The sequence below is a fragment of the Oreochromis aureus genome, linkage group 12 (assembly GCF_013358895.1).
Source record: "Oreochromis aureus strain Israel breed Guangdong linkage group 12, ZZ_aureus, whole genome shotgun sequence".
Taxonomy (NCBI): Eukaryota; Metazoa; Chordata; class Actinopteri; order Cichliformes; family Cichlidae; genus Oreochromis; species Oreochromis aureus.
In genome coordinates, this window is record NC_052953.1 from 9558663 (window position 1) to 9699174 (window position 140512).

General features: G+C 40.0%; 10 protein-coding genes across 16 annotated transcripts; 4 read left to right on the forward strand and 6 right to left on the reverse strand.

Moving 5' to 3' along the window:
* Positions 1-12059: 12059 nt before the first annotated feature.
* On the forward strand, positions 12060-28539 carry scarb2a (scavenger receptor class B, member 2a). 2 transcript variants are annotated; one of them, XM_039620595.1, is made up of 13 exons: positions 12060-12612; positions 16845-17002; positions 17177-17324; positions 17575-17769; positions 18297-18388; positions 19203-19322; positions 19669-19847; positions 21306-21424; positions 22291-22364; positions 22490-22541; positions 22632-22784; positions 23836-23883; positions 24205-28539. In XM_039620595.1, the coding sequence occupies exons 1-13, from the start codon at positions 12490-12492 to the stop codon at positions 24334-24336; spliced, it is 1593 nt and encodes a 530-aa protein (XP_039476529.1). In that variant the 5' UTR covers positions 12060-12489; the 3' UTR covers positions 24337-28539. The 2 variants fall into 2 exon arrangements, with proteins under 2 accessions (XP_039476529.1, XP_039476530.1); XM_039620596.1 differs by lacking the exon at positions 23836-23883 and having other exon boundaries at positions 12068-12612.
* A 7013-nt stretch (positions 28540-35552) lies between these two features.
* On the reverse strand, positions 35553-49727 carry LOC116325778 (serine/threonine-protein phosphatase with EF-hands 2). The gene is made up of 18 exons (XM_039621224.1): positions 49617-49727; positions 47725-47793; positions 47551-47559; positions 46459-46586; positions 46305-46359; positions 46043-46218; positions 45757-45871; positions 45418-45464; positions 44752-44918; positions 44614-44650; positions 43559-43708; positions 43132-43470; positions 41733-41918; positions 41428-41570; positions 40727-40833; positions 39879-40045; positions 38989-39076; positions 35553-38078 (listed from the first exon to the last, which is right to left on the reverse strand). The coding sequence occupies exons 2-18, from the start codon at positions 47783-47785 to the stop codon at positions 37825-37827; spliced, it is 2229 nt and encodes a 742-aa protein (XP_039477158.1). The 5' UTR covers positions 47786-47793; positions 49617-49727; the 3' UTR covers positions 35553-37824.
* Positions 49629-55371, forward strand: LOC116326313 (uncharacterized protein At2g34460, chloroplastic-like). Of its 2 annotated transcripts, none has more exons than XM_031747528.2 (5): positions 49629-49758; positions 52615-52782; positions 52870-53071; positions 53375-53539; positions 53772-55371. In XM_031747528.2, exons 2-5 carry the CDS (start codon positions 52648-52650, stop codon positions 53927-53929), a joined length of 660 nt encoding a protein of 219 aa, XP_031603388.1. In that variant the 5' UTR covers positions 49629-49758; positions 52615-52647; the 3' UTR covers positions 53930-55371. The 2 variants fall into 2 exon arrangements, with proteins under 2 accessions (XP_031603388.1, XP_031603394.1); XM_031747534.2 differs by lacking the exon at positions 49629-49758 and adding an exon at positions 50772-50955.
* A 2416-nt stretch (positions 55372-57787) lies between these two features.
* Positions 57788-69164, reverse strand: LOC116326325 (long-chain-fatty-acid--CoA ligase ACSBG2-like). 3 transcript variants are annotated; one of them, XM_039621223.1, is made up of 15 exons: positions 68964-69164; positions 67771-67839; positions 67277-67470; positions 66121-66404; positions 65137-65225; positions 64401-64521; positions 64151-64231; positions 63927-64076; positions 62882-63049; positions 62616-62797; positions 61740-61970; positions 60192-60409; positions 59019-59158; positions 58685-58928; positions 57788-58416 (listed from the first exon to the last, which is right to left on the reverse strand). In XM_039621223.1, the coding sequence occupies exons 2-15, from the start codon at positions 67812-67814 to the stop codon at positions 58325-58327; spliced, it is 2238 nt and encodes a 745-aa protein (XP_039477157.1). In that variant the 5' UTR covers positions 67815-67839; positions 68964-69164; the 3' UTR covers positions 57788-58324. The 3 variants fall into 3 exon arrangements, with proteins under 3 accessions (XP_039477157.1, XP_039477156.1, XP_031603404.1); XM_039621222.1 differs by having other exon boundaries at positions 67771-67842; XM_031747544.2 differs by lacking the exon at positions 68964-69164 and having other exon boundaries at positions 67771-67933.
* Positions 69165-70563: 1399 nt separating this feature from the next.
* hint2 (histidine triad nucleotide binding protein 2) lies at positions 70564-73044 on the reverse strand. Its single transcript, XM_031747555.2, has 5 exons — positions 72813-73044; positions 72457-72594; positions 72260-72364; positions 70934-71006; positions 70564-70846 (listed from the first exon to the last, which is right to left on the reverse strand). Exons 1-5 carry the CDS (start codon positions 72897-72899, stop codon positions 70755-70757), a joined length of 495 nt encoding a protein of 164 aa, XP_031603415.1. The 5' UTR covers positions 72900-73044; the 3' UTR covers positions 70564-70754.
* Positions 73045-73440: 396 nt separating this feature from the next.
* mrps30 (mitochondrial ribosomal protein S30) lies at positions 73441-78762 on the forward strand. The gene is made up of 5 exons (XM_031747565.2): positions 73441-74117; positions 74518-74663; positions 75262-75367; positions 75950-76126; positions 77794-78762. Exons 1-5 carry the CDS (start codon positions 73544-73546, stop codon positions 78051-78053), a joined length of 1263 nt encoding a protein of 420 aa, XP_031603425.1. The 5' UTR covers positions 73441-73543; the 3' UTR covers positions 78054-78762.
* A 146-nt stretch (positions 78763-78908) lies between these two features.
* emb (embigin) lies at positions 78909-83657 on the reverse strand. The gene is made up of 9 exons (XM_031747578.2): positions 83504-83657; positions 82452-82529; positions 82056-82239; positions 81630-81712; positions 81336-81472; positions 80282-80437; positions 79726-79846; positions 79586-79619; positions 78909-79500 (listed from the first exon to the last, which is right to left on the reverse strand). The coding sequence occupies exons 1-9, from the start codon at positions 83574-83576 to the stop codon at positions 79440-79442; spliced, it is 927 nt and encodes a 308-aa protein (XP_031603438.1). The 5' UTR covers positions 83577-83657; the 3' UTR covers positions 78909-79439.
* Positions 83658-88549: 4892 nt separating this feature from the next.
* Positions 88550-102332, reverse strand: malt1 (MALT paracaspase 1). Of its 2 annotated transcripts, XM_031747592.2 has the most exons (17): positions 102026-102332; positions 100920-101086; positions 100453-100574; positions 98769-98916; positions 96650-96828; positions 96456-96552; positions 96308-96355; positions 95267-95290; positions 95115-95159; positions 93977-94180; positions 93474-93651; positions 92659-92730; positions 92434-92561; positions 91884-92033; positions 91021-91178; positions 90770-90895; positions 88550-89405 (listed from the first exon to the last, which is right to left on the reverse strand). In XM_031747592.2, the coding sequence occupies exons 1-17, from the start codon at positions 102172-102174 to the stop codon at positions 88914-88916; spliced, it is 2487 nt and encodes an 828-aa protein (XP_031603452.1). In that variant the 5' UTR covers positions 102175-102332; the 3' UTR covers positions 88550-88913. The 2 variants fall into 2 exon arrangements, with proteins under 2 accessions (XP_031603452.1, XP_031603461.1); XM_031747601.2 differs by lacking the exon at positions 96308-96355.
* Positions 102333-114152: 11820 nt separating this feature from the next.
* prlrb (prolactin receptor b) lies at positions 114153-127652 on the forward strand. The gene is made up of 9 exons (XM_031747613.2): positions 114153-114322; positions 115951-116105; positions 118430-118562; positions 119540-119703; positions 121973-122136; positions 124979-125120; positions 125221-125317; positions 125405-125474; positions 125566-127652. The coding sequence occupies exons 2-9, from the start codon at positions 116027-116029 to the stop codon at positions 126304-126306; spliced, it is 1590 nt and encodes a 529-aa protein (XP_031603473.1). The 5' UTR covers positions 114153-114322; positions 115951-116026; the 3' UTR covers positions 126307-127652.
* A 666-nt stretch (positions 127653-128318) lies between these two features.
* LOC116326376 (selenocysteine insertion sequence-binding protein 2) lies at positions 128319-138405 on the reverse strand. Of its 2 annotated transcripts, none has more exons than XM_031747631.2 (18): positions 138196-138405; positions 137644-137762; positions 137416-137554; positions 137259-137328; positions 136189-136403; positions 135999-136083; positions 135812-135906; positions 132870-133013; positions 132702-132788; positions 132505-132606; positions 132279-132411; positions 131974-132140; positions 131731-131860; positions 131475-131634; positions 131155-131375; positions 130539-130693; positions 130277-130442; positions 128319-130159 (listed from the first exon to the last, which is right to left on the reverse strand). In XM_031747631.2, exons 1-18 carry the CDS (start codon positions 138202-138204, stop codon positions 130035-130037), a joined length of 2322 nt encoding a protein of 773 aa, XP_031603491.1. In that variant the 5' UTR covers positions 138205-138405; the 3' UTR covers positions 128319-130034. The 2 variants fall into 2 exon arrangements, with proteins under 2 accessions (XP_031603491.1, XP_031603484.1); XM_031747624.2 differs by having other exon boundaries at positions 137416-137557.
* Positions 138406-140512: the final 2107 nt, after the last annotated feature.

A 140512-nucleotide genomic window follows, 5' to 3' on the forward strand; every position in this document is an offset into this window, starting at 1 on the left:
CAAAATGTGTTTTTTACTTTTGTCTGTAAGTGCAGCCAAGCTAATTGTAGTTGGCATCAGAATATTTTCCATGTTCTTATCTCAGACCTGAAGCACTACCTATCTGTCTCAAGGGCAGGAAAATTCAGTCATCTCCGGGAGAATATAAGTCATTCATCCCTGTCAGGAAAATTTCAAGCACAGAAATCTATAAATAAGGCCGCCTTCTTTGCAAGTTATATATCTTATTTAGTTTCTATTGCTGCTTTTAGGGGCTGCAAAGTCACTGAATACTGATTTCTTTCTTTCTTTCTTTCTTTCTTTCTTTCTTTCTTTCTTTCTTTCTTTCTTTCTTTCTTTCTTTCTTTCTTAACTGGGAACATATTTTCCTATTTAATCTGCCCGCAGTGAGGAAATTCCTGAAACCATATGCACTCTAAGTTTTACATGCTGCACCTTTATTCTCCAGAAGAATTTCCTTCCCATGCACCCGAACTTATCAAGCTGTTTGACAATGACCAATTGCACTCGTGTGAGTGGACATTGTCTGCAAAGAGCTCTCTAAATGGTTGGACGGAGATGGCCTGACTTTAGAAAGTTCAGCCCCATTTGGAAAAAAAAAAAAACATCTTGGAGTAAACACTGGGATGTGGACTAGCGTGTCTACAGTATTTACACATTCAATCTTTAAGATACTGTGTGTGCTGTGATCTGTGAAGGAGTCATTTGTTATTACATTACTGAAACAAATCCTACTTTCATAAATTTATCTATAAACAAATCCAATACAATGGTGAAGTAATAATTCAGATGAATTGTTTAATTTTTTAATTTTTTTTTTTTTTGGGGTATCTTGGCCAGATATGTCAAAAGTAAAAAGAACTCATTTTATTATTTGTTCGATTGCATGCATTTGTAGTTATTTATTTATTTATTTATTTATTGCACAATAAAATCAATTTAAAAAACAGGACAACATTAACTTTCCTCCAGAGAGTTTCTATCTTTCATCAACGGGAATCGGAAAAGTACAATTGAGGGAAACTAATACAATAAATAGGAAATGTTTTTGTTTACAGCGAAATCAGAGAGATTGCCAGCATGCTGGCTTTCCAGTTATAAAAACTTTGCTGCCAATTTTAACAACGTTTTACAGCATTTAGGATGTTGAGCAACCGTACAAAACAATACACCAAAGAGGATGTGCAAACCTCCCAACACGCTATTTGTAAGGAGTACAATACATCTGTTGCACGATAGGTCATCGCTCATCTTCAGGGTCCTGTGGTCAAGGTCCTGTCAGCCTTTGAGGGAGTGAATTTCTCTGAACTTTACTCACACTTTGTCGTGTAACCACCTCCTCATCTAAAGTAATCTTTTCAAACAATGGTTACTGCTTTTTAATGGAAAAAAAACACTGACCATGCTATTTTTCTATATAAATATTTTTGTATTATGGTAAATTATTCATTTTTACATTTTTTTTAATGACACCTGTTTCCAGTTAGGCTGTATCTAAGAGAATACATAATTCAGGGTGCAACTGACAGTTAGTTTCAGCATGGATAAACACTGGAATTCACTGTCCATAAGTTGCTCATAAATTCATAAATTCAGTCCATAAATTGTAATAGGAAAACTATTCATCACAGTCCCAAATCGCAGAGAGGCATTAGCAAATTGCTGATCAAATGGCTGAAAAAATAAATATCCTTATATTAATCAAGTTGTTCATTTTGCCTGGTATTAAATAATTTCTTATCACTCCTACAAAACGACTATCATTTTCTGTTGCCTTTCAAAGCCATCCTGCAGTCCCGCAACTTTGACTGAGTGAAACAGATTGTGGGCTGGATTTGTCAGACTGTGCCTAAAGCACAATGCATACATTGTTGCATAACTTTCCTCTGAAGCCCAGAGACTAAGCCGGGTCAACTCAGTATAAGTTTAAACCAGGTGAAAACTTCAGATGTTTTCACAATATGTAATGGAGATCAGCAAGATTATTTTTCTGCCATTGTGAAGTAATGTCAGAGAAGCGCCATCTTGAATTCTTAAATTAACGCTCTGCCCTGGAACAAAGAGTCACTGGCTCCAGTTAACAAAACACATTAAGCTGAATGGTGGGAAATAAGCCACACCTAGGCAGACAAAGAAATACTGTGGTCAGTCCATCACTTAAACTCAGTTGAGTAAATAAACTATCGTAACATACCATGAGAACACACATTCATACAGTGAGAAAGGAAGATTGTCTCTTAGGGTGCACTACCTAGTAAAGTAAAAGTACTTTCATTACAGTTTTTTTCAATTACTTTTTAAAAATGTAAAACTGCATTAATTTGTACTGTGAGCAGGATTACTTGTTAAGGTGGAGCTAGTCCTGTGCTTTTCAACCTAGAAGTGTGGCGCTCTTCAGAGACTCAAAAACTACTCACTTAATCAATAAACTATTGATGTTTGATGTAGGAAGGTCTGTTTCACAAAGCTGGAATTGTGTTGCCTGACCTTTCCTGCTGTGAACTTGAAATCTCACTAGAAGTTTAAATGAAACTGAGTCTTTGGTGGAATTGCTAAAGCTGTAAACTCACCAGTACAAACATTTAGGAACTACTAGGTCCATGTCGAACAGTATTTCTGTCTGAAAAATAGTCGAGTCAGAGTATTAAGTTGCAGAAAGCACCTAAAATACTTCAAAATTGTGTGCTTTCCATCACTGCTGTACAGGACATTGTCTTTGATATCTGCTTTGCTTCTTCAGCAGTTATTGGATTTCTCCGATTACCTAACATTTATTTTGTCTGATACAGCGCCGTTTCAGTCACTGTGAGTCCATACAAAGAGAACAAGGAATGGATTAAATAAATTTAGTGTTCAGTCCTCTTCCCATAGTACTTTATGGCTCTGTTTGCATTAATCACCTCCAGTGAAATTTTCCCAGCACTCCTCACAAGACCCCATGCCCACAACTATGCCTGTATATCACGGCTCGAGCCTTACAAAGGCTGTCTCTGCCTCGCTAGTATCGTGACTTAATGTTTGGTACCAGGCTCCACTATGGTGCGGCCCTATGTCAGCTTATGTCAAGCAGTATTTACAGAAGGAGTTAATGGTGTTTCTGTTGTGCAGATTTAAGGAGGGAGGTGCAGAATGCAGAATGTGCCTGGTGGATGGTGTGGTTGGTTTTTACTTTTTTAATCTTGTTTCTGTCAAGTAAAACTATATTATTTGTATTATTACATATTTTTAGTTTTTTAATAATTAAGAAAGGCTGCCTTCATTTTGTTTTATTACCATGCAGCTTTAACATTGCCTGGGTTAACTAAGCGGTTAGAAAATTTTCCCTAACCATCTAAAAGCTCAAGTTATCCTTTTTTTTAAGATTATGTTTAAAGGGTGATATAGACCATGCTGCTGTAGTGTTTAACAAGTCCCTGATGGTTCTTACAGGGTAACAATGTTGCATTTTTAAAAAAAAAAAAAACTGCAACAGTTTTGTTTACAGTTATTATAACAGAGTTTATCATTTTAGATTTGACATTTTACTCCACTCCAAATGAGAGTCTGGGGGATATTACTCCATCTTCTGAGAGGAAAACTGAAGATGAATAAAAACCGGGAAAGCAAATAAGATTCCTTTAAAATTATTTCAAATTTCAGCATCAAACTTTCTCAATTGTTGCATATGAAGCATATTAATCCTAAAGGCTTTAGACCAGGGGTGTCGAACTCCAGGCCTCAAGGGCCGGTGTCCTGCAGGTTTTAGATATCGCCCTGTTTCAACACACCTGAATCAAATGATTAGTTCATTACCAGGCCTCTGGAGAACTTCAGGACATGTTGAGGAGGTAATTTAGCCATTTGAATCAGCTGTGTTGGAACAAGGACACGTCTAAAACCTGCAGGACACCGGCCCTCGAGGCCTGGAGTTCAACACCTGTGCTTTAGACCTTCAAGTAATCTAAAACATTTAGATTACTTCAACAGTTAAACTGTCCTTTTACTCATGCTAGCATGATTAATTTAGAGACTTTAGTGTATGCTAGACTGAAATATCCCAGCAATTTAATGAAGTTTACATTCGTGGCATCCACAGCATGAAGTGTAATAGCTTTGGTAATGTCCCCCAGTTTTCCCAGTTTTATTGAATACAATATACTGACAACTACTGGTCCTCTGATTTCACATCAAGCTCAGTCATCAAGTCACATTTCCATTTTCTTTTTCCAATGTGTAATATCTGCAACATAACCAATGGCATTTTCATCAGGTTCATTCATCCATCCACCCATTATCTTAGCTGCTTATCAAATCCAAGGTTGCAAGACGCAGTAATTAGCTAATAAAACCATACAAGGCTACCATACTGAACTAATAGGGAACACAGTAAACGTCAGCAAGTTAGCACAAGTTATGAGGATGTTAGCGTGCTGGTGTTGGCATTTAGGACAGTCTTAGTTTTCCATTTACAACTGTCTTAGTTCAGACACACCTCTTTGTCCCTGTTTACACGTGAAGATATAACCTGCAGCTACTTTTGTGAAGCTGTGAGGGTGTTGGCTGTATTATTCGTACAGTGCTGCTGATGAATACACTGAAAATAAATTTCAGTCTAAAGACATGAATCATTGTTTGCATACCGCCTGTGTTATCTGACACCTTCTTTATCAGGTAAGATATGTTTACAATTGGCCTGTGAACAAATATCATACTCTTCAGTGGTGCCCATACTTGCAATAGAACCACACTTAATAACAACTTTCTGTTCACAATGTGAGACTAAACAGGGGCCAATGAGTGACTGACTCTAAACTGACTGACTCATTATAATTGTTGGGCGTGCGAGGTTGGTGACCTGAAGTTGTTCCCAGGAAACAATGTGAGGTGAAGTCCCATTTCACCATGTAATCAAGCTGACCAAGCTGACTCTGCAGAGTGACTGATACATTCAGAGAAGACTTTCTTTTCCAAAGTCATGAATGGCCATTTGTTTAAAAATAATAGGGCTTGCTGTTCAGCCACATTTGAACTTTAGCCATGTCTTCAAAGCACAAACCAAAAGCTATTGGTGTAGCCCTGTTGGGGGTGGGGGCTCAAAAATGTGTCAGAATACAGTGAATGATCTATGTGGACAACAGACACTAGTTTGAAGAACTTCTCTGAAATTATTTACCCTATAGATAAGAGGCTTCTTGTTGGGGTGTGTATAAATAGTTGCCTTTATCTCACCATAAGCCCCATTATTTGTGTAAAACAGTTTTCTGTCAGCTTTCAAAGTTGGATGTCTTTTGCCTCCAACAAATCCAGCAAAAAAAGAAAGAAAAAGACATCAGTGTCGCTCTGCTGACCAAACATAAAAAGAGACCATTACAAAGGTTGAACTGTTTTACCCCGCTTCACCCTCCCACCCTTTCTTTTGGCAGAAACAATGTTGCTGCATTACTTGTTATCCTTCCCCCCTGATGATTTTCTTTAGCATTTTTTACTCCGCTTGTTTGAACAGATGCTGCCCCCTCCTGTAGCCCCCATCCTCTGGGATTGCCATAAGGCTCAGCACAATGAGGTAACACTCAATTTCATTAATGGTGAGAGTCCGGTCCAGTAAGTTCCTTCCAGTAACAAACATCAAACAATGTATATCACTTCCTAAGAAAAACCTGTGCTCTTTTGTCCTGTTTTATTTATGAATGGATTATGAAAGAGGCCGCTGCATGACCTTGCTCACCTTACAGGCTGTCCATTACTGCACAGGCAGCCTTTTATAGCAGGGTGAATCCTAACCTGTTGGCCACCGACCAAACATCAAATAACATCTAGTCAATAACAAACTGATTACTCAAGAGATTGGATCGCTTTCACAGGGGTAATTCAGATTTCACATTTATTGCAGAGAAGAGCTGCAACCACTGGGATAAATTTGTGAATGGGTGATTGAGCTGGGAAGCAGAGTCAGATTTAGCCAGGTTTTTCTTTTTAATGTGTAGACTGGTGTCTGCACTGGTATCTCCTTTACAGCTGGTGTTGCCTGTAAATAAGGGTGATGGTGGCTCACACTTGCTAGTCCTGTTTCAGCCTCATGCTGTTTTCATACTAAAGAAATGTCATCTCTGACCTTTTCTGACGTAAAACATCATCACCTTTCATACAGACTCTGCTACCACTTTCACAAGGTCCATTTTGAGAAGAACATTGTAAAACGCCAAAAGACAAACAGTAGAAAAAATGCAGAAAACTTCAGGAAAAAGTTGAGAAGAATCTTATTTTCACAAATTTCATCTGGTCATAACACATGGCTGAAACTTTAACATAGTTAACCCTAGAACACTATCGCTATAAATAGTAACACAATCACTAATGCCGGGTGATTTTTACCCGATATAATATAACCAATAAAAAGTAATCAAATATATCAAAATATGACAACACATGACAAATTAGAGTGGTCATCTTTTACTTTCAACTGTGCCATGTCTAACAAAATGAAAAAAACCCTCCTAAAACAAAATAATGACTCTGGAAAGCTGGTCTTTGGTCCACCCATTCCTGGGAAATTTGAGACTTCCCTGGTGAAGGCACAGGCTCCTCGACACGCAAACAGCTGCAGGAGAGAGAAATCATGTAAATGTATTTGCTCGGGTGTAAATCACCCGGCAATAGTGTTCTAGGGTTAAAGTGAGATTAGTCAACCTTTTCCTGGCATCGTTTTGCAACAAGTGCTACCTGTTTATCTCTGTCCCTACTTCCAGGACTACTTGATGCATACATACAGAATCAGCATTCACATGAACAGTTGTCATGTGAATACATGTACAGCAGTAGACAAGGGTTTTAAGGGTTCCTGACCAACCGCCCCCAACATGTCCGACTGGATAACCGCTGCTCATCAACAATCACAATGAACACCGGTGTACCACAGGGCTGTGTGATGAGCCCTTTCCTCTACTCCCTCTTCACCCACGACTGCAGACCTGCTGATGGTTCCAACACCATCATTAAGTTTGCAGATGACACCACGGTGATTGGCCTCATCAGCGACAACGATGAGACCGCCTACAGGGAGGAGGTGGATCGTCTGGCTGAGTGGTGCGACACAAACAACCTGCTGCTTAACACCGAGAAGACTAAGGAGCTCATCGTGGACTACAGGAGGAATGCTGACCCACATCCACCCATCCACATTAAGGGGACGGCTGTGGGCGTGTGAGCAGCTTCAAGTTCCTGGGAGTCCACATCTCCGAGGATCTCACCTGGACGACCAACTGCTCCAAGCTGGTCAAGAAGGCTCACCAGCGCCTCTTCTTCTTGAGGACTCTGAGGAAGAACCACCTGTCCTCAGACATCCTGGTGAACTTCTATCGCTGCACCATCGAGAGCATCCTGACCAACTGTATAACAGTCTGGTACGGGAACTGCTCTGCCTCGGACCGGAAGGCGTTGCAGAGGGTCGTGAAAACTGCCCAGCGCATCACCGGAGCACCACTTCCTGCCATAAAGGACATCTACAGGAAGCGGTGTCTGAAAAGGGCTGGGAAAATCATCAGAGACCCCAGTCACCCATCACATGGACTCTTTACCCTCCTGCCCTCTGGGAGGCGCTACAGGAGCCTCCGGACTAAGACCACCAGGTACCGGAACAGCTTCTTCCCCACAGCTGTCAGACTCCTGAACTCTGCCTCCTGACATCTGACCCACGTTAAACTCATGGACTGAACATACACACACCCACAACCACTAGCACTTTACCACTACTGTATAGTTCTGTGTAGATAATCATTCTGTACATACGATAATTTTTAATCCCACAACTGTTTATAACTTACATAGTTCACATTCTGTATAACTGTATATCTCAGATTTCTGTATAGTTTTATTTCATATTTATATCCTGTTCATAGCCTGTACATAGCTTGTACTCACTACAGCCTGTACATACTTATAGTTATAGAATATTCATAACATACTTCACACTGTGTACATTATAACATACCATAATAGACCCATTTCTGTAATATACTTACACATCTCTATTATTGCTAATTTATATTGTAATATATCTATATCACGACTAAAGCACTTTCTGGATGGATGCAAACTGCATTTCGTTGCCCTGTACCTGTGACATGTGCAATGACAATAAAGTTGAATTCTAATTCTAATTCTAATTCTAAAGCACTGACCCAAAGCTGCAACGTTCATGGCCCTGGAAAAAGATCAGTGTCCCCACAAATGTCATCATATTTTGAATGTTTAAAAATAGTAATTGGTGCAAAGCCCCACATACTTAAAACCAATGACATGACCTTGGGTAAGACCAGTGTTGGGTAAGTTACTTTAAATTAGTAACTTAGTTACATTACTAGTTACTTCTCTAAAAAAGTAACTCAGTTACTTCAAGTTACTCGTTACTTTCAAAGTAACTAGTTACTAGGGAAAGTAACTTTGGTTTTACTCAGAATTCTCTTGTTAATGTGTTGCTTCCGTAACTGGATACCCAGCCAGACTGCCAGTCTTCTAGCTTGCTTACTTGCCACAAGTGCACTGTGCCACCTACCAATAGAAAGGAAAAATAATGTGCACATTTCCACGAGAGAAATCACGCCTGGACCGTCGTTGACCGCCGCCATGATTCTAGCCTGCTTTTTACATCCAACACAAAAACTGCAGTCGCGGTGCTTTTGATTGTACTCAGAACTTGGAAATTCTGCCTTCTGAATAGGAAGATGTAGGTAACACCAGACTGCAGATGAGCTGCATACAGAGCTGGACTGGGACAAAAAAATCATCCCGGGCATTATAGGAAAAATCATAAAGCCTTTGAATGAAAATAAACACTATTGTGACAGTGATGTACACTGTTCTGATGGTATATATGTATCAATCTATCAATTGTTTGTTGTAAGACTCAGATAATTATTTTTTTAAAAGCGAAACATTTTAAATGAGAATAAGAAAGAAAAGTATTTCCTTGTCCCCCCCTTTCCCTGTTAATGCCCTACCTGGCCCCCTGGCAACACTTTGCTAGACCCGCCCCTGCACAGTTACCAGCTGTCACCTACGTAGAAAAGGATGCTGGTGTTATTTGTCTCTCAGAAACAGTTCATAACTTCCCTTCAACTCATTCATGTCACCTAAAAGGTAAACATGTTTCTACATCACCTGTTCAGTTCTGATGATTCAGTAAGGACATCTCCTGGTTTCATCTTCATGTTTCCCTCTCACCAGATATCCAAACCGATATCATGACCAGCAGCTTTACAGCTGTGGCTCCAGCAAACATCAGCTGATACTAGAAATTAATATTAAATAAATTCTAACAACAGCTGATCAAGCTTAAACGTGCTGCTGTTGTTTAACGCGACATCCGCTGGTTTCTTCTTTCTGGCGCAAAGTGGGCGATAAATAAACAAGAGAGAAAAGCCGATCAGCTGATCATTGATCAGTTTCGTGATTGAAGTAGAAACAGGAGAGGAGAGCATGAGAGAAGAAGAGGCAGCTGTGCAGCTTCAGCTTTGTGTCTTTTTCATTGTAGCTGAAGTCCGGGACAAACTGTGTTCCTTTTCACCTCAGTACGAAACGCGTAATATTTTCTCTGAATACCAGACGATTCTGTTTTTTACGGGACGGTTGGCAACTCTAATAATTAACCGTATGAACAAAATAAAGTTCAACATCAGTAACATAGCACCCACCCAGCTGTATAGAAACTCCATCATGCTAGCTAGCACGCAGTACGAAAATGTCAGCACAACGAAAATAAACTCCACCTAAACTTGGTTTATATCTGACTCAGATAGACTGCAGGTCATAACTTCTTACCTGAAGTTCAGTTCACCTGACACGCGGACCGGCAGCCGCTTCGGGTCTCTCCTCTTGCCTCCCTTTTCCTTCATCCACCTGCTGGCTTCCACCACTTGCTAATGTTACTGAATCTGTGGAAGCTCCGCGATATCCACCACACGAAGTAACGAGTAACGAGCCTATCTAAATCCCAGTAACGAGTAACGCGTTCCTGGTTTTGGCATAATAACTAGTTACCGTGCTCGTTACCACAATAATAACGTAGTTACTGTAACGCGTTACTTAATAACGCGTTAGTCCCAACACTGGGTAAGACAAACTAAAAATTTCTTCTGTAAAATACCAGTACATGTAGTGTGCCTTTACTGGAAGCAACTTACTGAGAAAATAGGTCTTCAGGGCCTTTTGATGAAAAGCTGCTCAATTACCCTGTTTGTAGAACTGCACACACGTAAGCATAAGTATAATGTCATGGTCACATTACATTCCCGTTCAGAGAAAAAGGGTGGAACAATAAACTTCACATGTATGAGGCTGATCACAGAGTGTAAACAGTACTACGTTAGGTAAATAGCAAGAGAGCATGCCACGACAGCTTCTCATGATGGGTGGCAATCAAGCTCTATCATCTTAACTGTTGGAACAAGCATGACGTGGGCCTGCACATTTATAAAACGGGCAATCTATTAGGCATCAAGGAGGTATAAAGAGATATCTCTTTAATTTTTTACTTCCACACAGCTATTTTTTCAAACATTTTATTACTTTTAATTAGTTAAACTACACAAATAAACTTAAAAACAAGGAACTTCAAGGAACACATTTTTAAATTATTTAAAAAAAGCTTTCATGGTCCTGGTGTGGTTATGTTTAGTGAAACATGACTACAAACAAAAAACCCAAACAAAACTGATGTGTTTCCTCAGGAAGTTAAAACTGACAATGGCTTGCATGCCAGTCTAAAGGCATTTTAATTGTTCGTTTTCAAGTCTATATATATAGATATATATCTTCCAAGGAGCACCTCAGACAAAAACAATATAAATCCAGGAAGCTCCTACTCAAATCATTTCCCAACTACACAAATACACTGTTCTATTTAGATGCCCCAGTGTGTGTGAAACCAAGGCTTCACAGCTCTTGCACATCTGCATGTAACTAAACCAAACAGAGCTCATTGTTTTGTTTTAAAAACAGCTGTAGTTTTCTGTACATGCACTATAAAGGTCATTCATACGTGCTTTTGTGTAGTTAAAGTAAAAACATAAATTCTGTCAACATGATCTGTTTTTGCTTGTATACAAGACCTAAAATATTACACTTTTGCCGGTATTTAATCGTCCTTTGCCTCACGATAACTGTGCAATACAAGCAATAAATCTTCCACATTCTTCTTGTTCTCCACAGCATCATGCGTGGGTTTAGCCGTGTCCTCACAAGCCGCTGAGCATCCACTTTCCTCCCGGCGGAGAGCGTCACATCGTCCGGTTCCCCCTTTATAGAAGCCCCGCCCAGAAATCAGTCGATGAATTCAACATCGTACTCACCAGCGTCTGACCAATCAGCGCCTGAAGGGGGTGGTCTCGAGACGGTGGTCCGGGAGGAAGATAGCCAATGAAAACGTCTGCTGGTCGGACAAAGAGCTCGCGTCAACAATCGTTGGTTGCTTGAATGGCACATTATTCATGTCCACGCGGTTCGTATTTAAGGAGGTAAGATGAGGCGAGATAGCGGTTTCCGTATAAAATGTAACGGGTCCTGACAGTCTCCACAGTTGATGTGATGTGCAGAGACGCGAGCTGAAGGTGTTTCCTTCCCACTTTCCCCAAAAACGGTTACCGTCATTATGTGCGGTGCAGCTCGGTCCCGGTAAGCGTGTTAAAAAGTCACCGGGTGTCACACTACCGGCGGCATGTGGATTTGCACGCTGCTGCCAAATCATTCATAACCCTGGTAGCACTGGGTGTATTAGTACTACTTCCAGCTCGTGTTTCACTGCGACTTAAAATATAATCACACTTGTTAAGCATTAACTCGAATAGAAGCTGTTTGGGGTCATCTGGCTAGAGCAAAAGCAAACAAAGTGTGCGCAAAGACGCACAAAAAATCGATATATAGAGAAATGTAAAAACATAAAAAAGAAAGACAAAATAGACTGTTTTTGGTGTGTAGATGCATTATATATGTGTTTTGTTGTGTTTTTATGTGACTTGGGTCTTGTAAGAAAAACATCATCACTGCCGTTTTCTTTCTCTTTGCACACGCCCACCGCCCCTGCAGCCTACCCAAACGACGCTGTTCGCCTGACCGGGTACATTAATACGTAGAGGAAGGGGAGGAGGAGGTCAGCTCCTTTTCTGCGTCCCGGTGTACCGAGAGCTGCCGTTTCATTTCATCATCGCCTCCGAGGAGCTCCGTCTTCTCTTTCCCTAGATACCAGATTTTAGTAGTATCTGGTATTTTAATGAAGAAGTGCCAACATTTTTGATACTCATTTCCTCCTCCACCTCGCCTCTGTCTGACTGTGGAGTTCACGCCGGAGCCGTTAAGAGAGAAGTTTAAACCCTAGCTGCTGCTCAGGAGACTGCGGTTACACCGTCCCACACCTCCCCTTCGCTGTCTCTAGTTGAAGATTTTTGGAGAATACCGTCCAAAAGTTTTTGGTTTCTTTTTTTCTGTGTGCCAAGAGGACAGCAGAAGACGCCCGGCAGCATGACTCGGAGATCCTGTGCCATTTACGCCACCGGCTTCGTCAGCGCTCATCTCCTGATAGTGGGGATCGCCCTGGTCGTGGCTCAAGTCTTCCAAACCATGATCCACAGCCGCTTAAAAAAGGTGAGTTGGATCTCTTTTAAAAAAAATCAAATTTCTTTACATTTTCCCTTCATTTGTCACTCATTACATATGTCACACACGAGGGGTTCAAATGTTCATAGCGTTTCGTCTGCAGTAGCCAATCATGCACCTTCACCTACAGCATCTCACCTGTGATGGCACATGCAGGGTCACACGACCGAGGAAATTGTATAGATTGAACTGTTCACGTTATTATGGGCTGTTTTTTGCTGCATTCTGACCCTCCAGCGATGCGGGATGAACCCAGAGCCTCCCCACCTTCACGAATCCGCAGGATCCGAGGCTTATACATTGTTTAAGTCGCCTTACAATGCTCTGTGATTTCGAGGGTTTTGTTTTGTTTTTTACAAGCTTCAATTAAGACAGGCCGTTTGACGTGTTTCGGTTTGTTTTAATGTTTTCCACAAAGACCGCTGCAGGTAGAAATCCCCTGTAACTCCCACAGTGAGGGGGGAATATGATGAGGTGAGCTTGTCATGACCTTATCCCATTTCATAGTGATTCCTCTTATTTGTACGCCAACTTAAACAGTTTTTTTGGATCTGTCCCCGCTGGATTCAGTTTGCTTATATTAGATGCGGCTGATTTTTAGGGTGAAATGCGAGCAATATATAATCTTCATTTCATAACCTTTCCAGTACCAGGCAATGAGTTGATGGCACATTTCTGTTTATACAGGCACCATGCACTGTCTTTTTCAGGTGTTAGGGTTCTGAGAGGGATCACCAGTAGTAGTAGTAGTAGTAGTACTAGTAGTAGTAGTAGTAGTAGAAATCTGGTTTGGGGGTGGTCTGCAGGTCTGGGGGGATATGGGGGGAAGGGAGTTGAGTGAGCGGGCAAGAGAGACTGAGAGTGGTGGGTTTATATCTGTCTCTGCATGGTGTAGAACTCGTTCTTTCTGAAAATCAAGCATCCAACTTGTATAAATCAGGCAAATCTGCATCTATTTGATTGATAAATCCTCACGTCTTGCCGAAGATAATTGGCTCTTTGGTGAAGTAGGTCCTAAAAATACAGCTGCACACAGTCCAATCCTGTACATTTCTTAAATTGCAGCGCTGCTTTGCTGTGAGCACAATTTTCCTGTGCAATTTTATCTGGGTAAAAATTACTCAATGTAAATGCTTAATTTTTAGTGGGTTTCAGTTTTGTGTAGTGATTTTACAAAATAACGTTCACTTGAGAAATAAGTCAGGCTAAACATTTGTTGGTTTTTTTTTTTACTGTATTTGGATTCAAATTTAGACAGAAACAGCTTTTGCTTCAAAAATCTGCTTTCACCATTGGACTTTTGCAGTTAAGTGTCTGCATGCTTGCGGACTGGTGGGGCATTAGGGGTGGGTCAGCCCGAACCATGAATGTCTTCTTTTTATTGTAGTTTAGGACATGGATGGGGTGATGGAGCGGGGGTGCTGCCAGTTGACACCCTCTCTCAGATAAACCTGCTGCTCTCTGCCCTTTAAAATGCCTCACATTCCTCTTACTGACACAAATTGTGTTGAATGCCCTCTGCAAATCATTATCAGTACTTTAAAACTTCTCTGCCTTTTCTTTCCTACTTCAAAAAAATTGCATCTTCCTGTTAAGGAGGAAAAGGCTAAAATCAGCTCAGCAGAAAGGTTTAACATTCTATTTGGTCCAAGTTGGAAGCCCAATAACAGCTGCCTCACTGACATGGTTTCCCCCTCCTGGGGTTAAATTTAGGTCGGGGTCGCATTTTTTTCTCTCATTCGCAGTCACGGCACCATCCCAGGGGACCCAAATTAAGAGAGTTAGTCAAAGTTCATCAACAGGGGACCTAATTCTGATGTGGCTGGTGATTACATGAAATGACAGCATAGCTAATCCTCTTTCACCACAGTCTTCCCGTTGAGTTAGGCTGGCTCGTACGTGTTGAACCAACTCCAAACAAATCTATCTAATCTGACTTTAAATGCGTCTCTTTGTAATAAGAAGCAGCCGAGGTGTTTGGGGCAAGTCTGGGTTACCTCCAGGCACAAACTCTTGAGTTTGTGGTAAGCCGGGTGTGGAGGTAGAGGCATAAAAGTCATGTGAAGAATTTGACAGACGTCTTGCCCTCAGGGGTATGATTTTTGTTAAGGAGCAATCGCTCCTAATTCTTTGCTGTTGTTCCAGGCTTGGCCTAGCCCAAGTCGTTCAGCTCAGATGACGAAACTGAAAAGAAGAGAACACCCACTCACGCCACTCCTCAGCTGTGTTTTCACTGTAGTATAAAAGCCTCCAAGACCCAAGGTCATGTTGGTAAAACTCAAAATGTGGCACAGTTTAAATGTAAAAGCTTCAACACTGTGGAAGCACAAAGAAATTTACAAAAGCTTTTATTTTTACAATGCTTACAATGTTTGTTTTTTTTCTTTTGCTGATCAAAGCAGGAGCTTGTGACGCCACACCTTAGTTGTACCTGAAGTTGCTTGGCAAAGGTCCAGTTTATTTCGATTTTTCCACCAGCGAATAAAAGCAGTGTGTCTGTGTGCACTGAAAAACCTCCCTGCTTTGTCCCTCAGCTATCATTTTTTTTTTTTTTTTTTTTTTTTTTTTTTTTTTGTTCAAGGTTTTTCTGAGAGATAAATAATGTTAATACAACTTTGATGAAGGACTTTCCAAAGACCTTTGTTCAAGGTTTGGCAAACATAGGGATCCATGCAGGCTAACGTCACAGACGGTCTCACAGAAAAAGCCCGACGTTGACTCAAACCTGTTTCGAAAGTGAGACGCTTTCTTTTAAAAGGGAACAAATTGGGTCATTTTTGCTTGCTGTTTAGCGCATGGACACATCTTATGATGGTGGCACTCTTTCTCACTTCATGCTGTTTTATTCGAGCTCTTAATTAAGAAACAGGATCTTCAAAACTCAAGAGAGTCTCACTTCTTAAGTACCTCAAGTTCTGTTCTTCCTCATACTGGGTAGTCATCTGCCTGGGATGTCAGACTGAAAGTAATTATTCACAATTCACAATTTTAGTCTCTGAATAATTTACATTGCACTATTTTTCACAGAATAAATACTAATTGGCAAAGAAACTAATTGCTGGTTGTAGTCAGGCTTGAACAGAAGACTAAAAGGGTAAAATCTTTAATCACATCAACACCAAATCAGCCAAATTAGTCTTTTTCACTCAGTTGTAGTTTGCTTTAATCTTCTGTTCCCCTCTTTAATCAGTTGTCCCACTTGATCAAAGTAGATATTTTAGCTGACCCCTGTGATAATCTGATATGTGGTTTTCTTAAGCAGGAAAAGAGGAACTGATGTTACAAAACTTGGAAAACAATAGTTTTAAGTAAAACAAGATGTTAACCCAAACAGGAAGTGCAGCCACACCTTAAGCTATAGTTTCACAACAGTAAGTGCCTATGAGAAGCCACAGAGGACAATGTATAGGATCTCTAAAGAGCACCGCTCAGCCGACAAATCATTTGAGGAATGAAAGACACAGACGGAAGTGGGTCATTTCTCCACACTAAGTTTAGAAAACTGGCAGGAATGGGAGAAAAAAAAGAGTTTGCTTGTTTTTTCTGGTCAACAAACGGTCAACATACTGGAAGGTCTTTAATTTTCTTTTTACAGCTGGCAGCTCAAGTTAATTGTTACCGTTCCTCATGTTCAGCCATGTGGTGTCCAGGTTAATGTTACAGACGCTTTATGTACTAGAGACCTTCATTTTTGTTTAGGTTTTTTTCCACAGGAGTTTAGCCAAAGAATCTGGGAAATGTCTGAAGCTGTTTTCAGCGTTTTTGTGGTCATTTTGTTTTTCTGTATTTTGGCTGCAAATCTTACCTGACATCCTGCATGCAGTATGATGGCTAATGCTACTAAGTGCCATGTTTTTCTCATTCCAATATGCAAGTACCGTGGGCGGACTGAAAACCCACTGTCAGATTCTTGCCTAGGCTTGCTGAAGTTGGAGACTGTGCTCAGTTTTTGCTAAGACTGGCTGGCTATGCTGATGGCTTTTCAGCTGTGAAGGACTTTTCTCTGCTTCCCTCTGGGTTTTGAGGTGTTGGCCCGGCACCAGCTCCTTGCTGAAAGGTGCCATGTGTTCTTTCAGATGGTCTTCTTTGAGACTAGAAAAGGGTTTTAAAAGCACTCCTAATATCAAATGCAGCGCAGCAACATCCTCATCACTTCATGCTTTGGGAGATATTATTCCTGTTTTTCCTGTTTTTGAATGTTTTTCTTCTTTTGTTAATAGGAAATTACTTTAACAGAGAAGAGCCAAGTGTTCGAGTCATGGAAGAATCCACCTCCACCTGTTTATATGGAGTATTACTTCTTCAACGTCACCAATCCAGAGGTGTTCATGGCAGGTGGGAAGGCATCTGTTAAACAGATCGGACCTTACACTTACAGGTTAGTTTGTGAAGAAATTTAAATATGTCTGTAATATGTAATGTTGGAAAAGTGAAATATTTTAGCCATGTTTGCAAAAGCCCTGTTTAAGGAAACCCATCTGAAGGTATTTTGATGTGTGAAATCAAAACAAAAGAAATTTGGAATAACTGACAAATGTCTTGTCCACACCAGGGAGTACAGGCCACGGGAAAATGTAACCTTCCTGGAAAATGGCACCAAAGTTTACGCCTTGAACCCAAAGACTTTTGTCTTTGTGCCTGAGAAGTCCGTCGGAGACCCAGAGGTTGACATCGTCAGGACTGTCAACATCCCGTTTGTGGTGAGCGAATGGATTTCTATGACTAAAAGCAGGAAGGTCAAGTAGATTTTGGACAACATTCAAACGCATGTTCCCAAAATTTTCATTGTAGCATTTTTATTTTTTGGAACATATAAACAGAAGGCACCAGGCCAAGGAAGACTCAACTAATAACTCAGTGATCTTTTCCATTGTGTGTGATGGGAGCACTCTCACCTTTTGCCTCCAGCCATCTGATGGTAGCATTGTTCTCTTTGTCCGTCTTCCTTAGGCGATAATGAACGAGCTGAACTCCTACTCCTTCATCTTGCGAACTTTAGTTTCCATGTACATCAACAGCCTCGGTGTCGAAATGTTCATGACCCGCACTGTGCACGAGGTTCTGTGGGGCTTTAAAGACCCTCTTCTCACAAAAGTCCACTCCTTGAAGCCTGAAGTAGATGAATATTTTGGGCTAATGTGGAAGGTAAGCTCAGCTGCCATTTAAGTTTTACTCACTTTGTTGTTCCTAGACATTTTTTTTCTCTTGTTGTTAGGGGTCAGTCACACAAGGAAAAACAAGAGGAAGTCTGTGGTAATGTCATGTAAGAAAATTCAGAATGCTCACATGCTGATTGATGACACTTTTATTTCCTGTTTATAGAGTATTGTTTGTAACTTAGCAACGCCACAACCGCGTGATCCTGAGTGTAGCATTTAGAGTGACTTAAAGACAATTACTAATTAGTCAGGTTTTTTTGGGGGGGGGAACAGAAAATTTAGGTATTTGGCTTTTTTGTTTTTCAACTGAGTTCTGATCAGTTTGTTGTTCAAAATAAGGAATTAAACTGAAGTTTAATCTTCACTTGGTTACTTGTGGTTGCACTAACAAATACAAAGCTGAATTAAAAGAATTTTTTTGCTAATGTTCTTATAGCAGCAGAACATCTGTTTACCATCCTGCACAGTTTTCTATCACAGCAGCTGACAGCAGTTTTATTGTCTGTCCAACAGAAAAACGGCACCCATGAAGGAGAGTTTGTGTTCCACACTGGTGAGCAGAACTACTTGGATTATGGGAAGATCGACACGTGGAACGGCCTGAGGTAAAAACTCATACAGGGCACTTTCAGTTTTCTTTATATAAACTGTTTTATTTTCATTGTTTCTTGAATGGTAGGAAACACTTTCTAGCCAGCAAATGGCTTCCTCTTCCTTCCACGCACCTTAGTACCATTTACTACGTTATGCAATGTTCATCCGAAAGTCCAGAGGGGAAAGTCTTTGGTCCCTGGCTTTAGGGGGAGAGGGGTTGCAAAATGGATGTTTGGATATCCACATCAACCTTGCACTTTGAATGTGTGTTTAGAGTACTGTGTGTGCTGAAAAAAGTACTCACTTTCATGCAGCAATACAGAAATACTCTGTTTCTGACACAAAAACGGCCAAACTGCACCAAAATTCCTTGTTCGTACAAAAATGGCTGCTGTTGTGGTGACTCTGTAGCATAGTGGTGGTATGGGTGTAAATGCAGTCAGCAGTTTGATTTTTCAGCTCGAGAGACCTTGATTATTCCCTGCTTTCTACTCACTTGCCTTATAAGACCGGAAATGTGAGTAAGGCCAAATGCTAAAAACATAATGTCCAAAGAATAGCAGCTGTGAGAGAGATGAAATATTTATGGGTTTTCCCCTGTTTATTTCAGCATTTAGGAAGATTGTATTGTTGTAGAAGGTGAAGGCTGAGAACGGGTTGCAAAATAATTCTGATGGAGAATTTGTGGGGGGGGGGGTTAAATGAGTATAATTTCTTTTAATATTTGCTTTTTTGTGGAACTGCAAGCTAGAGCAGTACTAATACTTGGTTGGTTGGTTGGTTTTTTTTAGTACAAATTAATATCTGGTTCTTCTTGATCAACAGGGAAATGTCGTGGTGGTCATCCAATCAGAGCAACATGATCAACGGCACCGACGGCGCAGTTTTCCACCCACTGATAAACAGGAACGAGTTGCTCTACATCTTCGCTGCTGATCTCTGCAGGTGCGCATGCTTATGTGGCTTTAAATGTGTTTACAGGCAAAGCACCCGGTGGGGTGAGGACAAGAACTTCAGCTGAGGTTAATGAAAGGAAATGCTGGCTGAGTCGCACACTGTGTGCTCACAAACACACTGATAAGGACAACTTCTGAGAAGGCATCCAATGGAAACACAGGTGGAAAGAGTTAGGCCCGGACATGCCCGGATAGCACAGGAAATGACCCTTGTCATTCTGTTTAGAAGCTTTATAAATATAAAGGGAACTATTTCCTTCTTGAATGGCACTTGCGGTCTTTATTAAACCCGTCCTGAAGTCCTTAAGTGATGAGCGCTTTCTTTCTCTCCTCAGGTCTATTCATTTAGCCTATGTGGAAGACGTGGAGGTGAAAGGGATTCAAGCATACCGCTTTGCACCCCCTAATGACGTCCTCATGAGTCCCAAAAACAACCCCACCAATGCAGGCTTCTGTGTGCCAGCTGGTGACTGTCTCGGCACCGGGGTGCTTAAAGTCAGCGTTTGTCGAGAAGGTAGGAGCACCGAGCCATCCCACCATCAGCCTCTCCCTTGCCCCAATTACCCACTTCCCCCACACACTGGCCCCATGACACATTTTTGTTTTTTCTCCCCATTCCCCCACCCCTCAAAAAAAGGTCCTTTCAGTCAGCAACCCTGTGCCCTGGCTGCTATCTGACATTCCCACTGTTTGAGCAGGCCAGATTTTACTCAGTGGTTCAATAATTAACTGTGCTGACTGAGGTTGGGGGGGTTATTGAACTATTTTATGGTGGTTATTAAGGAGAGTACGGTTGTTCTGATAATGTGATCTTAACTGGGCTTAAAGCAAAGATATGATACAGTAACCTCTAAACTTTTCTGTTTGTTCATTTAATTAATCACTTTTATGATTTTATTACATTTGAGTTAAAAAAAAAAAACACTGTAAGACTCTTAAATTGGAAATGTGTTTTATGGTTTTATATTAGGCTGCTACTGATTAAACTCAGCCATAATCAAACACGATTGGCTGTCAGCATCGCTTCCTGTGATTCAAATATAAAGGAAACTCTGGTGTGATGTGACGTTTCAGCCAATCAACATCAGGCCTGCCGTGATATACAAAGTGGTGTCGTCCTGAAACTGTCTGAGCGGTGTAACCACAGGAAAAAAACATTATTCATTGTAGCAGTGCTATGACAGTTTCAACCTGCACCCACCTTTTTTTAAAACTTCTGTGGGTTTTAGAAACAGCAGCTTTCAAAGGTTAAATTTAATAAAATAAAAGGGAATTTGTTTTGGCTACAATCAAATGAGATTAAATTCTCAAATCAGATCTTTAGCACAGACTGTCCACGCTGCAAGTGTTCAAGATTTGTGCATGCAGACATCACAAACCTATCTCCATAATTAGAGAATCGGCTTTTCAACGTGGCTTTTCTTCCGGCATTTCTTGTACCGACACTTTATCTGCCAGACCGTTCAGACTGAGACGAAAAGATGAGGATGTTGCATTTCAAACCACATCTAAATGTTTTTTTTAAGGAGAAATATTTGGTGCTCAACACTTTCTAAAATCTGAATGTTTTAAAGAAAAAAAAGTGAAAAAAAAATCCAATTTTTGTTTTGATTGTCTGAATGAAAACGTCTATTTATACTTGACTCCTATGACAGAGCACCCTTCATAGCGTTTCTGTTTCGCTAATGCATCATTTTTTTAATGTGTGGAGTCATTTTAAGGAGTAATGTCTCCTCTGCTAAAGGACTGATCACATTAGTTTTCTTTACCAACGCTCAATAAAATCTAAAACACACATTCATAAGCTGTCATTTCTATTATATCATTTAGAGTCACGGGCGCATGTTTATATCACACAAAACACTAGCCGTTATCTCAAGTTACTACTTTTATCGTTTTTCCTTGACACTCGTTTCTATCTTAAGATAGAAATATGACTCAACATGTTTATTTCTGATTTGCTTCCCTCAAGGCGCTCCCATCGTGGTGTCCTTCCCACACTTTTATCAGGCTGACCCTGCTTACATCAACGCCATCGATGGCCTTAACCCCAACAAGGAGGAGCACGAGACGTATCTTGATCTGCAGCCGGTATGTTGAACACAGTGCTGTTATCATGACTAATGAGTGTGTAATGGACTTCGATCTGTCCTTCCAAATTAGAGTGGTTGCTTTATGACTTTTTTTTTTTTTTTTTTTTTTTTTTTTTTTTTTTTTCGTTCGGGCTTCATTTTATTTTGTGTTCGGCTTACGTCATTACAAGTAATTTTACTGATAAGTGCTCAACATGCATGCAACATGATTTTTCGTTTTTCGCTCATATTAAAAAAAAAGCGTTCAGCTATATTATTTGAATTGTTTTTGCTATTGTACTGATCATCCCCATCACATAAACAGGGCATCACTTTAACAGTGAGTGAGTTAAATGAAGTCTTTTAGTTGAGTTTTATTTTTTTTATCTTTATATTTTCATGCACAAGTCACTTTTCAAATTGCAGTGATGTTAAAACAACAGATTTAGCTTTTTTGTGATCTACTTTTGCATCCACCACCTTCCTAGTCTCTGCTGACAAATGCTCAGAGCACATACTTGTGGTAGCATTGTGACTTGGTGGCTAAGAGTTTCACTTCCTGGTGAAATAAAGATTCAAATAATACGCATAGATGGAAAGACGACAGCAATCGCATTTTTCTGACGATGGGGGGAGAAGAATATCTGTGATATCATGCGTACAGTAATCCAAACAAGGAAAAGAAAGTTTTTAAACAATAGCTAAAGTATCTCGTAGTTTGGGAATTATAAACATATATTTGTCTGATACTGTTTAACTTAGAATCTAAATTATGTGGTTTAGTTTTTCAGGGTTTTTTCATGCTTGTTGCTGCAGTTTTTCTTAAAGGAAAAAGAGAAAATTAAACTTCTTTCCCAATTTTTGTCTTCGCTCTCCTCTTCATAGACGACAGGAGTTCCCATTCGTGCCTGTAAGAGAGCTCAGCTCAACATCATTCTGAAGAGAGTCCAAGGCTTTCCGTAAGTCAGGCTTTGTTGAACTCTGACCCACTTTACTGTTGCCACATACTCTGACACCATTTCAGCCACATGTTGAGCCAGATGTCTCCCCCTGACCTCGTCGTGCTTGTCTTTCTACCCCGCAGCAAAACGAAGAACATCACCGAGACCATTTTCCCCATCATGTTCGTCAATGAGGTGAGGATCTAATCTTTTAGCACAGCTTAACGTGTTTGACTAACCGCGAGTGAACTGCTTAGTCAGTACTGTCATCTTTCCCAACTCTAGACGGCGACTATTGACGACGAGTCAGCAGGCCAGATGAGGTCACTGCTCCTCATCGTGACTCTTGTGTCCAACTTCCCCGTCCTCATCGTGGGCTTGGGCATCATCCTGCTGCTCGTGTTTCTCGTCTTGTTCTGCCGAAACCGCCAGAAGAAGGTAGGGACTGCCACATTCTGCCGTGAACTAAACTGCAGTAATGATAGAGTTACTCTGTTTTGAGGTGTGTGCTGCCCACTGACATTATCTCACAGTATAACTAAGTCTGGTAGTTAGACGTTAGTCATAAGTTGCAGTAAACACTAGTCTTAAAGGTTTTGATCATTTGGTTCTTGCATGGACAACAACTTCCTCCACCATCGACCCTGAGCAGCTGCAGGTTTAACCCACAGCATGTTAACTAACACATTGCATGATATCTGCGCAGCAAAGTCAGCATGAGCAGTTTTCCACAATACGAATGGATCACGTGATGCGGTTTGGGTTTTTTTCCCCCTTGTTGAACGTTCCCTAACAGCTGATGCATGTTTGAATTCAGGAAGCAAAAGTTGTCCAACATTTCCTTTCAGCCAGACCAGACATGAATGTAGCATAGTAGCTGCAGTTCATTGAACGATAGTAGCCTAGAGATGATGTACAGCACATGTTCCCCCTGTTATCTCTAACAGTGCAGGACTGCTGGTTTGAAGCCCCAGCTCTCAGATTGTTACAGTTTGCTATTCTGTGTGCAGAAGGAGGCCTGCTACATGTTACAGGAATAGCTTGAAGAAATATTTGCTTCTGTTGCTAATCTCTTAAATGAGATTGATACCACTGTGTGCGTCTCTGCGTGGCCACATGTGAAACTTAATCGTGAGGACAGCTTGCCTAGCTTAGCAGAAAAAATGGAAACCCAAAATGTGGTCCTCTAGTTCAGAATTTACCCTCTGGCACCTACTTCTCTGGCTTTTGATTAAACAATATGAATAATCTGGGAGATTTGGAGATGGAGCCAGGCCAGCTGTGAACCCCTGTGCTAAGCCGAGCACCGTCTCCTTTACAAAGGCAAATATTTCCCAGAGCTGTTCCTGAACATACGCATGTGCATCCAAGTTTAGATGTAAGCACAAAGAGGATGTTGATGCTTAATTGCAATGTGAAGAAATGTTGTATTAACCATGTTCTAATTTTAATTTTCTGTAACCCCCCCTTTTTTCCTTTTCTGTTTTAGAATGAAGTAAAACGTATTGATTTTACTGAAGCTTTTCATTCTTTTGCTGTAAGTCTTCAGTTTTGCCTTGTTTTCTGTTCTCCTTTTTAATTTGTTATCCACCATCTCTCATTGTTATCATTTTAATTATCATTATGGGACATTTTCTCACCTCACAGTGGTTATCATTACTATTATTATCATTATTATTTTCCCTAATTTAAGTTAATGTTTTTTGTGGTGGCTTTGTTTTTGTACAGCTGGTGCACATTTGCATTGTAGTGTAAACATTTCAGAGCATTTATTCATATCTTTAATGTTAATAAGCGAACTTTTTGCCACTTCTGTTGTTTGTACTGACGACGTCTATCCTCGATTCTCCCTGCACAGACGGCGAAAGATGACACGGCCTACACTCCGGTCAGCGACAAAACGGACGAATCGTCAGAGACGCCGGCCAGCCAGCCAATGAAAAACGGTTCCTACATTGCCATGTCTCCAGTGGAGGCACAGAAGTGTTGATCGAGGATCCCCTCAGGAAGGGGGCTGAGGAAGCAGCACGGGGGTTTCACGTTATAACGGGCGGGTGGGGGGGTTGCATAAACAGTGGGCTCATTTTCACTTCACTTCGGGGGTTGGGGAAAGCGGTCGGACACAAACCCCAGTAATTGTTTAGTCAACAAAGACATTGCTCCTCTCACTGAGCCTTCTTAAGACTGTCTGTCCTCCTCCACTCTACCTGCTGAGCATGGCCCTCTATGCCCTGCTGCAGCACAACCAACAACCCCGCACTCTAATCCTCATTTCTGTCCTGGTTGGCCCTAAAAGATAAAGGGACTCTGGCCGGGTGGGCTCGGCCAGGACGCGGCTTTCTTTATTTCCTGTAATTCTTCTGAGGGAACATGGTAGCATACATAGGTGTCATTCTAGCACTCTGCATGACCTTCTGAGCAAAAATTTAACAGTTAACAAGACACGCAGAGCATTTTGCATACACGCGAACAACAGTGGGGGTGTTGTTACTGTCGCATTCCTTCTCTAGCCTGTCAGTCAGTGTTGTCCGAGGAGAAAACTTTAAGCCAACAGATTAGAAAACCCCTGCAGAGTAAACTGAGCTCCTGAGCTCAGAAGACTCGACGGTTTTCCTTACCTGGTATTTTCTTTTATACGTGGAACAGACTGAGCCAAACTATTTGCCTTTTTTCCTAAGATAATGAAATAGTACAGAGACACACAAACACACACACACAGGACTTCTAGTATGAGTCAGTGAACGTGTGTGTGGACCTTATCTTACACTTCAGTGTCCTGTTTTCCTGGAGGGCGCGCAAATATTTTTTTTCCCCTAACATAAGCGCGATAAAGTGCAACGCCGGAAATAGTTTTTTTTTTTTGTAATTGCTTCCTCCTTGACTCATTTTTATTTGCCTTTCCCAGAAGAAAAAACACTGGTTTAAAAATGAAATTATTCAGACGTCAGCTATATCCGAGTCCTCGGTTGAGACCTTCACTCGTTAGCTGTAAATCCGATAGGAAAAATGGCACTGAGCATCGTTAAACACTTCAAAACAAAAAGGAAGAAAAAAAAATGAACACCCACAGAACTTACGAGGGAGACTTGAGCCAGTTTTCTGCCTTACAATGGTTCAGCGTGTTCTTTATTTTCGTGCATCGTTCAAATAAGCTGGAAAAATCTTGTACATATATAAAGGGGAACTGATGAAATACCTCTGACCAAGTCCAGCGAGCAGTCCTTCTCGGTGTGCTGAAAGACACTAATCTTGCTCTGGTGTTCGCGCTCCTGCACGTCTACACTGTTACATATTAGAGAAAGCACAATTTGGATTGCTAGAACCAGTCCTCACACAAGCCTACCAGTTTTTGGGGGGGGTTTGTATTTTTTTCCCCTTTGGTCCTGTTATGTAAATGTATTTACAGCTGATTTGTCAAAGACACTGTCGTGTGCCGTGACCATTTGCTCTTCATTATGTTTGCAAAGGAGTTATAGACGTGGAAGGCAAACTCGGCACGCAGCGCGCGAATCACTGTCTGTCTTACATTTCACGTTTCACGTCAGGCACGCCTTCCAGCCCACCGGCGATGGAAGCCAGTGGGGAAGTGAATTTAAGGCCATAATACTGCCTGCGTGGAAAAATTCCCTGCACTTTGCCTGGAAATGGTGCCCTGTATATTTTCACTTCTTGTCTTTTTGTTTGCGTTTTTTGTCATGTTTTGTCCTGGTTGTTTCAATGCAAAGTGGTCCATATGTTAAGAACATTTCAACAGTTTGTCCTGGCTAGTATTGCTTTTGATGGATGTTGTTGTAAATGGACAGCGGACATCCATGCCTCTGTGTTACTTGTGTTCAGCACAAGGAGTGTCTTCTTTTTTTGATATACTTTTGTATTTGTTATTGCTGCTAAAAATGCCATAACCTATGAACGTGTATCTGTATGTGGGGTCCACATGTGCTCACATGAAATTTCGGGTTGAACCACATGGGCTTTTTTTTTTTCTTTTCCTTTTTTTTTTGTACCAACCCTCTGACACCTGAGCACAAGAAACAAAGCCCACAGTTTGCTGCCATTTATTGGAATTAGAGCAGTTACAGTTATGAGTACAGATATTTTGTAACCTCTCTTTCATCTGTTGGCAGGTGATATGACCATATCACATGTATCTTTGGGGATTTTATTAGCAAACAGTTCGCTGGAGGTTCCCAAAAGGGCCGAGCCACTTCAGTGTCATTGAGAAGTGGGGCCGGAGTCGGAGTTTGGGTTTAATAACACTGTGGTCGAGAGTCCTTTAATGCAAGTTTGAAAAAGACCCACATTTGCTTTCTGGTGAACATCTAGATGCCACTCTGTCCATTCAGACTATGGCCTGCTGCCAGTTAGCATAACTTAGCTTGAAGCTAGGAAGCAGAAAAAAGCTTGTCTTGCTTTTCCAGCAGTAACAAAACAAATTCAGCATTTTCAAGACGGTGATCTATTTTGGTTATTATTTAGATAGCACAGACTGAATATCTACTCTAAGAGCACTTAAGCCCTTAGTCGTTCCTTTCTGCGCTGTCCAATGAAGAAAAGCCACATTAGTTATAATCCATGCTTGTTGCTATTGAGCGGTGTAATCTTTCTTGGTCACGCTTTTCCATTATTCTGAGTAGCTGTAGCCTTCTAAGTCTCCAGAAAAGTTGTCCGAGGTGACCACTTACAATGCTGATGGGCTGATTTAGTATATAAAACACCTGTATCCAGCTTTTGTGGTGTCCAAGATTTCAATTTGCAAAAATAATTAAAAAAAAAAAATTAAATAATTTGGCGCACAAATATCAGGTTCCTTTGCATGCCAGCTTTTTCCCTTTGTTTCCAGTTTCGGCGCCGAGTCAGGCTAACCACCTTTCTCGCTATAGCCTCAATGGACAGATAGTGGTATCAGTTCACAAAAGCAAATATTTCCAACAGTGTTGAAGTCTCATTCTGAAGTGAAATCAATTCACTCAAGGCCTTTAAGAAAAAAAGAACTTGTCAGCACGCGTGCGACCTCCACCCTGTGCAAACTCGCGGTTCATTGTTGTTCACCTTTTTTAAAATGTATCGACTTGAACCTGAAAGACCTTAATCCAGAGGATCACGTGTGTGTGTGTGTGTGTGTTTGACCCATCACTCTCATTCCACTGTACTATACTGACCTTTGAGTCCGGTCCTTTAAGCCCATTGGCTCATTCCAACTTGACCAAAGATAACACCCATAGATCTTCCCCGGCACTGTTTGCTCCCCGCGATAATGTCACAAAACCTACTTTTTTATTTTTCTCCCCTCCTTCCTTAAACTCGTGCCACAATGAAAGTGTGAAAGTATTTGAGCATTGTTGCGGGAGCTTGAATGAGTGTATGTGCCTTTTACATCAAGGCGAGAGTTAAGAGAAAAAAAAAAAAAAGAGGAAATTTTTCATGTTTAATGGTATTAATTTTATTTTCACGCAGTGCGAAACAAACAAAAGTGATCAATGCTCTTTGTGGGCAGAGAAAAAAAAAATCTCAGTATTATAAGACAAAGCAATACAAAGCTGTGTAAAACAAACTGGATATTTGCAAGTGGCCACAGAATATTTCAATATTTATGTTGTTTTCCTTTTCTTTTTTGTTCGTATTGTAAAATAGTAATTCATTTTGTATTTAGCTTTTTTTTTTTTCCTTCCCTACACTGAAAAAAACTTAAGTATAAAAGATGGCCCAGTATGCCATACTGGGAACAAAGAGTCTGTAACGGTGTTGGGCGTGGTTTAAGTTTTGGGTGTTTGTGTTTGATGAGTATGACAACTTGTGCTTGTGGAATAATGAATTATTTCTGTCAAACTGGAGTGATTTTTACTGGAAGGCTGATTATCTTGACCTAGTAAAGCGGCGATATTGTGTAACATATCTAGATGAATGAAGCCCTCCTTCAGGGATGAGCACTAGTGCCATACCATCCTTTTTGTTGTTATTGTTTTTTTTCCCCCCATTTCAATATCCTGAAGTCACTAACAGACATTTCCTTTATAGATATACTAATTTGTTTTGCTGCTGAAAATGACAATCTCCCTTGTCATGTTAGGTGCAAAATGATTTCAAAGTAATATTCATTTTTAGTTTTTGATAATTTACACTGCACAGATGTTTCTACAGTGCTTTTGTAAACATTTCTAGTGTATTTGCAAAAAAAATAAAAGTGTAAAGTTTATACTGTCTTATGTCTTTTGTTTAAACTTCTGCCTTGAATAAGATGAAGCAGTATAGCTATGAGACTCATCTTTGTGTTTATGCGGTTTGGATTTGGCTCAAATATTCTGATTTTAAATGAAACTTAAATACTGAATTTCTCAAATTTATTGATCAGAATTTAAGATGGAGAACCAAAACCTGAATATTGGTTAATTTAATAATAGTGACAAAAACTCTTTGCTGCTCCTCAGAATAAAAGATTGTACTCATGTACATGCCACATGTGCTTATTACCAAAAACATAGTTGTGAACTACTACTGCAAGCCAGGACGGATCCGTGCTTTTGATTTTAGTGTCAAAGGTGAGGCCTCCTGTCTGACAGCTAAAGCCTGGCTGAAACTAGGTTAGGCAACAGGACAATGATCCCAAGCACAGCAGCAAATCTACAACAGGATGGCTTAAAAAGAAAGGTGTTGCAACGGTCCAGTCAAAGTCCGGACTTCAACCTGATTGAAATCCAGGATTTTTAGCAGAGCTGTGCATAAATGAATGCTCAAACTTCAATGAACTGACGCAACGCTGTAAAGAAGAGCAGGTCGAAACTCGACTGTAACGTCATGAGAGACAGTCATGCAAAAACATTTAAAGTTATTGCTGATTAAAATAATTTTAGAACATTGTAAAGACCAGGTTATTTTTTTTCTTATATCCTAATACAGAAAATATTGAACTGAACTTCATATTGAGGTTAAGAGTTAGCCCTCAATTATTGTTTTAAAAAGGAATTTCCACATTTCCCTACCTCTAGAACAAGTTTAGTGTTGCGTGTCTGAATAAACAAGGTTAAAGTCTTGACATGTCTCCTCATTAATATTTAAGCAGTGGCCTAAAGTTGGAGTTTCATGTTGTTTTACTGTGATACTATACAAAAGCAAAAAAACAAAAAAACTGTAATAACTTATGACTTAACTAGTCGGTTGTTCTTTTTTCACAAGCAAATGGTTTTATTTAAATAACCAATAATCCAATAAGCACTTTATGCTCTCAGTAACTACTTTTAAGATAAAACACGCACACAGACAAAAAACCTATTTTTGTGGGTTGTCCATTAATTGGAATTTAAAACTTTTCCTTTTCATAAAGCTTATAGTTGGGGCTGGATCAGGAGACCCTGAATCCTTTACCAGTACTGTCTTACCTGTAAACACACACACACACACACACACACACACACACACACACACACACACACACACACACACACACACACACACAGTAACTGCAAAAATAATAGCATATACCAATAATCTTTAATATCAACAGCAGCATTCCAGCTTTTGATCAGCACCATGGACAACGACTGCAGTCAAATGTCGGGGAAAAGAACACATTCATCATAATCTCACAACATCATCTTCAACTAGGCGACCACAAGCTTGAAACAAATTTAGCCTTGCTAAATAAAGACAACTGTAATATCTATAAGGATGGATCAAAAGCAAGAAGTCAATTAAACATCCTCACAGACTGACATTTACAACCATTTCCAGTGGACCAGCTTCCACACATATCACACACACGCCAGAATATGAGTAAATACTTTGAACATAAAGGTGGTAACAATGTTTTAATTCTTTACAAAAAGTTAAATACAATGAACAATTATTGACAACACCTTTTCCCCCTACAACTAGGTTCAGATTAGCTAATGTGATCCCAAACTTTTTCTTTTAAAATTTACCTGCAAATAATGCTTTTTAAATTATTGCTAATTTTTGGTTTGAATCGCCATTAAATTCCAAATAATTACATGGCCTGGAGAGTCCACAAAAACATACACAAATCATAAATGTGTTGACCTAAAAGGAAGAAAAGGGAAGATTAATTTCAGTTTAACTGGAGCTGTGTTTTTTTTCCAAACAAAACTTGATCATAAACTGCAGAAATAAACTAAATCCCAGCTGCAAAAACGATCACACAACCAGTTTCCTCTTAAAATTATGTTTTAAACTTTTAATCTACTAAAAATCTTTTGAAAATCTCTAACTTGGAGCTTTCTACTTTTTTGTTTAGTGTAACTTTGAATTAAATGTAGCAGCACTCATTAAAGAAATATTGTGATATAAATGGTAAACGCTTTAACTAGGGTTTAAACAAAACAAAATAATTGATGCATAGTTGAAATCACCAGGTCCCTGTGTATTTTCCACAAAAGATAGAAATCAAAATTTATTTTATTTTTAATTCAGTATGACCTCAAAGTAGCTTCTGAGCCCATAAAATCACCCAGAAACTGTTTACTGACATCACAGTGGGAGGAAGAGGACTTCTATACAAATCTAGGTCTTTTGCATCTTGATGAATCGCCCTTCTGGACACTGAAGCACTTACGTACTTACTTTTAAGGCACTTACACAGAGTAGAAGTACCTACCTGCAGTCCAGACTTGTCACTCAATTAAATAGTTGATGCATTACCCTTTTTGCATATTTACACAGTGTTGTTTAAGGAAGAGATGACGGTGTTAAACATTTGAACTGGGTCGTACTTGTACCCTGGTCCCAACATGAGAAGAAATGATTCCTGCCAAGAAATTTCTTCATAACTCTGACTAAGTGTTTACTGTACTGCTAGTCCAGATCGGTTTGATAAAGCATATATCTTTCATTCATGATGAAATAAGGAGCAATGACTCACTTTTTCCAGTATATCCAGTATATTTGGGGAGTTGGGGATGGGTGGGCCTCCAGAGTCACTGCTCTGACTGTAAAACAGGAACAACTTCTGACAGATTTTCCAAGGACAGAGGAGGTTACATGTTTATCCCTCATGTCAACCTGTATCACAGACAAATCTACAAATCCGCGAGGACATGGCATGTGTACACAGCAGCAGCCTTGTGTTTATTATTTTGCCTGACGGCCTCGGGGCAGCTCCCTCTCCCTGAGCTCTTCTGAGAATTTACATCATATATTTCTGCCTTCAAGGGGATCATTTCAGGGTCCGCAGGTGTCAGCGCATTTTCTCTTTCAGCGGGTAAATTAAAGGTTAATTATTTACATTTTTAAGACTTGACTGACCTTCAGTAGAGTTGAGATTATCCTCTGGACTCCTGATTAAGTGATGCCGTTGTTTAGCTCCATATACATAAAGCAAGTGGGTGTAAAACCTACACTTCTTGTCTCTTTACCAGCCCAAAATATAAGAAACCACAGTTTCTTTACTTGTACTGTGACTTTATTCTAAATTATGTAAGTTTCTGTGATTCCAAATTACTTTTAAAGTTTCCTAGTTTTGTTTTTGAACAATATAGAGTGTAAATACAGTTCTTACAATTAGCTATAACAAAAACATGCATGTTTTCATTGAACTTCAAAGAAAAGTGATAACAGTTTTAACTATTTCTTAAAAACATCAATTAAGATGAAGGTTAGCGAGCAGAGCAAAGGTGCATTTTAAAAAGAAAAAGTGAACCACAAGAGAACATCAATATAAAAGAAGAGGACATACTTATAAGTGACAGTTTGCACATCTAGAGTTTAAAAAGTTGCTAGTGTACATTTAATTTTATTCGTGTGTGTGTGTTTTTTTTTACTTCACTGAAGAATAAAAAGAATGAAATGTTTAAACACTCCAGAGATTAAACGGCAGTGAGACACCAAGGACAAACCATGAAATGTTCTGTGTAGAAACAGTCTCACACTGGCAAAATAGGATGAATACTCCGATTGTGGAATTGGTGAATTGAGTCTTGGTTTTGACTCTAAAACTTCTTTCTAAAGCAAAACAAAAGCTGTGTGCCGCTGAATTACAGTGACACTCGGTGTTTTTGATTAAAGTGTTTATTCAGTGACTCATTTCTCTAAGTTGGAAACCACAAAACTGGGTCTGTTATTTGTTAACCCATTTAGGCAAGTAGACATGGTCAAGACGGCCTTCTGAGTTCAAACTGAGCAGAAAGGGAAGGGAAAGTGATCAGGATTTTCCCACACGATCGTCTAGTTAAAGAGAAAATATCCAATGAGCGACAATTGTCTGAGTGAAAATGCCTTGTTGATGAAGAGAATGGTTTTACTGCTTTGAGTTTATAGGAAGGTAACAGTAACTCAAATTACCAATAGTGAAAACTAAAGTATGCAGAAGAGCACTTCTGAACACACAGAAGCAGAGGACCGCACCTGGTGCCACTACTGATGCTACAATTCACACAGTCTCGCCAAAACTGGACACTGCTTGTGAAAAATCTCAACTTCTGCCGCAACATTCAGATGGTAGGGTCAGAATTTTTGTGCTGCTGGTGGCGTAATGGTGTGGGGGTTTAGACAGATAGATTAGGACTACTTGAAACTACACCGAAGTGTCCGTTACCAACTATTACTTAAAACTATAGTCAACCACCTGCAAATCTGTCATGCCTGACCTCACCCGTTACTACATGCTCCATCAAACTGTGAGTCTTTCTTTCACATGCATTAGGCCAGAGCTCCAGCAGCTTTTCAACTGTAAGACCACCTGCAGACTGTGAACAATACTCTGGGAAAACTGGGTCTAACTGCTTTCTGCTTTGTCCCATTAGTTAGAGTCTCTGTGTTGGGGTTGGTGGTGGTACCATTCAGTCTCAGTCTCTGGGGGAGTGGATAATTTTTAAAAATGTTTAAAATTGCGATTATAAGATAACGTCATCACTCACATGTTTTTACAGTGAAAACCAAAGTTAATCAATACTGGGCGTGACCATCCTTTGACTTTAAAACAGGAGAAGCTTTTGTAGGTTCCTCTGTCCTGGAGAACTTCTACAGTTCTTCATGTGATTGGAGAAAGTGCTGACTGTACAGACCGCAAACAAGCTCCACACCCAGCTGCATGACTTTTAATCACATGTTCAGCATTTGCCAAATTCGCTCATGGTGATCAAGATCATTCCTTAAAACTACACGAGAAATATAAGTGTTAAGTGCTGAACATCTATTTCTCCCATTTTAAGATTTTTTCTATTCACAGTGTGAACCTAATCCAACCTTCATAGGACTTTTAAAGATGCTTACACATTAAAAAAAACAGAAATATATTATTCTAATGCTACTTTGTTTTCTAATTAACAAAATATATTCCTCACATTTTTATTATGAGTCATTTCTATGAAAAATCAATCTGTGACTCCCTCCTCAGCTGATTTCTTTCTTTTTTTTTTGGTACAATTTTTCCAGCCCAGAAGTCAAAGCATTTCTGATCCCTCAAAGCTGCAACCACAGTTTCCCGTTCTTTCATTTTTACTTTTACCCAGAGAACTGCTGCTCATTGGATATTTCCTCTTTTTCTTGATCATTTCCTGTAAACCGTATTGACGGTTGTGCAGGAAAATCCCAGCAGAAGTCACTTTAATCGCCTTTCTGCCTCACTTTCATGCTGATTTTGAACTTCTCGACCATGACTGCAGTCTTTACCCTAAATGCACCGAGTTGAACAGGTGTGTCTAATAAAGTGTGTTTAATCACCAGCAATATTGTGCAAAAAAGGCAAAAAAACACAACAAATTCTCCTCCTCCAGGTAAAACGTGTACTTTGTTTTGTGAAACTTCAGGCAGCTCTGGACTTGTTTGAAAATCCACCCACTTAAAAGAGCAGAAAGCTACAGCCCTGGCTGTAAGGGCTCAGGGAGATAATGCGAGTGAAACCACAAGAATTCACCGTTTGCTGCTGCAGCTCAACTTCAGGGTGTGTTGGCTTTTAATCCTAACAGTGTTTGCTTGCCCACCTAATGACTCCTGCTCTTCTGTTACTCACCTGTCTCTTAAACAGTGACCGCTTTTCTTCAGTCCTGAGAAGCCGATCTGTGCAGGAAAAGCTGTACTCTAGTCTGTTGTGCCCCCTGCTGGTGATTCTGTGAACTCAGTCAATAGTTTAAAAATGACAAGTAAAGTTTCTAGAGTGCAAGTAAAAAATTAAAGTGTATTAAATTATACAAGAACTTTATCTTAGTGGACTAGAGACATGAGACCCATCCTATTCATTGTGCCCTTTCTAGTGGTTCTGAGGAGGATAAGAAGATAAAAGATCTGGAGTTGATTCCACGCGTTTAAGTTTCATTTAGTAACTGTTCACTGGAATCCTCAACGTGAGGACCAAGTAATGGAGGCCACCATTAGGCTGGAAAAACAAAACAAACCTATCAGAGAAAATGTAAAAATTTGAGGAGTGGCCAAATTAAGAATTTGGTAAATTCTTAAAAAGAAGGAATAATAACTGAATTCTTTTCATGCTTAAAATCAGCTTCACAACTCAAGAAAAGTCTTGTGGAGTTAGGCATATTATCATAAAATCTACAGTCATCTAAGGAGCCAGTTTTCAAAAAGGTGCAAACCACAAGAACAAGAAGGTCAAATTGGACTTTGCCAGAAAACATCTAAAAGAAACCGCAGAGTTCTGGGGAAAAAAGTGTTTGGACAGAAGAAACCGAAGTTAACTTGTACCTTAATGATGGAAAGAAGGGGAAAAAGGATGGGAAAAAACAGCCCATGATCCGAAGAAAAGCACATTATCTGTCAAACATGGTAGATTTAATGTTATGGCATGGGCACGTATGGCTGCCAGTGGAACCGGACTACTGGTGTTTAGTGACGATGTGACTGCTGATAGGAGGGCTGTACTCTCTGCTTAATGGTATAAATGGACAATAACAAAGCATGCAGAAAATGGGATATTCTTCAATGGCGAAGTCAATCGCCTGATCTCAACCAAGTAAAGCTGTTTTTTCAGGTGTAAATACAAAACTGAAAGCAGAGAGACCCACAAGCAAACAGCAACTATAGGCCGAGCAGAGAGAAAACAAAGCATTTAGTGATGACCAAGCTTCTAGACTTCAGCCTATCATTGATTGCAAAGGAAATTTGGAGTTTTATGTTTGCTCTTAAATAATAAGGATGAAAAATAAATGAATAAAAAGCTGCTACCTCAATTAAACAAATTAGAAACTAATTACATACCTTCAACTGCAACAACTGAACAATTTTTCCATATATGTCTTAGGAAAGTAAGACATGACACACTTTTTTATTTACAGGAAAGGTTTTACATGGTCAACATACTAGAAGAAAAGACAGTAAAATTCACATTCATACTGACTCACTGACTCTTTTTGTTGCAATAGATAATACTCAGAAATGTGGAACAACAGATTTAACTAAAAAATACATCACGCCTTCATCCTGCAAAATGTTGAATTTACTGTTAAAATGATCAATCATTTAAATGATTTAGATGCTTAGCTCAGCTTACCATAAAGATTGAAAACAGCTGCTCTGTATGCTCTCTCAGGGCTCAACAGTTGTCTTGAAATGCCTCTGGGCACCTGTTTATGCAGTTATTGCAATGCAAAATTTAAATGAGCTTCAATTTTAATGGTAGTGGCAGGATTAAAAACTACATGTATACAATCAGCAGTCCAATCTGATTAAAACAGCTTAAAAAGCTTTCCTTAAAAAGCTTTTTCCTCCCCGGAAGTTAAGTTTCTGACGCCATATTTGCTGTTGTAGAATTTTCCTGTAATTCAGGATTCATTTCAGGATTCACCGAGTGCCGTATTTCTTACTTTTAATCTCATCGATGAAATAAATTACTCCCATCTGCAACAGGCCTAGAAATGTTTAAAGAAACAAATGCGTTACTGATCTTTAGAAGATATCACCCACACAGATATCATCTTACATCTGCTGAAATATCAAGTTACTTATTTCTAAGCCACACTGAGTCACCGCAGTGTTACAAAACAATGTTGTGTATATGTTACACTTACAATGTAAAAATGTTACATTTGATAAAGTAACATTACACTACTTTGAATTTAACATGTTAGTAGTCTTAGTAACTGGTTATTCTGCGATCATGTAGCGATGATGTCATAACGTACAAAATTATGACCAAATTCAGCTTTGGCATTACACAGTGTGTTTTTAGGGTGAATTTAGGTGACTTTGGTTTCCTTTTAGAGAGAGCAGGCGAGCTGTTTCTTTCCATTTCCTGTCTTTATGCTCAGCTGAGATAACATAATAAGCATATCTCCCAAATTCTCAGACTACACCTTTAAACTTCAGAAACTGGAGGTAGATATACATCCTATAAGTCAAATGAATAAAATCATGAGTTCTCCATTCTGGACAGGTTGAGGGCTCGTTTGCTGCCCGACAGGAGGAGCAATCCCACAGAAAACATTATCAGTCCACACTACACTTTACTTCAAGTGCTCCTACTGCTAAGGCACCAGTAAGTTGCAGATATTTAAAAACATTTCTTCAGGATTCCTCCTAGATGCAACTCCTTCTGACCTCCTCTATACAACTCCATCAACACCCTCAAAGCAAAAATCACTGACAGTCACCCCACAGTAAATTCTTTCCCACATCTTCATGGTCTCCAATAACCTTATCCCGCTGTGGTTACTGCAGCTCTCTTGTTCTTTAATAACTTGTACCAGTACACTTGATCTCCACTTCCTCCGTCCCCTTCTTACTCTCCAAGACTCCTCTACCGACTCTGTTCTTTCCCAATCATCTGGTAACTGTTCCCTACCATCCAGACTCTGTCTCGTTCTCAGCTGGCACCACCATGAGATAACATCCATCCATAAGATGTGTTACCCTATCTTCCTCCTTTTCTTAAAATACCTCTTCACCACATCCAACAAATTCATAAAAACATATGTAGATGTTGTTAAAAATAATGGCAATAAGCTACCTCCCAAAAACCTTTGGCAAGCACTTTTAATATATTTAACACATTTCTTCATATATTTGAAGGATTCTTGTTTCTGTGCTCCTTCCCATCATAATGCTCTTTGACTCAGTTTTAACTGTTAATCATCCGAGCAGGATCATTACATTGTCCATTTTAACACATCTGGAGTGTGAGAATCTTTTTATGTTGACATGAGTCACATTTGAAGCTGTTAAAAGTATATTTAGTGAATATAAAATGCAAAAATCACTCATTTTTGCATTTTATAAAATTGTTATTTTCTATGTTATTTTCTGCCTTTTGTTTTTCAGTTTTGAACTATTTTAAGAATATAAAGGAGACGTGAGTTGCTCAAGCTGCTGCATTTTGCCCACACTTCCTCCGCTTCAAATGAGCATTCGCTGTCAAACACCCTGACCTCTAACCTCCTCCTAATCCCCTGTGATCCAGGCGGCTGTTGCTCAGCATCATCCTGCATCTTTATGTGCGTCATTAAAAGCAGCTTGCGTTGGCTGCATCTCCCTCTCCTCCCCTCTGCTGGACGCCGAGCTATCTGTTTAACACGCTTTTTCATCAAATGTTGGGATCTCCCTCCAGCTTGGTGAGGTCGGAGGTCGTGCCCATGAACATGCTGCGTCCTCGTTCCAGCCGGCTCTTCTTGTCCGTGAGCCGGAAGGCCTCCATGAACTCGTCAATGTCGATGCTGCCGTCATGGTTGCTGTCAATTGTGATGGCCAGGTCGGAGATGGCCTCGTCGGTGATCTCCATTTTCAGGTAGACGCTCAGCAGCTTCCAGGTCTGACGGAAGTCCTGCATGCTGATGAACCCTGAGGTGGAGGAGGAGGAGATTAGAGGTTCAAGGAGGAGTAATAGGCAGAAACTGATAAAGAAAAGTGTTGCTATCTGTGTTTGCATGTGATCAGAGAGGCGGGATGGAAGGGCTAGTAGATCAGTGGGTTAATCCTCGTTAGGAATCAGGCGACGGTAACCTCCTGCTGCCTGTTTCGCACGCTACAGGTCGATTAACAGAGGCTAAGCTCAGCAGACGTCTCCCACAGACACATCAGAGCCCTGACACACTTTACTCCTTCTCTCAATCATCTATGTAGATTATAAAAGTTAATTCATTTTTCCTTTGGCAGCAGTTAAAAATTAAGTTAAACATAACTAATATATAACAAATAAATCAAGAGAAAAGTATGCAGATCAACAAAATAATATTAAATATGACAAAAAAATTATCTTAATGAGGTAAAAATCCAAAGCCACAATACATACAGAAACATTTTAGCTATTTAATGAAGAAAAGTATTTCTTTCATGTCTTCTGAAATTAAATACGGCTCCTGTTACATATTAATATTAGGCACATATTACTATGTAATTAAATGTTTTAAGGCAAAAACTGACATTTAATTGAAGTTATATGATCACTTTATTTCCTACTGAGTGCATTTGGTTGCAGCTCAGGACGTAGAGTAGGTCATCTACTAATCAGAAAGTTGGTGGTTTGATCCCTGGCTGCTCCAGTCTGCTTGCCAAATATCCTTGGGCGAGATACAAACCCCAAGTTGCTCATCCATTGGAGTGTGAACGTGTGTGATAGAAAGGACTTAAACATGTATTTTTTCTCTGTGCTATTACTTGGGAATGATGCAAAACTGAGCGATCTAAGGGTAATATATCCCATTAGCAGATTTGCTCCTGCATCGCACAGCATAAACAGTGGGTGTTTTACCTGAGTTGTCTGTGTCTACAATCCTGAAGATTGTCTCCAAAGTGGAGCGGTGGCGATACAGCGTTTCCAGCAGACTCTGGTCAATATGCTGCAAAGAATGAGAAAGAAAGTCCTAAAGTCATAAAACAACACAAATAAAGCACAAAAGGACCATCTGCAGCATTCTTGTGATATTTTATATGCAGCATCTTTCAGATTGGTTAGAAAAATAATGCTGTTTAAGCAGCAAAACTCTGCTTGAATACAACCTGGCAACTGAAAAGATTTATTCCCACGCAGATGTTAATTTTAGGATTCTGGTAAAGATGTTCTTAGTCATCTTTAAGGAGGTTTTCACCTTTTCCCAAAAGGCAAAACAAAACAAAGGCCAATCCTAGAGTGTACTGAAAGAGGTCACTTTACTTAACTGACTTCTGACATTTATTGTCTCAAGTTGTTCTCATGGGGCTTTTCTCATTTCCCATTTTGTACATCCTCACCTCCTCTGTTTTCCTGCCTGTGACCTGGAAATCTATCTCACTGTGCTATCTTGAAGCAACTCTCATTCCTAACTCATTCTACTTGGGTAGACAGAAAGGTTACAAGGAAACCTGTAATCGATGATGCACAGGTGTATCCTTTACAAATAATTTAAGTCAACAACACATGACAGCAGCATGATGCCACGGAATACACACCATGCCAGGAAAAGGACAGAAATCAATGTTCCTTTGTATTCATATTATTTTAGCCATTTAAGCAATTTCAAGGGTGGAAGGGCAGTTTATCTTTTCTACTTCTCTACAACTCCCTGAGTCTCAGTCCCTTTTCTAAAGTTACTCAATATTACATTATTGCATTTTCATGTAAACATTGCTACATCAGCTAAGACAGAGCCGGTGAGTTCTTACATCTGTTTTGGATCCTGTGATGGCAAGCTCGTTGAACCACCCGTAGTAGTCTATCGTGCCTTCGCTGTTCTTGCAGGTGACCAGCTGAGAGCGAAGCATCCTCCAGGGCAGATCCAGATGCATCACACTCTCCACTGCAGAGGCCCAGTCGTTCAGAGAAACCAGACCTAATAGAGGTGAAAGGTCATACTAATTATAAGAGCGCAAAGCTCTAATCCAAGTTTGATCACTGTCTAGACTATATCTAAGAAGTATTTTGCCACACAGTTTGAAAACATTCACACTAAATATTATACTTTGTTATTTTGTGACACATTAAAGCCCAGAAAATGTAAACAGCAGGGTTTTTCTCTGCATCAGGAAGACTGTTAGAGCCAACGCAAAAGCTAACTCAGTTCTGTTTTAGGTTTTTCAAATCCTGTGTGTATAATAATTAATAAACTACCTTTACTTGTAGGCAGTGTTTCAAAGAGAATCAAATGTTTGCTTATCCAAAAATATGTTGAAAAATCCAACAACATCCATCCAAGTACCTTTTTTTCACACTGTTTTGTGTTAGGCAAAGCTGTTTGTCTATTGTAAGTGAAATTAAATCCCTGAAACAGAAGTTTCTGTGAAACTCTGAAATCTTCTGAGCTAGCCTTTTGCCCAGCCCACACGTTGTTTTCATCCTGCACGGGGATCATTATGTTCCACACAAATACAAAGCTGTGGGCTCATATTTCTTTCCAGCAAGTGAATATCTCTTGAGAAGTACAGTGGAAAAAAAGAAGAAAAGATCTGCAACAAAGAGTAAAGTCTGATCCGATGAGGAATGAATCAGTTTATGAAACTCAAACTACACACACCTGTGTTCTCGCTGTCAAACTTTCTGAAGGCACAGAGGAGGTCAGACTTGTGCGCAAACAGCTGCTCCCGCAGGACTCTGAGAGCTGAGCGCTCGGTTCGCCCGACACTGCAGACAACGAGCGGCAAACACGACAGCGTGGGAAACAATGGTTATCAAAGAAACAGGCAAAAACCGTTTCTCATCAACGTCAGAAATATCTCAGGTGCTTAATTTGTGAAATATCTATTTAAAGTTAATAATGTAGATAAGCTGTGTAGATGTGCTGAAACCACTAGTTTCAGAAAGCTTCTTTATTGACTGTTTAAAGGGAGCTTATTGTACTTTCCCTTACTATCTGGCCTGTGTATACTGTTATAATGGATGCTACTCATATTAAATGTGGCCAAAGTTTGCCATTAGAAGGTCAGTGTAGGTGTATCCCAGGCTTTGGTCCATATCAGACAGTATTTTCTACTCTCTCTACTCTTGGCTCTGGCACACATCTCTGACTGTGGACAGAGGTCTGAAGATCTGCTTCAGACTGTGGATGAACTGAGGTTCTGCTCCAAGGCCCTGCATAATCAATATAAGGATTATTTTGATCACTGAATTATGCAAAGCTACTCTAGCCTTTTAAAACTAAACCAAGTTTGAATTAAGTGAAATAAGAGATGATCTGATAATGAAGAATTTATCTAATGAAGTGAGTGTTAGTAGTACCTCTGTCTCACAGTGAGCTCTCTGGTCATGCTGCTGGCCTGATATTGAATCAAATAAGGCACAAGGTCAGGGCCCAGCTTCACGTAAGCCCCCCTGTTGCTCCCCACATCATAGTAATTGGAGGCAGAGAACAGAGTGAGGACCTGAATGAATGAACGAAAGGACAAACCTGTCATCGAAGAGGAAGGAAACACTGATGCTGATCAGGGGAGAGGTTTATGGTACGTATGATACTTTAGAGTGAGGCTGATTTTGGTATGAAAGTACTGAATTTAGACAGCGAACAGTAGGATTACTGAGCTGACCTTACGGTTGTGGCAGAACTCATAGCCCTCCTGTTTGCACTCATGGGAGCGAATGATGAGCTGCAGATTATGTCTGTTTAGGAAGTCCTCGGTGACATCAGGGCCCCAGTAGCAGCCTCCACCCCTCACCTCGTTGGGTATGCATCCATCTTGAGTCATCGGGTCACTCCACAGCAGGTCCAGGATCTGGTGGGACAAAGAACTCAAAGTTTTAAAGTTTTTCTACTGGTATATATAATAACCATTTCTAGCATTGGTGCGTAGTCCAATTTCACTGTCTGCTATTCAGTAAAAGATAAACATTAAATAAGATGAAAAATAAAATAAAGAGTCAGAAAAAAATCTGTGGAAACAGCAGCTGGGCAAAAAGCTGGCCAGTTTAAAAAAGTAGATTGAAGTCAGAGCAGAGGGATTAGTGACGTGGGGGATTACAGCCTCTGAAGTCTTACACAGGCAACACACAGCACCTCCTGTTAGGTGAGCGTTGATTACTGTCTGAGTGTGTCTTTCAGGCTATAACTGGAGCAGGAGTGAGGCTGAAAGGTCACGACCTCTGACAAAATAAGTCAGTATAAAAATATGTGAAGAGTGTGAGTTTGTGGTCAGGTTAGACAGGTGTTAATTTATTTCATTGTTTAATATAAATGGGAGTAAAACTACTACAATCTTACTACAATTTGTCACAGTTACATGCTTCACATCATACAAATTGTAATATTAGACAAAGGCAACAAGAGTAAATAGAGTAATATTTATTAAGGAACAAAAAGCTATCCAAACCTACCGGCCTTACATGAAAAAGTAGTTGTCCCCTAAATCTAATAACATCCTTGCCAGCAAGACCTGCAATCAAGGAAATGAGTCTTTCAGATTGCTGTGGTGGAATTTTGGCCTACTGTTATTTTGCAGAATTTTTGAAATTCAGCCAAATTGGAAGGTTTAAGGTTCTGCCAAAGCATTTCAATTTAAGTCCAGACTTCGACTAAGCCACTCTAAAACCTTCATTTTGGCAGTAATGAGGCCTGAGTGTGGCTAGTGAATGTGAAAATGTGGTTAATTACAGTTAATTCATGATTTAATCAGGGTGGGAGTCTGGTAGATTTGGATAGCTTTTTCTCTTCCCATCATCATTTAAAAAAAACCCCATATTTTTATTAAATTGGGTTTTTTTTTGTCTGTTTTTTATAATTTGAAGCATCCACATGTGGTAAATACACAAAGAAAGTGGATTTTGTAGTGGATTGTTTTTTTCCTGTTTCAGCTGTCTCCTGTTAAACATCTGGCTTGCTTACATTTTTCTAGTTTTGGAATAATAACACTGATTTCATTCTAACACTAACACAAAAGGCTCATTGTTTACTTAGCAGCTTCTAAGAAAACATCTCTGCTCCATACTCGCCTGTTTCCACTCATCCACGGCGGTGTCACTGCTGACAGAGTCAGTGGACAAAATCAGAGATTCTTGCTCTGGTTTGTTGATCTGGGCGTTCAGAATTGGCTCTTCCCTCCTGCTGAGCTCCAGCTGGTTCTCCATGTTCACTCTGATCCGATCCGAGAAGTCCTGCAGCGAGCGATTTTGGAAGCAATCTCGGGTTCCCAGGGGTTTGGGATATGTGAAAGAGGCCCGACGCTGGAAGACCCTGCTGATGGCTGCGGTGTCCACATCTGTGTCCGAGTCGATGGATATTCCCGCCAAACTGTGGTGTCTCTTCTTCGGAGGTCTCAGAGCCGAGATGTACTGAAGGAAAACAGGAAAACACAGATTACACACATTGTAAGGATAGTGGAAAAATAACAACTTTAGTCATCACATGCTGGTTCCTCACAATGTGTCTGTCAACTCTGGCGAGGACGCCGAGGTCCGTGGAGTCAGAGATCCCTCCGTGCAGGACCAGCACCTTCTGGTCGATCACTGTTGCTAATGGCAACCAGCTGAAAATCTTCTGCAGCAGCTTCAGGATCCTCTTCCCGTGCATCTGATGTAAAACACAATCAGCAAAAGTTACTCAGTTAGTGCTTTTTTATTTCTCCCCTTTGTTCCTGCTCTCCTTGCAGACAGAAAGTGTGAGTTTACACTGAGGACATCAGTTTTAATGAAAAAGCAGCTTTATCAGCTCTTTTTTTGGTGACATGGGAAAACATTTTCCTCTGACCAGATCAACTTTATAGTAAATGTTCTGCATTTTTATTTAATTTATAGGAATAATTTTGTTTTCTGTTCCTCTGAGATAAGTAATATAACCTCGGTTTGCTAAGTGGTAACATGTTTGTGAAGAGTTCACAAAGTTACATTAACAAGGAGATGCTTAAAAATAATGAAATTTTCAGAATTAGTTTACTAAAAGTAAACTCCTTTTGTTGATAAGATTGAATTAAGATTGTGATTTTTTTGGGTAATGTTAACCCACATTATCTGTCTAACTTTAGCATCAAATCACAACCTTAATCATCTCAAAGTGCTTTATATATAGAAACCCAACCATCTACCATTGGTTGATCCACCAGCAACTGGGAACACTGGGAACAAAGAACCCTTAGAGAGAACTAGTTTATTTCTGTGTGTGACTGAGATGTTGCACTGTAACTTAAGACAGCGTGCAGTAAGGAAAACTCTGTTTTGTTTTGTATTTCTTCTGTCAGTCTTTGGACCAGCTCTGCCCCCCTGACTCAACAGAGACCAGATGTCCTGCAGTCACCTTCTTTAATGACCTTAAATCCTCTTAGCAACGTGGATGAGTGACTGGTCTTATATACATAAGACACTGGTTTATATTGAGCTTTCCTGGGAAGGCATGGGTGAAGGTAACCACGTAAGTTTTGATTTGCTGCTGCGTAGAAAAGCAGCGATAAGGAGGTGCAGGTTTGCATGAGCTGAACCTACCTTGTACTTATTCAACACCTCCTTGGTGAAGCCGTACCTAAACCATCCAGTAAAGAAATAAAAGTTTGAATGACAACAGATGAATCTGTGCATGCATACACGTGGTGCATGTTTATTTGTTTATTTGCATGTTTTCACCTGAGGTTGACTATGTGGTCCTCGTGATTTCCTCTGTTCAGGTAGACATCACTCGGGTAAACGAGCAGGAATGCAAACAAGATGAGGAGGATCTCAATAGAGTCCCTGCCTCTGTCTACAAAGTCTCCATTAAACACATAGGGCTTCTCTAAGGACGGCATGCCGTTCTGTCAGGCAAACAAGATCGAAGGAGCGTACAGTTAAAGGGACAATCCGCAGTTTAAGTGTAAACAAATCAACCACATACAAACAAACCAAACAGTAGATTAAACAAATACTCTCTGATTACAGCACCTCAATGCAAAACATGAAAATCATTAGATTGATTTTTGGTCACTCAAATAATCATCTCAGGAGTTTAAAATGATATATATTAATCCTTATTAAATCATTTAATTGAGGAAAAACACATGTATTAATGACATTTTTGGAACATTTTTCTTAAATTATTTGAACATCTGAAGCAGCTTTGAAGGAGAAGCAGTGATAGCAGTAAAAATGAAGCGTTTTATTGATTTTAATAATCATCATTTGTAAATTACATTTAAACAAATTGTATATGAAGCTGAAAGTTCTTTCTATGAAAGAACAGATGAAAAAAAGTCGTTATTCTGGGTTCAAATATGGGATTAATTCAGCACATTCAAAATGTTAAGGTTTTCATACCTTATAGAAAATCAGCAGCAGGTCTTCCAGCTGTCCGTGCAAATCACCTGTAACAACAGGACAGAAAGGGCTGGCTTAAAAATGACAGTAATTTACAGCACAGTTATTTTGTATCTATACTTTTAATTTAAATTCTGCAACTTTAATGTTTCACTCTCTTCCACTATGAAACAATGGTTTCTGTTGCCCAGCAGAATTGACCAAAGTCCAGTTTCTTATGATAAAACAAGACTAACATTTTAACGCTTCTTTGATTTTTCATTGTCTTTACTAAATATTTCCACATTTCTTCAGTTCCACACGCTTTACCATCACTATCAAAGAATATCTTTATCATACCACAAATCGTGATTTCTTTGCTGTGGCAGGTGGAGATACGGTTGATATTTGGCAACATGCGGAGCAGTTTCCACGTCTCCAAGAGGAGCTGAAGGACGTAGCGTGAGTGCAACTGCTGCTGGGAGAGAAAATTGTTAGCAAGAAGGCCTCCGACACAGAGAAAGCAAAGTCACAAGCATATAGGAAATAACTAGGATCACTGCAAATAAAGCTTTTTACATTGCAATGCATCTGCTATGCCACATGCTGAACTTGAATATAGAACACTTTCTCCAAGAAGACCTACTTTCTTATTCCTGAAAGCCTCCACCAGACCGACTGCTTCCTCTACCGTCAGAGGAAAGGTGAGATGAGGTCCCGAGTAAATCTCCGGCACCTCGATGTTCTTGTAGCAGAAGTACCTCTCCCACTCTGCATCCCGGCAGACCTCATTCTCCCTGAAGATGTGCGAGATCAAATTTCCTGCAAGGTGGAGATGGTTCAAACTCAGAGATTTGATTTACAGAGAAAAAAACAAAATGAACTTAAAATGAATGCAGAGGTCTTACGTTCATTGCTCGATGGTGTGAAATTGTCCATGAGGTAGCCGAGGAAATTATAAAGCTGCACAGGAAAGAGACAAAAAGGTTGTAGTTTTATTGTTAAATTTTTTTTTTTATTAAACACTCGGGTCTCGACTGGTTTGTGGCAGCAGTTTCTCACCTTGATCTGGGCCTGCTCTCCAGAGTATTCGATGGACTGGAAGATGTGCCAGGTGTATCTCCGCCTCATCTCTGTGCGGGCGACGTACTGACGGTACCATCGCTGAATCAGGATGGCAGCTCTTATGGCTGAAACACAGAACACATGTGATCAAGAAACACCTCACATTTGAATCATTTTTTTCACGTGCTACTATTGACACACACAGCATAAGAGGCGCTGCAACACAAAAATCTGCTGTTTTTAAAACCTTTTTAAAGCAAAGCAGGCAAAATTTCAAAACATTTTTTTATTATTAGACTTGACTACCAGTTCTAAGACTGTTTATTTCCTGATGTGCATTCAAGTCACTAGAAAAAGCTTTAAACTAACTTCTCTTGGAGGACAAACCAAGAGGCCAAACAAGGGTATTTATACTATAGCGGTACTATAGTGGATGTGGTGTCATCACCTTTAGATGGGGCTGAATTCAGCGCATTAGATACCCAGAAAATGTCTCTTTCTGAATTAGTTTAACATTGAAAAAGGTTTATTTTAACACAAATTATGATCTTTTTCTCCTCTGAAACAAATATTTTTGTTCCTAACTGTAACTAAGTATTGGCACCAAAACCCAACCAAGTGTGTGAGTTAAAGCTGGAGTCATAGGTGTCCTATACCCTGTTCTTCCAGTCATCTCAGATCCTTTTTTTAACTTGAAATGCTCTTAAAGGACTTCAGGAACACTTTTATTTCCTTTCAGATTGGAGGAACAAACAGTTTAGCTGGATAACTTGTTCCTAACTTCCCTGAACCAACACTTAGCAATGAATTTCTACAAGTAATCTAAGAGTAAAGTTACTGTAAAATTTTAAAAAAAAGGCATGGTGGCAGTTTTATGTCTGTATGGTTGACTTTAAAACCATCATCAGAAACAGATACAGGTGTTTACTTTCTCCACTTTTCAATTAAAGCTACATCCTATCTGCAACTTTTAGTAAAAATATTTCCACCTCTATGCTTGACCCAGATACCAGAGGTCTGAGTTTATGTCCAACATCTGCCAAACAAAAACATCAACAAGACAAAAAAGGTCAAGCAGATGTGGCTTACTTGTGACAGCTGCAGGCAGCATAGAAGAAAGAAACACCAAAAGACAAACACAAAGACAACACGTAAGAGCCAGAATAAGGTGATGAACGAGGTCATTCAGCAGCAGGAAAGAGTAAAACTTTTGCAATCAGCGTGAATGGTCATCATCCATGTGTGTCAGTGCATGCGTGTCACCTCTTCCACTGGATGTGGTGTGTTTGTGGAGATGGTTGGACTTTGTGACGCCACATCCCATGACTGTTCCTGTTCAAAGGACCAATCAATCATTGCATCAGTGCAAAAGGATTCAGAGTACATTCGGGTAATTCATCTGCTAGATTTAATATTTGAGCACATATTTACACTGGACTGCTTAAGTACTAAAGATTTTTACGTTTTGAAACCACTACATTGTTCTCAGGCTGAGATAGAAGTTCATTACTCTGCTCGTGCACATTTTTTATTAGCTCTGCTTCTCTTTTTGAACTCTAAGACACCCCGTCATTGACACTGAGAAATGCAGAGCATGGCTCAGAAGCAGCAGCAGTAGGCAGAGAGCTGGAGGACATTGAACTTGTTCGACTTTGTGGTCTTTTAATCTCATTACCCGCTGGTTCGCTCCTAACCTTCGTGATTGGCCTCAATCCTGCCGCACAGGACTGTTTTGTCTGAATTCTACGAAGGGTTATGTAAAGCAATCTATGAAAAAAAGGAGGCAGAAATACCTTCACAGCCTGAAACCATTTTGGACAAATCAGCTTTCAGAATTTGTAAAAGTCTAATAAAACAATGAGTGCTGAAATCTGAATGGTTTGGTTTGTTTGATTAATTCACATGGTATCACGTTTCAGGAACAAATTAAAGTCTTGTTCTGTGCCAAACTTGGATACAAAATATAATAAAATATATTTTGGCAATAAGAAAAGAACCAAAACTATGATGTTTGACGACTTTTTTTCCCAGTTTGAACCTGCTTTTTAGTTAGCTGCTGTAGAAATCCACCTATACAGACTTACTCAACTATTAGATCTTGAAATCTGTTGCTTACTTACGCAGTCGCCTTCTTTATCCAGTCACCACTTCCCAGGTTATTTGAGTGTCAGCTTTCAGTTCATGTGAGTATTTAAAAAGTTCTTTGCTGTGTTGCATCCTTCACCAGGATAGCAGCAAGATGTCAGTGAGACCGGTCATTGTACAGAAGCTTCATGTATGAAGCAACCCCGACCATGCAGCTCACCTGGACTGTGGCTGAAGCTGCTTTAGTATTTAGTCCCTTGGTGTGATCACATAATCAAAGCACAGAGCCACAAGTGGATTACCTGATCTAATGACCTGATAGGCCCAAATGGGTCTTCGTGTAGAGAGATGGAAAAGTTTCAGAGGTAAACATTGGTGGCAAGAGGAGACCAAGTCTGTGTTTACATGTGAGCACCTACTGATGATATGTCTGTAGATAAAAAAAAATTTACTTGATTTTATTTTGGATTTCACTGAGCATTTTCTTAAATACTCAACCCCCAAGTGCAACAGTTTGTTGCTGATGTCATTGTACTGGCCTATTCTTCAACTCTGATCCTTTTTTATGATCGACAAAATTTTGGTGTGTGGGATGTGAACTTTTTTAAACCTTTGAAGTGGTTACAAAACATAAAGCCTAAATTTATACACCATATAACCACACCCAACACACAGATTTAACCTAGAATAAATAGCACCAGCATAAATCACCGAAGAATAAATTCGTTTTTCAAAAATTATTTCTGGTTCAAATTTCTATATTTTTAACCATTTTCTGTGTAATTATTGGTCATGTATACTTCAAAAGAACCTAAAAGTATTCAAATAAAAATCAAAACAAATTAAAGGAGTCACGGATTTCATTTCAGGAAATGACATAATTGTTCCATAAGACTGTTGTCTTTATAGCGTTTCCTTTTCACAAGAAAATATCTTAAAGTCGCAGATGTTTGATTTGGGTTTTAAAACAGCAAGCAGACGTTACATTTTAGAAGTATTTACTGCGAAATTTGTACTTTTAGTCATTGGAAATATTTACACTAACTTTCTAACTATAACTTCGACATTACCTTTGAGGGGGTCATGTCATCTTCCTCTGCGTAACGTCAAAACAAAAGATTTAAATCTGGGTTGAGGATAAACAATTACAACGCATCCGAACGCTTTCGCTCTTGAACGCCTCCCTCACGGGACGCTTTCATAATGGCGCAGGTGAGTGAGGCGCTAAACGTCCTTTTCTGCATGCTGCATGACAACAGAATAATAATTTGGGTTAAGTTGGCTCACGGTGTTTTTTTTTGTATGTTTGTTTGTTTGTTTTGCCTCTAAATGAATAAATGAAGAAAACAAAGACTCATAGCAAAAGCGGAAATCCATCTATTGGTTTGTGTAACATTAGAGATCGTAAACGTTCAGGGTGGCAGTTATTCCCTCAGTTTCCGGTTTAATAGGTATTTAAAGACCTTTAATATAAAAGCCCCGCAGTCTCGACATGTTTTTGAAAGTCACAGTATTCAGTTTTAATCGTCACAGCCGGGGAGGCTGTTTTCCATTTTTTTTGCGTTATGTAAGAAGTTATATTGCCCTGGCGCTATCAGCATAGTTGAGTCAAACATTAAAGAGTTTACAGCGTGAGGACTCTTGATAAGTTAGTCCACTGAAAAGGGCTTAAAAATAAAAGATCATAAAAGTGATCACTTGTCCCGATGTTTTTGGTAGTGTAGGTGTTATTTTGTCAGCACCTGGATCGCTGTTTGTGTCTTTGAAGACAAGGAAGCTTTTTATAATGCTATATTGTTGTATGTTGTAGGATCTGCTTTTTTTTTTAGGGTTGTTATTCAGTCTTGGGTGTGTAGCATGATTTTATAATCCACTTCACTACTGGGAGACGGGGAAAAGGCAAACTGTAGCTGTGAGCTGATTAATCAACTTGTTAATTTAGCGGCATAGAGGTTAAGGTGTTTGCAGGAGAGGCAGTGCCCCACAGCGTCATTGCAGCAACTGTAGTGGGAAACTGTTGTGTTTTATGAAAAAAGTACAAAGTGACTTTAGGACTCAACTGTCACAACTCACATGTTTTATTTTGTAGTTTGGATTTGCAGTTAAGACCAAGGCACACAGATATTATTGTGTCTTCTTTAAAAAGTACTGTTTGCTTTGAATATAACTTAATGACCCTAAACTGAATTTTTTTCTTTGAAGTTTCATTTGAAAGGCTGACGATTGCATTTCCTTTGTAGAATAATTAGTTTCCTGGTAAATGGCGCAAGAGAGGCAAAACTCTACAGGCTGTTCAGTCCATTGCCTCCAACCAGTCATGGCAGATGACCTGAGCCCTGTTCTGCTGGAAGTTTCTTCCTGTTAACAGGGAGTTTTTGGTTCCCACTGTTGCCTACTGCCTCCTTAAAGGTTTTTTTTTTTTTTGATTGTTGGGCTTTCCTGTCTATTTCTCTTTCTCTCTATAGCCATTGTTTGGCTGTTTATATATCGATTGATTGATTGATAATACTTTATTCATCTCGAGGGAAACTGTTTTAAAGGCTGCCAGACGATCCAGCGCCATATGTCTGTGTTAACAAGCAGTTGGAGCGGTGTACGTATTAAAGTCACTGATGAATGACTTTAATTCATCAGTGAATGAGGAAAAATGGTAAAATTAGAGTCTGCATGGGTGGGTCACCTGTTTGAGCTGCAGAGAGGCTGTGATCCGTCACTCCTACTGGAGGTAATGAATAATTGTAATGGTAATAATTAGAGTATAAGAGTTACTGCAGTTGTGCTTCATGCAAAAAATGCACTCTCCATTTGGAGTCACTCATGGATCCTGCTGCTGGATGCTCGATAAAGATATTTTGACTTGTGACTCCTACAAAGACTAAGCAATACACAAAAACCGGAGTGCATTTGCACTGACCGTTAATAGAGCCAAGTGGCTGGTGTTTTGTGTTTTTTGAGAGCTCTGTGATGACAAATATGTCATCTCCAGGTTTTTGTGGTGTTGATGCACCGGTGTTGGCATGAGTGTTATTAGCAGTAAAATTGATGTGGACACAGTTAAAGCTAGATCACTAGATGTCTCCTACCACCAACAACACATAAGCATGGGACTTAACCTAACCCCTAAAGCTCTGTGTTGTGGCCACCAGTTAAAATGTTTTCCTTTTAAATACTTCTACTTAATTTCTGAGAGAATCCAGTTATTCCATCATTATGGGATGCCGCATTGGCTCTAAAACTTGAATCGCTTTTAAGCCTCAGCCTCAGGTGCAGTTATAAAAGTTGAGTACAGTTGGGTTTTGTAATTATCTGTTATGTTAAAAACCAAAGAACTAATTGTTAGTGGCAGCGGCATGGTGTTTGACGTCACCATCATCCACAAATGAAAGAACTGCCAAGAATCTGAGGACAGACAGTTCACTGCAAAAAAGCCTGTGTTGTCCCCAAACAGCACTCATTTAACATAGCTTCAAGGAATCAGCTCAGAGATGCTTGTCATGATCTTCTAAACAACATCAGTTGAAATTCAGTCAACAATATTGGCTTAGTTTCTGCAGTGAGCATCTGACCAGCAACCTCATCGTCCTCCTCTGCTGTGGAGATAATCCATTTACCCCAGTTTGGATAAAAACAAAGGGAACCAATGTGCAGTTTTGCTCGACTGGCAGAATTAAAGTTTTTCTCTCTCTTCATCATCATATCATCGTTTTCATCCAACCAAGTTTAATAATTTTAAAAAAATTATGTTTTCTTTTCTTTCTCACACACATCCATGTTTCCGGGCTGGAGATGTGATTTCACAATCTTCTGCTGTGACTTCGGGTGCCAGATTGTCTTTACTGCACATTCGTTTTAGCTCTTAAGAGATCAAGGAATTTTATTCATTCATTCATTTTTGGGGGGTTAGTGATGCACAAGGACAAGCTGTTACATGACAAACATAAATTTCTCTGAAAGGACCTTTTTATTGCACAATAAAAGTAGTTTTATTACGCCTGTGAAAGGGGGAGGGAACTTCAGAGCCGTTAGTTTGAGCGATCAGAGCGTTCACCACCTCGTGTTCTGCTTTAGTTGCAGTCTTGACTTGGCTCCAAGCGTTAGAGGATGAAGATCGCCTTGGTGGGAGCCACTGGGCAGACTGGACAGTATCTGGTCAACCAGGCCCTGCAGCAAGGCCACGTGGTCACCGCCCTCGTCAGGAACCCAGGGAAGCTCACCGTGACTCATGAGAATCTCAAGGCAATTATCTGTTTTAAGCTCTGTTACGTGCAATCAACAAAAGTAATCATGCACATTTTAACAGTCAGCCTTGTAATTGTTTTCCAGGTGGTGACGACTGATATTTTCTCGGCAGACAGTCTGAAGACTCATTTCAAAGACCAGGATGTTGTCATGTCCTGCCTCGGCTTCCCAGCCTCCTTCTTCACCGGGGTGACGGGCTACACTCGGTCCATGACTGCTATGGTCAGTGCGATGCAAGAGACCCGGGTGAACAGGCTCATCACCATGACCTCCTGGTACACAGAGCGTAAGTGCATCACACAGATGTGGCCCTTTAGATTTGTTCTTTAACGATGTAACTGATATTTTTGAACTTGCGTTCCCAAAATGTGAAGGACAGGTGTCAAGGTTTGACTTTGAGTCAAATGATTAAAAGCTTCTTTTTTAGCTGATTTATGAACATAGGCTACGTTGAGTCATGAGCCTGAACTGAATGTGTCACTAAGAAAACAGATGGATGGAGGCACTTTCAAAAACTTGGGCTTTGAAGGTTATTTGGCTTTTGTGGCTCAGGCTGTTCACTGTTTGCTTTTTTATTTACTTTTTTCAGCAAACTCTGGAACTCAGTCATCGTACCTGATCAGATTCCTCCTGCTGCCATTAATCCGAAGTGTCCTCAGCAACATGTATGAGATGGAGCAGTTTCTGCAGAAGACGGAGGACATCAACTGGACTGTGGTGCGTCCACCTGGCCTCAAGAACCTTCCGGCCACAGGTAAAAGCAGACAGATTGCATCATGGGTAGGGGGTATCAACAGAGAATGGCAGAGCTTAATTCAGTGGAAGCTTTCTGACTTAGTGTGATCTATTTTTACCTTAGTGCATAGTCTCACTTTGCTTTGTGTAATTTATCTGAGATCAGCAAATCATGCAGTTTCAAGCATGTAACTGGAAAAACTGTTAGGTTTTTTACTATCTAGCTGTTGTATTCTCTTTGTCCTTTACAGCTCAAGAGTTTCTGACCCATGAGGGATACTTTGTGCCTGACAACAATGGTCAACCTGCAGGCAGCGCAGTGGGAAGAGGAGACGTGGCTCGCTTCATGCTCTCTCTGCTCAACAGCAACGCCTGGGTCAAGAAGGGAGTCGCCATCACTACTAAATAACAAAGAAGAAGCCAGGCTCGGTGCACCAACACATTGGCTGTATCCATGCAGGGAGATATTTTTCGGGGATATTAATCTTGCAATATTTACAGTGACGCATTTAGTGTCTGGTGCATTAAATAATTAAAGTTGCAGTCCTCAGTTTTTTAGTGCAGTTGAATCCATTGTTTTGTATTTGCATTTTACAAATTTAGTGCTTTTATTCAGTCATATAAAGCAACGATCCATAGGCACAACTCTTAATGAAGCCTTGCTTCATGAGATGGCACTATGTTTATAGCTTATGTGGGTTAAGTATCATGATTGATTTCTCCTATAATTTTCAAACAGCACTGTGTTTACAGCTTGGCTTAAACTTAGCTTTAATAAAATAGCAAGTCCCCCTGAAATCTAGTAAGAACAACCCATCTGAAATAGTTTGTTTTTTTTAAGCCTCCAAGCATGGCAATGTATCCATTGTAAACACAGCCAGAGCTATCTTCATGGTGAGGTTTTGCTCAAGCTGGAATAACTGGTCTAACTGGAGTGATGTATGTGTATGTACATACATACATACATATATGTATATGTATACATATATGTAACCAGTGACTAACTGTGAGTGCCTTCCCATGCATACCCTACATGCATTCATTGCAGACACATGATGGCAGTGCTGTGCCACATATAGTAGTTTTAAGTAAAGCTAAGTTGCTTGACTCTTACAGGTCGTGTCCATAAAAAAAAAATGTAATGACAGGTTATCACCAAGTGCTCTGCATATGTAAAGAAAAAAAAAAGTACTGTACAAGTTGTGTGAAATGAACAGTTCTGGAAAGGGTGAAGGAATATTTGTGCTAGAAGTGCAAATCCAAGGAGCAAATTTAGGAAATATCAGGTTAAATGAAATCCTGAGTTGAGAATTCATGTCAGAGAAAATAATTTTTTGCTTTTATGAGTTTTAGTTGCAGAGTCGCACCCAGTGTTGTGCTTTTGAAGAAGTTGATTCCAGCGAAAGTTTTCGCTACTGCTTTTTTAAGTGAGGATGTGGCTGTGAGCTGTATTCAGGAGTAAGAGAGCGTTTCATGTTCGGCCACTCACATGAGGTGTTTTTTTTTTTACCTGCTTACACAAAAGCAAGCTGGCAAGTTACCAGAAACCTTAAGGAAAAAAATTCCAAAGTTTCCAACCCAGTCACATGCATTCGTTCAAATGCTTTTCGTAGCTAAGCACCTGGTCCACAATTCAGACACACCTTCTCACTCTGGTGGTTGCTGTATCTTGTCCAAGCATACTTTCACATGCAGACCGGACCCACTCTACTTACCGAAGTAGAAAAAGAAAAATCTCACTTCATTTTTTTTGTTCGTTTTTGAATGATGATGTAACGTCTAAGTGTCAAGTTCATGTTAAGGTTTGTTTTTCATTTTCACCATTACCTATTAAAAGTAATTCTTAACACAGTTTGACTACACTGTAAAAAAAAAAAAAAATAAGTAATGAGATGTAAACCTTCTCTGTTGTCTTACTCTTTTCCTCCCATTGGGCAGCTCCATCCTCAACATCCTTTGCCCAGTCTATCCACCATCCCTCCTCTCCAGATGTCTTAATCACTGACTCCACAGTCATTGGTCCTAACCTTCAATCTCTTTTCAAACAACTCAACCTGAGCTGTTTCTCTGATATACTCATTTCTAATCCTGTCCATTGTGGTCACTCTCAACAAAAGCAAGAATTCTTAGCATCTTCAACTCTGTAAATTCACATGAGTAAAAACGCTCCTCTTGCAGATAACAAAAACAAAACAAAACAGTTATCAGTACTGAAGACTGCTTTGCTGATTCAGCTAATAAATGAAAAAACTGAGTCAGTTTGGCTTTGACTCTGTGAGAGGAGGCAGATGAGGATGATATCAGCTGTTTTAATCAGCTGTCACATAAAGAAAAATGATTACATGCTCAATGTTCTAAAGCAGGGGTGGGGGAACTCCAGGCCTCACGGGCCGGTGTCCTGCAGGTTTTAGATGTGTCCTTGATCCGACACAGCTGATTCAAATGGCTAAATTACCTCCTCAGCATGTCTCAGAAGTTCTCCAGAGGCCTGGTAATGAACTTATCATTCGATTCAGGTGTGTTGACCCAGGGTGATATCTAAAACCTGCAGGACACAGGCCCTCAAGGCCTGGAGTTCCCCACCTCTCTTCCAAAGTAATATGACAGCTGATGGTTCCTGCAGTAAAATGTTTGTATGTATTGCTTTTCTGCTGCTTTCGTCCACTTACATGCCAGCTTAGTGATTATTTATTTCAAATGTTTTATTAGAATTATCGCATGTGTTTAAAGATAAAGAAACTTGTTTAATTTTGGTAACTGCAGCTTGACCCTTACACTCGTGGACATGAAAATTGTTTTTCGTGGATCAGTCAAGCCCTGCTGGAGCACCTCTATTCATTCACTTGAGAGAGAGACACAGTGGAAAACATCTTTCACAGATAATTAAAGATAACGGACAGAACATTCATGTATTAGAGATCATGATAACAGACCTGTATTCTGCTTTCTGTTCATTGATAGAGTAAGGCATGCTGCATCATGTGTAGTTGATGTGATATTATCGTACCCTATATCTGTAGTGAACATGAAACCACATACAAGTACAAAAAAAGTTGAGCAGACAAACAATGCAGGAGGATAAGATGTACATTTTCAGCTCAGTTGAACAGACTCTCTCTGGCCAAAATGCCATCTTTATCTGAAACATTGCTCTGAAGTAAGATTCAAGAAAACAAGTTTATCCAAGGATGTAATCTGATTTGTCGGTAAGTGGAAAAGCGGGCATATTATTACAGTTTGTCCTTAAGACACCTCTGTGTGCAGTTGACATGTGATCTACCATGCAAGTCCTGAAATTAGGCCCAGCTAAATGTAGCTTGTGTTTTTTCCCATGCTTTAGGTGTTGCCTCTGGCTTTGTTGCCTGCAATTATGCACAGTCTCGCTACTCATGCACTTAAATATCCCTAATCTAGCTGGATCTTTTTGGTAATGAGGCTGTCCACACTTTAAGAGTTAAACTGGAGCCTGTGAAGCTTTTCTTTATTTGAGTCCAAAAAGGTTTTTTTTGTTTGTTTTTGTTTTGTTATTTTAGAAGGGCTGAGAAATGTAGCAAGTCATTATTGCATTATTGGCTCAGTGCTAAACTGACAGCTTCACAGCTCCCCGAGTCTTCAGTTGCTCCAAAATACATCAGGTGGGGTAGTGAGAGAAAGAAATCATATTTCTCCCATACTTGCTTCTCATCACTGGATCTGCCGCGCCTTCCTGAGCCTGGTTCTGCCTGAGCTTTCTTCCTGTTAAAAGGGAGTTTTTCCTTTCCACTGTCACCAAAGTGCTTGCTCATGGGAGGTTGTCCCATTGTTGGGATTTCTCTGTATTATTCCAGGTCTTTACCTTACAATATTAAGTGCCTTGAGGCAACTATTGTTGTGATTTGGCGCTAAGTAAATAAAATTGAATTGAGCTCTTTTCCTCACATATAAAGTCTTGAATAATCAGGTCCCATCATATCTCAAAGACCTTAAGATATCATAATTTCCACACTTATTCAGGTCTGGATCAGGTGACCCTGAGCCAGCTCCCGGTTATGCTGCTACAGGCTCAGGCTGATGAAGGATGCAGGGACCTGACCCTACCAAGCGCCTGGTTCTGCTGGAGGCCTCTTCCTGGTAAAGTGAAGCTCTTTTCTCTTTAGTAAGATTTTTACTAGTGAAATTGAAGGTCTGTATCCTTGAACTTCAGTCACTGAAGCATTTTTATAATGCATATACATACCTTTTAGTGAAACAATAGGCCATATACATTTTAAATATAGCACACAGAAAAGAAAATGCACTTTTTTTTTATTACAGTTTGGTCATTTTTAATTGACAATCATGGAATATCTCAAAATAAATATTAAACTGGGTCAAACTGTACATGGAGAAGCACAAATGTAAAGTTCACAATTTGCACATGTGTGATTGGATAAATTCAAACTACTGATATTCATCTCACATTATAAAAATGGCTTTAATCTCCAGTCTTTGCCAGGTGGGATTACCTTTAGGAAACTGGCAATTAATGCTGTAAAACTCATTAAATACATACAGCTGCTTCAGGTATAAAATACATATCTTACATATCTGCATTCCTTTAAGCTACAGTGGGATTTATGATTCATGATATTTCCTTCAGAAACTGACAGACACCAAGCAGTATCTGTGTCATCATACAGTCTATATGTGGCATGTTCGAGTGATATGTTTGGCAAAATTTTGACTCTGACTTATGTGTTTTATTTACAAAAAGTATGTATGTCCATACATCTCTGGCTTCTGCCCATGTTTCCCATGACCTCCTCTCACCCCCATGCAATGCACTCTATTGTTTCCCTGCAGCCACTGCATACATTTCATTTATTTTCTCCTGGTACATCTTCACAACAATGGGCCTCCTCAGTTTCATGGTGGGTCCTAGAAGGACAACAAAGAAAAGTAGGTTATTTTGATCTCATGATAAAGTTTAGCATTCCGCTGAGCTTAAAGAGATTAAATCACTGCTGAAAAGACTACACGGAAATGCTGTTTGGCAGTCACTCCAGTTACAAAACATTGACCTTGGTTAAAAATGATTAACAGTAAGTTAAAAAAAAAAACAGAAGCAAATACTTCCTTATTTTAAATGCCAGTACTACATGTACTAAACTTGTAGGAAAAGGAAAATAAATTTCAGATAGCTGACCCAGTTCTCCTCCAGTGACGGAGAAGTCTCGTTCCACTATAACCCACTTCTGGACTTTCTGGGCATTGGATGTTGATCGGGCATTAACACGCTCAATGCCAGCCTGAATGGCACTGTAAATAGCTGGCTCCTTATTGGCTGTAATCTCTGACACCTTGGTCGCTTTTACGCCGTGCTGCTGGCAAAATTCCAAAGCCTCTTGATTCAGCTCATCTGTGGGCTCGCCATTGTCATCCATGACACACTGCAGAAAGAGAAACATAAGTGGTAACTCTTTTTTTTTTTTTGCTTATTCAGCAACAGTGCCTGTATGCAGGAAGAGAGGATCATTTACTTTAAGTGTGAGCAGCATGGAGAGGAACTTGAGCTTGTCTCCAATTAGCATGGCGTTGCTGATGATGGGCAGTTCAGACTTCACTGCATCTTCAATGGGGACAGGAGGGATGTTCTCGCCACCCGCAGTGATGATGAGCTCTGTGCAGGAAAGACAAAAAGGCGTCACCTCTTATTAAGTTGGCGTATCTCAATATCTGGTTGTAGGGGTTTAAACAACTAGCAGTGAAGCTAGCCAGTTCCACTCTTGACTTTTATGCACTCACTACACAAAAAAGTGTGATTACACAAAAATTCTGAAAAAGCATATTTTTAATTATGCTGATCAATATGTCCAAATCACTATTTTAATTTATTATACAAACAGATGGGGGTTAACTTGAGTAAAACGTCACTTCATGGTGTAAAAAAGAGAAGAAAAAATGTATAATGTACACTTTTCAAAACATAAGACGTTCTTCTACAGTGTGTGCTATTTCTTTTCCCAATAAGAGTTGGATTTTAATGCTGGTAGTGCTCAAATAATCAGATGGTAAATCTGTGGTGTGTTTGTGTCAGCTCCTCTGAGGTTGTATTATTAGGGTAATACTTCAACTACTGTTAAAGCTAAGGTAGCTTTAACAACTTTATATATGCTCACTGTCGCTTTATTAGGCACACCTTGCTACTACTGGGTTAAACCTATTTTTGCCTTCAGAACGAATGAACTTTTCTCTCTGAGCAAGGTGCTGGAAACAGGACAGCAGTTTGAAATGATTTATGCTTTGTGACATGGCATGTTTACCCACTGGATCATAAAGGACAGCAAAAACACTCAGGAAAGCTTTGGATGCTCAGTGATCTAAAGTGTGCCAAAAAATATTAAAACACCATTACACTCCAATATTCTGTTGTTTGATGTAAATTGTAGCCTCAATTTCCTGTAGTGGGATGACAGGAATGGCCAAGGCGTGGTTTTCTGCTGCGGTAGTGATTCAGAGTTGCTATTCTGCATACCTTGGTTCTTTTTAGTGCTTGAACTAGGAAATAGGAAAGCATTTCTGAACTTGTTTAGAAACAGGTTCAGCTGTTTTGTTGCCAGTGGCAGTCAATAGAAGTGTAATAAGTGTGTCACATCTATAACCTAAATGTGTCTTTTGGTGCATTTTCTCCCAGGCTCAGAGCTATAGCTTACCCTTGATCCTTCCTGTGATATACAGAAAGTCTTGTTCATCGTGTCTTCCTAGGTCTCCAGTGTGCAGCCAGCCATCCTCATCCAAAGCCTCTGCGGTTTTGTCTGGCATGTTCAGGTAGCCCATGAAGATATTACGACCCCAGAAACAGATCTCTCCATTCCCATCCGCATCTGTATTCACCAGCTTTACCTTACAGCCTATCATCACCTTTCCACAGCTGGAAAGACAAATCAAAAGCCAGTGATGTGACCAGAATCTGCAGTAAAACTTTTAATTGAGCACATAGAAATCAGAGCAAAATAACACAAATCTGGCTTATATATGATCATTTAACAATTTAAGGAGATGGTTGTACTCCTAAAAACAACAATAACTCCTGGCCCTGACACCCTTTTTTTTTACATTATTGACTTTTTACAGTAAGAAGCTCCGTAACCAAATTAAATATTTTAACACGGTTGGAAAAACATTTTGAAATTGCATCTGATTTCTGATGCTTTAGTCTAAACGAACCATCCTCATTTTTATTTAGACGGGAAGTATGAATATATAAAGAGCTGTGGCTGCCTCATGAAAAAGAGAGATCATCTGCAGACTGCAGAGATATTTGAAATAGCACATGGTAATAATTGATAATGGAGTCAAAAAACTAATCATCACACAAATGACTGTAACAAATAAGCTAACTAAAAATATACAAAAATACGACAGAAAGGGTCACAAAAAAAGAGCCCAGTTAAGCAGAAACATAGAGGTTGTGTCATATTTTTTTTTATGTTTTTTACATGTAAACAGATGTCTCCTCGGGCTTTTAGGACTTATTCTTATGCTTTTAAGTATGTTTTGCTCTTTTACATACAGTTTTTTTTATTATTATTATTTTAGAGTATTTCTTCCCTCTATTTATGTAGAGCAATGTCATACAAACTTCCCCTTCACAATAAAAGAGTTCAGTTTACTTCTGCTCTATGTTGAATTTATTAGAAAGCTTGTATTTTATACTCAGGCTGTTTAACCAAATATAAGGTTGTTGTAAGTTCCTGGTAATATGGGGATTACCCTGTAACTAGTTTATCCAGTAGGCAATGATAGCAATGTCAGCACAGGACCACATGGGCACTTGTAATATACCTGCTCATCTTTAAAGTAATATACCTCTGCAGTTTTCCTGAGTTCTACAGAGCTTGAAGTGCCTTTCAAGCTCAGCACAAAAACAAACTCCAATAAACGCACTGTTCAGCACCAAGAAGCAGACAAAGTTAAGTTTGTAAAAACAAAATCAGAGCTGGAAACAATGAATCTAGGACTTCAGATGGACTGAAGTGTTGATTCAAAGAAGTTTTGTTGCTGTGATTGAAATAAACAGGCAACTGCTAAGAAGTCTATTTCCTTATTAGATGCTGTCAGTTTGTTGTTTACAATTTATTACGTTGGCTATAATCTATCAGGCATGCTTGATGAAAAACAAGCATGTATCACCTTCAACACAATATTTTTTGACACCTGCTTTAACCACAATCCAACACTTCAGTCATGTCGATGTCTACCTTGTGACGCGGTATTCATCGATGGAGACGGTGTGAGGGCCACAGCTTTCACTCATGCCATACAGCTCTTTCACAGGGATGTTCAGGCTCATGAAGTAATCCAGAGTGTCTTTGGTGATCGGTGCAGCTCCAGTGCAGCATATCTTGCAGCGGTCCAAACCCAAAGCAGCACGCACCTTCTTGAAGACCAGATTATTAGCCAGCATGAAGCCCCACGGCACCTGATTCTTTCTGTAACACACAAAATAAACCAATATTTTATCAAAATTATTGAGGATCTTTTTTGTTTAGGAATAATGAACTTAACCAAACTTTAAATATGATTTTAAATAAGGTTTTCCTAGGTAAAGCTGCGCATCATTGGCCGTAGTGCAAAACACCTGGCCAGTGTCTTGCATGATTTTTTTTTCACTCTCTTTTTCCTTTTATTTCTTTAACCAACACAAAGTAATTTGAGAACTGACCAGCATCGCAGCCTAAGGCACCTTCTTTTATGTTGTGCAGACCTGATTGGCCTCACCCTGCTGGGTTATCCTGCAGCCCTGGTTTGAGACTTTCAGCTTCTCTTCATGTTTCTTGCTTTGTTTTGTAATTTTATAATTTATTTATTCTGTCCTCTTGTACACTGTGCAAGTTTCTTAATGCTAGTCTTGTTTCTTAAATTATTCTGTAAGTAATCCGCTCACAGTGTTTGGGGGCTTGTCCGAGTTACTTAAAAACTGCTTTGAGAAAGGCAAATTTACTACAGTTCTCAACACTATGAGATAGACAAATAAATCTTTCTATGTGTTATGAATGTTATAAAGGGATGGCCTGGGGATGTTAAACTGTACAAACATGTGACGTGTTCTTCTAAAATCCCTGCCGCTGTCTCACCCATTCATGACACTGTAGCTGTACTGCAGGCCGATGGACTTGGCAAAGTCGGCCACTCTCTTCTTCATCGGAGATGCTTTGGCTCCCGCAGCTTTCATCTTCTCCTCGATCTTCTCCCACACACGAGGAACTCCCAGGAAACAAGTTGGGCGAACCTCTTTAAGTGTGTTTACTAAAGAGCCCTGGAAAAATTAATGGTTATTACAGTCAAATATGTTTAGTCATAGTTAATGTTTCCTTTTGCATGAAGTAATAGTCATGCTTACTTTAAGGGCATCTGGGTCTGCAAAGTAGATGGTCCCAGCAAAGCCCATGCAGACCCAAATATCAACCATCTGGGCTGCGACGTGGCTGAGCGGCAGGTAACTGACCAGGATCTCCTCACCGCCTTTTGCTTTTAATATGGTACATCCCATATGGGCAGTCCATGTTATCTGCACATTTAAAAGTGGGGATAAAGTCAGCAGGTATTTTCTTTCGCCAAATATTTGTCTTGAATCTTTAGAGTACACGTCAATAAACTCCTCTCACACATTGATCGATACAACATTATGAAATTACAGTAGAAGAACTCGCCAGATTATATAAAAGCTCTGTAGTTGAACCATTAGTGCTATGGTTTAACTTAGTTAAAAGCTTGTCCTTACATCCTACAGCCTGCATGAGATATGCTGCAATAATTCAGCTTGTAGTGCAAATTCAATTTTATTTATGTGTATTAAAGGTGCTAGAACTAAGCTAATGAAGTGAAAACTGCAGCTTTATAATGAACTATTCCAGATGCAAATGAAACATAAAAAATAGAGCACAAATACTTAAAAAGCAGTAAATTGGCATAAGACTACCTCTCTATCTAAGTTTTTATTATTTCAGTTTGGTATGTTTTCATATGTTATGTGAGGTGTAACATTTTGCTCTCTCTTGCAATGATAAAAAAATAAATCTTTCAAAATTTACTTGATCCAGATCTTTGAAAGTTGTTCACTTCTAACTTGAATCTGGCTCGACTTCAGATAAAATGTTTATGTAAATCCATCCACAAATTCTTAATTATGCTAACAAACAAACTGAGCCAGTCATTTTGGCTAATCTCCTTGGAAGAGGTAAACGCTTCTACGTGAAATTTGTGATTTTTCTGACTTTTGATCATTTAGACCAAGACAGAAAAAAGCTGTAATCTAAGCCTTAACAACTTGATGGCTACTTAATAAAATGAACAGTATTCAAAGACTTTTCAGTTCAATCTTAGATCTTAAAAGCCAATACCTTTTAGAAGCAGAGAGAGAGAAATCTCTTGTCAGAGCTACTCACATTGTCATGGCTCAACATGACTCCTTTAGGGTTGCCAGTGGTTCCAGAGGTGTAGATGAGGGTGCAGCACTCATTGGGCCGAAGACTGTCAATCACAGCATTCAGCTGCTCATCGGGCACGTCTTCTCCCAGCTTCATGAACTCTTCCCACTACAGAAATAAGGAGATTGAATCAAGACAGTGCATCAATAATAAGTAAATAAATGTTTACTATGCAGACGTACTGTATACAGGAACGGTGCTTTCTGCTGTAGCTCGCCTTTGTACTGAACAATGGCTCTCAGATGAGGTAGATGATCTTTAACCTGTTAAAAGATACAAAGATAACATGTGAAGACAGAACCTTTTCTATCTTTACAAAAATTTTATACAGACCAAGAAAACTATTAAAAAATGCCATAAAATGCTATATCACAAATAATACATGTATTGCTTTATAAAGAGATGGTGGTGAATTAAGATTAAACTCCTGACCTGCAGGATTTTGTCGAGCTGTTTCTGATTCTCTACAACCAGGACATTGGCCTCGCAGTTGGCAGCCACATACTGACAGGCCTCTGGTGAGTTTGTGGTGTAAATCCCGGCTGCCAGCCCTCTAAGGGACAAACAATTGCTTGAGCTAAATATTTCCTTGTATGAGTCACTGTCATTAGTTACCAGTTTGGCTACAGCTTGATGTGAAGTGGAAAATAATTATATATTTTGTTTGGTGAACAGAAGTGAGTATTTTTTTAAACTGTAGATTAAGCAAGAAAAACTAACTAAAGTGAGGGGTGACTACGCCTATCCCAGCTGGCACAGGGCGAGAGGCAGCCAACAGAGACAGGCAGATGGCCTTTCACAATCACACTGATTATAGAATCAAAACTTAACCTGACCCTGTCCCATGTCTTTAGATTATGGGACACAAATAGAATTCATTGGAGGAATTCTATTTGTGCACTTGTACAGTTTGTGGAGGCGTCCAAACTGCACAAGTTGAATGTCCCTTAGTACTTCCTGACAGCTTTAAAAAATGCCAAATATTACATCCACGTAATTCTAACTGAGCCTCATGTGGGTGGAGACACAAACAAAGGTTCTGAGATAAGAAAGGACAAAGATAAATGTGCATGTCAGATGAGACAGTGTAGAGGTAAAACAGGTCCAAAAATAGATTAATATCCATTTAAAATGTTATCAGATTCAGTTCCTTATAGAGTGATCTTACCCGGCCAAGATGCAGCCGATGTCTGAGATGAACCACTCAGCGGAGTTGAATCCCAGAATCCCTACACCATGGTAACGCTCCAGCCCCAACTGATAAAAACAAAGGACAGGTAGATGTTTTTAAAGAAGTAACTTTAATTACACAGCAGAGCAGGCGTATACCTTTGTTACTTCTACGTCTTGTTTCATTAGCCACTCCACTCACATGGGACACAGATATGGCTGTGAAACATAAAACGTAACACAAGCTGGGGATTTCACACACCCAAGTTTCCAGCACGCTATTCTCACATCAAGAAGAGTAAAATAAGAAGTGCTGTTTATAAAACCTGGGCCAGGAGTTAAATGATTTATGCAGGCTTCAGTTCAAAAAGTATTGCTCAGTTACATAAACACAACTTTCTAATTAAAAACAACCACAAAAAAAAAAAAAAAACGGAGTCGATGTTTATTTAAATCATAATTCTAACAATTATTTGGTTACTTTGTTTCTAATTCAGAGCATTTGATGACTTAAAAGTGCTAAGTTTGCGCTTTAAAGGAGCACAAGTGTCAAATCCTCTAAGTGCCTGGGTTTGAGGTTAATGCAGGAGGCAACAAAGACCTTTTAAGGCCAAAGAGCAAGAACGGGTGCAGGAAAGGTCTAAGGGAGAATCCCTGGGAGTGATCCCCAGCATCTGCTGATCTCTTGGTTAAAAGTGACAACTCTGGCAACTTAGTTTACAACTAACTGTGTGAATGAATGACAACAGTATACCTTAAAATGAATGACTGCAGTGTATGCAAAATAAATGCTTAAATTATTTCATTATTTCACAATTCTTAAAATCCAACTTTACTCTATGAAATAATGTTTAAGGCAAATTAATAACATACTAAAGATCTACGACTGCCAAAATAGTTTCTTTGCACTATATTTAAAGTTCACTGAAGTATAATTTTTGTTCAACAGATGCAGGACAATTTGCAAAACAAGCAAACAAACCTTGAGAAAACTTTTCGCAGCTGCACGACACTGCTCGTAGTATTGGTTCCAGGTTAGAGTCATCCACTGGCCATCTTTTTTGGAAACCAAAGCTGGATGATCCCCATACTTCTCGACTGTCTCAAGGAACATCTGATGGATGGTGATAGGAGTCTCTGAGCCTGGCCCTGAATCCTCCATCCTCAGCCTCACTGCCTGCTCTCTGCCGCTGCTCCATAACAGGTCAGCTGGGGCTAGATTTGTTGCCAAATGGGCCGTCGACAGGGGAACTGCCTTGGGCTCTTCTGTATTGGGAGAACAAGGGCAGCTGCATATACTCTCCATGAATCACAAGTCAAAAGACACAGCTAGTCAGGTGTGTCACAAGACTGCAGATATCTCTGTGCTCACCGTGGGTGAGTTACTATAATGCGCAGTGTGCAGTGAAGCCTCTGCTGTTATCTGAGCTGAAACAGGAAGTTCCACATTACAGATGCATACCTACCAAGCAGGTTCAGTCAGAAGAAGCCATGTAATTTTAGTTACAGGACTGAATGAGCACAAAAACAACATACTGAATTCTGACATCCAGTGAAAATTCTCGACAGTGTTTCACGTGGTTTTAAAAGGCGTGTTCAAGATGATCTTTAGCACCCCAGTAATTCTGTATGCTTCGGCATTCCTAAGAAATTGTAAAGCCTTGCAGCCATCTGTCTTTATGCAAGAAGTGATCAAAAAAAATAAAACTACATTTTTTTCAGCAGTTTTTTTTTAAAGTGTTATTTTCTTTTTTGTTTTCATATTTCCCAGAAGTTTCTTTTCCTTCCAGCTTGCAGTCATTTTAAGTCTGAAAATATCTAAAATGATATTTATTTTCTTGTTTCTCCACAGAGTTGGTTATATCTTCCCGTGTGTTTTGACATTTAAAGTGACAAAGTTTATTCAAATTTTTTTTTTGCAGTTTGCAAATGCTTGTACGTGTTCAGCCTTCTCATTGAAAATAATTATTTGAATCAACCTAAAACAAGATAATAAACAGAATTTGTTGAAAAGAAGTGTTTTTATCCACTCTAGTTTCTTATGTGAAAAACTTTGCAGTTTACACTCAAGGACAGACAATTTTCTTTTAGTTTTGAGGCATTTTCTCATACTGTTACCATCACCATTCCACCCTTACCTGTGGAAAATCCTTCAGTAGCTTCCTTCTGCTCAGACGACATGGGAGACTGGGTCGGTAGCTCAGTGTTACTGGGTGGATGGGTCTTTGGAGCCAGTGTTGCACTGAAGTCGCCCGTCTTGGATTTCCCATTGAGGATTACAGATTTGTCAGTCTTTAAATCTGTGGCATCTGACTCAGTTTGAGCAGGAATGCTGGAGCAGACATTGAGATGACACGAATGAGAACTGATGATAATCGTGAAATCTAATTTTTAGATAGTTTGAAAAGAAGTGGTCCTATATTATCTATTTGACCTGCCCAGGGACTACAGATGGAACCTAGCTAGTAGCTAAATCTGGTACAATGCATCTTTTCTCTTAGCAGATCAATGTTTTCTTTTATTTGTACATGATCCCTGACAAAAAAAAGTGGAAATGAAATAAAAATGAAAAATGAAATGGATCAAATCTGCATACAAATCAAATTTTGTCCACTCATCTCTCTTTACATACCTTTCAATGTCACCGTCCATAACTGCAGGGCTATTGCTCTTCATAAATTAATTTTCTTTGAGCTTATGTCTGCTAGAAACAGAGAAGATGAAATTAGCATTAAAACCCTCCAGAAATCCTCCACTGAGGACTCTCCAAGCAGTTAAGATTATGATGAAACAGCATCACTCCACTCATTTATATGTGACTGACATTCACCAAAGTCAGTGTAACAGGTCACAGCCAATGACTGCATGTGCTGCCAATCACACACGCATGTTGAAACTGCTAGTATTGCAGCAAGAACCATTGCTAAATCCACGTACACTTATACTTTGTCTCCAAGCAGAAGCACCTTTCACCCAGATAATCGTGAAAGTGCTGCCATTACCAGTTAACATACTGAATAACAATCATGTCAGACTTAAAATAACTCTTCCTTGCTCTGTGGTGCACACAGTGAATGAATGCCCTCTAATGTGAATATTTAGCAACAGCAGAAACAATTGAAAAAAAATTTCTGCAGATATTTTCCTCCAAGTTCAATTAACTGCACCAATAAAAGCAATCAGCCTTTGTGCAGGGATATAACAACAATAAATCTGATAATGAGTCACCAGATGGTTAACAAATGCTGACTTTGTAATAAAGATTGAAATCTGTCAAGATAGCACGATCTCAGTCCAACCTTAAAATTTCAAGATGGCCCTTGACAAGATTTCTCTGGACCAAAGTTCATAAACTTACAAAACTGCAGTTTGGCAATATTAAGTAGCAGAGGAAAAATCTTTGCTCCAGATTATGTAAAAACTTAATAAACTGTCCTGTGATGCAAAACAAGTAGATTTTAGCCTCATCGGTTACTTGGTTCTCACATTACACAGAAAAACAACTTAACTATCAAAAATGCATTGGAAAATCTATAAAACAGCAGCAGTGAGAGATGTTAACTCTCTGTGGATGAGCCCTGCTCACATCTACAGCTACGTTTCAGTCATATGTTTGACTTAACACATTCACTATACATCTCCAGAGCCGTGTTTAATCTGCAGTGTACATACTCAGTGAGGAAAAACAGAAAAAACAGCAGAAACAAGTCTGTGAGTAAAAATAAATCTTTATACACATCCTTCAATCTAAATAGCAGTTTATTCTTTTCTCACTTAACACGTTCAAAAGACATAGAAATCTCTGCTCTAGAAATGACATCCTACCTTCTCTGCTGACAGACCCAAGTGGCATCAACTTCAAGGCTGCAGTCAGGTGTAAGACAAAATTGCATCAACCTTTGCTCAATGCAGGTTCACAGATGTTGCCCCTTGGGGTAAACATCAACGCACAGGGGATTTTGATAAGATCAACGTGTACCTTGGTCTCACGAGACTTGCACAATCCTCTCAACACCTCCTACAGAGGTTGTGTCGACCAGATAGAGCTGCACAAGGAGAACTGGCTAAAAAAACTTTTGATTTGTACTAAAAAGAAGTGAGTTTGTTTCAGTGGGTTTCAGATCTGCTTGTAGCTTTGTTTGGAGTTTCTAACAGCTATAGGCACTGGTTATATTCAGTCACAGGATTAAGTGTCAAGCGTCCAATAAGATAACAAAGCTTTGGTGGGTGGGGGTATTATTAAAGTGTTTATTGTCTCAGTTAAACTTGTGATGGCGGTTATTATCACATGAAGGATGAGGCCGGTCATAGAATAAATGATAAAACTTGATGAGATCTCTCTGGGTTTATGAGGTGATACTTTGACCTAGCAAAAAACAACAACAACAACAGTTTTCAGCATAAGGACAACTTGTGCGAATATGGCTTTGTCCACCCGACTTTATTGGCACATCAAGAAAAAAGGAGATATGAGCAATAAAAAAAAAGGATGCATTCATTTAAAAAAATATCTTTAGTTCTTTTCTGAGATATAAAAAGAAATCAATAAGAAACTATAATGGAAAAGAAATTTTTAATCATTAACAGAGTCCTCTTTTAACCATCTTTTATCCTCCCTGTGACATTAAAGGCAGGGAACACTGTTTTCTAAGCAAATATAGGGGAAAGGTTATGCTTTTGACACACAGTTACCTTGCTCACAGGAACTAAGGTCGCTGAATCATACCACCTAGTCACACCATAGCCACTCCAACTGTGACTCACAGTGGTAGTCTGGGCACAAGCCATGTGTTTGAACCATTAGTCAGGGGCTTCATCAGTGCCAGCAGCCATACCGACCAGACGGACACTAAAATACACACACAAAAATGAGCTGCAGGTAATGAATATTAGACTGCCTTCCTTTGAACAGGGTCCAATTTGTGATAAGGCTCCAGAGAGATAGTAATGGTTATTACATAATAGACCATATACATTTCTCTATTATGAAACTCTGGGTGTCACAATTCATTACAGTAAGGTCTCCAGTGGACGAACAATGCTGGCTTGTCTTCATTGGTTTCAAAAGAAAACAAATAGAAGTTAAAAAGGTGTAGAGTACAGTCTGGGCAGGTCACTTGTATTTACTGTCTAGGTTTATTAGTTAATATATGCTTATATCGCACACATATATTTCCAGCTCCATTCCAGAGGTTATTCTATCCTGTGGGGGGGCTGCAGGAGGAGGATTTTCCACAGCATGGCAACCTCAAACATTCTTGTTGTTAATGTTTTCTTAACTTCCATGTCGCTAAAGCATTAGTATATAATTAATCTTATCCTGGGCCTGGACGTAGCTCCTCAGTTCATTCGCTGTCTGAAATGAGCTGTTGAGAAGGTTTGAAGAGCAGGTGGGTGAGCTGCTGTGTGCCTGAGTAGACCATAGTAGGGATATCGAGCTTTATTGTTCCATAACAGAATGTGTCTTTATTTGCAGCCATATCAAACATCAACTTCTGACTTTTCGTTTTTACACATTTTTTCAACATATTTACATTGACATCAGCTACATGTACAAACAAGTATTATGCCATTATTATTGGATTAAACTGAGACACCACAGTAAATGTGAAGCCCTTATCCTGGTGGCCATTTCATCTGTCTTCCTCCCAGGACATGGATGTGAAGGTGGTAGACGGACTGAGCACCGTGCTTCCCATCGTTGATCACTGGGAATTCAGTGTGGATGTAAACAAACAGTCCGTATAGTCACATTAATGTCTGGAGAATCATTACAGTAAAATGGCCTAACTTACCCACTCTGTATCCTTCGGTCAGAGATTCTTGCTTTGCCACATTTTTGGCAACAACCAATAAATGTCCCAAGAGCTGAAAGTGGAGAAAAGGAGAGCCGAAGAGATTATTTCCAGTCGATGGTAAGCTGTAGATGAAGCAGTTATGACTTCTTAAAGATGATTATTTAGTGTGTCCGGTCACAGAGGAGACCAAACTGGATGTGGTTCCTGAGACCTACAGCAGGTTCATCCAGCTAACTTCAGGACTGATCCTGGGATTTCTGAACTACTTCTAACATGGTAACTTGCTGTGATACTAACCTGCACTAGAGCAAGTTATGTTCCAGATCAGTAATCATCAGGTATGAAATCAACACCTACTGACTACTCAGACCTCCAGAAAATAGCGTCACCTTTCGTGAAGGATCCCTCAGACATCTGTGCTGTTCTAAAGTTTTTTAAATATCGTCTGAAGTCTTTGTCTTTTGGTAATGAGCACCAATAATAACAACAGATTCATACAAGAAAATAGTTGTTGATTTGTTTTTGTTTTTCCAATTTTACAACAATGTTATTGCTCTATAAGTGTTACTATCAAATCCTAAAACAGAACACATATTTGTGCTTGTTGATTTTTTATCTGATTTAAAACTAGTCTACGCCTTCTGTTTTTAGATTTCTTCTTTATTCTTAGACTGTTCAACAAGGGAATCTAGATAACAGCAGTAATATCTTTCTGTATATCTATCTAATCTGTGTTTGAATTTTTATCTGGAAGGCTGGACTCCTTTACAACTTCCCTGCCACATTATTTTATTTACCTGATATCTATTTAGGATTATAAGTTGCTTCCCTTGTGGGAAATATGAGGCTTCAGACCAGCCCACATTTGTTGCTGGTTATTTGATGTCAACACTGCCCATTTAATGCAAAAACACTCATACTGGTTGTTACATTAGGAAAGCCAGAAAACAAAAGAACATCTGGGCATATTTAACCTGCTCTTTGGTCCAAGACCCTGGTCTAAGGCTACACTCTGGGTAGTACTGGTTTCAAATGAGGGAAAGGTAGCGCTTTTAGTGCTTCGCCTATAGATTTCTTCCATTGTTGTGACAACAGTTTGGGGTGAGCTGGTTCCTGAATACTATAAATTTGTAGCTAAAACAAGCTGTGCGGAAGTTGAGTATGCACAAACATCAATAAACCAGCTGTCTGCTGACGCTCTGGAAACTACTCTCACAGGCATGTCAAATAGTGACACTAGACTTATAATAAGGGAGCATGTGCTGCACAATCTCACTGCTTGTGACATGATCTGAGAGTCTAGACAAGAAAACAACAACTTACCTCAGCATCATCATCTTTGGCCTCACTTATTCTGGGAATAGGAATCCTTGGAATAACCAGGAAGTGAACAGGCGCCTGTGGGCTGATATCCCTGAATGCCAAACACTGATGAACAGAAAAAAAATCTTATATATGAAGGACTGAACTGCAAAAATGTAACCACAAAATGTTTATTCATGAGCTCAGGCTGTGCTTACCTTTTCATCCTCATAAATGATATCTGCAGGGATGCTTTTGTCGATCACTTTGGAAAAGATGGTTGGAGCTGGCGAACCGTACTTCTTGCTGGCCTCCTCTGCCAGCCTCACTTCGTCACTTTTGGTGCACAGGGGTCTCTGGGGGTGAACGACAGGCATGCATCACACATGGGAAAATCAAGCTGCTTTAAGTACGTGTCGCAATGAAACCAAACCTCTTGGTGGTGGTGGGGCACTGCAGGCTCCCCACAGCCACCACCAGTAGGACAGGTATTGTCAACATGCTCTGCAGCAGCTAACGAAAGGAATATGTTGACAAGAATGACAACAGGACGGTTTATTTTGATAGCAGATACCTCGCTTCGACAAACATGGGAAAAACGGCTGAGCTTAGCCGCTCTCGTCCCGAACAATGGTGTCCGCAAAATCTGACGACAGTACATAGCTGGTCTTTACTGTTTTGGTGCAAATAATTCTGTGTCTATATATTTTTAAAGGCCGAACAGCCCGTTTGTTGACAAAAATACCGCACCTAACCAGAGTCGTTGCACCGTCCTAAAAGTCCAACTTTGACGGTGCCTTCAGGTACCCTCCTACCGATGGATTGCTCTTGTTGCATTAAATCTCTACTAGCGTCTGCCACCGTTTACAATAAGCTACATAGAAAATACACAGTGTAACACGAGTATGACGTTTTCGCTATAGTTTTGAATGATTATGGTGTCAAAGCTTAGCGAAAGTTTTAGATTTGTGCTCACGTTTTTAGCGCGTTCAACTACAAATTCCGAAATTTCTGAGTGAACGTAAAGGGACCATCTCTTACGCGATAGGGCTCCCTTCAAGAGCCGCAACGTTCTCTGACACTAAACATAATGCTAATACAAGCTAAGCTTTATTGAATTACACGACCATCAAACTGCCACAAGTAAATGAAATAAAATGTAATGTTCTTTAATACCGGTCTAAGTTTTGACTTACTTTATGTAGGCGTTAGCATTCAGTTTGGCTCTTTTTTCTGCAAGGGGGCGCTGCTCTGAAAGACTGTTAGTTTGCGTGTCAACGAAAGTAAAGAAGAAGTTAAGCAAACATGGCGGCCCGCACACGGCTACCCTTGCTGTTCCCCAGAAACTTGTTTCCTTTCAGAAGCCAAAAGCTTGTTCACACTGAGGTTTCGGTCAAGGAGCCAGCGTACCCTCCAATAGTCCCCTCTCTAACGGCTAAAAGTAAATCTGCGCGGCGGCGACAGATTGAGGAACGGGTGAAGAAGATATGCGCCTCCTCCGTGGAGGACAAGCTGTCCCTCATCACTCGCATCCAGCGGGAGAAATTTGTAGTTTACCCTCAGACTTTCGCACGGAACGCTGACAGATGGTACCAGCACTTCACTAAAACAGCGTACATCCCGGGCCTGCCCGAGAAATTCATCCCGGGCTTGGAAAAGCCAGCAGCCGCGGTTCCGGGGATCGACGATGATGCGTTCGCGGACATACGCTCCTTGGTGACCCGTGTGATCCTGCAAGAGCATTGGCAAATTAGGAAGCGTAAGCCTTTCATGTACAGACACCAGGAGCAGGTGGTCGGACCTTTTCTGAGGAGCCTAGTGTCTGGACTCACCTACAGTTTGGCTAAATACAACCCACTGCTGCAGCTGTCCAGTCTGGGTGTGTATGATGAAGTGGAAATAAAGACGCTGTAGTTAGTGGTGTGGATACCTTCAGGAAAATAAAGGCATTCATAGTGAACAACAGCGAGTTATATGGCAACAAACGTTCCAAGTAAATTTGTTGTTTCTGGCAAAAACAGAACTCTACTTGAGTGGCCCATTAAAATCTGAAACTTATATTACAAAAGTCCATCTTTTATTATAACAATCTTATAACTATTGCCAAAATAATACTGCGAAGATATTAACAAGTTTTATTGCACAAAACAAAAAGACAAGATGTTCCAGATAGCATGAAGTATGAGTGCATGAAGCAGATCAAGTACTAAGTAAAGCTTCCATGTTCTTCTGCTTAATGATCCTCGTCCTCTAATGTATATCTATATGTGTTTTCTTAGATCTCAGTCCCCAGGTGAACTTTTATTGGAGGAGGGGTCAGAGAATTATCCCAAAGGGACATCGGAGACGCCGGCTCGAGCCAACCAGGTTCCAGATCGACGACCGCCCACACAGTCAAATCAGAGTAACCCAACAGTTGCCTCAGGTAAGCGTCCCTTTCAGACCACAGGAATTATGTAATAACAACAGAGATGCACAGTAAGGGTTTTTGTAGGCCTTGCATAGTGGGGGAAAAAGCACACAAACCACTTAAACTGATCAGTGACTGAAACATCTGCATCATTTTAGCGTCTTTTGTTTTACTTGGTTTTAAGTGAAGACTTAGGGTTAACTGGGCTTTTTCAGCAATGGAGATGTGGAGCCTGCAGAATGAGTGACTACTTCACTTCTCAGTGCTTATGTCTCTAAGATGATTTTATCACCAGCATGTCATATTTTATTAGTGTTTTTCATTGATGTTGTCATTGAATATTTAATTCTACATCATGCATCCCGATTCAAACATTTAAAGTATAGCTTTTACTGCAGTTATATAGCAATTTTCTGATCTTGTCAAATACTCAATGGACTTAACTCAGAGTTCTGCAGCTATTTGTGTATATATTCAAGATTTTTACCACAAGGGGGAGTTTGGAGGAGACTGAATGGGCCCTTGGGATCTTGACGGCCTACACAGCTTAATTTAAGCCCAATTTGCAAGATAATTTGATTGAATTACTTTTTCATATCTTATTTACTTTTAGTTCATGCCGCTGGAAGCCTCCTATGCAGCTGAAGTTCCAGAGATCACGCTTCCTCCCAATGTGATGCCGCTGTTCAGAAGGCAGTATGACAACAACATCTTCACAGGTGAAACAATGATGTCGGTCACGCAGGCTGTGCTAGCTGGTTCTAGACATGTTTTTCAGTCTAGTGAGTACATTTTCCTGGTTAGTAAACATGATCACATTTTTTTAATGTGATCATGTGATCATTCTTTGAATGTCCTCTCTCTCTTTATTATAATAAATCTGATTCTGTCGATCAGTCATGTTTGAACAGATTTTAATTGCAAGCTCAGTAAAACAGTCCGTGTAGGGAGCAAAGGACTGGCCACTCCCCCAAAGGTTAATACAGCAGGCTGATTTGTTCACAAATTGTAATTCTGGTCTCACTATCAGGTCATCAGGTTGATTTTTCTCATTATTCAATTACTGTAATGGTCAGTAGGGGGCGCCAATGTGGAACTAACTGGTATTTAGAAAAAGTAAATAGTTTATTTTTTGAGTACAATTATTTTAAATCCAACCTTACTTGTTGTTAAAGTTTCCACTCTTATAACAAAGTATGATAATAATGTAGCTGTAGGTGGTTTTATATTTGAAGTTTTCATTATCACAGAGTGTTTCCTCTACTTTCTGTTTAAAACAAGCCTCTCTCTCTCATTTAAAGGTGCAAAGCTACCAGACCCAGCGTGCTATGGTCACACTCAGTTCCATCTGGTGCCCGACCGATACCACAGAGACCGGATGGCTCGGCAGCAGCAGGCTGACCAAGTGGAGGTTTTCCTCAGAGCCAACGCGCTCGCCAGCCTCTTCGCCTGGACAGGAGCTCAGGCCATGTACCAAGGTGAGTTCCTAACACAGCAAAGATGCAGCAGAACTGAGATGCTTTGTTCATAAAACATTATAATACATATTTATGTCTTAATGTAGTTGATTTATTTGGTTCGCTGTAGAGATTTAAAGACGTGTCAGAAAGTTAACAGAGCAAATGTTATTAAGAAAAGCTTTTTCTTTATGTTCAAGTTGGTTTCTAAACATTTTCTAAAAAGGTGACACACTCACCAGCTGCACAATTATATCTATCAGCATCTATCGGCAGCAATTCTGTGCATTTAGGCATGAAGATGCGGTCAAGACCTGCTAAAGTTCAAACCAAGCATCAAAATGAGGAAGAAAGGTGGTTTAAGTGAGTTTAAATGTAGCATGGTGTGGTTTGTTGTTCCTCATACACCAGAAACTTTTGAAATTCTTAAGTCAAACCAAAGTCTTTAGCATTTCTTAATACTAAGAATTCTGGTGTAACTATTTCCTTCAGCCTGGTCTTAGTATTTCAGAAACTAATGATCTACAAAGAAAATTCCAAAACAGAGAAAGTATCCAGTGAGCAGCTGGTTGAGGCAAGAGGAGATTAGTCAGACAGCTTTAGCTGCAACAGTAACTCAGAATCCATCAGTCCTGAACTCTGCTGTGACATTCAGGTGGTAGAGTCAGACTACGACAAAGCATGGATCCATCCCACTCTGCTTTAACGGTTGAGCCTGGTAGTGGTGGTAGTGTAATGATGTGGGGGATATTTTAATAGCACACTTTGCTTCTTTTGGTACCATTTGAGCATCCTTTAAACATCACAGCCTGCCTGAGTATTGCTGAACATGTCCATCCCTTTATGACCACAGTGTACCCATCTTCTGATGGCTGCTTCCCATCACGAGGCTCAAATCATGTCAAACTGGTTTCTCGAACATGAAAATGAGTTCTCTGTACGCAAATGACCTCCACAGTCACCAGATATCAGTCCAATAGAGCACCTTTTGTATGTGTTGGAACGGAAGATTTACATCATGGATGTGCTGACCAATCTGCAGTAACGGTAGTGCGGTTGTGTCACTATTGACCATTCTGAGAAATGTTTCCAGAACCTTGATGAATCTGTGCCATGAAGACGTAAGGCAAAAGGGGATCCATCCACTTAGTAGCCAAGTGTACCTAATAAAGTGGCAGTGAGCGTTGTTTTGCTTTTTATTAGCCCGGCAGTGCTATAGTGTGTCTGATATCTCTGGGTCGGTGTCGACTTTCACAATTAATATTGGTCCAGAATTGTCATCGCAGCTGACCAATCACGTTCTGTGATGTCATAGCTTAGTGACTTTTGGGGGGAGATGTTTGCCTTTTTGCAGCAAAGCTTTCTGACCAAAAGTCTGATCATGCTTTAGGTTGAAATAAACCTTTTCAAAAACAATAACCAAGTGTTTAAGAAATGTAATATTAAGGGGTGTCTTGTTCCACCTGTGGACACGCAGTGTTACAGAACAAATCTATGACATATCCACTATGTTTAGTCTGTTTCCTCCAGAGCTGCAGAGCTAACAAAGCGACCGGTCAGTGGCATTACTCATGATGCTGCAGGAATAACGCTGATACAGGAATATCGGATTACTGCAGTGTCTACATTTGGCTTTAAATCTGAGAGAAGGCATAGCTCGTGTTGACGCTTCCATCTCCCCGCTGTAGGTTTCTGGAACTACGAGGATGTCACCAGACCCTTCGTGTCCCAGGCCGTGATCACAGACGGCCACTTCTTCTCCTTCTTCTGCTACCAGCTCAACACAGTTGCGCTCTCTGTGGAGACTGACGCCGGCAACCCCAGGAAAAACCTCCTGTGGGGCACAGAGAGCCTGCGACTGTACGAGAGCGTGCAGGACGGAGAGGTGGTGGGACTGAACGACGGCGTTGTCAAGCTTCTGGTTCAGTTCTTCATGAATCAGCCGTAGTTGGTTTGAAAGGGGGGGTGAAAATCTTTAGGCAGATTTCACTTAAGATTTTGCTCTCTAAAGTTTTGAAAGAGCAAGATAGGAGTAAAGTTTGCCAGTTTGTATGAAATGTAATGTTGAAAAAAGAAGAATCTGTATTCCTGTGAAAGTAAGTACTGAAAAAATACTGTGTACACATCCCTGATTATTACAGAGGCCTGAAAGATCACAATGGAAATTTGTGTGTGTGTTGGTTATAATACACTGAGAGTTAAGGGAAACATAGGAAGGAGCAATAATTTAACAAATATCTGGAGCCTCTTGGGTGAATCTGTTGTGTGAATACATATTTCTGACGACCGTCATCTCATCCTGGGCTGCTTCTGCGACAGACGTGTTGGCGGCACACAACAAGAGTTCAAAAATATAGTAGCTTCAACACGTTTAAGTAAATTCATTAACTCCAGCCACACTTAGCATGTCTCACACAGGCTGATGAACGAGCTGCTCTAGCTTTCTTTCTAAATGCAGTGATACAGATTTGTGCCTGAGAGTCGCAGCTGAGGGTGTGTCGCCCCTCGCTGTGGTCACAGCTACAACGGTCTACGTGATTGTGTCATGGTGCAGCTTAGCTTTTCTCCGTGGGGAAGAGGAAGTGTAAAAGTTATTCAGGAAAAAAAAACCATCCACTGTATTTATAGAAAAAATAATAAATGGCAGAATTTCAGAACTGACTCTTGTTATTGTTGCTTAATCCATCCTAAACTTCACTGATTTATTTTTCTGCTCACTGCTCTGCTGACGTGTTAACAGACACATTTTGGATTGTTTCTTTAGTGCTCGGAAATAAGTTTAAAATTAATCCAACACTGAAACTGTGGTTTGTACTTTTTAATCGTCTTGTTTGCATACGGTGCAGTCATTTTGAGGAAGAAACTATGACTCTGTGACTATCCTCCTACATGTAAACGCAAAACAGATGCACAAATATGATGAATATGTGAAGATATATCTTCATTTACATGTTATTCAAGTACTGTAGATAGATTACTGCAAGGACAAAAGTCATTGGAAGCACAGTGAAAGGTTAGTCAAAGAGTGTAAGGCACTGCTACGAACCACAGAGAAGAAAAACGGGTAAAAGTCATTTGAAGTTTAAGGTGTTGCCAACAAAAAGGGAAAGTCACTTCTGTTATGACAAAGGGGAGGGGGCAAAGATGACGTGATGTGTCTAAAGCTTGTCTGGGTTTCTGCACAGGAAGTCAACAGGAAACTTGAATGCGTAAGGAAAGAGGCCACTTGTGTTGCAAACTCGAGTGTTGATTAGCTGGAAGCTGTTGCACAATAACCGTATAAACGTTGCTAGCGTTCACATTTAAAAATGAGTTTTAAAGCCGGCTGCAGTCTTTAAACTTTGCGCTGCCTCATGGAATTATTACCCTCCAGCTCCTTAGCTTCTCCCTGAGGCCTGACAGAGAAAAAAAAAAAGAAGTCATTCTTGGATTATGAAAACTGCAAGTATATTAAAAGAAATACTCCGTCATTGTACTCACAGCTCGTTCTTTTGGTGGGCGTTTGGCACATTTTCTGAGAATGAGACCGATAAATACAAGTTAAAAATAACCTTTGTCATAAAATGTTGCAAAAAGTATATAATAGTGATACAAATAAGAGCTGGATGATGTTTGTCTACCCTCTTCTGTGTTGTTCTTCTTGGAATGAATTTTCTCGTAGAGCAGAATGGCAGTGACCAGGACGATAACTTCAGCCAGGATGGTTAAGAAGGGCTTCAGGGGCTCAATGAAGCTGATAATCTTCAGCACGGAAAGAGGAAATATTATATATCACTACTCCTACTTGTTTCAGTCCCATCCACAGGAAAGGAGTAGAGATGATTTATCTTATGAGATTAGTAGACCACACTTGGTGTCTATTCTGCCGAGTAGTTTTAAATGCTTTATATGTTTGAGTAGTTTTTGTAGTTTGAAGCCTGTGGAGTTGGGCTCTCAGTGGTTCACCAGACCAATCATGACATGCCATGATTAATAACATAATTTTTTATTTTACAAAAGCAGTAACCAGTGAGTTTTTAAAAAATGGAATGCAAAGAGAGACAAATTATTTATTTATTATCAATCTAATAATAAATCCTGGGTCTGAATTACAAACTGCTCAGGGGCTGTAAAGGTGCAGGTTCCTTTTGTTTATTGACAGCTGCCCAGTAAAAGTACAGAGGTTCAGTTACTGACCTTGAGCTCCACGTGGCTCATTGAGGTGCCGATGCGGTACTCCGCCCCACAGTAATAGGAGCCAGAGTCTTCATCTGTCAGGTTGATGATCTTCAGCTTCGTCTTCCACCCTTCATTGTGGATTTCATAGCGCTGAGACTCTTCAGCAATGAGGATCTGTTCCCATATATATCAACATGCATTAACATGACACCTTCTGGATTTTGCTGAATGACACAGTAACAACAATGAATTTAAATGTCTTTGAAGCCAAATGAGGGAAAATAAGGAGAATTAAAAGGAAAGATTCACAAAGCTGTGCTATTATCCCATTTGACACCCATCCTGCCTCCCAACAGGAGCATTGTAGGTTTTTGCTTTTTATTTTTTCCACTTAAAAAAAGTAAAATGACCCACACAACAAAAAATCAGATAAATAAATCAAGCTAAAAGAAGACCCCAGTTCATTGGGATGTTATCCATTGCATCTATTATCTTAAACTAATACTGCATCACATTACAGGCACAATTAAAATATCAGTAATTGAACTTGTTACCCTATTACAATCAGCTATAACTACTAGCTGAAAATGTGTGTTTAGCATACATAACATACAGCAGGACAAGTTTTAAAAAGTATGCACACTTGCACATATTTCCCCCACTGCCACAGCACATTCTGGAAACACATGTATTGTGTCTTTATCATAAATACAAGCTCTAATGTTTCCTACCACTGTGCTTTAATGCCTGCTCGTGTTCATTTATAGGATCATGCAGAAAAAGACCAAACATGAGGAATATGGATAAAAGGATAAACCGTCCACCTATGAACAGTAATGAGAAGGTCTTTGACTTTGACTTTGACTGAGGAGCTGTTAAAAATAGACACTTTGTTTGGTATAAGATAATTAAGATAAATAAAGATAATTTCAAGATGTGTGACATGCAAAGCTGCTCTTGAAGAGTATTCTTGAGAATAAAAACATGGGAGATGAACATAAGAGATCCTACTTGAAGGAATGTCAATTAAAAATGATCAGTGACACAACTGTACAGGCTCTGAGCAGCTTACCTTTTCTGTCCCATTGGCTTTATACCAGATCCAGGTTCTGGGCTCTGGTTTGGTTTCCTCCATTTTACAATAAATCACCACAAAGTCCCCTAGATAGCTGACTATCGGCTTGTCTCGCATCTCACCGATCTGTGGAACTGGAGGAAAACGACTGAGATGATGATGCTTATGAAGACATAGCAGCACTGCACAGCCTCAGTCCTGAGTGTTATATATTGATATTCACTATAAATAGCTTGAGCGGGGACTTGAGGAGCTGATAGCAAAACAGGAGAGTCATTGTTTATTCCTTACCTGCCAAAATAAAATCTATTTTTGCATCAGTCCCAAAAACACAGGAGTAATTTCCAAGGTTGTCTTCACTGACAATACGAAAGCTGTAAAGCAGAAGTCAAAGAGAGGTTTTCGATATTAACATAATAAATCAAATGTTACTGTCCTCCAACTGTCTGATTATTTTAACTAAACTGTTGCCCTACTTTCATGTAAAGATAGTTACAGCTGACATGGACAGGCATGAGCTGACACTGCAGTTCTGTTTAAACCCTTTTATATATTCAGGTCTTTTGATAAAACTTTGTAGATAACAGTTTTTGAGCCACTCAGAGGGGAACAAAGATTAATACATTGTAAATACTGAAACGTAAGAAAGAGTCCTCAGAGTCCTGCAAAGTGGATTTTCTAAAGCTGCCAAATAAAATATGCACATGAAGTACTTACTCTTGTTTGAGAGTATACTGCTCATTCTCCAGCTGCACAGAGCGCTGAGTATCCTGAATTTCTTTCCCATCTTTTGTCCAATAAACGCTAATGTTTAGTAATTTCTTCTGATTACCAGTCCACGTACAGTCTAGCGTTAGATTTACAGGCTCATGCAGTTGGATTTCCTCTGTGTGATTTTCACCTGTGTGGAGTGGAACAGTTAAAAACACACACACACACACAAGGCAAAATCAGACTCTAATTTAAATCCAGCTCCACGTGGTCACAACAACATGGAAATCCATCCATCTTTGTCACAACACACTATTTTGCAAGTGAAATAACTTATCAAGATGTTTTCTTTAGCTATATTTACACAAGCAGTAATGAGGAAACACAACATGCTGAAATTACCTTTAAGAACAACACTTCTCACTCTCGTTGGAAGAGCAGCGTTGGGAACTTGTGGCACTTCCGTTGAGCCCAACGTGTCTGACAGGAGAAGAAGTAAATGCATAAATATACACAGAGTTTTCCTTTGTGTGAAATAATTCAAAAGGTAGGACAGTATTTAAAGTAAAAATTAGACAATTATTTTTTTGGTAACGAATATTAGATGCTCTGTAAGTTTCTTTTTGTATTTAGATTGTAAGTATTTTTTTATTGCAGCAGTTATAATTGAACAAAATCACTAGTTTATTTCTGTCAAATAGGTTTAAAAAAATCAGATGTAAAGGCTAGCACATAGGAGATAAACACAACTGTTCTTAAAACCACTTTTTCTTCATATTTGCCACTAAAAATACAAAAATATGAAGATTTTAAGGTAATTTTAAGGCAGATATCAGTGTTGCTACTTTGCTGCTAATGCCACGTGAAACAGCTCGTAACTGTCTGTGAAAGTGTCCTCTACATAACAGCAACAAGACTGTTTCCTTGATCATCTTTTCAAAGATTTGTTTTTTTGAATAAATACATAAATATCTTAAGATTGGGATTAAAATGTATTCGGACAAAAAATGAAATAAGCACTCAGTAACTTTAAGGTTTTATCTCTTTGTCTGTTATATAGTTCTTAAACTAACCCCACACGCACAATCACAGAATGAAGCAGAATGAGGCAAAAATTAAAATCCCCATTAATATCCCTAATCACACCAATATAAAAATCCTTTACAAGCATGATAATTAAGTAACTTACTTTTACATTTTATCCTATGTTGATTAAAAATATTTTTCTTGGGGGAAACAGTTTGAGAGACATGTATGAGGTGAAAAATCATAAACAATGACTACCAGTATGCTTCAAGCCAAATTATGTTGCACACAATTATGTGAAAATCTTATGACATTTTGTCCTGGCCCTTACAAGGTTACAGGACCATTTGAAGGAACAGAGAAAAGGCTGAACAGAGCTTTAACACAACCACGAAACACAGCAAAAATGAAACCCAAAATTAATTTACTTGTATTGATGTGTCTGCAGCAGATGCAAAGCAGGCAGATCTGAAAAAGCGGCTGCTTCCAGGAGGCTGACATGGTTATCGTCCCTCTGTCCTCTCTGTGAGCAGGTTCCTGTCTCTACAGACTGCATGGTATAACCACCCCACCCCTCCTCCCTCATCTGCACAAGTGACGCAGCCATGATATCACCCTGCAGCCTGTGGGTGGCTGCCTCCATCCATTATTCACTCAGATGGGGTTCGTGTCTGGATGTTGTGCTGCAGTTTGTGGTGCCCTTCAGGACTGCGTATGAACAGAAAATGTTAAAATAACAGCATCGTATGTGTATCTGTGTTTGCGTGTGTACTTTGATAAAAATGTTAAATCTGTCCTAGCCTGACTAGGCTGCTACTGTGCAGCTACGTGCAAGGTGTCCTGTTGTGTTATTTGAGAAGGTCACATGAGCTGAATCCCCTCATGAAATATTAAAGAGGGGCAACTAACAAAGTACCAATTCTGTTACTGCAACTGACTTTCATCATACAGTTCTACCTTAATATGAGTATAAATTGAATGCTATTCAATTGCTCACAGTTATACCAAGTGAAACACTAAAAGCAGCCTCACTGTAGTTCTCACAGCGTGGCGTTTACCTCTAAAGTTACCCATAGTGTAATTCCTCTCCTCACCACAGTAGAAATGCTCACATTGTTTTTGTATCAATCTCAATTTGTTCTGCATTTCTATATGTTTAATTCTTAAATCTGTTTCAGCCTTAACGTTATTATTCAGTTGCCTTTTTATTAAAGATAGCTTCTTTAACTTACAGTCTTGACTAGATCAACCAATACAGTGTAAAAATAAAATGGGGCTACACTGCTAGACTGTGGTTTAGGTGTTTCTGTCACAGTGTGGTACTAATTCTGTATGCCCCGCATAGTCACATGAAGTGCAAATGAGTATCCAGGACTATCATCCAGCACGAGTGTTATTATGGAGTTGAGGAACTGATATGCACTCACTGGCCACTTCTTTAGGTATACTTTGCTAGTGCCGGGTTGGACTGCATTTGCCTGTAGCACTGCTTTCTTTGTGGCATTCTTTCAACAAGGTGCTGGAAATATTTCTGGTGCATATTGACATGATAGCAACATCCATCCATCCATCCATCCATCCATCCATCCATCCATCCATCCATCCATCTACCGTCTGACTGTCACAGCAGATATCAAAACTCATCGATCCGATCTGATCTCATGCAGCTCCATCAGCACCCCCGATTCAAACACCCCTGTCAAACCTACACTAGCTTAACAGTTTGTTAAGGATGACTGTTCAGCTAGGTTTATCAAAGTTGGGCAATAGAAGACTGGTCTGATTTCAACATGCCCGTAGGAACTTGTCTCAATTACTGTTGTTGTGGAGATTAATTTTGTGATCTGATCTAATGCAGCTCCTTCAGCACTCCTTATTCAGGCCACAGGAGATTGGTCAGACTGTACATCGTCTTCATAGATGAAACAAGCTCATTCATTTATTATTCGATAATAGCACATAGCAATTATATCATCGAGACAAAAGAAGTGAAATGTTTAGATATTTAGATTGTGGTTGAAAGAAACATGAAGTACCTTTTTTTGTTCAAAACTATAATTTATTTATTTTCTATCTTCTGTCACCTGTAGCGGACATCATATCAGTTGCTAGGTCTTTGAAGGATAATCTAAAAGAATTGTGGTATAATCTAAGAAATATTTACCTGTTATTATTTTTACAGCGATGTTCATACATCATGTGCAGAAAAATAACCTTGAAATGACAGCTGTCTAGTGAAACGTTTGACACCTTTAAAACATCATTGTATTTATGTAATTTCCTTCCTAATGCGTTCAGGTCATGTTGAAATGTTCACTTCAGTGTTCACTGTGCTCATTTTCTGTGTCTGAACAGCTCCAACAATATATATGAGAACATTATGAAGACAAGTTCTTTAAGCACAATATTACTAAAAACACTAAAAATTGGCAAAGGCAGAGCAGACATACAAAAAAATCCTTTCTTTAAATCTAGTTTAGCAGATGGAAAATCCCCTTTTTTCCTGTTCTGATTATAGCTATTCCGTGATGTTAATAAAATGAATTGATTGGTGTGAATCAAAATGATTGTGTGACTTTAGCTTGATCTGATTGGTCAAACAATTAATTTTTATTCATTAAGAGAAGCAAACTGGGCCTGGGCCAGGCTTCCTGGAGTGCAAGGCCGTGTTTCGCCACTTATTTACCACATGAGATTCAGGAGGGCGCTATTTCACACAGGGCATTGTCCAGTTAAGGAATGAGAAAAAGATAACAAAAATAGGGAAAGCTTGCCTCTTAATTAGTGAATATCAATCAACTGTGCAGCAGACTGTGTGAACCCTCAGTCTGTGACGTCTCAGCATCAGGCCAAGGCCTAAAGCAGCAACACCAACTTGGGGGTGATAATGTGAACAGTGGCAGAAATCCCAGGAAAGCCACCGGAGTGGAACACTTTTGGAACGTTTCATGGTTCATTGACAAGACAGAGGCTGAAAAAAGTCCTCTGCTATAGAAGGGTGTAAGCTGGGCTCATAATGTAAGGCAGAGAGTTGGAGAGCAGTGGGCTCAGAGACAGAGGCTGACAGCAGAGAGGTGTTCTGCTGCCATCCTGAGGGGGCTCAATAAAAATAAACAGAAAAACATAAGTAACTAATTTTTGGGGTTGTTTTCTTTTGGTTTGATTGTTTTTATTTCAGGTGTATTGTTAGAGATCAGTAGTAGAAACTAACAAACATGAGTCATCGATATATTTTTAAGGTACTTTAAGGCTCATTTCCAGCTCCAAGTTTTATACTAAACCAGCCTTATATTACTTCCCAGTAACACACACAATCCAGTTAAAAACAATACTCAAGTGACTACCTGCCACGCACCTTGTAAAAGGTACTTACAAACTCGATTTACTACTCCAAAAGTATGAACATTTCTAACTGGGAAACTTGACATGAACGCAAGCTGGAAAAACACTTGAACTTGCAAAGTTGTTGGAGGCATGCTTAAAAGCATTGTGGGGTGAAAATCAATATTTTTCATATATACAAATTCATTTATTGTTTGAATTTAATTTACAATAAGTTACTTGACTGTAACCTGTAACCACTACATAAAGTGATCTATACTAATTAGAAGTCATGATTAAAGGGGACATGAAATGCTGCACATATAAAGGAACCGTTGGGCCCTACTCTCAAAAACTGAAGCCGGGTTTAATACATAAGGCTACGTTGACACTGCAGGCGAAAGCGCATCAAATCCGACTTTTTTGACCCTATGCGACTCATATCCGATCATGGTATGACAGTTTGAACAGCACAAATCCGATATTTTCGAATCCGATCTAGGTCACTTTCGTATGTGGTACTGAATCCGATACATATCTGATGTTTTAGAAAGCGACTGCTGTTTGAACGGTCATGTCGTATTAAATCCGTCTTTTACGTCACTGACACAAGACAGACGCCAATTATCGGCGTCGGAGAAGCGCCCGAGAAGACATCGTGAACGCTTCCTGGCCATCCAGTGTAGATGTTAGTGAAACTGTTGGGAAGACAACGTTGGAGAAACGTGAACATTTTATTTGTACCGTATAATCTGCAGATTCTGACAGAAATCTGCAACTATCCTTTGAACCACCGCTCCTCTCTAAAACAGCAATAAGGAGAATTATTAGGCCATATGGAAATAACAAACAAGTCCTATACAAGTCTTTATATTAAGGGTCATCAGTCAAAAAATACTGTTTGGGTCTAAACAGCGAGTTGCGTGACGTCTTCTTTTGCGCATGCGGGCCGCTTTGAGGGTCGTGAACGTTTCACACTAGAGTGCGTTTGCTGTCACATTTTATTTGTAGTGTGAACAACCAGACAAAAAAAATCGGATTTGATCAAAAAATCGGAATTGAGCATTAAGACCTGCAGTGTGAACTTACCCTAAGGGGTTAAAGTTTAAAAAAACAAAAAAAACATGTTTAGCGCCATCTTCTGTCAGTACGGAACATGACATCGTGTGGTTGGTTGGTTCTGGCTAATAGATGTTAGCTAACTAGTGACAGAATCAATAACGCAGAGGAAAATAAGGTCATTAAAACTAAAATTCAGTTTAAGTTGATCACATTTGTGGTGTCTCTCGCTGCAACAATGAGTTTTATGTTAAGAAACGGAGGATTTACTGTTCACTTTCACTCTGTCTCTTCAGCAGTAAGTGGCTCCTCGCTGTTTGGCTAGTTGCAGTCAAACGGGAAAATCCAGGGTTAGCCGTAATGTTTGGGTTTGTAAAGCACTTTATAAATGAGGACCATATACTTTAATGGTATATTTGTAAGAGAAAATAAGGAAAGGCTGATCCACTATAAGATTATTTCCAATTTATGCTATTTCTACAATTCAGAGGAAAATAATATACTTTTTGTACCGTTATTTGATGGCTGTAATGATATATAAATGCATATATCGTGTAAGTGTATAACATGTTATAAAAGAGTGGGACGTCAGGTTAGAAGACAATTGTTTTCTCAACTTATAATAGCTAGAAGCTCTTGCACTTTTTGATGATTTCATTGAAATTTTTAAATATTTAAAGCCCAAGTACATAAAACACTGAAATAGTTTGGGGGTTTTTTAAGAAAAAAAAAGATAAGTCTGTATATATCCATCCATTTTTGTCCTGTTGGCGTCTATCGTAGCTGCCACAGGGTAAAAGAGGGGGTACACACTGGGCAGGTCACCTGTCTGTTGCAGGGCTGACACAGATAGACAGACAACCATTCACACTCACACCTACAGCCAATTCAAATTCACCAGTTAACCCATTCATATATTTACTCTGTGAAAGCAGAGAGAACACATGCAAATACACACAAACTCCTCATCCAGCTGGTGGATTCAAACCCAAGACCCAAGACTTTTGCTGTGAGGCAACAGTGCTAACCACTGCACCACCCTTAACCTGCATATATAATAGCTAAAAGCTGCCAAGTCACAAATGCACAAGTAATAATTATAAATACAGGAATACAACCATGGTTGTAAACCACCTCTTTTTCTCAGGTTTATTTGATAAAATGCATACCATGTATAGTTTTTATTTTAATGCCCACCTGGTTTGTAGTTTAAATGCATCTGGCTAAGAAAAATAGTTTCAGCTCTATTTTTGTCTCTGAAATACTGTTACATTAGGAACTATTAGTCAGTTTACTCAAATACATGTTTTCAGTTCTCAAAACAGATTTACAAAGGTCAGCATAACGTTTTCTGAAACAACTGATGTATAAAATATAAAACCTATTTGAAATATGTAACAACAAGAGCAGCAGTAATACAGATTCAGAACTACAGACATTTAAAGCTTCTCTTCTGTCTCACTGTGGCTGTAGCTGCAGACTGTTGATGAACACAGTCTGCAGCTCGTTGATGTCGTCTGTGGTCTCTATGGGAATGCTGAGCCTGCCTGGTGAGCTCGAAAGCCCACCGGAGGTGTACGGTGGGTCATAGCGACACTGGCTGAGATTTTCATAGTAGATATCGCTGCAGCCTCCAACTGCGCCCTGCAGATGCTCACCGATGTCCAAATAGCGATGCTGCGGGGAGAGGCGGTTGTAGTCCTGGGTCTGGTGTGACCCGTGATAGAGGTGGTGGCGGTGTTCGGGTCCAGGGCTGTGACAGGGGCTGTGGGATGGACTGTGGGGCATCAGGCAGGTCTGCAGGCAGCTGTTTCGCCTCATGGCCCGGTGGAGATCCAGTCGGGCTATCAGCGGCTTTCCGATGTTGATGCTTTTCGTCCAGTGGATCGGATGATCGTCATCCATGGCTGTGAAGGTTCCCTGAAGGCACACGGTGAAGACCAGCTCCTCCTGTTGCATGAGGTATTAGCACACAAAAAGTTGTATTAATCAACACTCAAAGCTGTTGTAGCACAAAATGAAATCACATCAAATAATTTCTGAATTCTAAATCATCTCAACAACTGTGAATAAACTATGGTGACCAGGTAAATCCTCCTACTTCCAGTGATCCTATAAGTTTTCTATGTGTCAACTATTCAATAGTTTATCTATACAAGAGGAAAGGTTTAATGACTTTTCCTTTACACACGCAAACATCACTATATCTATTAGATCAGAGATTAGCGAGGATTAGCAAGAGGAGAAGATCTTAATAAATCATAATCTTAATAATGTAACAAAGAAAACAATACTGGCGACCACTAGAGCTGCCTCTCAGCCTCCTAGAAGATCCACCTATGACATAAATGTGAAAACCCTATTTGATTTTCAGATTCGTTGACCTCTGACACCAACATGTCGTCACCCTGACAATATACCATTAACCATCATCTTTTATAGCTGAAGAGGAAAGATTATCCGCAGATGTTGATGTAGCAGCGGAGCAGATGTTACAGATGTTATACAAAGCTTGTCCATTAAGTGGTGCAGAGGGTGGTCAGGAGTAATCATTAATTATCCATAAACATTAATCACAGCTAGTCATTTGGTTGACCTCTGATGGAAAGAATAGCAAAAGTGTACTCATTCAAACTAAATTCAAGCTGAATTCAAACAGCAACAAGACTGAAAGGATATAATTCCCTCAGCAAGTAACATGGATGCACTCCACAGCTGGTAATTCAATATCCAGGCCAGAGAAACACGTTCGGGATTTCACATCTGTTCCTACTGTGGGCGATCGTGGCTCAAGAGTTGGGTGTTCGCCTTGTAATCGGAAGGTTGCCGGTTCGACCCCCAGCTTGGACAGTCTCGGTCGTTGTGTCCTTGGGCAAGACACTTCACCCGTTGCCTACTGGTGGTGGTCAGAGGGCCCGGTGGCGTCAGTGTCCGGCAGCCTTGCCTCTGTCAGTGCGCCCCAGGGTGGCTGTGGCTACAATGTAGCTTGCCATCACCAGTGTGTGAATGGATGGATGACTGGTTGTGTAAAGCGCTTTGGGGTCCTTAGGGACTAGTAAAAGCGCTATACAAATACATTTACCATTTACTCCTCAGATCAACTTCTCCATCAACCAGAAAAAAGCCAGTTACATTCACACTGTGGCCTGGGAGTGTAGTTAAAACTCCATGAAACACATCCTACTACGCTCCGATCAGCTCACATTAACCATGATGTTAGCTGGATGCAGCACTCTATATTTCCTCCAATTAGGTCCAGCTCTGAAACCTAGCACAGTAAACGATATACTGTACATATCTATATTTATTCTTACCCTGAGCTTCTGCAGTGAGCTGAGTCTGGTGTAGAGACAGTGCTGCGGCAGACTGCTGGACAGGAGGTAGATCCCTGTCTCCTCTGGAGTTTCTCTATTCATCAATTTAGGATCCACATCAAGGTCCTAAGGGAGTTTTCACAAACAGAAAAAGTTGCACATTTACAGTCACTTATGGTGTAACTTTTCCTTCGCTGCTTAATGATAGACAGATACAAACATGTTCTGCTTTCAAGTTCATGAAAGCATACCTGTGAGAAGTCAGTGACGTGTGCTTGGCAGAAGGACATGTCAGTAGGTTTCTTAACGATGTGAGTGTAAATCACGAGCACATTGGAGAACTCTGCAGCGAAGCCCAACTTAATCTGAGCGCCGCAGTCAAAGTTGAGACACATACTCTCAGGAAGTTCTGCAGTGAAATACAGAAATTAATTTAGACTCATATACATTTAAGTTTGCAAACCATAACCAACAGTCTAAGCATTTACTTAAAATAAAAACTAAAAAACTTTGACTCATGTCCCAAAGATTAATAATAACAGCTTTATTATAAATCGTGTGTATGAATAGTTTTTTGTTTTTACATTTACATTGACTAAAATAATTGAAAAAAATGCTAAATATATAAACATTACTCTCTGCATTACACTCTTTTTAATACAACTAAATAATGATTAACACTACAATATGTCAAATATATATCACTCATTCACCAAAAATGTCTTAGTTTGTAAAATACTGAATGCTTTCACTGCTTCTCTCTAAAGTGCCACAAATAAAAAGAAAGAAAAAGTGAGAAGACTAACAGGTTGGGACCAATATTTAGAGGAACTGGGTCCCCCTGACACACTGTGAAAACAAGATTTACAACAGTAACAGTGACTGGCTTCTCCATTGTAGGGGCAAATACTGGAAGAGGCACCGTGGCTGTTACAGGGTGTGCCTCTCACTCTACTGATCGTTGCCCCTTCACAGTGTAAGCTGAGCACTTTTTTACCATTTGTAAACATCTGACTGAGCCTCCAGTGCTGAGCTGCCATAGGCAAATAGGGGTTTTTCCAAGCAGAGATAACATATTTTAAAAAATGCTTTAAATCTCTAGTACTAAACTCACCGTGAGCTTTTGCCCACTGTCGGCTGTGAGCATGAGCGAGATCAGCGCTGTCTCCGGGCAAAATAGGATCCGTCAGCGCTCTCCTCTCCGACAGACTGCTGCGGATCTCCAGAGCCTGCTTCCCCTTTGTAGCGTCAAACTGGCCCATATCTGTGCACAAAACAATCAGACAGTCTGCAGTTATTATAACACAAAAAGCCAAAACATCCTTACATGAGCTGAAACGCACTCAGATTAAAAACACTGCAGGGAGCTGCAAGGCATTGAATTTTTAATTTAACCAAAGCTAATGGATCATAAACCTGTGGGTCCTTGAAGGAAACTCCATTAGCCAACAAGCATGGAAGAATAATGGAAAGCAGAATGCGTTTAATTAAATTTTTTTATTCTTTTATTCTTTTTTAACTGACCGCTGAAACACATCCTGCAGGAAACACAGCAACTGAAATGCAATTTAATTTTAATTTGCTCTACTGATCATCTTTTAACTAAGTGCTTCCTACATTGTCTCTGCTGTTAGCATATGTTGCATTTTTGTGTTGTTTCTTACCCTCGGCGACTCTGTCCAGCACCACAGTGATCTTCTCGTCATCCAGCAGACGCTTCTTCAGAAACTTGACAAACACACCGTTGGTGAAGCCGGTGGAGCTCAGCTCAAAGGCCTCTGCATCTTGGCACCTGAACAGCCAAACAAAGAATTCAGCACTTCATATCTGGGAAAGCAAAACCATGTATGAAGTTAATTTATGGATCATAACTGATGTTTTGGACTTACGTAGCATATCCAAAGACAATGTTGGCGGTAACCCTCAGGACGACGTTTGGAGTGCTGTCATCGTGAATATTCCTGAAAATAAATAAATAAATATGTAAAATTTTGATACTTTCTAGACTTTAAGCTAGAGAGACAATACTTTCCTAATTGTCCTTTTCTTAAAGAAAACAGAATATATGCTCAAAGAAAATTAGAGGAACACTCAAAGCAGACATTGGGTCTTGAAGGACAACATACTCAAGTTGAAAATCTTTAAAATAAAATCATGTAAGTCAAGGGAAAACATTTGAGCGCTGAACTCAAAATCTCGTGATGAGACGCCGGATGACGCCCTGTTTGATCTTCTCGCAGACCTGGATCAGGACATCGAAAGCTCATCGAAAGACTGGATAGTCTGTGGCTTTATTTGGCACCGGGTCTTTTATCCCATTACCGAACAGCAATCAGTGTAGTGCTTGCTAGCACGTTTAGGTCTGTGTGATTTTCAAAGGATATGCCTCCCCAGACCAACACTGACCCACTACAAGCAAGTCATGCTGGATGATGTTACAGGCATACTGTTCACCAAGGTGTCTCCAGATACTTTGTCACATGTGCTCGGTGTGAATCTTCTGCTGCACCCTCCACAATCTTGAGACTGTGTCGGGAGAGATGACACATACAGATGTGCCATCCTGGAGAAGGTGGACTACCTGCCCAACCTAAATGGGCTGTGGACACCATCTCATGGTATGAGCAGTGACAATAACACTAACAAACACCAAATCTAGAGAAAATTCAGTCAGTCATTTTTTCTGAATGACTCTAGCACTCACCTCTTCCTGCACATGTCCAGCAGAAAAACATTGAGGTCCGTCTCCTTTTCCTGCATCAGTTTAAGGATGCTCTGCACACATAAACAGTTGGCTGAGCGGTACGGATTTGGAGCATCTACTGGCACCATGAAACTGTTTCCATAATTTTCATATCCGTGACCAGCATAGTACAGCAGACCTAAAGAGGAAAGTCGGCATTTCAGTCAGGCAGCTTAGAAATACAAGATCTGGTTGCATACAGCTTTTTTTTTTACTGTTGTTATTTAATGTTTATTTAATTAGAATAACATTTGTTAAGTTTTAAATAATCTTAAAAATGCTATGCATGAATTAATATTTTCTTATTTTATCAAAACATTGTATAAAGTATATGCTTAGATTAGAAGGATTAAAATTGCAGTGTTTCTCTTTCATGCTGTGTTTTGGGATCCTTATATTTCTGTCACCCTCTGGGCTGAAACAACTGCCAATACCGCCCAGAGGTAAGTCAAATACAAACGTACCATAGACTCCTTTGTGAAGCAGCAGTAGAAACTCATCTACAGCATTTCTCATCTCTGACTCTGTGAGATCTAGTAGCGAAACCACCTTGAAGTTTAGCTGCCGCAGGAGGTTAGTGAGATCATAAACATCCACCATCGGAGCTTTAAGCTGCGGGTGGTTCTGGTAAGACAGGTTGCCGATGAGCAGGGCCACTTTGTCAGTTGCTGGGATCAAACACATGAAAGGGAGAAAATGATGAATATAATGAAAGGAAAACCATCCAAAAATCAATGACATACATGGTTTCAGAACTGGAAAGTGAAGTGGAAACAGAAAATAACTGAAGGTGGAAGCGCTGCAAAATAAAATGACATGTGTGACAACGGTGCAAAATCCAGTTATGAAACCTTACAGGTGTGTAGCTAACACCAGAACAAAGGCAGAGTGCACTGGAACATGACGTTAAGTAGTATCGGTTTAAAGGTGTGATCACACAGGGGGTTTCCTTTTTTCCCCCATACGACTCATCTGCTTTGCTTACTTTTAATATCATGTAAATGACAACAAAGTCCATGTTTTTTTCCTGTCCTTTATTTGAGTACATCTGCTGGTACTGTTTTGCACAGGATCATTTGTTCAGTTAGACTACAATACATAACGATTTCCAATGCCAGTTCCTATTTTTTTGCATGGCTGCACAGTACACAGTACAGTTACAGCAAGAAAAACATCCATCAGAAGAAACGCAAAATTTACATACATTCACAGCATTTGCAGTTTATTGTTTGCACAAACTAGAAACTGAGGTAGAGATGATAAGAATCATAATAACCAAGAAATGGAGGGAGGAAGGAAGGAAGTGTTTCATACAACAGTGACATTATTATCACTGATGTCATAAAACACACCAGCCTTTTGTGAAGCTTTTCCTTTTTTGGTGTGTAGCTTTCTTTAGTGGGTGTTATTCTCTGGTGTTTAGTGCATGATGCTGCAAAGTGTTATTTTGTCCTTGTGTGTGGCTGCTAACACTGTGCTACAAGAAGGTTTCACATCTTTGTGTTGGCGTAAGTACTGAGACTGAAACTGATCTCAATAGTATCGCACATACAGAGTAGAGGAACTGTGCACCAGCCATCAGTCCTGCATAAAGACACTCACCATAAAGTTGTTCAGGAATACTGTTTAGGAAGAATTCATTGGAACCTAAAAAAACAAAACAAGAGAGTAAACACAAAGCCAAGCATAACATAGGAAGTGCTGTTAAAGAGAAATATTTGATGTATATGCTTGCTGCCTGTGGTTCCTCTTACCTTCTCCAATGGCGTAAATGTCATCTAGGGAAAAAAAAATATCATTATCACTCAAGTTTAGCGTACAAAACTGATTAGTTAAAGGAAAGGGTGAAACTTTAATAAGTAATAATAATAATATTCAGAATTAATAAGAAAGAAAAGACCAAAACCAACACTGAGGTAATCTGCTAACGTCTCTTTGTGCACAAAGACACATGATCAGTCTGCTCTATGTCTACATTTCATTTACAGACTTTACAGAGATTCAGGGGAAGCAAACAGATGCACACAACAGTGAGCAAGACGCATATAATGTTTCAGTATTTAAGTTTAAATGATGGGTTTCCAGAAAGTCATTTTCACACAGATTTCTTTTTTTACTTCCAAGCTGGCCAGAAAAACAATTTGTTTAAATGAGTAAACACTTTTTAAATGATGCTGGAAGCTCGTGGGGGTTTTTTTTTTTCCGCAGTAGCAAACACTGTGTGTCGTGTCATTCCTAGTTCCCCTCAATCTCTACAACTGAAGTAGAGAGTACAAAATTAGCATGACCCACAGAGCCACAAAAACCACAATAATTGAAAAAACACCAGAATGACATACAGAAATTATTTGGTGGTCTAAATGTTTCTTTGTGAGTATTTGTAGTATTCAAAGGATGCTGAGTGTGGGACTGCAACGGTCATCATCACAAAAGGACACGTAACCACAACTTAGTGCTTCAGAAATGTTTCCCATACAGCAATCAAGCTCTGTCACACAGCCAGAGAAACACAGTGAATGGTTGAATTGGATCACTTCAGTTTTGGTTTCAGTTTTTTCATTATGCTTTTTTAAAGTACCACAGATAAATATGAAATGCATTAAAGATGACAGGGAGGATTGATTTCAGTAAAACCAGAAAGCATGCATGTGAGTTTTGTGCTAATTAGTGAGACTAATCCAAGACCACGATCCACATGCAATCTGAATGAAGCTGTGATTTCCATACGCATGCAGCTAACACCTGCTAACTGTTACTCGATTTAAAACACCATACACCCGTGCCTTCAACTCTACCTTCAGAGCACTCCATTGCCCCTGAAATCTGGACTGATATCCTTGGTGCTTTCAGTTAAGAACAGAGGCAAATAATCGCTCAGTTATAATGACAATGAAACTGGTTCAAGAGTAATTTTAAAAAAAAACGTCCTCAAGTGTGACATACCTATCACAACATCAACTTCATTGGTCCACATTCTCTCAGAGCTGCTGCTGATCTCACAGCGATACCTGCCTTGTTGTTCCTGCATCACGTGAGGAATCTGAAATATACACACAAAGTTATGCCACAACAGTTTTAATGTCTCAAAACACACACACAAGCAATAAAAGAAAAAAAATCTTCCCATATCCTCTCACCATGAGTTTCCTCTTTGTGGCATTCAGAATTGGGACTCCATTTCTGTGCCACTGGTATCGAGGAATCGGCCGTCCCACGGCTCCGCATTCCAGCTGCAAATCTTCCCCAACATGTAGCCGTTGGGACTGAGGCTGGATCACCACCTTTAGTCGACCATCTAAAGAGTGATAACTCTGCCCTGGTGATGTGAGGAAAGAAGACAATTACACACAGGACTGCATAATGCATTCTTCATCCTTTAAAGGATTCCCATTTCAGCTGTTCTCATCGCTGGAAAAAGTGACAGAGTTTCAGGTCCCGCAAAAATAAACAAGTCCTGTTCAGACAAAGAACAGGAAACTGAGGTCAGTGAGCTTCAAACACTGACAATATCTCAGTGATGAATAATTTGTTTTGAATGGAGAACATCTGCATAAAGTCAGAATAAAAGGTTGGATTACTGAAGGAAACCTTTGTACACAACACCAAGAAAGAAACTTCTGATTAATTGTGTAAACTGCAAGATTTTGCATACCCTTTTATGTTATTTCATTACTAATACATGATTAGGCTGCAAGTGTTGGTTGTTGTCCTCATAGAGGGATATAGGTTAGCTGGGAAAGTTATTTATTAACAGTCAACCAAATCAGGCAAAGCTATTTTACAGTGACAAAAGCTTATAGTGTGCCATTTATTAGCTTTGAGCAATAAGCCCACATCTTCTTCACAGCATCCATGTTATTTTCATATTCCAAGCACAGGAGCACAGGCTAGCTGGAAGGAAGTAAAACAACAACAAACATCTAAAGAGCATATGTATTAATGCATGTGTGCTAGCTATGCGCACAGTATATAGGTAGCACACACTGCAAGGCATCAGGTCAGAACTATCACAGTCACTGGTCCTTTTTGAGGATTTAAATTACACATTTAAACTTCTTCTCTAGTACCACACATTCAAGATGTGTACCAGCAGGTGTGGCTCTGGATTATGAAACAATGGCCAAAGATAATAAGACCATTTACACACAGCAGTATGGCGGAGACGACATCTTTGCTACCAAAATATTTTCACAGCACATTCATGTGCAATGAGTACAGTAATGAATACTTCGACTGCTATCCAAACAATATAACAACAAACTGTCAATCACTGCTGCTTTGCATTGAATAGACAGAGCTTTTGGTCTTATAACTAATCTGTAACAATTGTGATGTAACAGGAGTGCAGTATTTAACACCACACTAATTCGCACGCATGCTAATTTTGTCACAGAGATTCTTGACTAAGTCGTAGCGCAGAATTAATATTTAGCACATTTATGCTAATAACCACAGCAATTATCGGCTCTACAAAAAAGGCCCCTTCTCTAACAAAAAGAACTCATGACACCCCTCCTTTCTTGGCCAGAGGTGATGTGTATTTGGAGGTTTTTTGGTAGGCGCAGTCAATCAATGCAAATGGGAGCACTTGGCCAGTTTCCAGCATTTGAGCTGTCTCCCCCTCTCTCTCTCTCTCTTATCTACCCAGTATCGTGTTACTTGTTTTGCTGGCTTCAGCCTTGTTGATATAGTTTTGCATAGTACAACACCTTACACCAGGCGTCGGGGAACTCCAGGCCTCAAGGGCCAGTGTCCAACAGGTTTTATATGTGTCCTTGATCCAACACAGCTGATTTATATGGCTACATTACCTCCTCAACATGTCTCGAAGTTCTCCAGAGGCCTGGTAATGAACTAATTGTTTGATTCAGATGTGGTGACCCAGGATGATATCTACAACCTGCAGGACACTGGCCCTTGAGGCCCTTGAGTTTCCAATCCCCGCTCTTACAATCACCATTTTAACTCCGACTGCTGAGATGCTGACAACACATACTTCATAACCTCTTTTCGGTTAATACTTTTAATTTAAACTGTGTCTCTTTCAGTTTTTGTCATGGCTCATGAGGTGACTCATGACCAGATAGCTTAATTTTTTCTATGCACACAGTGGACAGCATATAGACAGTGATGTATTTCAACTCCTAAAGCCCAGAGATCTTAAATATCAACAATCAGAGCTGCAACATCAAACATCACCTTAACTGAACATGATTTTTGGACAGATCTGCTGAATATAAACCTGCACAATCTTACCGTAACACAAGGTGATGTTCAGGACATCCACCTGAGCCCACTGGCTGAACTCAAAGGCATCTCCACAGTTGACTCTGCAGATGTAAAATCCAGCATCCTTCATCTGGACTGGACTTATTACCAAGTCTGGGGAGAAGCTGTTTGGAACCTGAAGTTTGAAAAGCACATTTATTAGTTTACAAGGTTGTTTCCAGCTCAGAAGTGAGACAATTTTGACACTACAGTAATCAATAATGCCTAAAAAGTCTGCATGATGGAAACATTATGTCATCATTATGGACATAATAGACTGGAAGCTATATACATTTTTCTCAACTTGGGCCTGTGAACTTTGTCTTTCTTTGATCTTCTAGTGTCAATGATCCTTTACGAGTTGCTGAAATCCAAAAAGGGATGATAAAGTCTTTTACACCACAGGATCAGGAGCGAGCAGGTCACAAGGAGCACTGTTTCTATTTGAGAAAGGTGCTGATTGAGATCACTTCAAGCCCAAACTTGTTAATTTTGTACTTCAGCTGAAGTTTGTGACTCACTGCTTAAAATCCTGACTTCCTTAAAGACTTTTGCCAGGAAGTACTGCTTAAGGAAATGCATTTCAGAGACCGTGAGACACAGTTAACAGTTTGGAAAAAAAATAAATAAATAACCTTGCAGTTACCTAAAATTACATTTAGTGTCTTGGAAAAAAAACTGAAAAAATATTGTGTATTTATAAAACTAATGTCCTTAGTTTTAGTCTGTTAGTTAATTTAGGGAAATCAGGCAGAAGAGGCTGACAAACAGCCTCCTTATAATAATTAAAAACACAAAAAACAACACTAACTCTAATTAAATTTAAACGTTAACTACACAACACAAAACTAAACTGAAATGAGAAAAAAACCCTCTGTAAAATAAGTGAAAATAAACTAAAACAAAAACAAAAACTCATTACAAAAGATCAAAGCTATGAGTAGAAACTCAGATATGAACTCCTAACAATACGACAGCATCTGAATGCGTTGTCTTTTTCTATGATTGAGCACCCACGTCACACTTCCGAAAAAAGTTACATCTAGCAAGTCAGAATGAGTAACACCTATGTATCCTTTCAGCATGGCGTCACAAGACTGAATGCATGCTGACGTTGACACATGCAGACATTTGCAACTGTGCACTTTTATGAATTGCTCAGCTCACTAAAAAACATCACTGTGCTATAGGAAGAGATTCAGTTAAGTTTCTTAACCACTTATTTAGGATCACCCATTAACTATGATGAACCAACAGTGCCATTTACTGCACCGATGATATGGTAATCATGTGTTCTCACTATTGGAAATACTCTGTTTGTTTTATGGGAAAGTCCTGACTGAGAAGAGAATGCAACAGCAGGACTCAGTAGTGATGAATTTACCGGATCATGCAGGTGGACTTTGTACTAGGAAGTTGTCGGTTTAAATACCATTTAATGTCTGATCAGACCACGTTGGACTTTTTTTGTTTGTTTGTTTGCTTTTTGCTTTGCTTTGCTTTGTTGGACATTTTTGATCTCACGTGCATTTCAGTTGTGTAATTTTTAGTAAAGTTAGTAAAGTTATGGCTGCAGTGAATGTGTAAAAAACACTAAAGAGGTTTTAACGCAAGAACTTTAATTTAAAGTCAGAAAAAAATCAGTGTTTGTGAGCGTGTCAGAGGAACTCACCTCTTCCTTAGATTTGAACCACTGGTACTGTACTGGAGACTTGCCCACAGCATGGCAGCTGAGCCGCAGATTGTGGCCACATATAATGGATACGGACTGGGGCTGAATGAGGATCTGGAGGGCTGCACATGTACAGGATATTTACTGTGAATTTACACTGAGTTTAGATGGACTGTATACAGCAGAACTTTGTGGTGCTTCTCTTTAAGGTTTAACTTTAATTGCCAAGCTAGCAATGGTACAGATGAGTGGTAATAGCATAATAAAACATTCCCTCTTGAAACCTACATTATATGAACCCTGATTACTGCTGCACTGACTTAAAACTGCACTGACAATGACCTATAAGTTTCATCCAAACAGCACAATGAGCTGTGAGCTTCAGATAAGAAATAAATAGAATGCAGAAAGTGAAGATCAACCTGCATGATTGACAACATAGCGGCATCAATGTGGTTTTACTCTACCTGGCGGTTTCAGGCACTGCAGAGCCTCTGAGTTGCCTAAAGTTTGAAGGTAGTCCATCAGATGGCCCGTGGTGCAGCCTCGCTCTCCCATCAGCCTCAGCAGCATGAGACTCGGGCTTCCCTCCAGCTCCAGCACCTTCAGAGAGCACATCTCCATGTCATCCGAGCTGGAAAGGATGTAGGTGACTGTCAGCATTTCATATTTTAAATCGTATTACAGTAAAACTCATCTTTACCGTTTTCACAGACGAAAACTCAGGTCATGAGAAACTGTTAGACAAAGATAAGGGAATAAGTTTACACAAGTTTAAAAGAAAAACAAATGAATGATAATCTTTACACCATCTGCACCGCTTAGTGCACAATCAGTGAAACACTTTATCTAGTGACTTTATTAGTGTCATACTCTATTTACCTGAACTCTTTCTTTTGTGCAATTTTACACTTGTCTAAACTTATTAAGTTTGTACTTATTTGATTGAGCTACATTGTTTTTTAAGTTTTGGCTGCTGTTTTGGTATAAATAATGCATATTTGATCTTATGAGCAGACTGCACTGTACCGGGAATATATGTACTCAAACACACGGTGTAATAGTGATATTAGGCAGGTGTGATTTCATATGTTACAGCTGTACAGTAACAGCTAGGATTAAAAAAAAAAATCAGAAGCAAACATTTGTCATCACCATTATTTGTTAATGAAACTGCATATAAATAATGATTGGACCCTACATTTTTGATTGATAGTTTCATTAACTGGCATTAACCTGGAAGATGCTGTAATGAAAAACAAATAGTTGTCCAATTTAATCTCTCAAAGGGGGTCTCTTGATTTATCAACTTGGAGTTACATATTTATCTATGCCAGAAAATATACAGGTTAATTGTGCATTACTGTATTACATACTCTATACCTTTATTTTTTAATATAAAGACACAACATAAAATTCACAATAACCAATAAACTGAACAGTGTAACTATAATGAAAGTTAATCGCGTTAGTCCCCATTAGCTTTAATAAATAAACCGGTGGTTGAGAGTATGCATGCAATGATTTCTGGTCATTTACTAAATACTAGTACTAATAGCAATTTTTAACCCACCTGACTTTAAACCGTCTATCATTGCCAACAATCTCTCCAAGTTTTCGCCATCCTTTAGTGCTGGATTTGTCCAGCACCTCACACAGCCTCTTCACAACCGGCTCCTTCAACGAGTTGATCTTCGTGGACCGTTCCAAAGAGTCCGACATGACAGTTCCTCAACCAAAGCTCACCATCAACGTGTTTCTATCGCACGCAAAAGCAAAGTTATGGCACGAAAAAAAAATGTCTACTTCCTGAAAGAAATGATAAAAATGACAGACACGCCTACAGCGTCGTCTTGGTTTTTCCCCGTGGTGCAGCTCAGTTGTGGTTTCCTTCTGCCAAAGACCACTTATGCGTAAAGATGAATCTCTGCATGTAGGCTTGTGAGGCGAGAGGCGAAAAGAAACAACCCCAACTCTGGCCTGTTTTCGGAGTTTACCTCCTTTTATTAATTCCACGCAATTAAGATAAACCAAGTAACTTACTCAAAAATCAACCTGTGTGATATCTCATTTTCTATTCGTAATTTTGTTTGGCGTTAATCGAAAGAGGATACCCTACTAGCTAGCTCTGTGCAACTGCCAAAGAGAGTGTAGCTGCTGTCTACTCGCCATTTGACAATGAATGAACGATTAACTGAGCCCGCAATCAACACCATTATTTGGTATTTGTTCAGTGGATTTTAATACGTCAGAGGTTTCTTTAATGTAAACGCTGCTAAAACTAGCTAGTATATACCAAATAACCCGTATTTATTAAGGTTAATCTATATATTCTTTTCTTTTCACATGCAACATCCATCCTCAAACGAGTGCCCAGGCATAGAATCACAAACCAAGTGGCACAGAAAGTTGAGGCGAGGCGACTCATCTCGCTCAATTTGCACTCTTTGGCTGTACTCAGCCGCTCAGGTGGGAGCCGGTGACCTCCTCATAGTGGCGGAGCTAGAAAGTTTTCTATAGGTTATTGGTTGGCCCAGAAAATGAACAGGTTTTTTTAAGGATCAATCCTGTTTTCATTTATGTAGGTATAACTTCCTGGAAAGATACCTTGAGGACTCAAACAGTTTTTACCCAGCACTGACATTGTCAAGTCAAAACTGTTTGCAATATAATGTACACAAAACTTTTATTTCATCTACATGTCACAAAAAAATTGATTCTGTTAATCTAGACGTAATGTTTTCAGTGGGGGAAACATTCACTCATCCAAGTGACCATTTAAGTCTCAGCTGACTGCAGGGTTCCCCCACCTTATAAACTAAACTGACTAACTCTAACCCGCAGTCAGCACTGGGTTTGTGGGTTGACCAAAGGAGTGGCTTGACACCCCTTGTCTCCTTACAGAATCTCAGAGTTTTTCTTCCACATATTCATATGGAGACTGGCTCTCTGTAAATCCTGTTTTGTAATGCTGGCAACTCCACTTTCTAGGTGAAAAGGTTGTCTTAAGTAAAGCCATGACTAAGTAGGATAATTTTCCCTGTTTGTAATCAGGGTCACTCTTTTTTTCTGCTTTTACATGCTTTTTTTGTCCTTGCTGCTCTTTCCCTAAGTTTTTCAGAGCAGACCATATATAATGGCTTTGTTTAAAGGCACTTTTTGTAATTGCCCCCTGCAAAATGTAACAAAACAATTCACCACAAGGTGGCACTGTTTTACCACTAGAAGCGTATCTTTTCAGGCGTGTGCTGCTGTTCAGTCAGCCCAGTTCCATAATAAAACACAAAACCTAACTAAACCAAGCTGTCTAAACTTAAGCATGAAAGCATGTTTTTCATTAATAATATTTTTTAAAGTGATGATGCATGAAAAAATTTGAGATATACAATAGATTCGGTATATAGGAGAATGGATGAATGAAAAGTAGTGTTCAAATATAATACTGGGAAATTCATGTTGAGGAACACACAAAAGAAAAAAGTTAATGTACAGAAACACAAACTAATAAAATGATAGTTGTGACTATATTTCACAAACTGCAATGAGACTGCATGGTGCTGTTAGTGTACTCCTAGCGCCAGTCCCAAACCTGGACTTATTTCCTCACATACTTTTGATATTTTTAGTTATTTTTTGATATCTTTAAACTTGTCACAGTCCTGGTTCGGTGACCCAGTGTTTTGTATTATTATTATTGTTCTTTGATTTCATCACGGTTTATCATTACTAGTCTTTTGGTCTATGGTTCTGTATTTCTAGCTCTCTAGTTCTTCTTCGTTTTCTGATTTCTAGTTCTTGGGTTTTGTTCCTGTGCCCCTCACATTTAGTGTAGGTTTAGTTCTGACTTCACGTTTATTTTCTCATTCCCCAGTCAGTCGTGTCTCAAGTCCATGCCTCTGTGCCTGTCTTGTGTTTCCTGTTTTATTTTGATAGTCCCTGTCCTGTGTGCAGTGTCTGGTTTAGCTTTCCCTTGTCTCGTTAGGTCTGGTGTTACCACCTGTTCCCCATCCTCTCATTGTCCTGCTTGTGTATTTAATGCCTTTGTTTCTCTCTCTTAGTTGTTGTGTCGTTCCCTCATTATGCTGTGTTTCTGCCCTCTGTGTTCCAAATTAATTCCTATTTCTCAGTTCCTGGTTTATTTTCTGGTGTTTTAGTTTGAGTTTTCGTGTTTCTAGTTTCAGGTTTTGCTTTTGTATTTGTAGTAAGTTACTTACAGCAAAGTAAAGCTTGCCTCCATTTGTTCACTCTTTCATTTAGGAGTCCTGCGTTTGGGTCCTACATCCTGCCTGCTACACAGCAAACCTTGACAAAACTGTTTCTGACACTGACTTTTTCTTCACTATGCAATCTTTTGTCCTGCACCTCCTTAAATTGTCTTACTCAATGTGATTCTCTGTTCTTAATGATTTTACATATTATAAATTGATAGGTATTTCCATTCATTCCTATTGATTTTTAACTCTTTGTAAACAAACCTTCAGTGTTTAGTGTTATTATTTTGTAGAATATTTTACCCTAAAGGTTAATGGGGTCCATCCATTTATAACTTTATATAAAACACTAATCATATTTTAGCAGCTGGTGTAAGAAGATGGCATTTTGTCTGTTAAAAAAAAAAATACATAAAAAAAAAAGACGTGCAGGGAAGCCACAAATTTATTCTTAGTTTCAAGTTACTCACCATGACAGTCTATGACGATTAGAGACATGAATCTATGAGGAGGTGCACCACAGCTTTAACATTTGTCTATGTAGAGTCTATTCAACACAGACTGCAAAACATGCAATAGTCTTGCAATAACATGACAAAATGCATTCTTAGGATTTGCAAATGCCAACTGGAATCATGATGGTAATAACAACATAAACTCACCTTTATTTAACGTCCCCAAACAAACATGTTCTTTTTATTGTTTATGGCTATATAAGTAAGTAACGTGTTTCATATAAAATGTGAACATGAATTAAACAGAAACTAAATGTGTGTCACTGTTAACTGAACCACCGGATCAGATGGGCTAAGCACTGCCTGGATAGACAGGCGTGTGGAAAACTACTGGAGAGCTTCTCTGCTGAACGCAAATTTTTGTTGCTGTGGAAGTTATCCTGCAAACATGTAATGCTTCGCCCAGCCTTCGGGCAAATTACAACTAGTCACACTTAAAGCTTTTCACTGAAACCTGTAATTTTACCACATTTGTTTTAAACAATCAGCCCTTTTTAATAAAGCATTTTATTCCTATTGAGCAATCATGTGAGAAGATTTCTCCTATCTTAAAATCAGTCTGAGTAATTTCCAGCCACACTTACCAGTTTCAAATAAACACAGCCAAAGAGTTGACTGAGAGAGTCCAAATGTAACAGTAGAGAAAATGCTGAACACTGAATCATAGTGGATATAATTAGGCTTTTTTTGGCCAGCTATTAACTGTGATTCTTAATGACTCATCTAAAATCAAATGCCTAAAACTGTATCACATGACAAATACTACAACCCCACTTCCAAAAAAGTTGGGACGCTGTATTCAGTGTAATTAAAAACAGATTACAATGATTTAAACTCATATTTTATTTGCAGTAGAACAGAAAACATATAAAATGTTTAAGCTGAGAAAATGCACTATTTAAAGCAATATACTAACTCATTTTGAATTTGATGGCAGCAACATTTCTCCCAAAAAATTGGTGCAGAGCCATGTTTACCACTGCGTAGCATCACCTCGTCTTTTTACAACAGCCCATAAATGTCTGAGACCAGCTGCTGGACTGTGGGAGAAGAATGCTGTCCCATTCTCGTCTGTTAGAAGAGTCTAGCTGCTCTTTCATGATGCACTGAATGTTTTCATTGGTGAAAGGCTTGGACTGCTAGCAGGTCAGTTCAACACCCAGACATAGATGCAGTTCGACAGGCTGAAATACCCACGCCCTTCCCTGAAAAATACATAGTCTGGATGGGAGTATATGATGCTTTGAGCGTTGATGGTGCATTTTTAAATGTTTCCAATTCCATAGGCACTAATGCACCCTCATACCATCAGAGATCATCTGGATCATGTTCACCTACAGCTCCTTTCTTACATGACAGAGTTTTAACTGGTATTTGTGGATGAACAGTGAACTGTGTTCACAGACAGTGATTTGTGGAAGTGATCCTGAACCCATGCCGTGATGACCAAAACTCGCAGACAACCAGTATTGATATTCAGTCTTATCTCTTGCACAAAGGGATTTCAGAATCCCTTGATGATTATGTACTGTAGATGATGGGATATTCAAAGTCTTTCCAATTTTACGTTAACGAACATTATTCTGAAATTATTCCACAATTTGTGGACAGCTTTCTGTAAAATGGTGTCCCCTCTGCCCATCTTTACTTTGGAAGCTCTGTCTGTGCTTTTTTTTGATGCCCATGCATGTTACTCACCTGTTGCCAATTAACCTAATTAGTTGCAGATGTTCCTCCCACTGTTTTCTTTTTAGAATCAATTACTTTTCTGGTATTTTCCCCCATCTGAACATTTTTTAAATGTGTTAGTGCTATTATGATGCTATTAATGGAAGGAGGCTTAAAGGAGCTTATATTTTCCTTAAAAAATTGAGTTTAATTTTTCACTTTAAATGATTTATATTTGAATTGGGATTTGATTGGGATTTTTTTTAGGCCAATTAATTAAAGTAAATGTCCACATCATAGAAAAAAATCTCTAAACTAATGACTAGCATACTGTAACGTTCTCAAGAACCAGACGTTTTGGTCTCAGTTTGTCCGTTTATTCGGTGACATAGGCAAACGGGCCGTTAACTCCGGGGAGAGTGCTCTCATACAACACCTCACTTCAGCCCCGCACAGTCACACACAACAACAACAAGGACCCCCCTCCCCTTCCTGCACACATTAACTCCCCTTTTCCCTGCAGCACAACCAAACATGTAACTTAAAGAAACAACAGCGTGCAGAGATAACCAACCTGACTGTAACATAACATTTAACCATCGTTACACTGCCCCCCCAGCAATAAGTTCCTCGTCCCCGAGGGAACAACACAGTCTCTGAGGCGGGGTGGTAGCCTACGTTCCCTCCTTGACCTCCTGAGCCCCTGGGGTGTACACGGAGCTTCGGGGCTTTGAGGTGAAGAGTCCGAGGGAGGGGAACGCAGCTCCAGCCGGGGGTCCCTCTGTGCATGGTCATGGGAGCTCTGTACACGTCCCTCAGGGAAGGAGGGGAGGGACTGCCCCCTATAGGGGGCCATCCGGTCTCTGTGCAGCGCCACTTTCCTCCTTCTAGGAGGCAACTGCACCCTGTAAACAACTTCCCCCACTCGCTCCAGGACGCTGCAGGGCCCCACCCAGCTGCTACCCAGTTTAGGACACCGTCCTTTCTTTCTCTTTGGGCTGTAGACCCACACCAGCTCCCCAGCACGGAAGTGCCTCCCCTTAGTGGTGATGTCATAATTCCACTTTTGGCGCAGGCCTGCCTTCGCCAGCTGCTCCCGGGCGTAGGAATGTGCAGAATCCAGCCGGTCCTGCAGCCTCCTTGCATAGTCCCGGCCTGGTGGTGCCTCTGGCGCGTCCGGGGGCTTCCCAAAAGCCAACTCTGCAAGAGTTCTCAGCTCTCTCCCTAACATGAGCAGGGCAGGCGTACACTGGGTGGAGTCTTGCACTGCCGACCTGTAGGCCATGAGGATAAGGGGAAGATGGTAGTCCCAGTCCTGTTGGTGTTCTGAGGTAAGGATGGCTAGCTGCTGGGCCAGCGTCCTGTTAAACCTTTCCACCAGTCCATCGCTTTGGGGGTGAAGTGGGGTGGTGCGGGTCTTCTTAATCCCAAGGCGTTCACACATGGCAGCAAATACCTTGGACTCAAAGTTACGCCCCTGGTCACTGTGGAGGGTCTCTGCTGTTCCAAAGCGGCTGAACATCCCCTCCACTAATGCCTCAGCGACAGTCTCAGCCTCCTGATCTGGGATGGCATATGCTTCCGGCCACTTGGTGAAATAGTCCATGGCCACAAGGACATAGCGGTTTCCTCTGTCTGTACGAGGAAATGGGCCCAAGACGTCCACAGCTACTCGCTCCATTGGAGCTCCTGCTGGTTGCTGCTGAAGCTGAGCCCGGGACTGGTCCTGTCGCCCTTTGTGCGAGGAACATGCATCACAGCTGCGGCAAAAGTCTTCCACATCCCTCCGCTGCTGACCCCAGTAGTAGCCCTGGCGGAGGCGGCGGAGGGTCTTGGAGACCCCAAAGTGGCCGGAGCCAGTGCTCCCATGGCAGGCTTCCAGCACAGCTGACCTCAGCGACCTTGGCACCACAACCTGCCACCGCTCCTCCCCTGTGGCAGGATCCTTCCAGGCACGCTCCAACACCCCCTCCTTCAGCCTGAGAGCTGTAAACTTGGCCCACAGCCCCCTGGTACAGATAGAAAACCCAGTGACCTCATCCCAAAGGGGTCGCTCCTCCTTCTCCAGCCACTGCAGGACTGGCAGCAGGTCAGTGTCTTGTTCCTGCCATGCCCTCCACTCCGCTGCATCCACCACCAGAAGAGCCCTGCAGGTGAGCTGTGTTGCTCCATCCATTGTTGTGAGTTCCCGCTCTGTCTCCTCTCGCTTCTCACAGTAACGGCAGCCAGCTGCAGCACATGGGCGGCGAGAGAGGGCGTCTGCGTTAGAATGGTGCGTCCCTGCTCTGTGCTCCACAGTGAAATTGAAGGCTTGGAGCTCTTCCAGCCAGCGAGCCACCTGTCCCTCTGGCTCCCTGAAAGACATCAGCCACTGGAGGGCGGCATGATCAGTTCTGATAACAAATGATGTGCCACACAGATAGTACTTAAAGTGTCTCACCCCTGCCACCACGGCCAGCAGCTCGTCGTGTGACACAGTAGCGCCGCTCACTCCTGTTCAGGACCCGGCTGAAATGCGCCACCACCTTCTCACCTTCCGGCCCAACCTGCGACAACACAGCTCCCAGCCCCACATTGCTTGCATCAGTGTCCAGGACAAAAGGCAGGGTGGGGTCAGGGGGGGCGAGGACTGGGGACTCTGTCAGCGATCTGCGGAGGGTGTTGAATGCCTGCTGACAGTCCTGGGTCCAGATGAAGTCACGGTCCTTCTGCAGCAGGCGGAAGAGTGGTGCAGCTATAGAGGAAAAGCCCTTCACAAACCTCCTGTAATAAGGCGCCAGTCCTAGGAAGCTTTGAGCTGTTTCTGGTCCGCTGGTGTGGGCCACTCAGTAATGGCGTGAATTTTCTCCTCCAAAGTGCCGATGCCCTCCTGACCCAGCTTGTGGCCCAGAAACTCCACCTCCCTCCTCATGAAGTGGCACTTGTCGGGGTGCAGTTTCAGGCCTGCAGCCGCCACCCTCCCCAACACTTGTCTCAGGGCATCCAGGGCAGCATCAAAGGAGCTCCCGTGTACTAGAAGGTCATCCAGGTAGACCAGACACCGCTGCCGTGGAACACCAGCCAGCACACTGTCCATCAGCCTCTCAAAGGTAGCAGGAGCGTTACAAAGACCAAAGCTCAGGACTTTGAACTGCCATAGTCCCCTGTTGGTGCAGAAGGCTGTCTTCGGTCTGGACTCAGAGGACAGTGGCACCTGCCAGTAGCCACTCCGCAGGTCAAGGGTGGAGAACCAGGAGGATCCGGCTACTAAATCGAGAGACTCGTCAATCCTGGGAAGGGGTAAGAGTCCTTTTTGTCACTTTGTTGAGTGGTCTGTAGTCACACAGAAACGCATCCTTGGGCTGTTTTTCTTAGGCACCATCACCACAGGGAGGCCCACGGGCTATCAGATGGCTCTATGATGCCCGCCTTCATCATTTCACACAACTCTCTGTCAGCAGCCTCCTGATGAGCCAGGGGCAGGCGGCGGGCGCACTTTAATAGGCTGGGCATCCCGGTCTCAATGGCGTGCTCCACCAAGTGTGTCAAGCCAACATCACTTTCCTTCAGGGCAAAAATGTCTCCAAACTCTTTTAGTACCTGCCATAGACTCTCTTGCTGCTGTGGAGTCAGCCCCTCACAGTTCTTTGACCAGATGCTCCTCACTGCTGAGAGCCTCTCCTCCTCCCCCGCTTGCTCTTCTGCTGGCGGGTCTGCGGGGGTCTCCGAGGTGGAGGTGGACGCTGCGGCAGATGCTGGGCAGATGCTGGGCAGACCGGGGGAGGAATAAGCTGCACCTTCTTCCCATCAGGGAGTATGAGGAAGCCTTTGCCCAAGTCCAGTACACCACCAATGGCTCGCAAAAAATCCAGCCCAAGGATGCAGGCGTCCTGCATGTCAGCCACCCAGGCAGCATAAGGCACACCGAGGTCCCCCACCTTAAACTGGAACACTCCCCTCCCTCTAATTGGGGCCAGATCCCCGGTCACAGTCTTAAGTCGCACATTAGTTGGTTGCACAGCAGCTCTGGTTGGGACGACATCGGGTCGGACCAGCATTGCATTGGACCCCGTATCCAGAAGGGCCGTACAGGACACCCCCGCAATCATCACTGGAACATGGCAAAAGTCGCCAACCTGGGTCCAGCCCACAGCGATGACCGCACCGGGTGGAAATGGTGGTGGTGTGGGGATGTCGTTCTCCCTGGCCCGTGTACTCCCACCTACACGGGCCCGTGGGCGTTTCCCTGAGCCGCTGCAAGCTTGGGGCACTGCCTGATGAGGTGTCCGACTTGTCCACATCCCCAGCAGCTCTGTGGTCGGTGGCGTGGGCCAGCCCAAGGGGAAGGTGACTGCAGAGAAGCCATCTGAACCAAACCGCACAGGCCCGCTGGCATCTCCATCTGCTCCACAGGTGCTGACATAGCCCTCACCACATGTGTGTCATCAGCGCCCCCAGAGGATCCTGCAAGCATCTCCCTCTCCAACGCTAGCTCCAGGGCTGCACTGAGTGTGGCCGGTCGAGCAAGCTGAGTTTGCATCTGGAGCTCTTTGGGGCTCAGGGCCTGCAGGAACTGGTCCCGAGCTAACTCCGCCTGCACTGATGGTGGCATGCTGTCATACGCCCTCCGGCAAAGACACTCGACTTCATGGGCCAAAATGCGAAGGGGCTCTCCTGGCAATCTGCTTCTGTTGTGGAACTCCGACCTCAGCAGCACCGGTTGGTTATACTGCCCGAAACGTCTCTGAAGTGCCCCAACCAGAGCATTATAATCTCCCCTTTGCTCCTCGGTCAGCAGCAGCAGGCATGCAGCTGCATCCTCACACAGGCACAAAGCCAATTGGAGAGCTTTATGTTCCTCAGACCAGCCAGCTGCAACAGCTAACAGCTCAAACTGTGCAATAAACACTTCCCATGGCGTCTTGCCGCTGAACTTAGGCGTTTTTATGTTCGCCACAGCTTGCTGGGCGCCGCCATGTTTGTTTACATCACGTGATGGCGCGCCAAGCAAGGTCGACTCCCTCCCGCCGGAATCGCGGCCACGGTGCGAAAAGGTCCCGAGCCTAGTCAAACCTGGAGAAAATCCAGCCTCAGCAGACAGCCGCAGCGCCGTTTCCCTCACTCTATGGGCAGGCGAGCACGGGCGAACCTCCCTCTCCTCCGTCTCCCTCTTAATCTTGTCCGGCAACATCCTCGTGTCTAGTGACAGTCAGCGTCGCCAGCAACAGGGTGTCGGGCGTTTTAGGTGGTCGTTCTTCACTTCTGACACCAGTGTAACGTTCTCAAGAACCAGACGTTTTGGTCTCAGTTTGTCCGTTTATTCGGTGACATAGGCAAACGGGCCGTTAACTCCGGGGAGAGTGCTCTCATACAACACCTCACTTCAGCCCCGCACAGTCACACACAACAACAACAAGGACCCCCCTCCCCTTCCTGCACACATTAACTCCCCTTTTCCCTGCAGCACAACCAAACATGTAACTTAAAGAAACAACAGCGTGCAGAGATAACCAACCTGACTGTAACATAACATTTAACCATCGTTACACTACATTCAGGGACTGCCTTCTTGAGCTTGGCCAGTAATGTGAAAATACTGAATGACTGAGAGAGAGCAGTACAAATAAAAACCTGAAAGAAACAACGTGAAACTTGTGCACACTCTCTGATCAGGTTTCACGTCATTTGTTTGTTAGCAAGGAGCTGCTTACGTGAACTCCAGAAAACCTTTGTGGACATGGCGATCTCCTGTCTGTCCTTGACCAATGCCCCTAAAAAATAACAACACTGATGATGGTGGACAAAGAGGAACATCCACACCTCCATATCAGACGAGAGCATCCCCATAACATCATTTCACCTGTTGTACTTAACCCTTTCATACTCCAAAATAGAGGTTGTCGTCACTGGAAGGCAGCTGCACCTGTTTGCAGCAAACAGTGTAAAAGCCATCTAGGAATCAACAATACCGTACAGATGGATGCTTAAAGTAAAATTCAAAGACAAGGCTGGTGAAGTTCTATATTTTACTTTTTGTTGCCAAATCCTAAAGTAAGACCAATAGTAGCTACGCCTAAATCTACATCAGAGAATTAACACCAAGAAGGAGATGTATATGGGACTGAATTAAAAACCATATTCTGTGTTCATGGTAACAAAAGAGCTAGTGTGGGGTGTATGTTAATATATTTTATTTTAACAGCAACAGTGTGATTACTGGGTTTTATTGCAAATTTCAACATAAAAAAATGTTGCTCTCATACCAAAGGCCTTATAATTTACATAATGACGTTAGTGAAATCAAAATTCCCTAACATCATTCAACAAACCCATGTGAACGTGTGATGGTTGGTGTTTATCTGATAACAACCCTAGTCATGACCCACATATACTCACAGGAACAATTTAGGGTTTTGAAACAAGCTTTTATAAGCTTGTAACCAGTATCTGTTTTATTCTGTTTTCTACACCCCAGGTTCATTTCCTTATTTTATTTTTGTCAGCAATTTAAAATAATGAAATAGATGCAGAAATATTAGTCTATCACAGAAATGGTAAACGGAAGAGAAAGTGTTAGGTACAAGACGAGGTCGTTTAAGAAACTCTACTGTAACTTTCTTGAGTTTACAACCTTTTCTTTATGCGACCTGACTGTAAAATATGACAGCAATATATTTTAAGAGAAAATGTGAGACAGGTGTGCTGCTCTCGCGCTTGAATGACTGACTGAGTTTATGCATGTTGATGAGTCACTGCAGGCAAATATTCAGGCAAAAAAGTACAGTGTATACAGTGTACATACACAATGCCTAACCTTTCATAAAAATAATAAAACACTAATATTTTTAGAAATCTGCCAAAAATCTGTTTAAAACTTTAAAACGGTTTTGTTTTTATTAGGCAAGTAACAAACTGATGTCACGTTTTTTACACTAAAATGCAATAATAATGTGGTTTACAATTTTTCCAGCCTTTTTTTTTTTAACTGTAAATATAAACTCGTGGATAACAAAATAATTAAAGCATTAAATTATTTTGGAGTATTTTTAATAAGCGTATGCATACTGAAGGATTAACCATTATAGGAACAATTTTAAAAATATTGTAGCTAAATTTGCTACAATACCAATAAAACAACATGAAGCTATGAAGCCTGCCCTTTAAACCTGTCACTAACCAGCCAGTTACCATTACTGCTGGCACTTTCAGGGGATTAAGTGAAGTGAGACATCTCGCTGTGTTTACTCTCACGCTCGCACTCAGGTGGGTATGTCGTGACGACAACAAGCCCCTCCCCCCGACTACTAACGAGACACCTCTCTTCCTTATTTGTGGTCATACCTGGGGCGTTAGGCGCAGTGGTTGCCAGGTGTGCGGAGCTCGGCTGGAGCTCGTTTGGCTTTGTGTCATGACTGAAGAAGGCTACCTTTTTTGTTCTGTACCCGTCAACGTCCGATAAATATCGATGATAAACATAGCTGCCAAGATCATAAAGTGGTAAGTGAACGCCAGAGCGCGTCTATTAACCCTCTACTAACCTTTAGTTGTACTTATTTGTGTGGGGGGGGGGTTTTCCCCCGCGGCTTCCTGGTAAATATCACACCTGATAGGGCTTCATGTAATTCTTTGGTAATGGATTCTGTGCGTGTTGTGTGCTCGCAGGTTGGTCTACAGAAGATGAAAACGTAAATGTGCTATGTAATGCAATGCCGGGTATTAATCAGGCTTCCTATCACTGAATAGCTGAGAGTATAAAGCGCGTGAATCCACATGATACAATTTTTTTTAATTTAAAGTGAGTTTTTAAATGTAATTTCGTCCATTTTAATACAAAAAAATCTGATAATAATAAAAGGAAGCAATTAGTTAATCAGTATTAGTACACATAATAAATATTATACATATAGTACAGTTTATATCCTTTTATACAACGTACAAAATATTAGGCCTATATTTATACATAGAAGTGTTGACTGAACATCTATGCTGTTGTGTGTTACCCTAGTAACAGTTTTTCAGCATGCGTCTTCTTATATTTTTGCACTTTAAATACAGCATAATAATGCCATTTTTTCACTTATCTTTAAACATGTAGAATATTATATTTACTTCATTAGAAGAATATTAAAATATATACGTTATACTAGATTCAAGATAGGTTTACTCCCAGACCAAATGTTTAGTCTGAGTTCCAAGGTGAGTGTTTAGCTTTGGGTTTTTATTTTGGCATGTAATGAATTGAGACATAAGCCCGATCCAGCTCAAGACTTGCTCAACTGAGCGATCCTGTTAAAACTTGTCAGAACGGGTGTCACAGCACGAAAAGAGGAGCTTGTTGTCTCTGTTTGTGCTGAGCAAAACAGAAAACAAATTACAAAAAGGGAAAAGGTGTGACCCCCCCCCCCCTTGCGATATTCTGTACATTACAGGTTGGTAACCAGTAAAAGACGGTTTCCTACACTTCCTATGGTGACTGATTGCATCAAGCATGTAAAGGTTGTTAGGCGTCAGAAAACTACTTTGGTGTCTGAGTTCCCTCTGAGCTGAGCTTCAGTAAATTTCCAGTCTGTGTAGAAAAAAAAAAAAGCCATGCAGCAGTTTGCTGTGACGTGCTGTTGCTTAAAAAATTCATCAAGCATTTCCAACATAATTCTTCATACTTTGTTTCTGTTTGTAATCTTTATCCGAATATCTCTCAGGAATAAGGAAGTGCATAAACAGTCCAAAGTGCGTGTTTGTGAATTAGATAAGGGGTTTTTTAAATCCCCTATACACATAACGTATTCATCCCCAGCATTTTCTAAGACAATGTAAAATTTGCTTAACACCAAACAGCATGTTTCAAACTCTTTTTCACGGTTGTTGGCAATTTCTGTAAAATCCAATTTGCTTTTGAAATGAAAAACTGACTCTAACGTCACACTTTCAGTTTATTTATTTACTAATAATATTCATATAATGTTTGAATTCCTTAATTACAGCTGATGACATTGCCTGCCAATTATTAACAGTTCATTTGAACGTTTGATAACCATATGAAAATTGTTACTGACCCGTATATGTCAATGAAAAACTGGTATTATTGGTTGTGTTTGCTGTTTTCCCATCATATCTGCTTGTTTCAGGTAACAACAAGACACTCGAGCTCGGATCACACCATTACCACTGGCTTGTGATGTCACTTCCCTGCCACAGAGTGTGATGGTTTGTGCCAGGATGGTGAAGCATCTCAGGCTGCCATTGCTGCTCCTGCTGCTGGCATTAGCTGCAGAATGCAACAGTAAGTTAAATCACTGAGGTTCAATTCACTCAGAATATTTACTTGCGGTTAGACAATATTTCAGCTGAAGTGTAGACGTCTTAGTGTTAATACATCGGATTTAACAGAATACATCTCTTTTGACCTCATGCTGATAGAAATGATAAAGAAACATCCATTAATGGGCAAATTATCAAATTATTTTTGAACCTCTGAAAATTGGTGAGGTACATAAAGTGGCTGTAACACCCAAATCTTCAATGTGATTCTTTTGTTAAACCCTTTGAATTAAAGCTAAAAGTCTGCACTTCAATCACATCTTAACTAAAATCCACTGTGGTGGTGTTCAGAGTAAACAGCTACATTATGGTCCAAAGCTGGACCTTTAGTGCTCGTAGCCTATAGGCTATAAAATACAGATAGTTTTGGTATGTTTTTTTAAAGTATATTCAGTGCACATTATCCTGAATAATTACATTAAAAAAGGAAACACCTTTTTTACTAGAATAAGTTATCTCTGGTGTGTTATTCTCTTACTTGAAATCTAACAAAAAGCAGCAATGGTAACAATCTTAGTCCGAAAACACTGAATCTAAACAAGATTTAATGTACAGACTAATAACTGTGTCTCTACATTAAAACAGTCTAAAGATTAACCATGAATCTTTGCAAATATTAAAGTCGACGAATAAAATGAAATGAAGTTATGTCTGACATTAGTCTTTTCAATTCTGCCTATTTTCTATGGCCATGTTGCGTCTAGCAGCTGGACATTTCTGGACTCCTGCTCTCGATCAGTAGGAATTTTACCCTCACTTTATCCTTTCTTTTGAGCCAGAAGCTCCCTTGTTGTGCCTCCTCCACCAGATATTTGAGAGCATTTATCAGCATGGAGTCTGTCAATGCAATTCCAGCACCCCACACTCTGTTCATGAGCCCACATCTGACAGCCCTCAGTAATTTTCCTTTTCCCTCTTCCCATGGAGCAGGCATGGTAGTGGTAGACATGTGACCATTGTGAGGTTGTGGTGTTCTGTTGTGGGAAGTTTGATTTTGTATGGAGCTCATCTCTCATGTTCTATTTCCTTTCAAGCGACAGTAGTTGCCAACACCTCCAACTGCAAATCTGAGCCACACCTCTTTGCCTGACAAACAGGATCAGGCACTGTGATGTTATCAGGCTCTCTATTTGCTTCCAGCCTTATTGCTTTCAGCTAGGTTATACAGGACCCTCATATCAGGTCTGTGTTACTGCTTCCTTCCAGAAAACGTGCTGCAAGGTGGTAGCTCTCCTCTAGGCCTCCTACATAGCCTTGATAATCCTGCACAGCTTTGCTTGGGGCATCAACCATACGTGTTCTCATAACAGCCCTTTGGTAACAGCCTCCCAGGATGTCCACCTACTGTGCTCCTGTTGGCTAACAGCTCTGATTTTATTTGTCCTCTCTTTCATTTTCTCAGTCTCAACGCACATCTATCAATCAGTCCTCCATTTAGAGAAACAATCTTGTGCCTTTTCAGTCTAATGATGACAGAGTTTACTGAGATTCCAGACCACCATATCCTCTGCTTGAACACGAGAATGAACCAGTCATATACAGATTTAAGTATTGGTTTTTCTTAATATTATTCTTTTAGTTGCTCCTTTTATGGGTCTGCCTGCATTTCACCCGTTCCCAACGTCCTCTTCTGTCACACCAGCCACATGCATTTCATTGACTGTATCCATTAATCTTCTCCGTGGTCTTCTTCTTTTCCTCCTCTCTGGGACCTTCACCTTTGTCCCATATACTGACTGTCCCTACCTTCCCATATGGAAAAGTAGGGAAAGTTTGTATCTGTCTTGTGTGAAACTTGTATGAAAAGCATACAAGAGTGAAAACAGATATAAGATCCATTGAAAACTTATATAAATGAAACTTGTATGTTTTGGATACTTACTAAAACAATATATGAAAGTAATGAGAAAGTGGCCACTTTCATGAGTAAATCATATAAGTTTTTGCTATTTCTTTTCCATATGGGTTGCCTCTCTAGCTTTGTCACTTAAGTATCAAGAAACCTATTAAGCTGTTTTTGACAAATTTTCCCACCAATAACTGTGGAGTTTTATGTCTAAATAAACATTATAGAAAATGCCATTTGAAATGGTCACAGGTTGAGTTGCTGTTGCTTAAATGAATAAACTCTGGGTGGGCGAATGAAACTAAGATAAGTTATCAAAGATAAGAGACAACGTTCACTTAACTAAGATAAGTGAATATTGTCCTTTGAATGACTGTGCCAAGGTTTTTTATCATATTGGTTATTGGAAGCTGATGCCTCTTTGTCACATGTGTTGCCAGGCATGTCTAAACCAGGAAAACCAGACAAACTTGGCTGCAGGTCCCCCGACAAGGAGACTTTTTTCTGCTGGTGGACGCCAGGCTCTGATGGAGGGCTGCCCACTGTGCATCGCCTCTACTATAAGACAGAAGGGTCAGTTCAACCTACCGAGTCTGTTTTCTTGTTATTTAACACAGTAGAGATTGTGGATCCTCAGCTAAGATCAAATCAGAGTTTTAAACACAGCATATTGTATTTGTCTTCACCCCACTACCAGATACTCCATGAAGTTTCAAATTCTTTATCACCCACATTGAGAAATAGCAAAGGTGTTGTTTAGCTGTACATGGTGCTAGATAAGCATATGTGGAAAACTACTGGGTCTCTTTTCACACCCTTGTGAGCTGAACACAAATCTTTATGGATGTGCAAGTACACCAGCGCACATGTGGCTGACCCAAATTACCCACACTTCTCTAGCTAAATGCTAGCACTAGCATTTCAAGAATCTTCACAAATGAAATGTCACAAAACTGAGTCATGGTCCTGAGAAGATGGATGTTTGTGTTTTTGTGAAGCCCTGACTTGCTACACATTCCAAATCGTTAGTCATCCCAGCGAAGACTGTAATGTAATTACATGCTAACCAGCTCATATTATCATTTAGGTTTCCAGTAGTTGTCTTTACTTTACTTATAAATAATAAGAATTTTATATTATATTATATTATATAGAATATTATATAATGCTTTTAAGCATTTTTTCTTTGCTAAGTTAGAACCACCAACTAACCTAACCTGACATTGGGTTAATTGGTTGATTCCAAACTGGGCAAAGTTGAGTATGTGAGATACACCCAACGCTTAAGCCCATAGATGATGATAGTAGAAATGCTTCTACTTGTTTACAGACTCATGAAACTCAGCAAAAAATCCAATTATTCATTTCTTAGGTGATGCAACTGAAGTCACATTGCAGTGATCTGTGATGACATGTATTTTCTGCCCACAGCCCTGATTTACTCTATGACACTTCTATGTAAAAATATAGAATATACGTATAAAAGCAAAACGCCCTGCATTGTTTAGACCAAACCTGGTTAATAAACTTCTTGTTTTGTTTACGTGCAGTAGGGAGACTGTACGCCAGTGTCCAGACTACCACACAGCACACTCCTGTTTCTTTAGCAAGACCTACACCTCTATCTGGGTCGAGTACACTGTGATTGTGGAGGCCTCCAATGCCCTTGGGAATACATCTTCAGACCCCCTTACTTTTGACTTGATGGACATTGGTAAGTTTTCCTAGTTTTAAAGAATTTACATGAAATATATAAATCAAACATGATTTTTGATTGGTGTGTGATAAACAGAAACCATTAAAAATAAAAATAGAAATATGAGCATATTTAATTTCTGTAAAGAATTCTTGTACTAAAAATATCCTCAAAGTTAATTTTTTATTTTTTGGGTTGTAATGAGCATTTAACATATGATTTCTTTTGGCTTTTGGTCTATAAATGAACTGTGCACTATACTATAAAGCATGCTGACCTTTCTTAAGCTCCATAGGTTATTATTTTTACAACACCGAAGCTTGTCGATATAATTAGGATTTTCTGGTAATGATTAACGGTCACTTTAAACTTTCTCACTCAGAATTAAAAACTTTTAAAATGTTAACAATAATCAAGCATAGCTTATTCTGCTCAGATCAAAATATATTTGTGTCAGAACAGGAGCAACACAAAAATCTGTACGGACTGAGCTAATGATTGCCACAGTTTTATTGGTCAGACTGCCTTCTTGAGCCTGGTGAGGAATGGAAAAGTACTGAGTGACATACATGAGCCACAAATAAAAACCTGAACAGAATGAGGTGGAACTGGTTTGTGCACAGAGCAAAACGTCTGTATACTCCAGCATCAAATTTCACACCTTTTGTTGGGGTTATACAGGCAGAGCTGTAGCTGAGTCCCGTCCTGTAAGCAAACAGTAATTTCACTGCATTAGTTGTGGAGGGTTTTTTGGCCTCAGAAGACACACTTTACAAGCACCCATGCATGAGACGAAGCACAGATCAGCATGCTGGTTTCTGAACAAGGCAGCTGCAAACCAAGGTAGAGGTGTGGCCGTAGGGAAGGCAATGCTGGTCTGCTGGTTGGTTGTTTCACATGTTTGCCTGCAAACAAATCATGGGTGTAGGTTTCCATTGAGTATCACGAGAAAATTTAGAGTATCGGACTCTTTATTTGCTAAATTGTAATTACATTTTATGCACTAGAGTTTAAATCAGTTTATTCTGTTCAATTCAGTTTTATTTACATGGCACAAAATCACAACAACAATTAACTCGAGGCACTTTATATTGTAAGGTAAAGACCGTATAATAATACAGAGATAACCCCAACAATCAGACAACCCCTTATGAGAAAGCATGTGGTGATAGTGGGAATAAAAAAAAAAGTCCCTTTTAACAGGAAGAAATCTCCAACAGAGCGAGGGACAGGGAGGGGCAGCAATCTGCTGCGACCGGTTGGGAGGGAGAATGGACAAAAGAAATGCTTCATAAGAGAACAAGAGATTAATAATAACTAATGATTAAATGCAGGGTTTTGTATAAAAACAGCGAGAGAAAAGAAGTGAGCGAAGAAGAAACACTCAATGCATCATGGGAAACCTTGTAGCTGAATAGACCTATTGGGAGCTTTCTGTGTCACCTGATCCAGCCCTAACTATATGCTTTATCAAAAAGGAAAGTTTTAATCCTAATGTTAAAAGTAGATTCAAACTGAGAGCTGGTTCCAGAAGAGGGGCCCGAAAGCTGAAGGCTCTGCCTCCCATTCTATTATTGAATAGTGGAGTAGGGAAGATTACAATAGTCCAGCTTAAAAGTAATAAATGCATTAACTGTGCCCCCCTTGGAGATGCTAGCACTTATAAAATTAAAAAGACAAGAGCCTAAGTGTAGATGGAAGGTTTGAAGATATTAATATCTTCATTGGGAGTGATTTGGATGGACAGGATCAGAAATCAGAGGGAGAGCTCAGGTTGAACAGTTTGGAGACAAAGAGGCCAGGCTGAGATGGAGGGATAGTGCATACACTGAGCAAAAAAAGTGACAAGAAGAGGAAGAGGAAGGCGTGCAGAGGACTGGTGAAACAGAAGAGGATGTTATGATAGGCTGAGATGAAGTCAGGAAGCAATTTTGTTAAATAAGCTTGCTAGAGACCAAAATATTTATGATTATGATTTTTGCCTCACTTTAACAGCCCTACCTGATAACAGTAAACCCACAAACTGTGAGTTAACTCTTGGACACCAAGAACCTTGTGTAATGTCACATCCCCGACATACAAAATGACAAAACAAATGCAATCACTTTTTTCAGCTTTGTTTAAAATGTCAGTATGTGACCAAACTAAAGGTAATGCTATTGTCATCAAACTCAATTTTATTATGCTTTTAGTGCTATTTACCAAATGTTGGCATGCAAATATACTGAACTAAGATGGAATCTGATAAACAGCATCACGGTCTCTGTTTCTCTGTGTTGATGAACAGTGAAGCCCTATGCACCTGAAAACGTTACACTGGTGGTCAGCATAGGGGACAATCCACACCTCACCATCCAATGGCACACACCGTCTAACATAGACACAAAGTCAGGATGGGTCACTCTGAAGAATCAACTGAGAATCAAACTAGAAAAGAGCAAAATATGGAAGGTGAGCTTCTCTAATATTTGATGAATGTTTTCGGGGGGGGTTTTCTGTTCTAAGATTTTGGCCGACATTTGCCCGGGAATGTAACAGTCACACTTTAAATACATGCTAGTTTGTAGTATATTGTGTCCAATTCTTCTTTTGTTTCAATTTGATATTTGGTATTTGTAAAGATAGGTCAAAATCTTATATGCACTAAGGCCCAGTGGCTTTTGGACAGATAAGCCCTCTGTATACCAAAGTATTCTAAAGTTAAATATGATCTGGTTGGCAGCCAAATTGTGGCAGAAAATAGGTCATGCAACAGGGTAGCGAGCATCGTTTACTAATATTTGCATGGAAATGTTCTTCCCTTATTCCAAAAAATGAGTTCCTATGGAAAATTACCATTGGATGAATGAAACGTGCATGCCGACCTATTTTGTTCTCACCACCGTGCGTATATTAGTAAATTAGAATTGTTTGGAACAAACAGTTTTGTAGACTCTCCGTGCTATTTGGATACTATCTACATGCTAACCCTCCCCCACTATATAAGGAAATGACAGAAATGACCAAATGACTGAAAGACAATAATAGTTAAAAATTGGTATTATCAGTAGAGGTGGTAGTAGTATTAGTAGTAGTAGTCTTGTCTGCTCAATGATCCTGGTAAGTAAATCTCCAAAAGCTGATTCTGTTCATCTGGACGTAGCATTTTTAGTGGGAGAAATGTTTCATCACTCAGCTTGGATAACCACATGTCATTATCCCAGTTACCTCAGCAACCACATGTGGTTTTCCCAGCTGGACATTTGTCAAAGCTGGGAAGGCACCTAAAGAAAGCTCCAGCCTATCCAGGAGAGAAGGACAACCGCTGCCTAAGCAAAAACCCATAGTGATCCTGTATGTGTCAGGAGTATCGCAACAGTTGAGATGCATTTTTTTTCTAAACAGAGTCTCTGTGGTTTTTAAACCCCAAAACACGCTGCACTAAAAATTGGTCCACCCTAAGGATCGGGTTCCCCAACACAGAGTAATGTAGTATATGCTGTTAATTGCCAGGAGGATTGCCGGGGAAACCAAAGAACCTCTGGCGAAGCAGATGGCACAACACAGAAGAGCCACCTCATCAGGCCAGGACTCTGCAGTCTATTTACACCCAGAGCCCAGTGGGCACTCTTTCAGTGATGAGGATGTACACGTCCTGGATGGGGAGGAACACTGGTTTGAGTGGGAAGTCAAGCAGGGCATTTACGTGAAAAGGGAAAGACCATCTCTGAATCGAGGAGGGGGCCTAAGGGTACATCTTTCGCCATCTTACAATGCTGTGATTGCAGCCATTCCCCAACTCTCTGTGAATGGTACTCATGGTCAGTGATCAGTGGTTGTTGATCAATGGTCATTAGATTTTGCATAGAACTGACCTCCCAGCCCATTGTTCCTCAGTGGGCTGGTTTCAGTCATTATACAAATGTACTGTTTATAAGATTTGGGGAAACCTGCAGTCAGCTGAGACTGAAGAAGTCACTTGGATGAGTGACGAAACGTTTCTCCCACTGAAAACGCTACGTCCAGATGAACAGAATCAACTTTTGGGGATAGTAGTTGTAGTATTACTTACGTTTGTTTTCCTAAGGCAGCCAAGCTGTGATTTGTTTGGATGCATTTTCAGGGGGAGTTCTAAATGTAAAAATTTTTTTCAGATATAAAAATGTTGCTAAATCATGTATTTTTATGTTAAACTTCATATTCATATTAATCTCAAGCACAATGGCAAATCTACTACAGAATAACTTAAAAAGAATTAAGGTGTTGCAATGGTCCAGTCAAAGTTCAGACCTTAACCTGACTGAAATCCTGTGGCGGTACCTTAAAAGAGAGCCGCGCATAAACAAATGATCGCAAACCTCAGTGAACTTAAGCAATGCAATAAAGAGGAGTGGGCCAAAGTTCCTCCACAATGAGGTGAGAGCCTGATAAAGTCATACGGAAAATGATTGCTTCAAGTTATGCATGACCATGTGTACTGAGGTTTTTCACACACTGCCTCTGCCTTTTGGCTTAGTTTTTGTTAAATAAATAATGACATGGTGTAATATGTCACCTGCTGCTGTATCTGAGGTTGTGTTTACCCAGTTTTAAAACCTGGAAATGACTAGGGGTTTTTTTATGTCTTGATATATAAAACCTTCAAACTGACACAGCGTGTGCTTCCTGGTTGTATTCACTTTGAAGTTTGACCAAGACCAATTTTATGCAAATCCTGTTAACAAATATACAAATCAAACCAACATAAAATTTTAGAATTAAATGTGAAATCAAATTAAACCCTAAGTTATAAAGTGAATTAAGTATTATTATTATTATTATTATTACCATTTAGGCTTTCTGTCCAAAAACAGAAAGTTACACAGTGAAAGCTTAACATGTGACCCATTATGAGTTGAAACCTCAAAATGTCGCATTTTTAAAATTAATGCAATCACCAAATTGAATTTTTAAATGGAATAAAGCCCAACTTTTAGCAGTCTTGGCTAGTATTGATTATCTCCACTGTCAGATGATTTATCCATGTTGTTAAGTCAAGAGTGAAATCAGGCTCTGGAATGAACTGCACCAGCCCAAATAGGAAATCATTAAACAACCTTTTACTGTCATGTGAAGAATAAAGTTGTGGTGTAACCTGTCACACACGATTAATCAGTAAATCAGTATACTGCAGTTTAACCATAAATTTTTATGGTTAAATTGTTTTATTTCAAAGTAAACGAATTTATTTTTAACTCTTGTTTAGTCCAAAGGTGATCTTAACAGTAGTAGAAGTCAAATGTTTTGTGATTTTTCTTTTCTTCTTTCTTTCTAGAATTACACGTCAGATACACAAACACATTTTACCATTTACAACATTGAACTTGGGGTGGTGTACATGGTCGAAGTGCGCTGTGCAATAGACAATAGCGCCTGGAGTGAGTGGACCAACACTACCTTTGTCAAAGTACCTAACTGTAAGTCCCAAAAAGCCTTTATACCTTCTTTACAACATATTGGCAAGTGCTAACAGTTAAAGATTAATTTAAAAAAGTGTCTCTTTTTTATAAAATTCAGTTCCTCGCACGGACAATTCCTTTTGGATACTGGTTTTCAGCCTCTCTCTGATTCCGTTGCTTGTAGCAATGATTATCTTGATCCTGAAGAGAAAAACGTATGTATCTGATATAAAGTCTAAATCGCTCTGTTTTACATGAAGACAAGATGTGAAGACTTTACTCATGACTGTTTTCTTTCTCAGTGTGAAGAAGTATATTCTGCCCCCTGTCCCGGCTCCAAAGATAAGAGGAGTTGATGTTCAACTTCTCAAGGTGCCTCTCCATTCTGCTTCTAGAATATGCACACACAAAAAAACCCCATTGTTTAGGCGCTGATAACAATGTACTCAATTAACCTTTGCAGAGCGGCCGATCTGAAGATGTCATTAATGCCATGCTTCTCAACCAGAGATTTCCTGTTGTGATGCCCTGGAAGGACCAGAATGAGGATTACCTGATCGTGTCTGATAAAGAAACCTCGTATTTGCCATTGGAAAAAAATAAAATATTCATTCTGCCAGTTGCCATAACATTAGACTCAGAAGTCCAATCTAAGGAGACAAGTGAAGTGGATCGCTTTCTAAAAGACAGTGAGTCTTCCTCAGAGGAGAGTTCAGAGAAGACCAAGTCGTCGCAGCTTCTTACTAAATGCCCAAGTACAAACGTTTTGAATGATGAGAAAGCAAATCAGCTAAAAGGTGTTACTGAGAAGATCATCCAACCCTTTGGAATCAGCGGTTATGTGGATATTCCGAGACATGAGCACACGCAGGAAGCAGACTACAGCCGAGTGAACGAGGTGAACAGTGACAATATTTTAATCATGAAGAAAGAAAATGTTCCCCATACTCTGGACACACAGGGGCAAGAAGGCGGTGTGCTCGATGACTACAGCAGGGTGAAAGAAGTGAATAGTGACAACACTGTTTTCCTGGAGAAACACAGTGACTCAGTTAATGCTTCTATTAGGGCTAAAGGCTACATAGACTGGGTCAATCAGAAGGCAAAAAGTCCTCATGTGACTGGGCACAGTGAAATGGGAGTGTGCCCACAACTAGTTGGTTGTGGATATGTAGATACTTTCCCCCCACCAGCTGTAATCTAAAGCTTTTTATCATATAAAAATGCTATTATAAGGTGACAGCGGACATTCAGCATTACTTACTGTTGAATCAAAGCTGTCAATATTCTATTTTTGCTGTTCTCGTTGGATGTATGGTTGGTACAGACATTTGTAAAACCATAAGATGTACCATCTCTGGTCCAGAGTAAAATTTTATGACAGCTACGGGATGGACTCCTGTTAAATGTACTGCGCACACTCAAGGCCTCGCCTTGAGTAAATTATACTTGCACCAACAGCAGGTGAAAGTTTGTCCTTATTCAGCAGAACGGTTTGACACGTGCTCATTGGATTTGCACATTTGGTCCAGACATCCATGAGAATAATGGTGCTCTGATGTTTCATCTCCAGTCATCTGGGGACTGACATTTTTGGTTTTGAGTGACATCTAGTGAATGGATTGTTGTGAAATTTTCTGCAGATATTTAAAAATGGCTTTGGTGATGTCCAGGTTTTCAACCACATTTCAGTTTGGTTAATACTGTGGTTTACCAATTAATACCTGCAAAATTAAACAAAAGCCTCAGGTGTAATTTGTGTTTAGTAGTAATTAGTAATACCAAAGTTATGCTGAACTCGATCGAGACTATACCAGATTTTAGCTCAAAGCATGATGTGTCCGAGTAAAGCATCACTGAATTGCTTTTAAGTCAACTCGTATATTAAATTAGCCACGTCAAGCTTTCAAAACATCATTAGTAGTATGAATGCTCAATGTGTGGTTTATCAAAGTAAAATCACTCAAGTTTAATCATTTAAGGTTTGTTGGCAAAGAGATGGTCGCTTGATGGCTTTACAGTTGCTGTTTTTCTTTTTTTCTTTGCCTCAGGAAGGTAAATTGTGGTCCGTTTGATTTATCAAGAATGTACACAAAAAAGCACCCAGGTTTCTAAAGTCATTACAACACAACATTATTGGCACAATTTAATTTTCTAAAGTGGTGGCATACTGTGCTGTAACTGACAAGCAAATCTGCACATGAACCTGTCACTAGTCTAATCAAGTGAATATTTTATAAGATATGGTATCATTAAAAAAGGTTCAGACTTAAAGCATTAATTGTTGTGTTTTACTGATGTAAAGTTATTAGATTTTTAAAACGCATTTTTGTAACATAATGCAAGGACTTACAGATAGGTAATACTTATGCATTACGCATGTAAAACGGCTAATTACATGTGGAAAATTAAAAAGAAATTGATGGGTTGTTTTTTGGGGGGGGTTTTATACACTCAATTAGAGAGACAGAGGGAGAGAGAGCGAGATCAGTAGTAGCAGAGTTCAAATGTGTTAACAGAGATGACATAATAAAATATGGAAAAATCATTGTTTGTTCATTTTCCCTCTTCCTGAAACTTAAATGCTCTCTACGGTCTAAAGTAGCATTTTGCTCCCACACATTTCATTTTTTCATAACTCGTTCATGTATGAACTAGCTCGTTCATCTCAGAAAAGGTGATTGTTTTTAATTTTTTTTTTTAAATATACATTTTTACATACAAAAACCAGAATGTCAAAGATGTATTGGCTCATCACAATCCATCACCAGTCACAGGTTATTGCCTGTAAAATGACAAATGTGACCTTGAGAACAATTTGGATAAAGACTCATTATTAGGTGATCACCGTGGGCAAGTTTCACTACAACCAGACCAATACTGTAGGAGCAGCAGCAATTCTTACTCCCGTTTAGCATTTATTGAGAAATGTTGATTAAACGGATATTTTATGTTTATTTGAGCAGACACCTGGAGGTTACTTTCAGTTCTCTATAATATTAGGGGGGTATCTCACCCAAATGTACTCAAGCCTCTACTCTTGTGCATTAATGATTCACTTTTCAGTTGTGATTACACAAATGACACTTAAAACTGATATTTTAAGAAAATTAATCGCCTCCAAGCTAATCACAAAATAATGTAATTCAATTGTTCTTGGAAAAGTATATTTTCTATAGTTAAGTAATTATAAAAAATATACCATTTAAAAAAAAAAAAAAAAAAAAGCATCTCAACAGTGTGGCAATACATGCCTATCAGCATTTTTGGAGCTTACTAAATATTTATTATCTGTATAATTTGATTATAACAAATGTAATAAAACACATTTGTTGGTTTATGGCCACTTTTTTTTTAGGTTTAAACAATAAATCTACACAAACAATACACAAATTGAATGAATGAGACTAAACATTCATGTTAAGATATGCACAGACAATTTTAAACAACACACATTTTACACGGGTGTCACACGACACGTTTCCTTGCAATACAATTTAAAATGTATGAGCCCCAGAGCAACATAATGATTTTTGTTACATTTGAAAATGTCTCTTATGAAATTTATTTTTGCATTTCTCCCTCACATAAATCACAAACGTGATAATGATCTTAGAACCACTTTGCATGAACTCAATTCCAATCTTGTATAAGATGGACCACTCTGAAGCTTCGTCTACACAAAATATTTGTAAAACTTCACACCTACTTTCCATAAATGGAAAACATGTCAGAATTAGGTCACAGTAATCTGCACTCCCTCCATTGCAATTTATTGCTGTGATTGTCACCTAGCACGTTGGATTCTCATTTTCCTTTTTCCTATTTATTGCAATAAAAAGTCAAGAGCTACCTGCTAATATTTTGTAGTAGTTGCCATTAAATGTAATAACTAAAATGTAGAACCATGTAATATCAGTCAGGCATTCGATATTAAAATCCCAGCTTGGTTAATAATAAAGCTCAGTTTAATGGATTTGTTTTTTTCCCTGTGAAATATCCTGTGGAAACCTGTCAAAAACTGAACCGAATGTGTAGAAAAGATTTGTATTTGTGTGTAAAATTTTGAAAATGTAAAAATAAAACTTATTAACGTGAGTGAAAGTCTAAGCAGTTCCAAGTGGATTCTTCAGTTCTTAAATCAAATTGATTTAAACCCTACCGAGGGTTGTGCTACATATGCTACATACTAATTCTAAGCGGTGTGAAAGTCACAAAAGTCTGTATTAAAAAAAATAATAATTTATGACTGTGCCATGTGCACTCTATAAACAAGTCACAGTAGTAATGTTTATTGTATATATCTTCTAACATAAACTGCTTTATGTTGCTTTATATTTCTTGTGTACAGACAGTATGCTGTAGAGACTGGTATGCAGCATATGCTATAGAACATGAATGTGAACATTAATTGGAGAAGAACAAACATTGGTTTATCATTGTTTTTTAAATTAATGTGCCACTTCAGTGTCATGGCAAAAGCATGGTAAATTTAAACCATTAATTCTTTTAATATGCAATCTTGAACTTACTCCACATATTTACAAAGGATGACACAACTCTTTATTCAAAACCTTCAAATTTTACTGGAGTCAAGGAATGTCACTATGTCAAAATTTCATTTCTTTATGTAAAATGACACTAAAATGTCAAAATCATTTGAACTGAAGTTGACTATTAAGAAAAAAAAATGCAGTGTTAAATCATCATACATCCCCTTAACATCCTCCACACAGGGTCATGAAGCTGCTGATAATTCATATTGTGGGATCTCTTCAAGTTCAGCCCTACTAAGTTGGTGATTTACCTGACAAGAAATCACAAATAATTGGAATAAGCACTAACATGATACTGACAAGTCCCGGAAAGCTGTGAGCCCCAGTTTGAGAAACAAGGGGATCCATTTTTCAGGCACAAAAGGCTTCACAACTGTTAGCTCTCTTCATCATCAGTGTTTTCAGTACATTCATTGTCCAGGTGCATGGACTGCAGCTGCACCTCAAAGTCCAGTAATGTGTGGTTATACTCCTTCTCCAACATTTTCTTCCAGATTTTTACTGAGAAATGGAGACAACATGTAATTATTTTGTACAGTTTCACGATTACTGTTAGAGACACTTTGTTTTTTACTAGACAGAGCAATATCATCGCTATCTAATGTTACAGTTACTTACTGTATTGTGGTTCCTCTGGCTCTTTTACATCTGGATCAGGCACAGGTTCTTCAGTGTTTGTTTCAAGCTCTGCCTCTGCCTGGTCTCTCTGCTCCAGGCTTGACACCATTGCTTCATAGGCTGCCCTGGCCTCAGAAGACAGCTCAATCATCTTATGATAATAATCCTGTAGGTAAGAGAGTTTTCAGCTCATTTGAAATTAATTATTAATGTCATCTTAAAGCAATAATTGTGTGTACATTTGCATAACAATAACTCTGACCTGTGCACCATCATAGTTGAAGATGCCGACCAGGCTGACAGGCACGGCCTTGTTGACACAGCGTCCCAAAGCTTTTCTAGAGAGTGCAAATATGAACGGCACACCCTGCTCACGACATGTATCGATGATTGTGTGGAGAGCCTCATCCAGGCCACCTGTGAAAGGTGATATTTTTGCGCTTTTCATGCAATTGTAAGCATTCCTTGTACGTCACAGCTCTCAGGATCACATTTATGAATGACTATGTGACAATTCTTGCTTTTCCATTTTGCTTGATAAATCAGAAAACAAATTTTGATTTGAAGATTGTGATTTTAAGACCAAAAAACCTTTCTAAAATGCTGACCGGGAATAATGTGCTTTTTAAAAGCAATAACATAAAGCTAGAAAAAAAAGGAGATAATGAAGTTCTGAAACTGTAATGGACGTGTTTAAAAATATGAAGTGACCATAAAGAATTGAGATGTATACATATAACTCCTGATGATCGTAGCCTAGACTTGAATTTTAGAGTAAAAACGTAAAGAACATGAAATTTGGACTTGCCCAAATTTTTAAAAAAAGGTTCAGAATTCCTAGTTTCAAACTGAGAGCCAGCTATCAGGTCTTATAGTACCTTTGGCCTGGATGCGTTCACAGTTAGGTGAGATAATGACACACTTGATCTTCCTGAGTTTGAGGTGCTTGTGGACCTCCCTAAGGCCCATCACAATCCGCCTCTTCATGCGGGCCTTCATGGGGTCCTTCTGGTACAGGCGGTCCTGGAACCGAACCAGCTCCTTTAGCAGCAACGTCACGCACTCATCCACATCTTTGCTCAGCATCTGGCTGCAATAACTGAAATGCAAATGAAAATGAAAACGCGATGTACTGAGGGTGCAAGCAACCAACATCAACTTGTGACTGGACATGCAGTGAAGCATGCAGCAGTCTTACTCTCTGAATTTTCTGCTGTGGATTTTAGGTGCTGGGTATGACTGAGGTGAGGGGATTTGTTGCTGTATAGTCTCAGTTTTGTCTGTCTCTTCAGCTTCTTCCACGATCTGACACATGTCGTTTAATTCATCAAGTCCCTCTGCAGGAGAGCCAACCTCATCTATGGTTTGAGAAGCACAAAATGTTGGAAATCATTCATTTCCAACAGCTCAGAACAAAGCATACTGGCAGCAATCGTTTCACTGCGTGCTCTGACCTGTGGCGTTTGTGTCACACTGCTCTTTTTCTGTACAGTTACTCGCAAGTTTATACTCGCTTTCGGGCAGCAGTCCTCTCTCCTCCAGTAAACGCCTCTGCTTCCTCTCCTCTCTCTCTTTCAAAATGACCTGAGGAACCAAGACAAGAGTTCAAGCCTATAAACAGAGCTGCACAGCTGAAATGAATTCTCATAAAATTTATTATATTTGTCTCTATTGCATAGTAAATAAATGAACTTTGCCTTCTTCAGAGGAGTTGGTTTCTTTGCTTTGGGCACCTCTCTTTGCTTGCCTTTCTTCACCAAAGGACTAGTTGAATCCAGGGGATTGTGTGCAATTTTATCCTGCTGCCACAGAGGCTTCTTCTGGGCAGATGTTTGCTTCTGAACGACAGGTAGTCCTCCACCAACTACAAATACAGGAATACTTATTTTTCATCAGGTTATGATAACATGCACTCGAAGATCGGGGTTAGGAAACTACTTAAATTAGCATTATTCTTCAAAATACAGTTCAAAGTGATATCTATCAAGCCAACCTGACCAACCTGTGAGAATGACTGGCTTAGCGTCCTGCTTGGTTTTCTGAGACTGCTGCTTCTTTTCCAGGGTGGCCAGCATGTTTCCGATGTCCAGTTGCATAGGAACCTTGCTCTTTTTCCCAGAGGCTTTCTCGCTTTTCTAGAAATCAAGTAAACAAGAACAGAACTGCACATTAAAGTCAAACCTGTTTCCAGTTCTAAAGGTGAATTTTAATGTACACAAGACACAAACCTGCCCTTTTTTTCCTGTTTCAGTGGGTTGTGTCTTTGCTGTGGGCGATTTTCCCTGGTTCTGATCAGCAGATTGATGCTGACTTCCTTCTCTTTGGTTTTCCTTAAAGAGAATGTAAAAATCACCATCATAAAAAATATTAGTGTAAATTAAATTTTACACTAACATATATATATATATGATGAAATGATAAGTACCTCATTGCATAGTTTTGTATTGCTGCTGGTTATTAACCTTTCAGTCTTTGACAAAGCAAGAGTCAAGTCTGGGAACTCCTCTTCATCCTTCAAAGAAAACCATACAACAAAAATAATCCTTCTCCCAGCAACAGAACAAGTTAAATGAAAATTCAGTGATTTTTTCACCTCAAATTTTGGAGGCTCTTGATAAATCGCTGGCTCTGACGAGCCACCTCCTGCACCTTCTCCGGTACTTTTCGCCTTCTTCTTTTTCTTTCGCTTTTTCTTCCCTGGAGCCATCTCTTCCTCCTGTGCAGCCATGCTCTCAATCTGATAAGATATAAAAATGACAAAGCTCAAACACCCCATGAAAATATACAGGTTTACTGCACAGGTCTGTGAAAGCTTAGCTTTTTGTTATGTTGAATAACCCATTTGATAAATTCTGTTATATCAAGGTTGTAAACACCATGACATATAGTCTGTGTGTCTATAATTACATGTTTGCTTGATGTTCATAAATAATGTCTCTTTGGCCTCATTACTCCGTTGCCTTGCTCATTTTGGTTTGGTTTACAATGTCTTTGTAAATAAAGAACAGCTCTTCACAGTGTTCACAGCTCACAGCTCCAGTGTTGCCATAGTTTAAACACAATTTTAAGTACTGCACCCTAAAGACTGTGCTGATAATGTTAGAGATTTACATGGCTGTTGTGAATGGCATTTTTTGTTGTTGTTAGATCAAGAGATTTATGATAATCCACAATGAAAGTTCAAACAAAGTTCAAAAAGATTTTTGGAGGTGGCTTAGACAACATAATCATATGCATACTATATGCAACTATATCTGCCTGTGCTAGAATGACTTAGACGGTTAGAAGCAATATGTGTCTCACACAGTGCACAAACTCTGTCAGGGTGCTGCTGCTTCCTGAACATAATGGAGGGAGGTGTGCCTCATTCAGAGCTAGAACACGAGTCCCTCTGTGCTGATTGCAAAAGAGGTACAAGTTGCAAACCTGCAAATGGAGCTGCTAAATGTGGAAAGTGAAAAGAGGCATAATTATCACTGCTTTGACTGTGACGCATCTCAGGTGGTCAAGCTAATATGGCATTAAAAACTATAACTACCTTGAACTTCAGCAGGTGTGCTGTGTCCGATTTTATGACTATTGCAAGCTGGCATGCTGTAATTTCATTTACATTTATAAATAAAATGACCACTTCAAGAGAACTTTTATTGCTTCTTGCTTTTTCTGTGAGGGTGCACAGCCTCTGTGTGGATGCAGAGTGTAAGAGAGCAGTGGGAGTAGGGCTGGGTATCGTCACTGATTTCTAGAATCGATTTGTTTCCGATTCACAAGGTCCCGAATCGATTCGATTCGATTCGATTCAATTCGATTCAATTAAATTCGATTTGAATCTGGGAAATTTTGACAGTCAGAAATATTATAATTCAGATCAGTACATTTACATATTTTTGTATCTATAAAAAGGAAGCTGACACACGCAAGACTTTATCAAAGGTGTGAGCATCACAGCAGATGCCTTTGTGTCAAAGTAGCTGAAGATAAAACACAGAAAAACATGAAGGTGGTTTGCCTGGCCTGGGATTTTATAAAAATATTCTGCAGTACATCAAAAACGAAAGAAAACCATTAATCAACATATGAACGTTACCTCTGACATTACAGCGGTTTTATTAGAGACACGGCTAAGCGTTTTTGCATTTGCATAATTTTAAAAGTTTAAATTTGTTCAGTATTGAACGGCAGAAATTAGGTTTTCTTTTCGGAAGTATGTAAACGAAAAAAAAAAAGAAAAAAGCGGCCGACAGCGCTGTAAACAACGGTAGACTTGTGCGTAACAAGTGTTTAATAATGCAGAAAACAGATTTTTAGGCGGAAACTGTTCTTGAAGTACAGAGGGAGAGAGAGAGAGAGAGAGAGAGCTGTGCATGAAGTGTGATTTTTATCATGGTGGAAGCAAAACAGTAAAAGTCAGAGTGATTTCATGACGATGTTTACGTGAAGCGTAGTTTGGATCTTCTTTTGCTGCTGGTTCAGTCAATATTGTTTGGAGAGAGATAAAACTAACAGCATTAGAATCAGCGCAAAAGGGCGTGAACACAAAGCGCGGACCCATGAAACATCAGAATCAGCGAGCTGTCGGCTTTCAGCCCGACCGTGTCCGTGCAGTTGTTGTGCCAAAAAGTGATTGTCTGCCAGAAAGTGATTGCCGTCCGCGGGAGCGCGCGCAGCCGCTTAAAGCTGCAGCGCCCGTCGGGTGAGAAATGCGACATCTCACTGATTCTGATCCGCGGGTCTGCGCTGTGTGTTTACGTCCTTGTGCAGAATCCGTGTACCTGCTCTCATTTACTGTCTTAGCTGTTTGGTGGTTGTTGAAATTTTGTGAGGTTTCACCTGAGATTCTGGCGTTTCGGGCAAAATAAATTTATATTAAAAAATCGATTCTGGATTTTAATGAATCGATTTCACGTTATCCAAGCCAGAATCGATTTTAATCGATGAATCGATTATTAAAACCCACCCCTAAGTGGGAGCTCTGTTGCAGAGTAATACTGTCCACATATTTCTAATCAGTGTGAAAAATCTACCTACATCAAAAATGAATAAAAAAGGTAAATTACAGAAAAACAAAAGCTACTAAATGGATAGTGCATAAGTGAAATTAAGTTTGATGATTATTGCTATGCAAGAGACATCAAGAGCCAAGAGTGAGCCATTCAAAAAACAACAACAAAACGAATACATACATAACTCACAAATATTCAGATATATTTAGTAATATTTAGTTACAGCCTTACAGATTTCTTTCTATCTACACATTACACACTCATATGTAGGTATGAGTGTGTAATGTGGTAAGTAAATAAACTATGATGCAGAGCAGGAGTAGTGAGAAGGTTGTTTCGCCTTTCTTACAGAATAATGAAAAAAAAATTAAATGTGTTCACACCTAAAATCAAAACATGGGCCCAGATAAGAGCCAGAAAATAAATGGTAGCTTACCTCATGAAAATAATTAATCCACTTAAGGATTTTTAAGATCTGCTGATTGCCTATGAATCTGATATGACTGTTGAGAATCTAAAACATGCATCGTACCTGCATACTGTTACAGCTGATTGTCATGTCATTGGGAACAAGTTTCTTCGGAGGCTGAGAGGCAATGTTAGCCCAGGACGTCACCACCGGTTGAACTGTGCACCAAATAAAGATAATCAATGTGTGAAATATTATTAAAACTGCCTCAAAATTGCTGAAAGACAGACTAGAGTAAATCTGAGCCTACCTGCTTGGATAACTGGGATTTCTGGCTTTGCATCAGTGGCACACACCCGGGGACCAGGTAGGGTAGGGGTTCCTCTGCTGGCAGACTATGCAACAAAAAAATTACAGCAGCAACAACATCATGAGTATAGCTTTCTGTAATGGGCAAGAGCTGTCACATAGCTTAACATTTGATATTCCCATGAGCTGACCATCCAAGAAGATGCCAGTTTTGGAGTTTGGGAGCTTGTGAATGGAGGACTTTGACCCCAGCACTCTTTCTGAGCAACAGGAGGAGCTGCTTTGGCCACTGAAACACCACCCAATTCTGGAAAATCTGCCATCTTCACTTCAAATGGGACAGAATTTGTCTGTGCTGGTTTTGGCTTCCCAGCAGAGGTTGGGGCAGATCTTGTATCTTTAAAACCTGTGAATGAATTATGAAACATTAAAGGAGAAGTATTTACATAAAGCAGTGGGTTTCAAACATTTTGTGCCCAAGATACTACAATTCTGGTCATCATTGGCCAAATCTGAACAAACAAACAAAATCTATAAGACAACAATATGCTAAAGAATCTCATCAAGAATGACTGCAGTTCTCACTGTATTCGATATCTTTGCTCTACGTCATCTCAAATGAATGTTGTCAGTTCATTCTTTAATGCCATTTCAGACCAAGGCACTTTTTACAGTTTATCTGCAGCATCTAGATCTTGCAAGATACCGTTACACACTTTCACACAAACCATTAAATGGTCTTGCAGCTTCAGATGCAGAGCTCCTTTAAAGTAGGCCAAGCTTCTTTCAGAATCTCTCTGTGCCCCTTTAGCTTTCTTGGCACCATATTAACATTGCCAAACGTCTCCCAGAAGTTTATGCACTTGCTAAAGGGCACAGACATTCCAAATCTACGTGAAGCTGTAAGATAGGTAGCATTCACAATAATATCTACTGGGTCATCGGCATTGGTAGTTACTTGGAGTTTGAGTAACATCAGAAAACAACAAGGTTGGTGCACAAACATACCGAAGCCACTAAAGCAAGAACGAAGCCTTTAATGTGTGGGCAACCCACAAGTTAGCCGATCATTCGATCCTCTTTGTCCTGCTGTATATGGCAGCAATGCTTGCAAGCTTGATACTAAAACCCATGGGACATTTGGGAATCACTGACCACAAAATTATTTTCAATGTTGAAAATATTTTGGTCAGTTACTTACGCAATACAACCACTAGCAGGAAAATTCACAAAATAAGTTAATACCATGCATATCATTTACCTTTTTTCTGCACGTCCACTGAGGTCTTGCCCATGATTTTGCCTTGAGAGTCCTTTTTGTTTTGAGGTGTCTGTGAAGATGAATTATAAAATAACACTTTACTTCATGAATAAAGTTTGTTTATATGTAGGTCTCTGTAAATCAAAATAAAACCAACCTTTGCTTGGGGATCCCGTTTGGTCCTATCACTCTGTAAGTTATCACTGGCCTCTCTAACAGGGCGCCTGCTGCTGTAGCCGTGACTCCTCGGTGCATCTCCTCCTCTTCCTGCTGGCTTTGGGCTCAGACCTGACTGGCTTCTTAACAAATTGTAACAACATGAGCACCTGATGATCTAGGTCAAAAGCCAAATGATTAAATACCCCTGGAAATGATATCTTCCTACCCTCTTGAAATCTGATCGGAGGTATAAGGGTTTGGTAGAATCAGAGGTTGCTCTGATGCTGATGTGTGGGGCTCTGCAGGCGGTTTCCTCGACCCCCTCTGGTGTTTGTGGTCAAAGTCCTGGAAAGCAAAGCAGATGACAGTTTCTTCTTCTGCCACCAAACACCGTACTGGTGTTTGACCTTTGGCAATCACGCCATTAACTCCAAATTCGAGTAAAATTTGGATAAAGAGATTTAGCTTAAGACTAACCACTATATCGATGTTTTGGACTCACAATGCACTTGATTACAGAACAGCCAGCTCATGTTGCACAATAGTAACCGCCGGTGTTCTGCCGGGTTGAAAATGTCTTACAGTATAACTGAACTGGTAGTTCGTTAGTGTGGTCAAACCACACGTTGTCTTAGCAGTATCTCACTCGTGTAACTAACAGCTGAAGTTTGCTAAGAGTTAGCTCACGCTCAGCTGCATGCACTAACATTCGTTAGCTTTCTAGCTAACTAGCTAGCTAAAGAAAAGAATAAACGTAGCGTTCATTTTCATAAAATACCTTGTCCATCTCTCTAGTTGAAGTCACATCTTCATATAAGCGTATACAAGTCGCCAGGCTCCTTCTTACGAGTGTACAGACAATATTCTACCCCAAAAGTGTGTACATGGCTAACCAGGCTAAGCAACCTGTTTGACAGCATGTAGCCGGAGCAGCTAGCTGAGTGAAACAGCTGGTGTTTACATGTGCAGTCAAGAGATCCACAGCGACACCCTCTGATTTAACAACGTAAACAGTTTTACGAGTATTCCTGTTTATTAACCCCATAATAACCCCCTATAACTCTATACTTTGTGCATATATATGTATATATAAAACATTATATAAACATGTCAGGAGGACACCAGATTAACTTTGTTGCTTGGCCCTACTTAATTTTAATAATTAAGTTGCTTAAAATTGCACTATATACACTGACGCTGGCTTCGTAGTGTAGTGCTTTGCGTTTTTAGATTTTGCTTCTTTAACAAAACTGAAAAGCTTTACTCTGAGTACCAAACGTCAATGTCTGGTTAATTTATATAGCACATTTCATTATAAGCCTGCTTTAACTCAATATGCTTTACACAGAAGATAAAAACACAAAAACCTATGCAAGTTTATGATGAAAACAAAACGAAGTAAAGCGCAAATCCACACACAGTTATTAACTGTAAGCCTGTGTGAACAAAAAGCTTTGAGCACAGATTAGATTGACTTTAGGTCAGCAGGCAGCTTAATCCAGAGAACACGACCATACGTGAAAGCACCCTCAGCACACTTAGATCTAACTCGGGAGACAGTTAAAAGATCTTCACCTGAAAACCTGAGAGGACTGACTGAGTAATAGACACTGAACAAGTCAGAGGTTTATTGGAGGAAGTCAGAGGTATACTATACAAACCATTGAGAGCGTTATGAGCTAATAGAAGGATTTTATTCAGCTGGGAGCCTGTGAAGTGACTTTAGCACTGGAGTAATATGGTCCAGTTTTCATGTCAGGACTCGCCGCTGAACTCTGGACAAGCTGAAGTTGTCCTACTGGTAATTTGGATAATCCTGCAAACAGAGCAATAGTCCAACCTGCTGAATACTTGGACCAATTTCTCAGTTAGTTTGTGATTAGGATTTTCTAACTTTACTGAATTTTAATATATATCTGTGGTAGAAAGCAGTTCTGGTGACCTTATTGATGTGATTATTATGCCAAAGTTCCACACAGAAACACAGTGAGTGTGAATGGGATGATAAATATGAAAAAAATGTTCTCTCTCTGACTTTATGGACCAGCAACAAGGATTTCCACATTGAGTTTTAAAACATTTCTAGACAGCCAACTGTTAATGTCATCAGTGCATCAGTTTGCGAACAGAGGTTAGACCATCAGAAAATGATAAGTACAGCTGTGTACCATCTGTGTAAGTATGACAGGATATATTGTGATTCTTTATGATAGTGCTAAGGAGGAGCATGTGAAGGTTAAAGAGTAATGGACCAATGACAGACCCCTGAGGAACCCCTGATTTAATTTCTGTTAAACTTTAGGGCCAGATGTGTTGCAGTGGCACAAATTTGTGTTTTAGAGTAAAAAACATTTTTTTTCTTTTTTAGTGCCTTTCAGTACAGCCATTTCCTTTTCCAAGGTGCAAAATATAGGAGAGGAGGAGGAGAAGAATATTTAAATCAGTGGTACAAACTGAATTTAATCACGTTTTCAGCACACAATTAACTGCTGACTGTGTCAATGTTTAACAGTGAAAAAACTTGATACTGACATGAACTGACTCCCTATGAAATAACTGCACTTTAGAAACAAGCGCAACTTTTTTAAATCAGCCACAAAACTAACCACACCTGTTTGGGGCTTGTGCTTACATGTTATTTTGCACCATGATGAGAACTGGTTGAGAACCTGAACTGTTAAACCAATTGAATAACAAAGTCTTTCACTCAAAAGTCACACGTAATATATCAAATTTAAGTGTATTTCATATTGTTTCTTTCATATCCTACATGGAGTGTAAGAATTGGATGGTGCTTACACTTTCCTTTGTTTTCACTGGAGTTTACATTTATATTAGTTTTCTTGATATGAAAGCTTTGAGCTGTGTATACTATACCCAGAGTAAATGAAGTTAAACTCAGATTAAAAAACAAAACTCATGAAGAATTTCCCTTTTTTGCATTTAGTCACTGTGACCTTCTGTTGCTTTGCTTGTATTTCACATCATAATCTTTATTTTTAAGTACTAAAAAATATCTAAAACATATCTAATCCTCGACGTGTCCAGGGTGTACCCTGCCTCTCGCCGAATGACAGCTGGGATAGGCTCCAGCA

Excerpts from the sequence above, each read along its gene's own strand:
- scarb2a (XM_039620595.1), top strand. The coding sequence starts at position 12,490 with ATGACTCGGAGATCCTGTGCCATTTACGCCACCGGCTTCGTCAGCGCT. Across the intron at positions 19,323-19,668 it reads TTCGCTGCTGATCTCTGCAG|GTCTATTCATTTAGCCTATG; the intron begins GTGCGCATGCTT and ends TTCTCTCCTCAG. Across the intron at positions 22,542-22,631 it reads CCATCATGTTCGTCAATGAG|ACGGCGACTATTGACGACGA; the intron begins GTGAGGATCTAA and ends TCCCAACTCTAG.
- LOC116325778 (XM_039621224.1), bottom strand. The coding sequence starts at position 47,785 with ATGGGATGTGGCGTCACAAAGTCCAACCATCTCCACAAACACACCACA. Across the intron at positions 45,465-45,756 it reads CAAAGAAATCACGATTTGTG|GTGATTTGCACGGACAGCTG; the intron begins GTATGATAAAGA and ends CTGTTGTTACAG. Across the intron at positions 38,079-38,988 it reads TGTAGACACAGACAACTCAG|GGTTCATCAGCATGCAGGAC; the intron begins GTAAAACACCCA and ends CCTCCACCTCAG.
- LOC116326313 (XM_031747528.2), top strand. The coding sequence starts at position 52,648 with ATGAAGATCGCCTTGGTGGGAGCCACTGGGCAGACTGGACAGTATCTG. Across the intron at positions 52,783-52,869 it reads TGACTCATGAGAATCTCAAG|GTGGTGACGACTGATATTTT; the intron begins GCAATTATCTGT and ends ATTGTTTTCCAG. Across the intron at positions 53,072-53,374 it reads GACCTCCTGGTACACAGAGC|CAAACTCTGGAACTCAGTCA; the intron begins GTAAGTGCATCA and ends TACTTTTTTCAG.
- LOC116326325 (XM_039621223.1), bottom strand. The coding sequence starts at position 67,814 with ATGAAGAGCAATAGCCCTGCAGTTATGGACGGTGACATTGAAAG. Across the intron at positions 61,971-62,615 it reads AGCTACAGTGTCATGAATGG|AAAGAATCAGGTGCCGTGGG; the intron begins GTGAGACAGCGG and ends TGTGTGTTACAG. Across the intron at positions 58,929-59,018 it reads CCATGCTGCTCACACTTAAA|TGTGTCATGGATGACAATGG; the intron begins GTAAATGATCCT and ends CTCTTTCTGCAG.
- hint2 (XM_031747555.2), bottom strand. The coding sequence starts at position 72,899 with ATGTACTGTCGTCAGATTTTGCGGACACCATTGTTCGGGACGAGAGCG. Across the intron at positions 72,365-72,456 it reads TCATTTATGAGGATGAAAAG|TGTTTGGCATTCAGGGATAT; the intron begins GTAAGCACAGCC and ends TCTGTTCATCAG. Across the intron at positions 70,847-70,933 it reads GACCGAAGGATACAGAGTGG|TGATCAACGATGGGAAGCAC; the intron begins GTAAGTTAGGCC and ends CTGAATTCCCAG.
- mrps30 (XM_031747565.2), top strand. The coding sequence starts at position 73,544 with ATGGCGGCCCGCACACGGCTACCCTTGCTGTTCCCCAGAAACTTGTTT. Across the intron at positions 74,118-74,517 it reads GCTGCAGCTGTCCAGTCTGG|ATCTCAGTCCCCAGGTGAAC; the intron begins GTGTGTATGATG and ends GTGTTTTCTTAG. Across the intron at positions 76,127-77,793 it reads AGCTCAGGCCATGTACCAAG|GTTTCTGGAACTACGAGGAT; the intron begins GTGAGTTCCTAA and ends TCCCCGCTGTAG.
- emb (XM_031747578.2), bottom strand. The coding sequence starts at position 83,576 with ATGTCAGCCTCCTGGAAGCAGCCGCTTTTTCAGATCTGCCTGCTTTGC. Across the intron at positions 82,530-83,503 it reads CTGCAGACACATCAATACAA|ACACGTTGGGCTCAACGGAA; the intron begins GTAAATTAATTT and ends TTCTCCTGTCAG. Across the intron at positions 81,713-82,055 it reads CAGTATACTCTCAAACAAGA|CTTTCGTATTGTCAGTGAAG; the intron begins GTAAGTACTTCA and ends TCTGCTTTACAG.
- malt1 (XM_031747592.2), bottom strand. The coding sequence starts at position 102,174 with ATGTCGGACTCTTTGGAACGGTCCACGAAGATCAACTCGTTGAAGGAG. Across the intron at positions 94,181-95,114 it reads TATTCCTGAACAACTTTATG|CAACTGACAAAGTGGCCCTG; the intron begins GTGAGTGTCTTT and ends GTTTGATCCCAG. Across the intron at positions 89,406-90,769 it reads GCTCACTGCAGAAGCTCAGG|GAGGAGCTGGTCTTCACCGT; the intron begins GTAAGAATAAAT and ends CTCATGCAACAG.
- prlrb (XM_031747613.2), top strand. The coding sequence starts at position 116,027 with ATGGTTTGTGCCAGGATGGTGAAGCATCTCAGGCTGCCATTGCTGCTC. Across the intron at positions 116,106-118,429 it reads ATTAGCTGCAGAATGCAACA|GCATGTCTAAACCAGGAAAA; the intron begins GTAAGTTAAATC and ends ATGTGTTGCCAG. Across the intron at positions 125,475-125,565 it reads TTGATGTTCAACTTCTCAAG|AGCGGCCGATCTGAAGATGT; the intron begins GTGCCTCTCCAT and ends TAACCTTTGCAG.
- LOC116326376 (XM_031747624.2), bottom strand. Across the intron at positions 132,607-132,701 it reads ATACAAAACTATGCAATGAG|GAAAACCAAAGAGAAGGAAG; the intron begins GTACTTATCATT and ends ATTCTCTTTAAG. Across the intron at positions 131,635-131,730 it reads GTGTGACACAAACGCCACAG|ATGAGGTTGGCTCTCCTGCA; the intron begins GTCAGAGCACGC and ends CTCAAACCATAG.